The 140,535-nt window shown below is 48.0% G+C and overlaps 5 protein-coding genes and 1 pseudogene across 6 annotated transcripts; 5 read left to right on the top strand and 1 right to left on the bottom strand.

The window, feature by feature from the left end:
* The first annotated feature begins 4,251 nt into the window (after positions 1-4,251).
* Positions 4,252-9,047, top strand: LOC128398356 (zinc finger protein OZF-like). The gene is made up of 3 exons (XM_053359362.1): positions 4,252-4,263; positions 5,524-5,650; positions 7,549-9,047. The coding sequence occupies exons 1-3, from the start codon at positions 4,252-4,254 to the stop codon at positions 9,045-9,047; spliced, it is 1,638 nt and encodes a 545-aa protein (XP_053215337.1).
* Positions 9,048-30,800: 21,753 nt separating this feature from the next.
* On the top strand, positions 30,801-70,592 carry LOC128423988 (zinc finger protein 420-like; annotated as a pseudogene).
* LOC128424010 (zinc finger protein 883-like) lies at positions 44,652-84,186 on the top strand. The gene is made up of 6 exons (XM_053409760.1): positions 44,652-44,730; positions 79,919-80,409; positions 80,608-80,689; positions 80,942-81,021; positions 81,674-81,800; positions 82,857-84,186. Exons 2-6 carry the CDS (start codon positions 79,996-79,998, stop codon positions 84,104-84,106), a joined length of 1,953 nt encoding a protein of 650 aa, XP_053265735.1. The 5' UTR covers positions 44,652-44,730; positions 79,919-79,995; the 3' UTR covers positions 84,107-84,186.
* A 7,850-nt stretch (positions 84,187-92,036) lies between these two features.
* Positions 92,037-99,884, bottom strand: LOC128424023 (zinc finger protein 501-like). The gene is made up of 3 exons (XM_053409798.1): positions 99,720-99,884; positions 95,944-96,046; positions 92,037-93,756 (listed from the first exon to the last, which is right to left on the bottom strand). Exons 2-3 carry the CDS (start codon positions 96,038-96,040, stop codon positions 92,630-92,632), a joined length of 1,224 nt encoding a protein of 407 aa, XP_053265773.1. The 5' UTR covers positions 96,041-96,046; positions 99,720-99,884; the 3' UTR covers positions 92,037-92,629.
* A 2,799-nt stretch (positions 99,885-102,683) lies between these two features.
* CIB3 (calcium and integrin binding family member 3) lies at positions 102,684-108,635 on the top strand. The gene is made up of 6 exons (XM_053409809.1): positions 102,684-103,261; positions 103,659-103,693; positions 105,806-105,917; positions 106,067-106,214; positions 107,122-107,317; positions 107,826-108,635. Exons 1-6 carry the CDS (start codon positions 103,211-103,213, stop codon positions 107,845-107,847), a joined length of 564 nt encoding a protein of 187 aa, XP_053265784.1. The 5' UTR covers positions 102,684-103,210; the 3' UTR covers positions 107,848-108,635.
* A 2,676-nt stretch (positions 108,636-111,311) lies between these two features.
* SUSD2 (sushi domain containing 2) lies at positions 111,312-137,474 on the top strand. Of its 2 annotated transcripts, none has more exons than XM_053409727.1 (14): positions 111,312-111,520; positions 113,474-113,675; positions 116,495-116,646; positions 118,809-118,976; positions 120,619-120,790; positions 123,002-123,203; positions 127,230-127,315; positions 127,415-127,683; positions 128,273-128,416; positions 129,164-129,322; positions 131,688-131,939; positions 133,082-133,354; positions 134,510-134,692; positions 136,828-137,474. In XM_053409727.1, the coding sequence occupies exons 1-14, from the start codon at positions 111,451-111,453 to the stop codon at positions 136,905-136,907; spliced, it is 2,412 nt and encodes an 803-aa protein (XP_053265702.1). In that variant the 5' UTR covers positions 111,312-111,450; the 3' UTR covers positions 136,908-137,474. The 2 variants fall into 2 exon arrangements, with proteins under 2 accessions (XP_053265702.1, XP_053265701.1); XM_053409726.1 differs by having other exon boundaries at positions 113,471-113,675.
* Positions 137,475-140,535: the final 3,061 nt, after the last annotated feature.

Below are 140,535 nucleotides of genomic sequence, written 5' to 3'. Positions count from 1 at the left end.
GCTCCTTCTCCCCAACTCATCTGGTTCCACAGCCGCGACTTCTCCTCCGCCACCAAGAAAAGATAGATGAGGCGGTCTTGCCAGAATCCCTCCGCCATCTGTGAGACAGAAAGGTGAATGAGAAGTCAGGAGTGCATGCTTCTGTCAGACTAGACATGTCTAACTAGAGACCTTGTTAGTGTACCTTGTTAGTGTACCTTGTAACTTGTGAGTGGGGACGCGGGTGGCGCTGTGGTCTAAACCACAGAGCCCAAGGCTTGCCGATCAGAAGGTCGACGGTTCGAATCCCTGCGATGGGGTGAGCTCCCATTGCTCAGTCCCTGCTCCTGCCCACCTAGCAGTTCGAAAGCACGTCAAGTACAAGTAGATAAATAGGTACTGCTCCGGCGGGAAGGTAAACGGTGTTTCTGTGCGCTGCTCTGGTTCACCAGAAGCGGCTTAGTCATGCTGGCCACATGACCCGAATGCTGTACGCCAGCTCCCTCAGCCTGTAAAGTGAGATGAGCACCGCAACCCCAGAGTCGTTCACGACTGGACTTAACTGTCAGCGGCCCTTTACCTTTTTACCTTGTGATTATCTTGTGTGAGGGAAAGCTTGGTGATTTAGAGTCTTAGGAAGGAGCTGAACGAACAAGAACAGTTTTATTTACAAAAAAAAAAGTTTTTGAAACTAATTTGGGTCAGGAGGTGTGTTCTCCTTAACTTCCTACTTAAACTAAATATAAGGATGTCACTGTAGTACATGCACAGCTTTTCTTAAACTTCAGTTGCTAAAAGCTCACTTGTTGCACTTCAGTTGGAAGTTGAGGTTTCTACCATAGGAGGTAAAAGAATTAACTCGGTTTCAGTTCATTTACTTAGTTCTGGCCAGGGTTACACTTAAAAACTTTTAATAGATAGAATAGAATAGACTTTATTTGCATAGCCAACAGGCCATTGCTTCGAGGGACAGACAGAAACAAAAATACATTACGGAAATAGTTATCATAAAATAATCTCAGTACTTAAAACTTGGCAGTGGTAATGATAATAATAATAAGACCCTAGGCGACGACACTGATGTCATTCAGACAGCAGCTCTCAGTCTCATTGCTCTCTCGACAAACCTGGCAACCTTCTCTGTTGTCGAGCTGCTCTGGTCGGCTAGGAGTGAGAACAACTTGGCTTCACAAGAGTGGCCCGGGATGGCAGATAGGAGCGGCGTGATGGTCTCGTCCCTGAGATCTTTATACAGGGAGCAGGACAAGAGAACGTGTGACACAGTCTCCACGTAGCCAGCTCCACAGGGGCAGAGCCGGTTCTCGAATGAAATTTTTTGATATCTACCTTCAAGAACAGCTGATGGTAACATATTTAGTCTGGCCAGTGTAAAGGCCCATCTAAGTTTTGGAATGGTTAAGGTAGACAAATAAGGTGCCTGAAAATCAAAGTGGGAGGGGGGCAGATAAGCGTACCAAGCACTAAATTTCTTAATATAGGCCAGATTATTCTGTTGCTCAATATCCTTCATGCGCTGGTTAATAACGGTTTTTGCCTTGGGTAGACCCATTTTCAGGAGATGCTGTGCTTGGAGGCCACATGTAAGTAGTTTTTGATGCACTACTTTGGACCACCGACTTCTATGAGCATCTCGTGCTACTAGAGGTAGTAGTCCAGATGGGTTTAAGTTTAAGCGAAGCCAATAGTTGAATGTTCTTAGCCAGGTCTGGGTTTCGATGGAGAGGCCAGTCTCCAGCCGTAGGGCCGCATTTGGTGCGCATGGTGGAACGGCTAGAATCTGTCTTAAAAATTTAGACTGGACCGTTTCAAGTGTGCGGCAATGATTTCCCGTCCAGATTTGGGCCCCGTAGAGTAATTGCGCCAAGGGTTTTGCTTGAAAGACCTCCAGAGCTGCTGGGATATGTCTGCCCCCCTTCGTAAAGTAAAAGCGAGACAGTATTTTGGCGCTTTGAGATGCTTTTTCCCTAGCATATTTATGATGGGCCTCCCAGGCCCCTGTTGACTGGAAGACTACTCCAAGGTATTTGAAAATTTTGACCTGTTCTATTGGCTGATTGTCCATCTCCCATCTGTGATATCTGTGTCTCCTAGAGAAGACCATGACTTTGGTTTTTTGGTGATTAACCACCAGTTGATCTCTCCTGCAGTAGGCTGAGAATTCTCTTAGTAGCCTTTTGAGGCCTACTTTAGTTTGTGATAAGAGAACCGCGTCGTCCGCATAGAGGAGCGCTGAAATTGATTTTTCGGCCAATTTGGGGGCATGAAACTCCGGGGATGTTAGGTATTTGACCATGTCATTTATATATAAGTTGAATAGGGCCGGGGCTAAAATACAGCCCTACTTGACTCCTTTGGTGGCTGGTAGAGGACCAATTAGTTGCCCATTTACTGAGGTTCTTACATATAACTTGGGAGTCTTTATATAGGCTTTTTATCAAGAATAGTAATCTTTTGTCAATGTTGGTAGCATTGAGTTTAGCCCAAAGTTTGACTCGTGAGATCGAGTCAAAGGCCGCCTTCAGGTCAATAAATGCTGCGTATAGAATCCCACGTGTTTTATTGATGTATTTGTCAATGAGGTGTGCTAATACGAAGCAATACAGCACAGCTTCCTTCTCAGCCTTTGGTTCCTGAGCGAGAGGACTTTTCGTCCATCCACCTCTCTCTCAGCCACCCTGAGGTATTTCCCACAGACCCAGGGGATCCTCTCAGGCCTTGTTATTCATTTGGGGATCTCCTTTTCCTAGCAGATCTCTCCCCTCCTGACTGGAAGGAGACCCTGGTTTAGTCCGTCTTCCCACAGCTTCTCCCTCTCCTGCCTCAGACTCAGCCCTCCAGATTAATTCCTGCCTCCATATTCTCCCCAGACCCTCCACTGGGTCGTCTTCCTATTTAAGCTGTGAGACTCCTTCTTCTGGCTAGAGTGATTCTCCCCAGATCAGAGCCAGTTCTCCCTCAGACAAACCCTCTCCCCATCCCCATCTCCCCTCTCAAATCTGTCCCTGTCAAACTCTCCCTCAGAAAGGGCTCCTTAGATTTTCCCTCCAAAAGGGCTGGGAGCCAATCAGAAAGAGCGAGGCTCCTGCCCTCTGCTGGAACCTCGGAGGCTCCTCCCCCCCCACTCTGCTCTGGCTCTGAGGGAAAATACCTCATGGGAACATGTGGGTTTAAGCAAAAGCAGAAAACTAGGAATAATAAAGGATACAAAAAATTGTATGCACAATATGTTTATGGGAATATCTACAACATATGGTTCATTATTAGAGGTCAGTGTCTGAGGAATAACAAAACCAGAAAAAGGGGAAGCAGCTGAAGAGGGGTGCTTACAGACACAGCAGGAATGTGAGCCCTTCTATACTTGCTTTTTAGCACTGTTCTTTGGCCCTCAAACCTAAGAAAAAGGGACTCCACCCCAGCAGTGTGTCTTGAGAACATTGGAGAATCCAAATGCTAGAAACTGAGGCAGAAGCAGGAAAGAAATAGACCCTGAATTGGGGGGGGGGAGAGCAACCCTAGAGGACCCCAAAGTTGGCAGATTGGCTGGCTTCTGTCTCTTCTCAGGAGACAAGGAAGAGAGTTCTTTGGGGAGGAAGTCAAAGGGCAGGAAGGGTGCAGAACCTGCTGTGGCTAAAGAGGGCTTCATACAACAGAAATTTCCAAGGTTTCCTGCACATTTTGTATAGTAACTTTTCTTCTAGGAGGACTAGATGCTGATTTCTCCTTCTCCCTTTTTGACGGCAGTTCAGAGTCTTGGCTGTAGTCCAGCCCAGCCCTGGTTCTTAGCAAGACTCATCCATGCTTGCTCAGGGAACTTTGTCATTCCTGTGGCCATGTATCTATTTCATAACAGAACAATGTATTTACTTTGTAGGATTTGCAGACGCCTCTGCTTAGGACAGACGAACAAGGGCTTCCTTCTAATATCTTGGAGGCTTCCTGAGAGCCCAGATGGATGAGCAAGACTCAGCTAGCCCAGAAGCAGGAAGAGGCCATGTCATCAAAACTGGGAGCAGTGAGGGATTCTGGGAAAGCTCCATGCAGAAGATCCTGGGTGAGGAGGACATTCTCCGCTCAGATGTGCAGAGCCAGCAGTTCAGGCAGTTCTGCTACCAGGAGGCCAAAGGACCTCGAGAGGTTTGCAGTCGCCTCTACCTCCTTTTCCGTCAGTGGCTGAAGCCAGAAAGGCACACGAAAGCTGAGATGCTGGACCTGGTGATCTTGGAGCAGTTCCTGGCTGTTCTTCCACCAGAGATGGAGATCTGGGTGAGGGAATGTGGAGCGGAGACCAGTTCCCAGGCGGTGGCCCTGGCCGAAGGATTCCTCCTGAGTCAGACAGAGGAGAGGAAGCCGGCAGAGCAGCAGGTGAGAGAGACTTTCCTCTGGATACTCCCAAGGGGCTCTGAACAGGAGGGGAGTATCCCAAAATTCTTTCATAATGGCTCAACCTTTTTTTTGGGGGGGGGGATGCATCCTAGGAATGATCTCTGATACCCTGAAGTGTTTGCCCCTCCCATACCTTTTCTAATATTTCTCCACATTCACTGTTCTGAATCCTTGTTGCTTTTTTAGGAAAAGAATCTGTTTCCAGAAATGGACCTGGATTCCACTGAGGCAAAGGGGATTCTGTTGCTCTGGAGAGAGAGACCAATGGGTAAGGAGGAAGGAGTTTTTTCTCCATTTGGTCACATTCTGTGGATTTGGAAACTAACCTGTGGGTTCTTTTCATCTTTTTGGGGCAGATGCTTAAGGCCAAGAGCCTTAAGTTGTGGACATGCATTTTTATGTAGCTAAAATACAAATGTCAAAATTCACTCAGTAGGTGAGACTTTATCAGAGGCCCATCTGTAGTTAGAGGTGCACTGCTTCACCTCTAAGAAACGCATGTGATAATGGCCTGCCACTTCCTTTTGTCTCTCACAGGTGACAGAATGATGCTGCCAAGACCTCTTCTTCCATCTTTGCCTGGAGGCAGAGGAGAAACATCAGCTCTGGAACCAGATCAGGTAGGGAGAAGGAGCATTGCAGGCAAAGAAGCTCCTGCTCTTGACTTCTGTCATAACTGCCCTTAAAAAAGGCTTAAAATGCCATTCCAGAAGGTTTATGTCGTAGAATGATTAACAATCACGTCACGTTCACTAGCTTTCTGAATGATGCTAGTATTATTTATCAGTTGTTGCAGTTTTATTTACCAATTCAACATTTTATGCTAAGATACGCTTCTAAACAGTTGATAAACCATAAAAGGAGTGGCCACAATTCACCTCACAAGTCCCATTGCTTGCACTATAGGGCTTTCCCTCTCCTTCCCCTCCCTGCACCCATTTACACAAAGATGAATACCCATCATTAAAATACACAACAAACCAATTCCGTTAAGACCTTAAAATGTGCATCCATAATTAAAATGTACATCAAAACAATCCCATTAAAACAGAACAGCAATGAACAGGCAGAAAGCAGCAGAGCACTCTGTTGTAGATAATGTGTTGGCCGTCTAAGAGGAAGACTTCTCTCTTCTTTTAGGGTCCAGTGTGCTTTGAAGATGTAGCTGTTCGTTTCACAGATGAGGAGTGGGCTTTGCTGGATCCCAACCAGAAAGCTCTGCATAAGGAAGTCATGGAGGAGAACTGTGGGATCATGAACTCTCTCAGTAAGGCTCCCTGTTGAATCATGATGTGTTTTGAAATTCAATACGTATCTATATATGATGGACCTCCAATATTTTGATGGAGCTCAACAGCACCACCTACAGCACCTGCGATTCTGACACCCTCACAGTGAACCCTGAATGGAGGGCTATCTGCTCTTCTGTCTCTGAATATTCTTCCTCCAGTTTTCCCTTTTAAAGTCATGGTTGGGCTGGTCTGAACTACCTGGGCCTTCAGGGATGTTATGGAATTTGAAGAAGCTTCTGTCAGGTTTTCATAGACAAAAGAGATGACTGACATTGGTAGGGTGTGAATTCCATGATTCAGCAGAACAAAATCTTTTACGGAATGGAACCGGGCTTTTCAAATCCCACTGTCATGGGCTGGCTGGATGTAGAGGAATGGTGGGAGGAACCAGGTGGGAAACTCCCAAGGGAATAAGGCTCAGAGCCCGGGGAGTGGTGGTGGGACAAGCATGAGTTGTCAGAGGGAGAGGAGGAAGAGAAACAAACAAGATGAATTTTAACAGGGAGAAATGTAAAGTATTGCACTTGGGCAAAAAAATGAGAGGCACAAATACAAGATGGGTGACACCTGGCTTGAGAGCACTACATGTGAAAAGGATCTAGGAGTCTTGGTTGACCACAAACTTGACATGAGCCAACAGTGTGACGCAGCAGCTAAAAAAGCCAATGCAATTCTGGGCTGCATCAATAGGAGTATAGCATCTAGATCAAGGGAAGTAATAGTGCCACTGTATTCTGCTCTGGTCAGACCTCACCTGGAGTACTGTGTCCAGTTCTGGGCGCCACAGTTCAAGAAGGACACTGGCAAACTGGAACGTGTCCAGAGGAGGGCAACCAAAATGGTCAAGGGCCTGGAAACGATGCCTTATGAGGAACGGCTAAGGGAGCTGGGCATGTTTAGCCTGGAGAAGAGGAGGTTATGGGGTGATATGATAGCCATGTTCAAATATATAAAACGATGTCACATAGAGGAGGGAGAAAGGTTGTTTTCTGCTGCTCCAGAGAAGCGGACACGGCGCAATGGATCCAAACTACAAGAAAGAAGATTCCACCTAAACATAAGGAAGAACTTCCTGACAGTAAGAGCTGTTTGACAGTGGAATTTGCTGCCAAGGAGTGTGGTGGAGTCTCCTTCTTTGGAGGTCTTTAAGCAGAGGCTTGACAACCATATGTCAGGAGTGCTCTGATGGTGTTTCCTGCTTGGCAGGGGGTTGGACTCGATGGCCCTTGTGGTCTCTTCCAACTCTATGATTCTATGATTCTATGAGATTGGGAGGAGGAGGTATTGGAAGCTGAGGAAGTAAAGGTTTTAGTCAGCAGGGGGAGTCTGTAGCAGAGAGGAGTCCAGAAGCAGGAGAGGAGCGAGGCCAAGAGGCACAGACGAGTCAGGCTGGTGCTGAAGCCAGGGTGTCTCGCCCTCCTGCTGTGATAAGCTCCCTTCCCCCTTCGTCTCTCTGAACTAGAAGAGGTATGAAGAAGAAGGAGCAGAGACAGTTGTGCTGACAGAAGGGAAGGGACCCATGAGAAGAGGAGGCTTAGTCAGTTGTGGGAAGGCAGGGACTTGAAGTCGCCACAACATCCTCATAGTGGCAAAGTCTACGGGAATTGTTCTTGTGCTCACTGGGCCTGACACTACTGAGCAGCCTGTTTGTTCTCATAAAGAGTTAACTTCATTTATTCCATGTGATTTATTGCTGATCCGTTCCTGACACTCAGTTTCCTATTAACGCCTGTCGACAAAAGCAGTGAAGCCGGTTGTAAGACCTTACATTTAATTCCCTTCTGTTCTTCCTCTGTATTGTTAATTAGTGTTGTTCAATAATCGAGGGTTGCATTTCTTCCTGAGGCTGTGATCGTTTCTCTTTTTGTTGCAGGTGGTAATGAATTGGAAATTAAAAACGAGGGAGACCAGGACAATGTCTACACAATGGAGAAGCGATGTAAATATACAGAGTGTAGAGGGAACTTTAGTCAAAGCTCCCATTCCACTTCCCTCCAAATAAATCACCTTGGGAAGAAATCCCATCAGTGCTTGGAATGTGGGAAAAGCTTTACCAAGAAAAAAAGTCTCATGACCCATCAAAGAATTCATAAAGGGAAGAAATCATTTCAGTGCTTGGAATGTGGAAAGAGCTTCAGTCGGAATTCCCATCTCAGTTCCCACGTAAGAACTCACAGCGGAGAAAAACCATATCAGTGCATGGAATGTGGTAAGAACTTCGCCTTGAATGAAAGTCTCACTTCCCATCAAAGAATTCATACAGGAGAGAAACCATATCAGTGTTTGGAATGTGGGAAGAGCTTCACCCAGAAGGAAAGTCTCACAGCCCATCAAAGATATCATACAGGGGAGAAACCATATCAGTGCTTTGAATGTGGAAAGAGGTTCCTTCATAGTGCCAAGCTCACAACTCATCAAAGAATTCATACAGGGGAAAAACCATATCAGTGCCTAGAGTGTGGAAAGAGCTTCAGTCAGAGTGCCCATCTCACAACCCATCAAAGAATTCATACAGGGGAGAAACCATTTCAGTGTTTGGAATGTGGGAAGAGCTTCAGCCAGAGATCCATTTTTAAGTCGCATCAAAGAATTCATACAGGGGAGAAACCATATCAGTGTTTGGAATGTGGAAAGAGCTTCAGTCAGAGTGCTATGCTTAAGACACATCAAAGAGTTCATACAGGGGAGAAACCATTTCAGTGTTTGGAATGTGGAAAGAGCTTTACCCAGAAATTAACTCTCACATTCCATCAAAAAATTCATACAGGGGAGAAACCATATCAGTGTTTGGAATGTGGAAAGAGCTTCATTCGGAAATCCCATCTCAGTTTCCATAAAACAACTCACAGTGTGGAGAAACCATATCAGTGTATGGAATGTGGAAAGAGCTTTGCCTGGAAGGAAAGTCTCACATCCCATAAAATAATTCATACAGGGGGAAAACCATATTACTGCTTGGAATGTGGAAAGAGCTTCACCCAGAAGGAAAGTCTCATAGCACATCAAAGAATTCATACAGGGGAGAAACCATATCAGTGCTTGGAATGTGGAAAGAGCTTCAGTCGGTACTCTCATCTCAGTTCCCATCAAAGAACTCACAGCAAGGACAAACCATATCAGTGTTTGGAATGTGGAAAGAGCTTCGCTTGGAAGGAAAGTCTCACTCCCCATCGAAGAATTCATACAGGGGAGAAACCATATCAGTGCTTGGAATGTGGAAGGAGCTTCACCCAGAAGGCAAGTCTGACTTCTCATCAAAGAGTGCACACCAGTAGTAGTAGTAGTAATACTAATAGTAATTTTATAACGATTAATGATCAGTATCAGGATAAAAACACCAATTACAAAATTGAAAAGTTTAGAACAAAATAAATTAGTAGTACACATAAAAAGTAGTTCTAGTTTGTCATTTATCTGTCAGAAAGGTGTACATTCTGAAATGGACACTCTAATCAGCAGGTTTACGGAGACACTCAGAAAGGAGATTCACTTGAGAATAGAACCTTTCTATCCAATTTATTGAGAGTTAAGGATAAGGTCCATAAAATGTGCTCTAAATCATGAGAGATTACAAGGCAAAAGCTTGACCATGGAATGAAATAACATCACTTGCTGTCGAAGTTGCAGATCAGTGAATCATGGGAAGGAGAAATTGAGAACTTCTGAAACAACAGTGGGATATTAGCTCCTCCCAAGGCATGATGGAGAGCAGCAACGGCTGGGAAAAGATAGACGTAATATTTTACAAGGACAGGAAGGAACACGGATAGAATAATTGACACACACAGGAGGACATAGTTGGAATGCTTCACTTACAGCTTTATAAATAATTTGATATTTAACACGAATGGATGTTGTTAATATTGCAGTTGTATAAGGGATTGTTATTTCAACTTGGGTGTAATTGAGATGAATAAGATTTTGGAACGCGGAAATAAAATAAATCTTCAAACCATCAATTCTAGTATGCAGGAGGTCACCAAAATGATATAATTTGGCATTTGAATGATTGGGATTAGTAATTGTATAATAATTTGGCATTGCTATGATGAAGCTTTCATTCAATTGGTGTAATTGAAAACTAATAAAAATTATTGTAAAAAAAGAAGAAGCATGCATGACAGATAGTCATCTGACCTCTTACTTAAAAACCTGCAAGGAAGGAGAGTCCACCATCAGAATGTTCTGCCTGATGTTTAGTACGAACCTTCTTCCTTGTAACTGGAAGCCATTGATTTGGATCCGACCCTCTGGAGCAGTGAAAACAAGTTTGCTCCATCTTCCATGTGGCCCTTGATCATCTTGGTCACATGTTCTAGCTTGCCAATATCCTTAAATTGTAGTGCCCAAAACTGGACACAGAACTCTAGGGGAGTCTGACCAAGTTAGATTATAGCATGACTACTTCTTCCCTCAATCCAGGGACAATGCTTCTTTTGATGCAGCCTAGAATAAAAGGTAAAGGTAAAGGACCCCTGACAGTTAAGTCCAGTCGTGAACGACTCTGGGGTTGTGGTGCTCATCTCACTTTACTGGCCAAGGGAGCCGACGTTTGTCTGCAGACAGTTTTTCCGGGTTATGTGGCCAGTATGACTAAGCCGCTTCTGGGAAAACCAGAGCAGTGCACGGAAACGCCGTTTATCTTCCCGCCGGAGCGGTACCTATTTATCTACATGCACTTTGACGTGCTTTCAAACTGCTAGGTTGGCAGGAGCTGGGACTGAGCAACAGGAGCTCACCCTGTCACGGAGATTCGAACCACCAACCTTTCGATTGGGAAGCCCTAGGCTCTGTGGTTTACACCACAGCACAAGCCGCATCCCTTGCAGCCAAGAATAGGATTAGCTATTTTTGCTGCTGCATCACACTGCTGAAGAGGAGAATTGAGAATGGAAGAATGAAAAGCCTTGTGAGTAGTACATGGATGTTCTGTCCATAGGAAATTGACCACCACACCAGCAAGAGGACTTCCATAGCGCCCAGATCCTCAGCTGTCAGGATGGGGTGGGGAGGCAGAATCAGCACCATGGAGAGGGACAAAGGAGCCTGCTTCAAGACCACAGCTAGCAATCCTGCAGCAGAGGCAGAGCAGTTATCTCATCAGTGGCCTGGAGTTACCCAAGAATCTGGCTTGCTATTGGCTGACTTGAGGCCCCACCCCCTGAATGCCCCACCTGGACAGTTAAAGGACCGGTTCTTCCTCTGCAACCACTGGCTTCCTCTTGGTCCCTAAAGTGGGTGATACCGCCCCATGAAGGGTTTTTTCCTGGGGGGCACTAAGAGGCAAAGGTGTGGCAGTGTACAAAACTCTCAGACTTTGAAGAACTTCCATTGCATAATCAAGTTCTTTGGTTTTGTGTTGTACTAATTAAACTATGTGCATTTGATTTTGAGTAAATATGCAACTGTTACCGTTTAGAATTTATGGTGTTATTATCTTCCTTAGTGTGTTGCGCAAACAGCTCTTCTGAATAATGCTTTTATATGGTAGGGGGCACTGGGAAGGAGTGGGGGGCTGTGGCCCAAAAATGTTTGGTAATCTAGGACCTGGAGTTTCAGGCTCTGAGGATCTCCCCCCAGGATGTCTCAGTCATCTGAGGAGCCTGTAGACTAGTGTGTTAGAGTGGCAGAGGTGTCTTCCTGGGCTTCAAGGAAGGAGATATACCGTATTTTTCGCCCTATAGGACGCACTTTTTCCCCTCCAAAAATGAAGGGGAAATGTGTGTGCGTCCTATGGGGCGAATGCAGGCTTTCGCTGAAGCCTGGAGAGCGAGAGGGGTCGGTGCGCACCGATCCCTCTCGCTCTCCAGGCTTCAGGAGAACCCCAGCGCCAGCCCCACAAGGTCGGGGGACAGAGGGAGGCGGAACGCCACCACCCCGCTGTCTCCCGAAGTGGTTTGGAGGCTGGCGGCGGGGTCTCCCGCAAGCTCCGGGGACAGTGGGGAGGCACAGCGCGTCTTCCCGCTGTCCCCGGACCTGATCTGAAGGCGGGCGGCGGGGAGAAGAGCGCTTCTCCCCGCTGCCTGCCCCGCAAGCTCCGGGGACAGCTGGGAGGCGCAGCGCGTCTTCCCGCTGTCCCCGGACCTGATCTGAAGGCGGGCGGCAGGGAGAAGAGCGCTTCCCCCCGCTGCCAGTCCCGCAAGCTCCGGGGACAGCTGGGAGGCGCAGCTCGTCTTCCCGCTGTCCCTGGACCTGATCTGAAGGCGGGCGGCGGGGAGAAGAGCGCTTCTCCCTGCTGCCTGCCCCACAAGCTCCGGGGACAGCTGGGAGGCGCAGCGCGTCTTCCCACTGTCCCCGACCTGATCTGAAGGCGGGCGGCGGGGAGAAGAGCGCTTCTCCCTGCTGCCTGCCCCACAAGCTCCGGGGACAGCTGGGAGGCGCAGCTCGTCTTCCCGCTGTCCCCGGACCTGATATGAAGGCGGGTGGCAGGGAGAAGAGCGCTTCTCCCCGCTGCCGGCCCCACAAGTGCCTGGGGGGAAAAAATAATTTCCCCCCCAAAAAACTTGGTGCGTCCTATGGGCCGGTGCGTCCTATGGGGTGAAAAATACGGTAGGCTCCCGAGACTCTGGCTTCTCATGGGATGGGTCAGGGAATGAATTCATTTCTGGGCTGCTATTAATAGGTGTTGCTATCTTCCTTAGTGTGTTGTGCAAACAGCTCTTATGAATAATGCTTTTATATGGTAGGGGGCACTGGGAAGGAGTGGGGGGCTGTGGCCCAAAAATGTTTAGTAATCTAGGACCTGGAGTTTCAGGCTCTGAGGATCTCCCCCCAGGATGTCTCAGTCATCTGAGGAGCCTGTAGACTAGTGGGTTAGAGTGGCAGAGGTGTCTTCCTGGGCTTCAAGGGAGGGGATTACAGTGAAGCATTAGAGCATGAAAAAGCTTTTAAGAATCATGAATCATTCATTGCCTTCTAAATACTGTTTTTTGGTAAGATAGGGAAAATAAAAATTAATGTTAAAAAATTAATCCAATAATCTGAATATATGTTATAACATATTTAGGTATTAATACAACCGAAGTTCACTTTGAATCACAATGAGAGCTCTTTCCCCACTAGGTGGTCAACTCCTCGCCCTCAGGAAAATACAGCTGACTAGACAGGTGGGGATACAGAAGATAGGGAAGCGAAGTAGAGGTCAATTGGTATTTATTTGGAGGGGGAGAGGCAGAAACCAGTATAAGCCCAGAAGGAAGGACAGGTAAACCACAACTAGGAGGAAATCTATCCCCCTCCCAACTCCCCAGTCTCCTAAACCAAGAATAAGCCCCAAATATCCACCTCCCCACCTCAGAAGGATGGGGCATCCCCAACATAGAAGCATATTACATTGCCAACCAAATACGCCATATAATCCCATATATACTAGAAGATGAGACAAAACAATGGATACACCTAGAGAGGGACACAATTGAAAATACCTGCACCACAGCATACCCTCTCCTCCCAAACAAACTAAGGAAAATTCCCACAACACTTAACAGGTACACACAGACCATGTTCAAAGCATGGAAAACAGAAATAGGCAAACTATCCCCATCCCCACTAATTCCCCTGGTGTACCACCCATTATTCCACCATGCAGCACAAAACCTGGCAAACCAAAGGCCTGTATCGCCTAACAGACTTCAGTAAAAATAACAAACCTTTGTCAACACAAGAAATACAGGACAAACTAAGACACCCAAATGCCCTGGTTAGCACACCACCAATTACATGCCCTCTTAAACAATCCAGCAGTAAAATCAGCAGCAACTAGGCCCCTGACAACCTTTGAAAACCTCCTCCTAACAACAAAGGGACATGGTAAAGGGATGGTATCCTCAATATACAAAATGCTAGTCCAAAATCCTACGATCCCCCTGGACGCAATCAAAAAACAATGGGAGGACATAGGCTATGAGATTAACCCCACTCAATGGAGCAGAATGTGGTCTAAACCCCACTTTAATTCCATATCAATGAAAAGAAAATAACTCACTCTGAAACTCACCTGCAGGTGGTACCTAACACCAAGAAAACTAGTGCTAATACACCCAGGAACCTCACCAAAATGCTAGAGAGGGTGCACCTCCACAGGTACATACCTCCACATGTGGGAGTGCCCCCAAATCCAACTATTCTGGACAACAGCTATATGAGAAATATGTAAAATAACTAAGTATTAGAAACAACCCAGAATTGGCCCTACTAAACATTTTCCAAGACAATAATGCCCATTTACACCACAAACAACTCATAACCCACCTACTTTCAGCAGCCAGAAACAACATCCTGGAGAGACCTGTCAGGAGTAAGCATGGACCAATGGTACCAAATAGTCTGGGAAACAGCCTTACTAGAAAACATAAACTGAAACTGACAGGGGGACAAATAGAAGAAGACACCTTCACCCCGGTATGGCTCCCCTTTATCACATACACAGCCCAACAAGACGATGACAAAAATCCACCGACAGCATACAAATCAGTATGGCTAACCTGATCCAAAACACCCACCCACCCCACTCACACAAGAAAACAAAGATCACCACAGCCAACCACAAACAAACAACCACACCCTAGGCCAACCCCAACCTCTCTCACTACCAAAGGAACACAAGTGAACAGCAGAGAACCTGCACAAGCAACGCTGACACAAAACCCCACATATATTAAGTGTTATGTACTGAAGTTCTCACCCTGGGCCAGCAAGGGGATACTGTAGATAGTTATGCAAATGAAGGGTCGAAAAGTGACGTTCAGTGATTGGATAGTTTTGTATGCAAATGAAGGATTGAAAAGTGACGTTCAGTGATTGGATAGTTTTAGAAAATGGCAACAGTTACAATTGTTCTGGAGCTCTATATAAGCAGGCTGACTGAGCTCCTCAGCTTAGTTCTGTTCCAGCTTACAAAATAAATAGCTGTTTTGGAGAAATCGCTGTGTCCTCTGCTATGTCAACCCACAACTTAACACTGGCGACGAGGATGGGATAGATGGACATCAGAGCACAGCCAGATGCAGCCACCCTCTGAGCAGAGCTGAATCACTGAGCTGAATCACTGAGCAAAATCACTGAACAGAACCAATTCAGAGCTGACTGTTCTGGCTAGAGCATGGTGTTCCATCCATCGCCCTTCACGCCGGCATCGGAATCATGGCTTCACTTGTGCCTCTACCGCCGTTTGCGCCAGCCTCTGAATCATGGGACTCCTACCTTGCTCGGTTCGACTGCTACCTCCAAGCCAATGAGCTGACGCAAGTATCACAGGAGCGTAAGCGGGGCCTATTCCTCAGCCTCTGTGGGCCTGAGGTGTTTGAGACGGCCTGAGCGTTGGTTGCGCCTGAAGCAGTTCAGGCAACACCGTGGGACACGATCCAAGAGAAGCTCTGCAACCACTACGCACCAAAGCTGTCCAAGATTGCTGCCTGCCATGTGTTCTACCACCGGAACCAGGCAGAGGGGGAGTGAATCAACAACTACACCACCGCCCTCAGACAGGCTGCAATGCACTGCGAGTTCCGAGACTTAGACGATGCCCTGATGGATCGAATCGTCTGCGGGGTCCGGGACATCCATCTGCAACGGCGTCTCCTCGCCAAGCCAGACCTCACGCTACAGAAAGCCATTGAGGAGGCCGTGGCCTTGGAAGCTGCTGAACGCTCTGCCCAGGAGATCCGCAAGTCCAGCAGCCTGTGTCTTGCTAGGAAGCCAGTTCCAGTGCATCATGAAGAGGCCAGCAGTGATGAGGCGTCCTCCAGTGAAGACGATGACGTGCACCAGACAAAGCGGGAGCGCAGGAAGTTCCAAAAGAAGTCCAGGGGCCAACCGGAATGTGCCGGCTGCGGAGGCAACCATTCCCGTGCCAAGTGTCGATTCAGAGACGCCATCTGTCGGACGTGTTCCAGAAGGGGCCACATCGCTAAGGTCTGCCGATTGACTCCGTCTGACACCCCCCCTTCACCGACTTGCAAGTCCAAGTCTTCACTCCAGTCTGCCAAGGAAAGCTGTTTCGCTCTCACCAACTGCCGCTGCCCGTCTGGAACCACAATTGGCCAAACCGACTCACCTACGCGACGCAAGCTGAACGTCACGGTGCTCATTGAAGGAGCTCCATGTGACATGGAGATTGACACCGGGTCTGCCCTGTCCATCGTGTCTTGGAGCACCATCAAAAGACTAGTACCCAGAGTGTCCAAAAGGCAACTCGACTCTCACCGCGTACACCTGAGAGACTACCAGGGAAACGACATTCCCGTGGTAGGCGTTGGCCGGTTCCGGATTGCCTTCAAGGATTTTTCGGGCCTGCTCTGACTGGTGGTGGTCGAAGGTCAGTGGCCAAGCCTCCTAGGGCTAGACTGGTTTGATGCCCTCGGCCTGGAAGTCACCGGCATCAACTGCATCTCTAACGCAGAGACTGAGAGTCTGGTCAAAGACTTTGCCGAGGTTTTTGATGGCACTTTGGGGCAATATACAGGTACGCCCATCTCCTTTAGCCTTGATCCACAAGTCGCCCCCATCAAGCTAAAGCCACGCCAGGTTCCCTTTGCTCTCAAGGCTAAGGTGGATGAACAACTGGACAAGCTGATCGCCCAAGGAGTTTTGGAGCCGGTTGACCACGCCAAGTGGGAAACCCCCATCGTCACACCTGTCAAGCCAGACAGGTCGGTGAGAATCTGCGCTGACTACAAGTGCACGATCAACAAGGCACTTCAGCAGCACCCTTTCCCGGTTCCTGTTGTCCAACACCTGCTACATTCCCTGGGTGAGGGTAAGGTCTTCGCTAAGCTTGACCTTGCCCAAGCCTATCAACAACTGCCCGTCGATGATGCCACTGCTGAAGCCCAGAGGATCGTCACCCACCGAGGGGCATTCTGTTGCCGCTGGTTGCAGTTCGGGGTGAGTGTGGCTCCCGGCATCTTCCAAAGCCTTATGGAGCGTCTCCTGCAAGGGCTTCCGGGCATGGTACCATATTTTGATGACGTCTTGGTGTCCGCAGACTCACACCAGCAGCTGTTCGAGCGCCTCTGTGCTGTGCTGACCAGGTTCCAAGAGGCCGGGCTCAAGGTAAAGAGGGAGAAGTGCCAGATCGCCGTTCCACAGGTAGAGTTCCTGGGCTATCTTATCGACACCTCCAGCCTTCACCCGACCACATCCAAGATCCGCGCTATCCAGCAGACCCCCAACCCAAAGAACAAGACAAGAGTTGCAGGCGTTCCTGGGGCTGCTGAACTTTTATAACATGTTCCTGCCACACAAAGCCACGGTGGCTGAGCCTCTTCACTGACTCCTCAGCACAAAGACTCCTTGGTCCTGGGGTCATCAGGAGACGGCGGCCTTCAACGCGGTCAAGGCTCTCCTTTCATCAGACAGTGTGCTGGTACAGTACAGTGAAGCCAGCCTGCTGGTCCTTGCCTGCGACGCCTCACCTTTTGGCATCGGCGCTGTCCTTAGTCACCGTTTTCCAGACGGAAGAGAAGCACCGCTCGCCTACTTTTCCAGGACGCTATCTCCGACGGAACAGAATTACAGCCAGCTTGACAAGGAGGCACTGGCACTTGTGGCTGGAGTGAAGAGGTTCCATGAATACCTCCATGGCAGGACTTTTGACCTCATCACTGACCACAAGCCACTCCTGGGCCTCCTCGCCGGTGATCGTCCAACTCCACCGGTGCTCTCACCGCGCATGCTGCAATGGACTGTTTTCCTGGCTGCCTACCACTACCGGCTCGTCCATCGCCCAGGGAAATCGATGGGCCATGCCGACGCCCTCAGCCGTTGCCCTCTTCCAGCGTTTGTGGAAGACCCAGCTCCAGCTTCATCGCTCCTCCTGATTGAGGATCTTCCGGCAGCGCCTGTATCGGCTGCCACTGTGGCCTCCGCATCTGCCCAGGATCACACCATCAGCCATGTGCTCAACTGGGTGTGGAGGGGGTGGCCACAAGGGCCTTTTGCATCAGAGTAGCAACCGTTCGCAACCAGACAACAAGAACTCTCGGCTCATCGCGGCTGTCTGCTGTGGGGAGACCACGTCGTGATTCCCCAAAGACTCCATCAACGCGTCCTGGAGGCTCTGCACGTTGGCCACCTGGGAATCGTCAAAATGAAGGCGTTGGCTCGGTGTTACGTCTGGTGGCCTAACATGGATGATGCCATCACTGCCTGGGTGTCCGCCTGTCAAGCGTGCCAAGAATCGAGGCCTGCACCACCGGCAGCTAAGGGACACACCTGGGAGACGCCAAAGACACCCTGGTCGAGGGTGCACATCGATCTGGCCGGCCCCTTTCACGGCCGGACCTTTATGGTAGTGGTGGACGCCTATTCCAAATGGCTGGAGGTGGCCCTGATGCCCTCCACCACTACCGAGGCCGTCATCCGGGTGCTGCGAGGCCTGTTTGCGATGCATGGGTGTCCTGATGTCCTTGTCTCCGACAACGGACCGCAGTCCACATCAGGTACTTTTGAGCGGTATCTTTTGGGACTGGGTATCCGCCATGCCCTAACAGCACCATTTCATCCATCCAGCAACGGGCAAGCGGAGAGAATGGTGCGCTCAGCAAAAGAGACACTGGCGCGCCTGGACCGGGGAGACTGGCACGAGCGGGTCGCCGGATACTTGTTCGTGCAACACATCACCCCTCATGCGGCCACAGGGCGGAGTCCTGCTGAACTGCTTATGGGCCGCCGCCTCAGGTCACCGCTCGACCGGCTACACCCAGACTTTGCTGTGGCCGAACCCCCAGGCTGTGCCAACACACCACGGTCATTTCTTCCAGGAAACCAGGTCTTTGCCCGGAACTATGTGGTGGACATTCCTTGGGTGCCAGCCACAGTAGTGGGAGTCACTGGACCTCGCTCGTACCAGGTGGCACTCGAAGACGGACGCTTGTGGCACCGGCACATAGACCAGCTTGGGCGCAGGGTTGGGGACTTGGACACTACCGTGGTGCCCCCAACTGCGCTCGTGGCTCCGGAAGAGACACTTACAGATGGCGAGGCTCCACCTACACCTCCCTCGCAAACTGCCAGCGTGGAGCCGAACCAAGCCGAACCAGTGGGTCTGCCAGACTTACCACAGGCTCAGACCACTCCACTTGCGGAGGCTCCACCCACAGCAGCGGATCCAGGGGATTTGTTTTCAACGCCACCTAGGGTCGCACCACAGCCTCAGCAAGAATTGTGTGGCCCCCCGGACTTGGCTACCAGTCCCCGGCGGTCTGTCAGTTTCCAAGCGCCCAACTTATTTAAAGGACTATGTTGTTGGACATGTATCACTGTTGGTCTAAATATAGGAAATGTAACCGATATGCTTTTGTGCCTAATTGAACCATTACGTGTAGTGCTGTATATAAGGAAACCATTACGATTGTAACTAATGCCTTATCTCGGTGGGGAGGGGTGTTATGTACTGAAGTTCTCACCCTGGGCCAGCAGGGGGATACTGTAGATAGTTATGCAAATGAAGGATCGAAAAGTGACGTTCAGTGATTGGATAGTTTTGTATGCAAATGAAGGATCGAAAAGTGACGTTCAGTGATTGGATAGTTTTAGAAAATGGCAACAGTTACAATTGTTCTGGAGCTCTATATAAGCAGGCTGACTGAGCTCCTCAGCTTAGTTCTGTTCCAGCTTACAAAATAAATAGCTGCTTTGGAGAAATCACTGTGTCCTCTGCTATGTCAACCCACAACTTAACATTAAGTAAAATAGAAACATCACCACCCCACCCACCCCCACTCACCTTTCCCCCCTCAGCCTCTTTCCCCCATTCTTCCTAATCTCTCAACAAATTAAACTGATCTGTAAAAAAAAATACATTCCAAAAAACCCTCCCCAATCTCCTCTCCCTAAGCTTAAGGATGCGCAGAACCCAAACAGCACCCCCCCCGCTGGGACCCCCCTTCAACCCCCCCCCCCATCCTTCAGCGCGCCACGCCCGCAGCCTTGCGGGGAAGGGCGATCCGTGATCGTGGCTCAGCTGCACGTGGGATCTGGTTCCTTCTTGTCTGGTTTTGGCTACAGCCAATCAGGAGGCAAGGATGGGGATGAAAGGAGATGCAGCCCGGGGGGGGGCACGCTTCCCCTGCAAGCTTTTTCTGGCCAAGGGAGAGAGCAGCTCAGATCCCCCAAAATACAGCATCTCCGGCTCTGGAGGAAGAAAACGCAGAGAGGGGGGGGGGGATGAGCTTGGGGCGCTCGGCTCGCCAAGGGTTAAAAGGAACTGAGCCGAATTCCTAGAGAGGAGATGAAGAATGGGGGGGAACAGGTCTTCCAGAACAAAGGCCCCTCCCTCTCTCCCAAGTCACTTCCTGCAAGCGGGGCGTGGATGTTTTGTGTGTCTCCTTTGCAAGCTTCGCTGCCTGGGTGGCTCCTGCTGCAATCGGGTGAGTCTCCTCTCTCTTTCCTCCCTGTGGGGGAGAAGGGGGTCCCAGGGCTGCAGGCGAGGGTGCAGGGGGGCCGTGTTCAGATCATGCGTGCCCCCCAGGGTCCTGCACCCCCTCCTTGCTCTCTGCCAAGCCGGGAGGCGGGTGGTTTTGCAGGAGGGCTGCAACCCTGTTCTTCCTTTAGGCAAACGCTGCTCACCGCTTTGTGGAGAAACCATCGCTTTCATCCGGCCAGACTTGCGTTTGCTGCAATAGCCGAGGAGTCTCCTGGGTGTCCAGAGCCCAGTCTAGTCCTGTTGAGTCTCAGTCAGTCAGGCTGGAGGATGCGGACTAAGTGCTGGGATCAGTCTGAGCCCCTCTTGGAGGATGAGAGAGAGCAGGGAGGAGGGGCTGGCTGGGCCGGGGGGGGGTCAGTGGGGGCTCCCTTCCTGCTTGGAGGAGGCGGGGTAAATCCAGAATGTGTCCTTTTTTTGAAAATGCATCTCTGGGTTATTTGTGGGGCATAGGATTCGCTGATTCCCCCCCCATATAGTCCTGCCCCCCACAAGGTCTGAGGGACGGTGGACCGGCCCCCTGCTGAAAAAGGTTGTTGACCCCTGTTTAGGCTTTATCTCCCCCCCCCCCATGTGTAGCAGTTTCACCCCGCCAACTGGCCCCCATTAAATATAGCAGACCCACCTCATTACACACACACCCAGCCTCTCCCCCCCCCCAGTGCTCCTTCTCCCCACCTCATCTGGTTCCACAGCCGCGACTTCTCCTCCGCCACCAAGAAAAGATGGATGAGGCGTTCTTGCCAGAATCCCTCCGCCATCTGTGAGACAGAAAGGTGAGTGAGAAGTCAGAGGTGGAGCTGTGCATGGCGAACGAGAGAGGGGCCACAGAAAAAGCCTCACTTGCCGAGGGCATTTGGACATTGGCAGCCATTCCATATTTTAGTTATGTGGAAATTGATGCACCCTGCTTTGGGCTCTTGGATCCCACCAATGACCATCAACTAATAAAGGAGTGGATTCACCCCGCTAACTGCCCCCCATTAAATATAGAGGACCCACCTCATGGTATGCAAACTACACGAATTTCTGCAATTTCCCACAGGCTCCCTTGTGAGGATCTTGTGTGAGAGGAAACTTAGTGATTTAGAGTCTTAGGAAAGAGCTGAACAAACAAGAACAGTTTTATTTACAAAAGAAGAGGTCCATGAAACAAATTTGGGGTCAGAAGGTGCATTCTTTCAAATAAAAGTTAGCTTATTACTTAAACTAAATAGAAAGATCTCACTGTAGTACATGCACAGCTTTTCTTAAACTTCAGTTGCTAAAAGCTCACTTGTTGCACTTCAGTTGGAAGTTGAGGTTTCTACCGTAGGAGGTAAAAGAATTAACTCGGTTTCTGTTCATTTACTTAGTTATGAGCAGGGTTACACTTAAATACTTTTAATACAGCGCAGCTTCCTTCTCAGCCTTTGGTTCCTGAGTGAGGGGCACTTTTCATCCGCCCTCCTCTCTGTTAGCCACCCTGAGGGATTTCCCACAGACCCAGGGGATCCTCTCAGCCCTTGTTATTCGTTTGGGGATCTCCTTTTCCTAGCAGATTTCTCCCTTCCTGACTGGAAGGAGACCCTGGTTTAGTCTGTCTTCCCACAGGTTCTCCCTCTCCTGCCTCCTCAGACTCAGCCCTCCAGATTAAATCCTGCCTCCATATTCTCCTCAGACCCTCCACTGGGTCGTCTTCCTATCTAAGCTGCTGCGAGGCTCCTTCTCCTCTCAGTTCAGAGCCAGTTCTCCCCAGACAGAGCCTCTCTGAATAATAGCAATTACTATTATTATTTTATAATCCTCACTTCCCCTCTCGGATCAGGCCCTGCCCAACTCTCTCCCTCAGAAAGGGCTTCTTGGATTTTCCCTCCAAAAGGGCTGGCAGCCAATCAGAGAGGGAGAGAGAGAGAGGCTCCCACCCTCTGCTGGAACCTCGGAGGCACTGCACCCCCACACTCTGCTCTGGCTCTGAGGGAAAATACCTCATGGGATGAAGCAAAAGGAGAAAACTAAGAATAAGAAAGGATACAGATGAATTGACCGAGGCTGCTCTTGTCATTTGTATTTCACAATTAGTTTGCAGGAATATCTACAACATATGGTTCATTATTAGAGGTCAGCGCCTGAGATTGAGTCAAATGCTCAAAACTGCAGATTCCAAACACCCCACACCCCCGTTTCTGGAAGGTCTGTGTGTAACTTGAGGCTTTTTTCCCATGCTTGAGGCTTTATGCTATTATTTTTATTATTGTTTGTTGGTATTTTTACTACTATTACCACTGTTCCAGAGCAGATTGCAACCATTTTAAAATATTTTTAAAGGTCAAAACAAATAATAATCAGCGGAATAGGCTGGGTCCTCCGTTGTCAGAGGCCTTGGGAAAGAGGGGGAGGTGCCTGTGTGGGGAGGGAATCCCCCAAGGGGGGTCTGCCCCCAGGATGCCCTCTCTTGGGCCAACCAAGACTCTCAAGGGGGTGAAACTACCAAGAGGGCCCCCTCTGCCAAATTTCACAGCCAAAAGGATCTGTAGGGAAGAAGGTGGTTCTTCACATATTTTGAGGGGGGGCTAAGTGAACCCCTCCTGAAGGCAGCCCGGTTTAGGGCACTTTTTAATGTTTAATGCTGTATTGTGTTTTTAATATTTGGTTGGGAGCCTCCCAGAGGGGCTGGGGAAACCCAGTCAGATGGGTGAGGTGTAAATAATAAATTCCTATTATTATATTATACTCCTGTGAGAAGGGACCACCAATGCAGCTGTTTTAAAACAGGAATTAAATGTGTTCTCGGGGGTTGTAATAGGAGGGATTCAATGAGATGGGGTAGACCCATGGATGCTCCTTGGAGAAAAAGGGAGGAAATAAATGCCCTTCATAAAGAAAGGGAGCCCAGCCAACAATCTGGAGCAGATTCTGAACCATCCTCAAGAGCAGTTCCACTTAGAGGGCATTGCGATGATCCTATCTGATCCACAGCAGAGAGTACCCTGGCCATGTCATCTCTGCTCCAAGGGGACAGTGGGGGGCAAGCTGGCCAGAGCTGGAAAGGGGCACTACCAAACAGAGAATTTATTTACAATCATAGGAGGAATGTGAGCCCTTCTCACTTGTTTATAGTGCTATCCTTTGGCCCTCAGACCTAAGAAAAAGTGATTCCACCCCAGCAGTTTGTCTTGAGAACTTTGCACATTCTAAGTGACTAGAAAATGGGACAGAAGCAGGAAGGAAATGGTCACAGAGTTCAGAGTCTGGGCTGTGTTGCAGTCCAGCCCTGGTTCCTAATAAGATTCTGGGAATCTTTTTCTTTTCCTGGCTGTGTATCAATTTCATAACAGAACAATGTATTTGCTTTGTAGGATTTGCAAAGGCCTCTACTTAGGAAAGACAGAACTTGGCAGTAGAACCAAGAGCTTTCTTCCGATCTCTTGGGGGATTCCACAGAGCCCAGATGGATGAGCCAGAGTCCGCTGGCCCTGAAGCAGGAAGAGGCCATGCCATCAACACTGGGAACAGTGGTGGAATCTGGGAAAACCCTCTGTTGAAGATCCTGAGTGAGGAGAACACCTTCAGCTCAGAAGTGCAGAGACAAAATTTCAGGCAGTTCTGCTACCAGGAAGCCAAAGGACCTCAAGAGGTTTGCAGCCGACTCCACCACCTTGACCGTCGGTGGCTGAAGCCAGAAAGGCACACAAAAGCTGAGATGCTGGATCTTGTGATCTTGGAGCAGTTCCTGGCTGTCCTTCCGCCAGAGATGGAGAGCTGGGTGAGAGAATGTGGAGCGGAGACCAGTTCCCAGGCAGTGGCCCTGGCCGAAGGATTCCTCCTGAGTCAGGCAGAGGAGAGGAAGCAGGCTGAGCAGCAGGTGAGAGAGACTTTCCTCTGGATATTCCAGAGGGGCTCTGAACATGAGAGAGTATCCCAAAATTCTCTCTTAATCCCCCAACCTTTTTTGGAGAGCCTCCAAGGAATGAGATCGGATACCCCTAAAGCTTTTGCCTCTCCCAGTCCTTTTCTAATGTTTCTCTCCATTCTCTGCTTCCAATCCCTTTTGCCCTTTCAGGGAAAGATTATCTTTGCAGAAACGGGCCTGGATTCCTGTGAGGCAGAGATGACTCCATTGGAGACCAAAGAGAGGCCACTGGGTAAGGAGGAAGGAGGGTTTTTTCCCATTTGGTCACACATTCTGTAGATTTTGCCACTAATCTGTGGGGAGGACACTAGGGGCCAAGAGCCCAAAGTGGGGACATGTATTTTTACCTAGCTAAGATACAAATGTCAAAATGCACTCAGTAGGTGAGACTTTTTTAAAGGCCCACCTGTAGTTAGAGATGCACTGCTTCACCTCTAAGAGAAGCATGTGATAATGGCCTGCCACTTACCTTTCTCTCTCACAGGTGACAGAATGATGCTGGCAAGAGATGCTTATCCATCTTTGCATGAAGGCAGAGAAGCAGCAGCCACGGAACCAGATCAGGTAGGGAGAATGAAGGATTGTGGCGAAAGAGTCCCTAATGAATCTCTCTCCTCCTTCTCTTGGCTGTAAAGGCCATTGCAGGAGCCTTATGTTCTGAGAATAGTGAACAATCACCTCTCATTGACTAGCCTCCTGAATGTTGCTAATATTATTTATCAGTAGTTGCAGTTTTATTTACAGATTTAACATTTAATGCTAAAATAGGCTTCTAAGCAGTTGACAAATCATAAAAGCAGTGGCCAGAATTCACCTTTCCCCTCCTTCCCCCCCCCTGTGACCCGCAGTACCCCCTGAAGTTGACTTTAATGCATTGTGAAGGTTCCTCCCACCTCCAGAACAGTAGGCAGGGAGAGCAAAGAGAGGATCCTTCCATCTGGGAAACTGGAATCCATGAGCAGAGAGAATTATTTGAAGATCACCATGTGGCATTCCATCCATTCCCCCAAAAGCTTAATACCAGTAATTAAAATACACACAAAAAAACAGTTTTGTTAAAACATTAAAATATGCATCCATAATAAAAATGTACAGCAAAACAATTACATTAAAACAAAACAGCAATGAACAGGCAGAAAACAACAGAGCAATGTGTAGTAGATAATCTGTATGTTGTCTAAGAAGGGGACCTTTCCCTTTTTATTTTAGGGTCTGGTGTGCTTTGAAGATGTAGCTGTTCATTTCACAGATGAGGAATGGGAGTTGCTGGATCCTGACCAAAGAGCTCTGTATAAGGAAGTAATGGAGGAGAATCGAGGGATCATGGAGTCTCTTGGTAAGGCTGCCTTTTGGATTACAATATCTCTTTTGGAATTCTTTTTGAAATTCAGTCCCTGAGGCTGTGATCCATTTCTTTTTTGTTGCAGATGGTGATGAATCAGAAAGGAAGAATGAGGGAGACCAAATCTACACAATGGAGAAGCGGTATCAATATTTGGAGCGTATAGAAAGCTTCAGAAGAATTCATACAGGGGAGAAACCCTATCAGTGCTTGGAATGTGGAAAGAGCTTCATTCGGAAATTGTATCTCCGTTCCCATAAAAGAACTCACAGCGTGGAGAAACCCTATAAGTGCTTGGAATGTGGAAAGAGCTTCGCCTGGAAGGTCAATCGAACAGCCCATGAAAGAATTCATACAGGGGAGAAACCATATCAGTGCTTGGAATGTGGAAAGAGCTTCATCCAGAAGATAAGTTTCACAGGCCATCAAAGAATTCATACTGGGGAGAAACCATATCAGTGCTTGGAATGTGGAAAGAGCTTCATCCAGAAGAAAAGTCTCACACGCCATCAAAGAATTCATACAGGGGAGAAACCATATCAGTGCTTGGAATGTGGAAAGAGCTTCAGTTGGTACTACAATCTCAGTTCTCATCAAAGAACTCACAGCAAGGACAAACCGTATGAGTGCATGGAATGTGGAAAGAGCTTCAGTCGGAAGGATAATCTCACTCTTCATCAAAGAATTCATGCTGGAGAGAAACCATATCAGTGTTTGGAATGTGGAAAGAGGTTCAGTCATAGGTTCCATCTCACATCCCATGAAACAACTCATACAGCAGAAAAGGCATTTCAGTGTTTGGAATGTGGAAGGAGCTTCACCCGGAAGGAAAGTCTGACTTCCCATCAAAGAATTCATACCGGGGAAAAACCGTATAAGTGCTTGGAATGTGGAAGGAGCTTCAGTTGGAAGATTAATCTGACTTTACATCAAAGAACTCATACAGGGGAGAAACCATATCAGTGCTTGGAATGTGGAAAGAGCTTCATTCGGAAGGAAATTCTCACTTCCCATCAAAGAACTCATACAGGGGAGAAACCGTATCAATGCTTGGAATGTGGAAAAAGCTTCAGTCGGAAGAGAAGTCTCACTTCACATGAAAGAAGTCACAGCGAGGAGAAAGCATATCAGTGCGTGGAATGTGGGAAGAGCTTTAGCCGGAAGGATTGTCTGACTTCACATCAAAGAACTCATACAGGGGAGAAGCCCTTTGAATGCTTGGAATGTGGGAAGAGCTTCACTCATAGAGCGGGTCTCATGCACCATCAAAGAATCCATACAGGGGAGAAGCCCTTTGAGTGCTTGGAATGTGGAAAGAGATTCAGTCAGAGAACTGGTCTCATGTCCCATCAGAGAATCCATACAGGTGAGAAGCCATTTCAATGTTTGGAATGTGGAAAGAGCTTCAGTCACAGTGCTAGCTTTAAGAACCATCAAAGAATCCATACAGGTGAGAAGCCATTTCAGTGCTTGGAATGTGGAAAGAGCTTCAGTCGGTACTCCCATCTCAGTTCCCATCAAAGAACTCACAGCAAGGACAAACCATATCAGTGCATGGAATGTGGAAAGAGCTTCGCTTGGAAGGAAAGTCTCACTCCCCATCAAAGAATTCATACAGGGGAGAAACCGTATGAGTGCTTTGAATGTAAAAAAAGGTTCAGTCAGAGCGCCCAGCTCTCCGTCCATCAAAGAATTCACACAGGAGACAAATGATACTAGTGCTCAGAATGTGGAAAGAGCTTCATTCGAAGCGCCCATCTCACTTCCTAGCAAATAATTCATACAGCGGACCAGTCTTCCAGAACTGGAAGACTGGGGAAATATCATCAAAGGAAGAATGGCAAGAGAAGCTGATGAACTATGCAGAGTTGGCAAAGCTAACAGATAAGCTGTCGGGGAAAAGACAATAGTGACTTTGAAAAAGAATGGGAACCTTTTACATCATATCTGCAGAAACAACAACAAAAAAAAGAGTCATTGGCAGGATTTAAATAAACATTTGCAATTTTCTTTACAAAAAATAGGACACTTAATATGACAATATAGAAGTAAATATAAACAGCAGAATGTAATATAAGATGTAATAAACCAGTGATGGAAGTTGAGAGAAGTCCGCAGGGAAGGGGAAAATTGAAATCTGAATGTAATGTAATGATTATAGACATTGTTAAAAAATAAAAATCTAAAAAATAATGATTAAAAAAATAGAATTCATACAGCGGAGAAGCCATATAAGAGCTTCAGTTGCAAGAGAAGTCTCACTTCACATGAAAGAACTCACAGGGAGGAGACACCATATAAGTGCTTGGAATGTGGGAAGAGCTTTGCCCGGAAGACAAGTCTCACAGCCCATGGAAGAATTCCCACAGGGGACAAAGCCTAACGGTGCTCAGAATGTGGACGGAGCTTCGGTCAGAGAGCCCAACTCACTTCCCATCAAAGGATGCCTATCAGGAGAGGCATAGAAACATAGAATTGTAGAGTTGGAAGGGACTACCAGGGCCATGGCAGTGCTGGAATGTCTGCTGAAGCATGCCTGACAGATAGTCGTTCAACCTCTGGTGATGAACCTGCAAGGAAGGAGAGGTCACCATCAGAATTTTCTTCCTGATGTGTAGCCATTTGGATCCTACCCTCTGGAGCAGCAGAAAACAAGCTTGCGCTATCTTCCATGTGACCCTTGATCATCTTGGTCACCCTCCTCTGTGCATGTTCTAGCTTGTCAATATCCTTAAATTGTGGTGCCCAAAACTGGACACAGAACTCTGGTGGAGTCTAACCAAGTTAGAATACAGCATGACTATTTCTTCCCTCAATCCAGACACTACACTTCGGTTGTTGCAGCCTAGAATAGGATCAGCTTTTTTTGCTGCTGCTGCTGCATTGCACTGCTGAAGAGAAGTGAGAGTGGAAGAATGAAAAGTCTTTGAGTGGTACATGGATGTTCTATCCAAGGGAACTGACCACCGCACCAGCCGGAGAACTTCCTTAGTGCTCAGGTCCCCAGCTGTCAGGAAGGGAAGGCAGGATCAGCACCAGGGAGAGGATCGGAGGAGTGTGCTTCAAGGCCACAGCTAGAAAGCCAGCAGCAGAGGGAGAACATGCATCTTGTCTTGTGTGAAAACAACTCAAGTAAAAGCCTCACTATTTTGGAATCTCAACTCTCATGGATAGTAATGGGGTTACCAATTCTCCTACTTGGGCTCAAGCAACTAAGTTTATGGAGGATTTTTTCCAAGAGCTTTGGACACTTTGGGAATGACTCTAGCAAATGCCTTTATACTTATCTACTGTCATGTATTTTGACCAAACTGCGGGAGGCAGTGGAAGACAGAAGTGCCTGGCGTGCTCTGGTCCATGGGGTCACGAAGAGTCGGACACGACTAAACAACTAAACAACAACAACAACACTGTCATGTATTAAATACTGGAAACTCATTGTTGGTCTTAATTTTCCGACGTGGGTGACCTTAGAATATGCACATACAGCCCCTTTGGTGGGCTGGAGAATACTAGGATCAAAATATTTGAAATCCCAGGTGACTCTAGAAACAACAAAGATATGGAACATATTGCCTAATAAAAATAAAGTTGATCTATACTCGCATGCCAAACTCGCCCTGTGGGGAAACCCCATAGTAAAAATTGCTAAAAAGATGGTACTATGGAAAAATTGAGTGGAAACAGGTGTATTGACTCTGGGCCAAGTGATAGATGAGGAATGTTATAGTTATGCTGCTCAAAGACAAAAATATCATCTACCAGTTGCGGCCCGGAGGCAATATCTTCAGTTACAACATCTCCTAACTGGTCTCTTTGGGCCAGGAGCTTTCTCAGTTTCTGGAACAATTGAGCAATTCACTTGAAACTAGAAAGCCAGGAATTACTTTTTATACCTACCTACTAACAATAAAGGGACGCGGGTGGCGCTGTGGGTTAAACCACAGAGCCTAGGACTTGCCGATCAGAAGGCGGTTCAAATCCCCGCAAAGGGGTGAGCTCCCGTTGCTCAGTCCCTGCTCCTGCCCACCTAGCAGTTCAAAAGCACGTCAAAGTGCAAGTAGATAAATAGGTACCGCTCCGGCGGGAAGGTAAACAGCGTTTCCGTGTGCTGCTCTGGTTCGCCAGAAGCGGCTTAGTCCTGCTGGCCATATGACCCGGAAGCTGTACGCTGGCTCCCTCGGCCAATAAAGTGAGATGAGCACCGCAACCCCAGAATTGGCCACGACTGGACCTAATGGTCAGGGGTCCCTTTACCTTTTACTAACAATAAATAAGTTTGATATGCAGTCCTTAAGGAATGATTGGAATAAAGAATGAGAAATGTCAATATTATCTGGACAGTGGGAACATATTTTAGAATCTATTGGACACCACATAGAAGTCTGTATAAAAAGGATTTGCTAAGGTTGCATTATGCTGGAGATGTGGTAAGGACAATGTCTCCCTGAAACATTGGTTTATAGTCTCTTGGGCTTGCCATTCAGAAGGCTGGTGGTTCAAATCCACTTGACAGTGGTGAGCTGCTATTGCTCTGTCCCAGCTTCTGCCAACCTAGATGTTTAAAAGCATACTAGTGCAAGCAGATAAAGAGGTACCACTGCGGCGGGAAGGTAAAGGGCGTTTCCGTGCACTCTGGCTTCCGTCATGGTGTTCCATTGCTCCAGAAGCGGTTCAGTCATTCTGGCCGCAAGACCCAGAAAAGCTGACTGCAGACAAAAGCCAGCTCCCTCGGCCTGAAGCGAGATGAGTGCCACACCCCATAGTTGTCTTTGACTGGACCTAACTGTCCAGGGGTCCTTTACCTTTTTATATACCTAACAGTACTAGGTTTTGGGAGAAAGTGCTGGTTTGTATAATTATGGCCGATCAGAAGAAACTAAAATTTTCAGCAGAGAATATTTTTGTGAACTAGATACCTACTATATGCAAGTTAACGGGACAACGAAAATGGTAGCTAACCCTCTGAGGCTTCTGTAGACCAGTGGATTACAGTGGCAGAGGTGTCTTCCTGGGCGTCCAGGATCAGGCCCCCAGAAGAGTGGAAGGAAGGAAGGGGTGGGACAGGGACGCTGCCTTGAAGGGGTGGGACCCCCCCTACATCCACCCCCCCTTCAACCCCCCCATCCTTCAGCGCGCCACGCCCGCAGCCTTGCGGGGAAGGGCGATCCGTGAACGTGGCTCAGCTGCACGTGGGATCTGGTTCCTTCTTGTCTGGTTTTGGCTACAGCCAATCAGGAGGCAAGGATGGGGATGAAAGGAGATGCAGCCGGGGGGGGGCACGCTTCCCCTGCAAGCTTTTTCTGGCCAAGGGGGAGAGCAGCTCAGATCCCCCAAAATACAGCATCTCCGGCTCTGGAGGAAGAAAACGCAGAGAGGGGGGGGGATGAGCTTGGGGCGCTCGGCTCGCCAAGGGTTAAAAGGAACTGAGCCGAATTCCTAGAGAGGAGAGGACAGAAGGGGGGGGGACCAGGTCCTCCCGATCCAAAGCCCCTCCCTCCCTCCCTCCCTCCCAAGTCACTTCCTGCAAGCGGGGCGTGGATGTTTTGTGTGTCTCCTTTGCAAGCTTCGCTGCCTGGGTGGCTCCTGCTGCAATCGGGTGAGTCTCCTCTCTCTTTCCTCCCTGTGGGGGAGAAGGGGGTCCCAGGGCTGCAGGCGAGGGTGCAGGGGGGCCGTGTTCAGATCATGCGTGCCCCCCAGGGTCCTGCACCCCCTCCTTGCTCTCTGCCAAGCCAGGGGGCGGGTGGTTTTGCAGGAGGGCTGCTATTACCTTCCTTTGTAACAATGGATACTCAGCGCTTTGTGGAGAAAAGAATGGCAAGCAAAGAAACCGCATTTAGGTTTATGCAGCAGTCACTTTTGTTGATAGAGGTTGTGGCCGGACGGAAACATTCAGAAATAAGATATGCGCCAGAAATAAAAGACATTTTTTCATTTTCCTGCGCAAGCGCTGCCTCTGCGCGCCCTTCTGAGATCTGGTGAGTCTCCCCTCTCTTCCCCGTAAGGGCCTTGGGGGCCTTTCATTGGTACATCACAAAAATAGCACAATAGGTTAATGGAAATATCTACAACGTAATCTTCATTACTAGAGGTCAGACAGAGTCTTCTTGCTTCGTGATTAGGTTTAAGCAAAAGCAGAAAAAGGGCAAACAGGATGGAGCAGAGTTAACAGATCACAGTGAGCATCACATAACCAAACACCTGGTCAGGACCCCCTGGGGTAGTGCATAGATTGTTGTTGTTGTTGTTTAGTCATTTAGTCGTGTCTGCCTCTTCGTGACCCCCTGGACCAGAGCACGCCAGGCCCTCCTGTCTTCCACTGCCTCCCGCAGTTTAGTCAAACTCATGCTGGTCTCTTCAAGAACACTGTCCCACCATCTCATCCTCTGTCGTCCCCTTCTCCTTGTGGCCTCCATCTTTCCCAACATCAGGGTCTTTTCCAGGGAGTCTTCTCTTCTCATGAGGTGGCCAAAGTCTTGGAGCCTCAGCTTCAGGATCTGTCCTTCCAGTGAGCACTCAGGGCTGATTTCCTTCGGAATGGAGAGGTTTGAGTTTGTCATTGCTTGTCTAGGTTTGTCATTGCTTTTCTCCGAAGAAGCAGGCGTCTTTTAATTTTGTGACTGCTGTCACCATCTGCAGTGATCATGGAGCCCAAGGAAGTAAAATCTCTCACTGCCTCCATTTCTTCCCCTTCTATTTGCCAGGAGGTGATGGGACCAGTGGCCATGATCTTCGTTTTTTTGATGTTGAGCTTCAGGCCATATTTTGCGCTCTCCTCTTTCACCCTCATTAAAAGGTTCTTTAATTCCTCCTCACTTTCTGTCTTCAAGGTTGTGTCATCTCCATATCTGAGGTTGTTAATATTTCTTCCGGCAATCTTAATTCCGGCTTGGGATTCATCCAGCCCAGCCTTTCGCATGATGAATTCTGCATATAAGTTAAATAAGCAGGGAGACAATATACAGGAAAGAGGTGGATTTGCCCTGCCAGACTTTAAACTTTATTATGAGTCAGCAGCATTTTGCTGGTTGAAAGACTGGCTGCTTCTTGAGAATACAGACATTTTGGATCTTGAAGGTTTTAACAATGTATTTGGGTGGCATGCATATTTGTGGCACGACAAGGCTAAAGGACACAAAGCTTTCAAAAACCATATTGTCAGGAGAGCACTGTTTAATGTTTGGACTAGATATAAGGATCTATTGGAAAATAAAACTCCAAGGTGGTTGTCACCAATGGAGGCTAAGGCTCAGAGAAAACTTAACATGGAGGCCAAATGGCCAAAATATTGGGAAATTTTGGAACAAGAAGGGGACAGACTGAAATTGCAGAGTTTTGAGAAATTGAAAGATAAAGTGCGAGATTGGCTTCATTATTATCAGATAATGGAGGTTTACAATTTGGATAAGAAAGTTGGTTTCCAGGTGGAAAAATCTAAATTGGAAACAGAACTGTTAGAACCCAAAACTAAGACTTTGTCAAAAATGTATAACTTGCTGCTGAAATGGAATACACAGGATGAGACGGTTAAATCTGTAATGATTAAGTGGGCACAAGACGTTGGACATAATATTATGTTTGCTGACTGGGAACAGTTGTGGACCACCGGGATTAAATTTACGGCATGTAATGCCTTAAGAGAGAATATTATGAAAATGATATATAGGTGGTACATGACCCCAGTCAAGCTTGCAAAAATCTATCATTTGCCCGATAATAAATGTTGGAAATGTAAGGAAACTGAAGGTACATTCTTTCACCTTTGGTGGACGTGCCCTAGGATTAAGGCTTTCTGGGAAATGATATATAATGAATTGAAAAAGGTATTTAAATATACCTTCTTGAAGAAACCAGAGGCCTTTCTCTTGGGCATGGCTGGCCAAGTGGTGCCAAAGAAGGACAGAACTTTTTTTATGTATGCTACAACAGCAGCAAGAATACTCATCGCAAAGTATTGGAAGACGCAAGATTTACCCACTCTGGAAGAATGGCAGATGAAACTGATTGACTGTATGGGATTGGCAGAAATGACTAGCAGAATCAGTGACCAGGGAGAAGAGTCGGCAGAAGAAGATTGGAAAAAATTTAAGGACTACTGTCAGCGCTGCCCAAGGTCCCAGCTCACACAAGACCAACGCTGCTTCTTCCTCAAGTTAAAAAGTCTTTATTGAAGTTCAGTTTCATTTCCAGACGCGCAGCGCGCAACGCTACTTCTATTCCTCAGACCGTAGAAGTCCCATCTGAATCTCCTCCCCCCTGACACCAGCTTAAGATTCTAGCCTTACTCCACCTCTTCCTCTGTTCCTTCTTTCTCTGGGTCCTCCTGCTAGTCGGAGCCTCAGCCCTCCTAGATTCTTCTGACGCTGAGTCCGCCGACTCTTCTCCCCCCCTCCTTCGGGCTTTAGGACCTGGCTCCCAATCCGGGTTTTCTGCTGTCCCGCGCTCCTCCACATTTGAACTTGGCGCGCGCGCGCAGCCTCCCACTTTCCTTCTGACCGTTACACTTGTGTCACTGCTCCCTCTTTCGGGGAGGCTAGCTGGACCTGGCCTTCCCTCCGTTTCCCCACTCCCCGATGGAGGAGAAGCTGGTCCTGACTCATGTGACTCTTCCCCCCCACTGTGCTCTGGTGGGGGAACTGGTCCTAATCCTCCGCTACTCCTTTGGGACTCCCCTCTGGTTCCTTGTTTATGGATCGTCCCCCCTGGGACTCGCCTCGCCCTTACCATAGGCGCCCCCTCCTGGGAATCTTCTGATTCGCTGGAGAAGCTCATGGAATCTCTCGGCCCACTGTCATATTCCCCTACGCTCCCCTCTGATTCCTCTCCTCCGCTCTCTATTTGCTCTCTCCCCTGCTCTTCTGCTCCTGAGCCTCTGACAACTACTTACAGAAATACTGTAAAATTAAGGAATGTTGAATGATGTTGGATTGAAATTGAGTGGTTTCTAGCTGTAATGATATAAAGGAACATGGGGGGAAAAAAGGTTTGGATAGAAAATAAGGCGATATTATAAGCTGTAATGCTTTAAGTTAAGGATTTGCTGAACAAATAATTTGAAATGGAATACAAGAAGGGGAGGTATGAGGAGGTCAGAGAAATATGTTATTGAAAAGTTTGTATTATGAACTATATGTCTTTTTTAATCTTTTTGTTTGTTTTTTGTTTGTATAAAAAATTGAAAATCTTAATAAATATCATATATATATATATATATATATATATATATATATATATACACAGCCTTGTTGTACTCCTTTCCCAATTTTGAACCAATCAGTTGTTCCATATCCAGTTCTAACTGTAGCTTCTTGTCCCACGTAGAGATTTCTCAGGAGACAGATGAGGTGATCAGGCACTGCCATTTCTTTAAGAACTTGCCATAGTTTGCCGTGGTCAACACAGTCAAAGGCCTTTGCATAGTCAATGAAGCAGATTAAGTGCGTAGATTAAGTGGGGTGAAACAGTCCTTTATCCTTGTTTGTTACCAGTGAAAAAAATATAAAGTGTTGGTCCATTGATGGAACGTGAGAGGGGCTTTCCAAGCAAAGATAATGATTTATGTTTCAATTAAAATCAACCCGATCAAGCCAAATGCTCAAAACTCTGCAGAATCCAACTGCCCCTCCACCTGCCTCTAGTTTTGAGGCTCTGTGTGTAATTTGAGGTTTTATTTGTTTGTTTATTTTCCATGCTTGAGGCTGCAGATTATTATTATTTTTGTCTGTTGTTATTATTTCCGTTGTTACCACTGTTCCACTAGTTACCCAGAGCAGCTTACAACCATTTAAAAATATTTTTTAAAGTCAAAACAAATAATAATCAGAGGAATAGGCTGGGTCCTGAAAACGCGTGTCTCTCTTGTCAGAGACCATGGGAAAGAGGGGGAGGTGCCTCTGTGGGGAGGGAATCCCCCAAGGGGGGGTCTGCCCCCAGGATGCCCTCTCTTGGGCCACCCCCACCCAAATCTCTCAGGGGGGTGAAACTACCAAGACGAGGACCAGGATGTTAAATTCGCTTGGCATGCATGTCTATGGCATGCCATAAGAATACATAAGAGTTATTTGAATCATGTAGTTAGGAAGAATTTGCAGGGGACAAACATTAAAAACCTGCTTGAAAGGAAGGCACCACTTTGGCTCTCACCTGCGGAAGCAATATCCATATCATATGTGGTGGACACGTAAATAAGCCAAAGATTTATGGGAGATGATATATAATTAAATGAAATAAATGTTTCAAAAGACCTTTATTAAAAGCCCAGAACCATTTTATTAAGAATACTAGGAACAGATGTTCCCACAGATCAAAAGAATCTGTTTCTCTACATACAGTAAGTACGGCAGCCAGAATGCCTTATGCTCCAAAATAGAAAGAGGGAACAATACTAACCAGATGACATTGATGGAATATGTAGAATTAACAAATTTAATGAATAGAATAAGGGAACAGGAAGATGGAGTTTTTATTTTTAAGAAAAGAGCCTACCAAGAGGTTCTTTTGGCCAACCTTCACACTCAGGAGGGGGCTCTTCAGATATTTGGGGGCCAAAGTGAAGCACTCATATGAGCACCTTGCACTGGGCTTGGAAATGAATGGCATCCAGTTCAGCTTTTTAAAACAGAAATTAAATGTGCTCTCAAGGGTTGTAATGAGAGGGATTCCATGAGCAGGTGTATGTCAGCTACCGTTCCTTCACTGACAGCAAATGAAAGCAGGCACAGAGAGAGAACAGATAAGCGTGGAATTCAGAGGGGAGGGAGAAGAAGCAGGGAGCAGCAGTCCCTTGATCTCTGGGCACAGAGAAAAACGAAAGAGAGAGCCAGAGGGACAGAAGGCAACTTGCCAGTTCTGATAGTGATTCAGACTTGGAGGAAGTAAGGGGAATGGAATCGCCCCAAACTCACAGGTTGGCCAGGAAAGAGAGAAAGAAACGGTGGGGGCTTCCTTGTTGGGGAAGGAAGAGGAGGGGCCCAGTCTGGGCAACTCCATCCTCCAGCGAGGACTGAAATTGCTGAGCTCCAACTGGGGCTTGTGATGGACTAATAAATATGAAGTAATTAATGGCCAGTGTCTTGTCATGTTGAGTGTGTGTATGTGGGAGAGATAGCAAGCCTGACAGGGTAGACCCATGGAGGCCACCTTGAGCTCCTTGGAGAAAATACGGGATAGAAATGCCATTTATAAAGAATGGGGACCCAACCAATAATCTGGCCACCGCATTTTGGGCCAGTTTTCTTCAAGGGCAGTTCCACATAGAGGACATTGCAATAACCCCATGTCACCCTGAGCATGGAATATCCTGGCCACTTCATCTCTGTCCCAAGGGGACTGTGGCTGGCAAAGTAGCCGGAGCTGGAAATGGTCCCTTACAATCCCAGTAGGAATGTGAGCCCTTCTTGACTCACTTTTTAGTGCTTTCCTTTGGCCCTCAGGGGGTGGCTAGATAGGAAAGAAAAAGGGATCCCACCCCAGTAGTCTGCCTTGAGAACTTTGCAGATTCCAGGTGCTAGGAAATGAGACAGAAGCAGGAAGGAAATGGGCCCTGAAGTGGGTATGGGACAGAGAGCAACGCTTGAGGATCCCAGGGATAGTTGGTATCCGTCTTGTCTCAGGAGACAATGGGAGAGTGTGCCTCTGGGGGCCAGATCAAACTGTGCCAGCTGTGGCTCCAGAGGCTATAGCCTAATGTCACAATTACACTCGTAGAAATGACTCACTTGTCAGTCACAGTTCTGACTTCATTCTTTGATTGAAAACACTGAAAAGCAGGAGCAAGCAGGCAGATTCATTCAACAGAAATTCCTTATGCTTCCTGCACATTTTGCATGGTAATTTCCCTTCTAGAAGGCCTAGATCAGACACCCCCAAATTAGGCCCTCCAGATGTTTTGGGACTACAATTCCCACCATCCCTGACCACTGGTCTTGCTAGCTAGGGATGATGGGTGTTGTAGTCCCAAAACATCTGGAGGGCCGAATTTGGAGGTGTCTGACCTAGGTGCTGGCTTCTCCTTTTCCATTTTGGAAAAAAAGTTCAGAGTCTGGGCTATGTTTCAGTCCAGCCCTGGTTCCTAGCAAGATTCACCCACACTTTCTCAGGAAACCTTTTCTCTTGACTGTGTATCTGTTTCATAACAGAACAATGTATTTGCTTTGTAGGATTTGCAGACGCCTCTACTTAGGACAGACGGAACTGGGCAGAAGAACAAGGGATTCCTTCCGACCTCTTGGAAGCTTCCTGAGAGCCCAGATGGATGAGCCAGACTCAGCTGGCCCTGAAGCAGGAAGAAGCCATGCCATCCAAACTGGGAGCAGTGGGGGATTCTGGGAAAGCTCCATGCAAAAGATCCTGGGTGAGGAGGACACCCTCAGCTCAAATATACAGAGAAAAACGTTCAGGCAAATGTTCTACCAGGAGGCGAAAGGACCCCGAGAGGTTTGCAGACGACTCTACCACATTGACTGTCAGTGGCTGAAGCCAGAAAAGCACACGAAAGCTGAGATGCTGGACCTGGTGATCTTGGAGCAGTTCCTGGCTGTTCTTCCACCAGAGATGGAGAGCTGGGTGAGGGAATGTGGAGCGGAGACCAGTTCCCAGGCGGTGGCCCTGGCCGAAGGTTTCCTCCTGAGTCAGGCAGAGGAGAGGAAGCCGGCAGAGCAGCAGGTGAGAGAGACTTTCCTCTGGATATTCTCAAGGGGCTCTGAACATGAGAGAGAGTATCCCAAAATTCTCTCTTAATCCCCCAATCTTATTTGGAAAGCCTTCAAGGAATGATATCGGGTACCCCTAAAGCTTTTGCCTCTCCCATTCCTTTTCTTATCTTCCTCTCCATTCTCTGTTTTCAATCCTTGTTGCTCTTTCAGGAAACGATTATTTTTGCAGAAATGGGCCTGTATTCCTCTGAGGCAGAGAGGCCTGCGTTAGACACCAAAGAGAGGCCACTGGGTAAGAAGGAAGGATTTATTTTCTCCATTTGGTCACATTCTGTGGATTTGGAAACTAATCCATGGGTTATTTTCATCTTTTGGGGAGGACACCTGGGTCCAAGATCTCAAATGAGGGACATGTATTTTTAAATACAAATGTTAAAAGGCACTTAGTAGGTGAGACTTTTTCTAAGGCCCATCTGTAGTTAGAGGTGCACTGCTTCAGCTCTAAGAAAAGCATGTGCTAATGGCCTGCCACTTCCCTTTGTCTCTCACAGGTGGCAGAATGATGCTGCCAAGACCTCTTCTTCCATCTTTGCATGGAGGCAGAGGAGAAACATCAGCTCTGGAACCAGATCAGGTAGGGAGAAGGAGCATTGTGGGGAAAAGAGGCTGTGAGATGGGGCAGCCAGGCAGAAAACAACAGAGCAATGTGTAGTAGATAATCTGTATGTTGTCTAAGAAGAGAACCTTTCCCTTTTTATTTTAGAGTCTGGTGTGTTTTGAAGAAGTAGCTGTTCATTTCACAGACGAGGAATTGGCATTGCTGGATCCTGACCAGAGAGCTCTGCATAAGGAAGTCATGGAGGAGAATCGTGGGATTATGGACTCTCTCAGTAAGGCTGCCTTTTGCATTACAATATCTTTTTTGAAATTCAGTATGGATCTCTATGAGATGAACCTCAAGTGTTTTAATGGAGCTAAACAACAACACCCACAGCATCTGGGGTTCTGAAAGCCTCACAGTGAACTGTGACTGGAGAGTTAGCTACTGTTTTGTCTGTAAATATTCTTCCTCCAGTTTTGCTTTTAAAAATCATGATCTGGCTGGTCTGAACTGCTTAGGTTTTGAAATTCAGGCTTTAGAGACGTTTGGGAAGTTGAAGTAGCTTCTGTTAGTTTTTGATTCACCAAAGAGATGACTGATGTTGGAATCATAGAATCCTAGAGTCATTGGGGCAAGACCTACTGAGAAGTGTTGCTGTGATCGTGAAGCCTGACACTTCTGAGCAGCCAGTTTCTTCTCATAAAGAGTTAACTTCACTTACTTTGTGTGATTTATTGCTGCCCCACTCCTGACACTCAGGTTCCCATAAATATGTTCATTAATGCCTGTCAACAAAAGCTGTGAAGCTTGTAGTAAGACCTTACATTTAATTCCCTTCAGTTCTTCCTCTGTCCCAAACATTAATTAGCATTGTTCAATAATCGAGGGCTGCCTTTCTTCCTAAAGCTGTGATCTGTTTCTCTGTTACAGATGGTGATGTTTCCGAAATGAAGAACAAGGGAGACCATGACAAAGTCTACACAATGGAGAAGCGATATACATATTTGGAGTGTATAGAGAGCTTAAGTCAGAGCTGCCATTCCACTCCCCTCCAAAGAAATCTCTTTAGGAAGAAATCCTATCAGTGCTTGGAATGTGGGAAGAGCTTCAGTCGGAAGGATAGTCTCACTCTTCATCAAAGAACTCATACAGGGGAGAAACCATATCAGTGCTTGGAATGTGGAAGGAGCTTCAGTCAGAGCACAGGTCTCAGGTCCCATCAAAGAATTCATACAGGAGAGAAACCATTTCAGTGCATGGAATGTGGAAAGAGGTTCAGTCAGAGGGTCCATCTCACATCCCATGAAACAACTCATATGGCAGAAAAGGCATTTCACTGTTTGGAATGTGGAAAGAGCTTCACCCGGAAGGAAAATCTGACTTTCCATCAAAGAATTCATACAGGGGAAAAACCATATAAGTGCTTGGAATGTGGAAGGAGCTTCAGTTGGAAGACTAGTCTGACTTTACATCAAAGAACTCATACAGGGGAGAAACCATATCAGTGCTTAGAATGTGGAAAAAGCTTCACTCAGAAGGAAATTCTCACTTCTCATCAAAGAACTCATAAAGGGGAGAAACCATATCAATGCTTGGAATGTGGAAAAAGCTTCAGTCGGAAATCTTATCTCAGTTCCCATCAAATAACTCACAGTGAGGAGAAACCATATAAGTGTTTTGAATGTGGAAAGAGCTTCACTCAGAGTGTCAACCTTAAAGCACATCAAATAATTCATACAGGGCAGACGCCATTTCAGTGTTTGGAGTGTGGGAAGAGCTTCACCAAGAAATTAAATCTCACTTTCCATCACAGAATTCATACAGGGGAGAAGCCATTTCAGTGCTTGGAATGTGGGAAGAGATTCAGTCAAAGAGCGGGTCTCATGTCCCATCAAAGAATCCATACAGGTGAGAAGCCATTTCATTGCTTGGAATGTGGAAAGAGTTTTGGTCACAGTGCTAGCCTTAAGAACCATCAAAGAGTTCATACAGGAGAGAAGCCATTTCAGTGCATGGAATGTGGAAAGAGCTTTACCATTAAATTATCTCTCACTTCCCATAAAAAAATTCATACAGGGGAGAAGCCATTTCAGTGCTTGGAATGTGGAAAGAGCTTCAGTCGGAACTCACATCTCAATTCCCATAAAATAACTCATAGCAAGGAGAAACCTTATTCGTGCATGGAATGTCGTAAGAGCTTTACCCAGAAGGGAAGTCTCACTTCCCATGAAAGAACTCATACAGGGGAGAAACCGTATCAGTGCTTTGAATGTAAAAAAAGGTTCAGTCACAGCGCCCAGCTCTCCGTCCATCAAAGAATTCACACAGGGGACAAATGATACCAGTTCTCGGAATGTGGAAAAAGCTTCAGTCAGAGTGCCGTTCTTTAGGTGCATCAAAGAATACATACAGTGATTTAAAAAAGAATGAGGGAAAAGCTTCACCCATAAAGTAACACTCACTTCCCATCAAAGAATTCACACATGGGACAAAACATATCAGTTCTCAAAATGTGAGAAGAGTTTCACCAAGAAGGAAAGTCTCACTTCCCATCAAAGAATTCATAAAGGGGAGAAACCGTATCAGTGCTTTGAATGTGGAAAAAAGTTCAGTCATAGTGCCACCCTCGCAGTCCACCAAATGATTCTTAAAGGGAGAATCCATATCAGTGCTTTGAATGTGGAAGGAGCTTCAGTCAGAGAAATGTCAATATTACCTGCACAGTGGGAACGTATATTAGAATCTAATGGACTCCACATAGAGGTCTGTATGAGATGTGGTAAGGACAACGTCTCCCTGAAACATTGGTTTATAGTCTCTTGGGCTTGCCATTCAGAAGGCTGGTGGTTCAAATCTACTTGACAGCGGTGAGCTCCTATTGCTCTGTCCCAGCTTCGGCCAAGCTAGCTGTTTGAAATCATACTAGTGCAAGCAGATAAAGAGGTACCACTGCGGCGGGATGGTAAAGGGCGTTTCCGTGTGCTCTGGCTTCCGTCATGGTGTTCCATTGCTCCAGAAGCGGTTCAGTCATTCTGGCCGCAAGACCCAGAAAAGCTGACTGCAGACAAAAGCCAGCTCCCTCGGCCTGAAGCGAGATGAGTGCCACACCCCATAGTTGTCTTTGACTGGACCTAACTGTCCAGGGGTCCTTTACCTTTACCTTTTTATATACTTACAGTACTAGGTTTTGGGAGAAAATGCTGGTTTGTATAATTATGGCCGATCAGAAGAAACTCAAATTTGCAGCAGAGAATTTTTTTTGAACTAGATACCTACTATATGCAAGTTAACGGGAGAACAAAAATGGTAGCTAAGTGACTGATATTGATGAACTGGAAGAACAAAGACATGATCTCCTTTAATCAGCGGATTAATAATATGATAGCACTTGCAATTTATGGACAGACTGCTTACAGACGTAGACTCTGCTTGTAAATATGACAATATTTGGAACAAATTAATACAAAATGTAGTAAGCTAAAGATGTTTACATTAGTATTACGATAGTAATATCATATTTATGGGTTAGGATATACATATAAGCCCCCCCCTTTTAAAAAACAACAACATACAAGTCGTCTCAGGGGTGGCCTGGAATTACCAATGGATGTGGCTCGCTATTTGCTAACCTTAGGCTCCGCCCCTTGACTCCACCTCAACAGTTAAAGCCTGTGCCTCCTCTAGGACAGTTGTCCCCAAAGTGAGCGACCCCCCCCGAAGAGTTTTGTTCCTGGGGGGCACTAAGAGGCAAAGGGGTGGCAGTGTACACAACTCCCAGACTTTGAAAAGCTGATACCACTTGATCAAGTTCATTGGTTTTGTCATGAGTTAATTAAACTACGTATATTTAATTGGATTTTGAATAAATGCAACCGTTTTATTGTTTTTATCTTTCTTTGTGGGTTGTGCAAACGGCTATTCTGAATAATGCTTTTATCTGGTAGGAGGCACTGGGGTGTTGGGGGGGGAGCAGCGGCCCTAAAATGTTTGGGAACCGCTATCTAGGACCTGAGGGACATGGGTGGCACTGTGGGTTAAACCACTGAGCCTAGGACTTGCTGATCAGAAAATAATAATAATAATAATAATAATAATAATAATAATAATAATAATATAATAATTTATTATTTATACCCCGCCCTTTTGGCTGGGCCTCCCCAGCCACTCTGGGCGGCTTCCATAGAAACCAAAAATACAATAAAATGTCACACTTTAAAAACTTCCCTGAACAGGGCTGCCTTAAGATGTCTTCTGAATGTCAGGTAGATGTTTATCGCTTTGACATCTGATGGGAGGGCGTTCCACAGGGTGGGCGACACTACCGAGAAGGCCCTCTGCCTGGTTCACTGTAGCTTTGCTTCTCGCAATGAGGGAACCGCCAGAAGGCCCTCGGCACTGGACCTCAGCGTCCGGGCAGAACGATGGGGGTGGAGACGCTCCTTCAGGTATACTGGACCGAGGCCGTTTAGGGCTTTAAAGGTCAGCACCAACACTTTGAATTGTGCTCGGAAACGTACTGGGAGCCAATGTAGGTCTTTCAAGACCGGTGTTATATGGTCTCGGCGGCCGCCCCCCAGTCACCAGTCTAGCTGCCGCATTCTGGATTAGTTGTAGTTTCCGAGTCACCTTCAAAGGTAGCCCCACGTAGAGCGCATTGCAGTAGTCCAAACGGGAGATAACCAGAGCATGCACCACTCTGGCGAGACAGTCCGCAGGCAGATAGGGTCTCAGCCTACGTACCAGATGGAGCTGGTAAACAGCTGCCCTGGACACAGATTTGACCTGTGCCTCTATGGACAGCTGTGAGTCCAAAATGACTCCCAGGCTGCACACCTGGTCCTTCAGGGGCACAGTTACCCCATTCAGGACCAGGGAATCCTCCACACCTGCCTGCCTCCTGTCCCCCAAAAACAGTACTTCTGTCTTGTCAGGATTCAACCTCAATCCTCCAACTGCCTCCAGACACTCATACAGGACCTTCACTGGTTCTGATTTAAAAGAGATGTAGAGCTGGCTATCATCCGCATACTGATGAACACCCAGCCCAAACCTCCTGATGATCTCTCCCAGCAACTGCATGTAAATGTTGAAAAGCATGGGGGAGAGGACAGAACCCTGAGGCACCCCACAAGTGAGAGCCCAGGGGTCTGAACACTCATCCCCAAGATCAGTTGTTCGAATCCCCACAACGGGGTGAGCTCCTGTTGTTCAGTCCCAGCTCCTGCCAACCTAGCAGTTCGAAAGCACGTCAAAGTGCAAGTAGATAAATAGGTACCGCTCCGGCGGGAAGGTGAACGGTGTTTCTGTGCACTGCTCTGGTTCGCCAGAAGCGGCTTAGTCCTGCTGGCCACATGACCCGGAGGCTGTATGCCGGCTCCCTCGCCCATAAAGCGAGATGAGCACCGCAACCCCGTAGTCGGCCACGACTGGACCTAACAGTCAGGGGTCCCTTTACCTTTACCTAGGACCTGGGACTTCAGACCCTGAGGACATCTCCCCAGGGTCTCAACCCTCTGAGGCATCTGCAGACCAGTGGATTACAGTGGCAGAGGTGTCTTCCTGGGCGTCCAGGATCAGGCCCCCAGAAGACTGGAAGGAAGGAAGGAAGGAAGGGGGTGGGACAGGGACGCTGCCTTGAAGGGGTGGGACCCCCCTACATCCACCCCCCTTCAACCCCCCCATCCTTCAACGCGCCACGCCCGCAGCCTTGCGGGGAAGGGCGATCCGTGATCGTGGCTCAGCTGCACGTGGGATCTGGTTCCTTCTTGTCTGGTTTTGGCTACAGCCAATCAGGAGGCAAGGATGGGGATGAAAGGAGATGCAGCCCGGGGGGGGCACGCTTCCCCTGCAAGCTTTTTCTGGCCAAGGGAGAGACCAGCTCAGATCCCCCAAAATACAGCATCTCCGGCTCTGGAGGAAGAAAACGCAGAGAGGGGGGGGGGATGAGCTTGGGGCGCTCGGCTCGCCAAGGGTTAAAAGGAACTGAGCCGAATTCCTAGAGAGGAGATGAAGAATGGGGGGGAACAGGTCTTCCAGAACAAAGGCCCCTCCCTCTCTCCCAAGTCACTTCCTGCAAGCGGGGCGTGGATGTTTTGTGTGTCTCCTTTGCAAGCTTCGCTGCCTGGGTGGCTCCTGCTGCAATCGGGTGAGTCTCCTCTCTCTTTCCTCCCTGTGGGGGAGAAGGGGGTCCCAGGGCTGCAGGCGAGGGTGCAGGGGGGCCGTGTTCAGATCATGCGTGCCCCCCAGGGTCCTGCACCCCCTCCTTGCTCTCTGCCAAGCCGGGAGGCGGGTGGTTTTGCAGGAGGGCTGCAACCCTGTTCTTCCTTTAGGCAAACGCTGCTCACCGCTTTGTGGAGAAACCATCGCTTTCATCCGGCCAGACTTGCGTTTGCTGCAATAGCCGAGGAGTCTCCTGGGTGTCCAGAGCCCAGTCTAGTCCTGTTGAGTCTCAGTCCGTCAGGCTGGAGGATGCGGACTAAGTGCTGGGATCAGTCTGAGCCCCTCTTGGAGGATGAGAAAGAGCAGGGAGGAGGGGCTGGCTGGGCCGGGGGGGGGTCAGTGGGGGCTCCCTTCCTGCTTGGAGGAGGCGGGGTGAATTCTCTGGATTCAGAGATCCTAACTAACTCCCGGCCAGTGGCTAAGCTCCCTTTCCTGAGCAAAGTTCTTGAGTAAGTGGTCGCTGACCAGATCCAGGCGCTTTTGGAAGAAACTGATTTTCTGCATCCATTTCAGTGACCCAGATACAAGCGAACCCTCCCTTGTCCTCCAGTTAGAAGGAAATCTTTCCCCACCCCACCCCGTTCATCAGGCAGGGAACTTGTCCAGACTCCTGGCTGACCCAGGTGCGCCCCTTCAGACATGCAGCCTCTCAGGTGTCCAAATGATCTTCTGAGACTGACCAGGAAGCCCTGAACAGAGAACCACCAGAGCTCTCCCCACCCAAGGAATCAAAGGCAGCAGGAGAGGCCCTGCTGGGAAGGAAGCAAAGCTGTGCTGGGGTGAAAGGGGCAGCCCCCCCCCCCAGTGCTGAGAGTTACTGGGAGACCCTCTTCCCACTAGCTATAATTCCTGAGTTCCCTGGCAAGGACGACGGGTTGCCTAGCCACTCCAAGGGAACCTCTCCCAGCAGCGCTCAGCTCCCTTTACAAACTACGGTTCCTGTGGTTCTATGGACTCATTAAAGGGGTCTCATCCTGCTTTACAGATGCAGCCCGGGGGGGGGGCTGGCAGTGTGTGTTGTCTTTTTGGAATAACTTAATTGAGCTTTATAGCAAGGTTCAAGGGAATAATGACAAATGAAGGATACAAAGAAATATTCTCTTCTGTTGTAATTTGCACACCACAAAAATAGCACAATAGCTTTATGGGAATATTTGCAACATATAGTTCATTATTAGAGGTCAGGCAGTGTCTGAGTTCTTGGTTTGTGAATAGGTTTAAGCAAAAGCAGAAAAAGGGCCAACAAGACAGAGCAATTAACCGATAACACTGAGCATCACATAACCAAACACTTGGTCAGGAGCCCCTGGGGTTGTGCTTCGATTAAGTGTGGGGAAACAGTCCCTTTTCCTTGCTTGTTACCAGTGAAAAAAATATAAAGTGCTGGTCCATTGATGAACATGGGGTGGGGCTTCCAAACAAAGATTATGATTTGGTATGTTTAAATTAAAGTCAACCAGGTAGAGCCGAATGCTCAAAACTCTGCAGATTCCAGCCACTCCATGGCTGTTTCTTCAGGCTCTGGGTGTAACTCGGGGCTATTTTATCTCATGCTTGAGGCTTTATGTGTTGTCCTGGATGTTATTTTGATTACTTTTCGTACTGCATTTCTATAATTCTGTTAGGCCATGGGTAGGCAAACTAAGGCCCGGGGGCTGGATACGGCCCAATTGCCTTCTCAGTCCGGCCCGGGGACAGTCCGGGAATCAGCGTGTTTTTACATGAGTAGAATGTGTCCTTTTATTGAAAATGCATCTCTGGGTTATTTGTGGGGCATAGGATTCGCTGATTTCCCCCCACCCAAAATATAGCCCGGCCCCCCACAAGGTCTGAGGGACGGTGGACCGGCCCCCTGCTGAAAAAGGTTGTTGACCCCTGTTTAGGCTTTATCTCCCCCCCCATTTGTAGCGGATTCACCCTTCCCACTGGCCCCCATTAAATATAGCAGACCCACCTCATTACACCCCCCAGCCTCTCCCCCCCCCCAGTGCTCCTTCTCCCCACCTCATCTGGTTCCACAGCCGCGACTTCTCCTCCGCCACCAAGAAAAGATGGATGAGGCGTTCTTGCCAGAATCCCTCCGCCATCTGTGAGACAGAAAGGTGAGTGAGAAGTCAGAGGTGGAGCTGTGCATGGCGAACGAGAGAGGGGCCACAGAAAAAGCCTCACTTGCCGAGGGCATTTGGACATTGGCAGCCATTCCATATTTTAGTTATGTGGAAATTGATGCACCCTGCTTTGGGCTCTTGGATCCCACCAATGACCATCAACTAATAAAGGAGTGGATTCACCCCGCTAACTGCCCCCCATTAAATATAGAGGACCCACCTCATGATATGCAAACTACACGAATTTCTGCAATTTCCCACAGGCTCCCTTGTGAGGATCTTGTGTGAGAGGAAACTTAGTGATTTAGAGTCTTAGGAAAGAGCTGAACGAACAAGAACAGTTTTATTTACAAAAAAAGTTTGGAAACAAATTTGGGTCAGGAGGTGTGTTCTCCTTAACTTCCTACTTAAACTAAATATAAGGATGTCACTGTAGTAAATGCTTTTCTTAAACTTCAGTTGCTAAAAGCTCACTTGTTGCACTTCAGTTGGAAGTTCAGGTTTCTACCATAGGAGGTAAAAGAATTAACTCGATTTCTGTTCATTTACTTAGTTATGAGCAGGGTTACACTTAAATACTTCTACTGCAGCACATCTTCCTTCTCAGCCTAATACTTTGGTTCCTGAGCGAGGGGCATTTTTCGTTCGTCCGCCTCTCTCTTAGCCACCCTGAGGGATTTCCCACAGACCCAGGGGATCCCCTCAGCCCTTGTTCTTGGTTTGGGGGTCCTCCTTTCCTAGCAGACCTCTCCCCTCCTGACTGGAAGGAGACCCTGGTTTAGTCCGTCTTCCCACAGCTTCTCCCTCTCCTGCCTCCTCAGACTCAGCCCTCCAGATTAATTCCTGCCTCCATATTCTCCCCAGACCCTCCACTGGGTCTTCTTCCTATCTAAGCTGTGAGACTCCTTCTTCTGGCTAGAGAGGATCTCCTCTCAGATCAGAGCCAGTTCTCCCTCAGAAAAGAGCATATCCGAATATTAATAATAATAATACCCCTTTCAGATCAGGCCTTCCCAACTCTCTCCCTCAGAAAGGGCTTCTGGGGTTTTCCCTCCAAAAGGGCTGGCAGCCAATCAGAGAGGGAGAGAGAGAGAGAGGCTCCCGCCCTCTGCTGGAACCTCGGAGGCACTGCACCCCACACTCTGCTCTGGCTCTGAGGGAAAATACCTCATGGGTTGAAGCAAATGGAGAAAACTAAGAATAAGAAAGGATACAGATGAATTGACCGAGTCTTCTCTTGTCATTTGTATTTCACAATTAGTTTGCAGGAATATCTGCAACATATGGTTCATTATTAGAGGTCAGCGCCTGAGATTGAGTCAAATGCTCAAAACTGCAGATTCCAAACACCCCACACCCCCGTTTCTGGAAGGTCTGTGTGTAACTTGAGGCTTTTTTCCCATGCTTGAGGCTTTATGTTATTATTATTTTTATTATTGTTTGTTGGTATTTTCACTACTATTACCACTGTTCCAGAGCAGATTGCAACCATTTAAAAATATTTTTAAAGGTCAAAACAAATAATAATCAGAGGAATAGGCTGGGTCCTCCGTTGTCAGAGGCCTTGGGAAAGAGGGCGAGGTGCCTGTGTGGGGAGGGAATCCCCCAAGGGGGGTCTGCCCCCAGGATGCCCTCTCTTGGGCCAACCAAGACTCTCAAGGGGGTGAAGCTACCAAGAGGGCCCCCCTGCCAAATTTCACAGCCAAAAGGATCTGTAGGGAAGAAGGTGGTTCTTCACATATTGGGGGGGGGCTAAGTGAACCCCTCCTGAAGGCAGCCCTGTTTAGGGCACTTTTTAATGTTTAATGCTGTATTGTGTTTTTAATATTTGGTTGGGAGCCTCCCAGAGGGGCTGGGGAAACCCAGCCAGATGGGTGAGGTGTAAATAATAAATTCCTATTATTCTATTATACTCCTGTGAGAAGGGACCACCAATGCAGCTGTTTTAAAACAGGAATTAAATGTGTTCTCAGGAGTTGTAATGGGAGGAATTCAATGAGATGGAGTAGACCCATGGATGCTCCTTGGAGAAAAAGGGAGGAAATAAATGCCCTTCATAAAGAAAGGGAGCCCAGCCAACAATCTGGAGCAGATTCTGAACCATCCTCAAGAGCAGTTCCACTTAGAGGGCATTGCGATGATCCTATCTGATCCACAGCAGAGAGTACCCTGGCCATGTCATCTCTGCTCCAAGGGGACAGTGGTGGGCAAGCTGGCCAGAGCTGGAAAGGGGCACTACCAAACAGAGAATTTATTTACAATCATAGGAGGAATGTGAGCCCTTCTCACTTGTTTATAGTGCTATCCTTTGGCCCTCAGACCTAAGAAAAAGGGATTCCACCCCAGCAGTTTGTCTTGAGAACTTTGCACATTCCAAGTGGCTAGAAAATGAGACAGAAGCAGGAAGGAAATGGTCACTGAACTGTGGGAGGGAGGGAGAGCAGTTATTGAGGATCCCAGGGTGGGTTGGTTGGTTGGTTGGTTGGTTGGCATCCATTTGTCTCAGGAGACAGTGGGAGAGTGTGCCTTTGGGGCTGAGGTCAAACTGTTGGAAGGTTGCAGCAGCTGCAGAGCTCTAGCCTAGTCTCAAAATTACACTTGTACAAATGACTCACTTGTCAATCACAGTTCTGTCTTCTTTCATTGACTGAAAACACTGAAAGGCAGGAGCAACTAGACTGATTCATGTGACAGACCTTCCCAATGTTTCCTGCACATTTTGCATAGTAACTTCTAGTAGGGCTGGACGCCGGCTTCTCCTTTTCCTTTTTTGAAAAAGAAAGTTCAGAGTCTGGGATGTGTTGCAGTCCAGCTGGTTCCTAATAAGATTCCGGGAATCTTTTTCTTTTCCTGGCTGTATATCAATTTCATAACAGAACAATGTATTTGCTTTGTAGGATTTGCAAAGGCCTCTACTTAGGAAAGACAGAACTTGGCAGTAGGACCAAGAACTTTCTTCCGATCTCTTGGGGGATTCCACAGAGCCCAGATGGATGAATCAGAGTCCGCTGGCCCTGAAGCAGGAAGAGGCCATGCCATCCAAACTGGGAGCAGTGGGGGATTCTGGGATAGCTCCATGCAGAAGATCCTGGGTGAGGAGGACACCTTCAGCTCAAAAGTGCAGAGACAAAATGTCAGGCCGTTCTGCTACCAGGAGGCCCAAGGACCTCGAGAGGTTTGCAGCCGACTCTACAACCTTGACCATCGGTGGCTGAAGCCAGAAAGGCACACAAAAGCTGAGATGCTGGACCTGGTGATCTTGGAGCAGTTCCTGGCTGTCCTTCCCCCAGAGATGGAGAGCTGGGTGAGGGAATGTGGAGCGGAGACCAGTTCCCAGGCGGTGGCCCTGGCTGAAGGATTCCTTCTGAGTCAGGCAGAGGATAGAAAGCAGGCAGAGCAGCAGGTGAGAGATACTTTCCTCTGGATACTCCCAAGGGGCTCTGAACATGAGAGAGTATCCCAAAATTCTCTCTTAATCCCCCAATCTTTTTTGGAAAGCCTTCAAGGAATGAGATCGGATACCCCTAAAGCTTTTGCCTCTCCCAGTCCTTTTCTAATGTTTCTCTCCATTCTCTGCTTCCAATCCCTTTTGCCCTTTCAGGGAAAGATTATCTTTGCAGAAACGGGCCTGGATTCCTCTGAGGCAGAGATGACTCCATTGGAGACCAAAGAGAGGCCACTGGGTAAGGAGGAAGGAGGGTTTTTCCCCATTTGGTCACACATTCTGTAGATTTTGCCATTAATCTGTGGGGAGGACACTAGGGGCCAAGAGCCCAAAGTGGGGACATGTATTTTTACCTAGCTAAGATACAAATGTCAAAATGCACTCAGTAGGTGAGACTTTTTTACAGGCCCACCTGTAGTTGGAGATGCACTGCTTCACCTCTAAGAGAAGCATGTGAAAATGGCCTGCCACTTACCTTTTTCTCTCACAGGTGACAGAATGATGCTGGCAAGAGATGCTTATCCATCTTTGCATGAAGGCAGAGATGCAGCAGCCATGGAACCAGATCAGGTAGGGAGAATGAAGGATTGTGGTGAAAGAGTCCCTAATGAATCTCTCTCCTCCTTCTCTTGGCTGTAAAGGCCATTGCAGGAGCCTTATGTTCTGAGAATGGTGAACAATCACCTCTCGTTGACTAGCCTCCTGAATGTTGCTAATACAGTGGTACCTCTGGTTACGTACTTAATTCGTTCTGGAGGTCCGTTCTTAACCTGAAACTGTTCTTAACCTGAAGCACCACTTTAGCTAATGGGGCCTCCTGCTGCTGCCGCGCCGCCGGAGCACGATTTCTGTTCTTATCCTGAAGCTATGTTCTTAACCTGAAGCACTATTTCTGGGTTAGCGGAGTCTTTAACCTGAAGTGTATGTAATACGAGGTACCACTGTATTATTTATCAGTAGTTGCAGTTTTATTTATAGAATTAGCATTTAATGATAAAATAGGCTTCTAAATAGTTGACAAATCATAAAAACAGTGGCCAGAATTCACCTTTCCCCTCATTCTCATGGACATGCTATGTGATCTGATGGTGAAAATGGGGTGACCCAGTGCAAAGATCCTGAGGATCCATGTGGATCCATGCTTTGTAACCACGTTTTGGCACTATTGCAGCCCCAGGCAACAGTGGGTGCGTGATTTTTTTGGTGCAGGTTGTAGCCATGGACATGCTGTGTGATCTGATGGTGAATTTGGGGTGACCCTATGCAAAGATCCTGAGGAGGGAAGGAAAAACAGAAGGGACAAGGAGCACGAGAGGGGTGTGCGGAGAAGCAGCTGGCTAACAATGCAGGAGAGGGGTTTAACGGGAGGGAGGAAAGGAAGGCAAAAGTTCCCCCCTCCCAAGCCAGCCTTCCCCCCCTCTCTCCAACCTGCATGTTTTCCGGCTGCCTGCGAGTCCCTAGAATGCTGGACGCAGCAGCAGCAGCACCGGAGCACGGAGAGGAGGAGGTAGTGGCTGTCGGCTGTGCTCCTAGCCGACGGAACCTGAGCCGGGTGGGCTGGAGCCTGCGCGCAGTGTGACTAGGAAGGAATTAGAAGGAAGGACGCGATCCTTTCCTTTCCCCTCTGCTTGCCAGGAGGGCAGGGGATTTCCCTGCTCTTTGTTGCGTTTGAGCAAACACAGCAACTGAAAACAGAAGCGGGTGGGCAGTAAGACCCTGAGGCAGAATGCAGGAAAGCAGCAGCCTCGCTTCTGCAGCCTTCCCTCCTCTGCACGATCTGATTTTTGCCCCTGCACTCGGGCCAGTCGGCTCCAGGGACCACACATTCGCTCAATAACACGCACATACATTTCCCCTTACTTTGTAGGAGAAAAAATGTGCACGTTATAGAGAGAAAAATACGGTATTTGAAGATCACCATGTGGCATTCCATCCATTCCCCCAAAAGCTTAATACCAGTCATTAAAATACACACACAAAAAACAGTTTTGTTAAAACATTAAAATATGCATCCATAATAAAAATGTACAGCAAAACAATTGCATTAAAACAAAACAGCAATGAACAGGCAGAAAACAACAGAGCAATGTGTAGTAGATAATCTGGATGTTGTCTAAGAAGGGGACCTTTCCCTTTTTATTTTAGGGTCTGGTGTCCTTTGAAGATGTAGCTGTTCATTTCACAGATGAGGAATGGGAGTTGCTGGATCCTGACCAAAGAGCTCTGTATAAGGAAGTAATGGAGGAGAATCGTGGGATCATGGAGTCTCTTGGTAAGGCTGCCTTTTGGATTACAATATCTCTTTTGGAATTCTTTTTGAAATTCAGTCCCTGAGGCTGTGATCCGTTTCTTTTTTGTTGCAGATGGTGATGAATCAAAAAGGAAGAATGAGGGAGACCAAATCTACACAATGGAGAAGCGGTATCAATATTTGGAGTGTATAGAAAGCTTCAGAAGAATTCATACAGGGGAGAAACCCTATCAGTGCTTGGAATGTGGAAAGAGCTTCAGTCGGAAGGATCATCTCACTCTTCATCAAAGAATTCATACAGGGGAGAAACCATATCAGTGCTTGGAATGTGGAAAGAGCTTCATTCAGAAATCCTATCTCCGTTCCCATAAAGGAACTCACAGCGTGGAGAAACCCTATAAGTGCTTGGAATGTGGAAAGAGCTTTGCTTGGAAGGTCAGTCTAACAGCCCATGAAAGAATTCATACAGGGGAGAAACCATATCAGTGCTTGGAATGTGGAAAGAGCTTCAGTTGGTACTACAACCTCAGTTCTCATCAAAGAACTCATGGCAAGGACAAATCGTATCAGTGCATGGAATGTGGAAAGAGCTTCAGTCGGAAGGATAATCTCAATCTTCATCAAAGAATTCATACAGGGGAGAAACCATACCAGTGTTTGGAATGTGGAAAGAGCTTCATTCGGAAATCCTATCTCCGTTCCCATAAAAGAACTCACAGCGTGGAGAAACCCTATAAGTGCTTGGAATGTGGAAAGAGCTTCGCCTGTAAGGTCAGTCTAACAGCCCATGAAAGAATTCATACAGGGGAAAAACCATATCAGTGCTTGGAATGTGGAAAGAGCTTCATCCGGAAGATAAGTCTCACAGGCCATCAAAGAACTCACAGCAAGGAGAATCCCTATAAGTGCATGAAATGTGGAAAGAGCTTCAGTCAGAAGCATCATTTCACTCTTCATCAAAGAATTCATACTGGAGAGAAACCATATCAGTGTTTGGAATGTGGAAGGAGCTTCACCCGGGAGGACAGTCTGACTTCCCATCAAAGAATTCATACAGGGGAGAAATTATATCAGTGCTTGGAATGTGGAAAGAGGTTCAGTCAGAGTGCCCATCTCACAACCCATCAAAGAATTCATACAGGGGAGAAACCATATCAGTGTTTGGAATGTGGAAAGAGCTTCATCCAGAAAAGAAGTCTCACAACCCATAAAATAATTCATACAGGGGAGAAACCATATCAGTGTTTGGAATGTGGAAAGAGCTTCATCCAGAAAAGAAGTCTCACATCCCATCAAACAACTCATACAGCGGAAAAGGCATTTCAGTGCTTGGAATGTGGAAAGAGCTTCATTCGGAAGGAAAGTCTGACTTCCCATCAAAGAATTCATACAGGGGAAAAACCGTATAAGTGCTTGCAATGTGGAAAAAGCTTCAGTCAGAAGAGAAGTCTAACTTCACATGAAAGAAGTCACAGCGAGAAGAAAGCATATCAGTGCATGGAATGTGGGAAGAGCTTTAGCCGGAAGGATTGTCTGGCTTCACATCAAAGAACTCATACAGGGGAGAAGCCCTTTGAGTGCTTGGAATGTGGGAAGAGCTTCATTCAAAGAGCAGGTCTCGTGTACCATCAAAGAATCCATACAGGGGAGAAGCTGTTTAAGTGCTTGGAATGTGGGAAGATCTTCACTCATAAAGCAGATCTCATGCGGCATCAAAGAATCCATACAGGGGAGAAGCCCTTTGAGTGCTTGGAATGTGGGAAGAGATTCAGTCAGAGAATTGGTCTCGTGTCACATCAAAAAATCCATACAGGGGAGAAGCCCTTTGAGTGCTTGGAATGTGGGAAGAGCTTCATTCATAAAGCAGATCTCATGCGGCATCAAAGAATCCATACAGGGGAGAAGCCTTTTGAGTGCTTGGAATGTGGGAAGAGATTCAGTCAGAGAATTGGTCTCATGCGGCATCAAAGAATCCATACAGGGGAGAAGCCCTTTGAGTGCTTGGAATGTGGGAAGAGATTCAGTCAGAGAATTGGTCTCGTGTCCCATCAAAGAATCCATACAGGGGAGAAGCCCTTTGAGTGCTTGGAATGTGGAAAGAGCTTCCCCCAGAAGTTAAATCTCAGTTTCCATCAAAGAATTCATTCAGGTGAGAAGCCATTTCGGTGCTTGGAATGTGGAAAGAGCTTTAGTCGGTACTCCCATCTCAGTTCGCATCAGAGAACTCACAGCAAGGAGAAACCATATCAGTGCATGGAATGTGGAAAGAGCTTCGCTTGGAAGGTCAATCTAACAGCCCATCAAAGAATTCATACAGGGGAGAAACCGTATGAGTGCTTTGAATGTAAAAAAAGGTTCAGTCAGAGCGCCCAGCTCTCCGTCCATCAAAGAATTCACACAGGAGACAAATGATACTAGTGCTCAGAATGTGGAAAGAGCTTCATTCGAAGCGCCCATGTCACTTCCCAGCAAATAATTTGTACAGCGGACCAGTCTTCCAGAACTGGAAGACTGGGGAAATATCATCAAAGGAACTGAAGGAGGTGAGGACAGCTGACCCCACCTAGGCCTGAAGTCACCCCCCCAATAATCACCCCAGGCCTCAAAAAAAATTTCCACAGAGTATATATTTCCCTTCCAGTTCCCTCCCCTTTCTCCTCATCCTCTTTTCTTGGGAGTTGGGGATCCTTAGCCTGTGCAAGGGGGGGGAAGGGCCTGTGTCCATCTGGGCAGGGGGAAAGGACCAGTGCCCTCACCCTCGCCTGCTCCCAGATTTGGCAACCCTTGTGCAGCAACGGTGCAATTGGTGCGTAGGTTGGAGGGGGCCAAATTACTCATTCCTCCTTTTCTCCTGGGACTGACAAGACTGGTGGGTTTTTTTTAACTTGTACTTGCTGCCATACTGAGCACAGTTTGGCTTGGGTAGTCACAGTTCTACTTTTCCTAAGCCATGGGGGACGGTCAGGCAACTTTACGTAAGTGTTTGGAGTCTATTTTTCATCAGGTTTTAAATCCTCAATCATCTACTTTCGTGGCGTCTTTCCAATTTGTTCAGGAAACATCGCAGGGGGGTTGTGTGAGTTGTTTTACTGCTTTTTCTCCATGACCCTGGGATACTTGGACACTGGGACACTCAGAATGTGGAAGGAGCTTCGGGGAAAAGACAATAGTGACTTTGAAAAAGAATGGGAACCTTTTACATCATATCTGCAGAAACAACAACAAAAAAAAAGAGTCATTGGCAGGATTTAAATAAACATTTGCAATTTTCTTTACAAAAAATAGGACACTTAATATGACAATATAGAAGTAAATATAAACAGCAGAATGTAATATAAGATGTAATAAACCAGTGATGGAAGTTGAGAGAAGTCCGCAGGGAAGGGGAAAATTGAAATCTGAATGTAATGTAATGATTATAGACATTGTTAAAAAATAAAAATCTTTTAAAAAATTATTAAAAAAATAGAATTCATACAGCGGAGAAGCCATATAAGAGCTTCAGTTGCAAGAGAAGTCTCACTTCACATGAAAGAACTCACAGGGAGGAGACACCATATAAGTGCTTGGAATGTGGGAAGAGCTTTGCCCGGAAGAAGAAGAAGAAGAAGAAGAGTTTGGATTTGATATCCCGCCTTTCACTCCCCTTCAGGAGTCTCAAAGCGGCTAACAATCTCCTTTCCCTTCCTCCCCCACAACAAACACTCTGTGAGGTAAGTGGGGCTGAGAGACTTCAAAGAAGTATGACTGGCCCAAGGTCACCCAGCAGCTGCATGTGGAGGAGCGGAGACGCGAACCCGGTTCCCCAGATTAGGTGACTACCGCTCTTAACCACTACACCACACTGACAAGTCTCACAGCCCATGGAAGAATTCCCACAGGGGACAAAGCCTAACAGTGCTCAGAATGTGGACGGAGCTTCGGTCAGAGAGCCCAACTCACTTCCCATCAAAGGATGCCTATCAGGAGAGGCATAGAAACATAGAATTGTAGAGTTGGAAGGGACTACCAGGGCCATGGCAGTGCTGGAATGTCTGCTGAAGCATGCCTGATGAACCTGCAAGGAAGGAGAGGTCACCATCAGAATTTTCTTCCTGATGTGTAGCCATTTGGATCCTACCCTCTGGAGCAGCAGAAAACAAGCTTGCGCTATCTTCCATGTGACCCTTGATCATCTTGGTCACCCTCCTTTGTGCATGTTCTAGCTTGTCAATATCCTTAAATTGTGGTGCCCAAAACTGGACACAGAACTCTGGTGGAGTCTAACCAAGTTAGAATACAGCATGACTATTTCTTCCCTCAATCCAGACATTACACTTCGGTTGTTGCAGCCTAGAATAGGATCAGCTTTTTTTGCTGCTGCTGCTGCATTGCACTGCTGAAGAGAAGTGAGAGTGGAAGAATGAAAAGTCTTTGAGTGGTACATGGGTGTTCTATCCAAGGGAAACTGACCACCGCACCAGCCGGAGAACTTCCTTAGTGCTCAGGTCCCCAGCTGTCAGGAAGGGAAGGCAGGATCAGCACCAGGGAGAGGATCGGAGGAGTGTGCTTCAAGGCCACAGCTAGAAAGCCAGCAGCAGAGGGAGAACATGCATCTTGTCTTGTGTGAAAACAACTCAAGTAAAAGCCTCACTATTTTGGAATCTCAACTCTCATGGATAGTAATGGGGTTACCAATTCTCCTACTTGGGCTCAGGAAACTAAGTTTATGGAGGATTTTTTCCAAGAGCTTTGGACACTTTGGGAAGGACTCTAGCAAATTCATCAGGTAATAGCCAGTCAAGGGTGACCAGACCGGCTTTATAAAAGCGAGACAAACTGCAGATAATATTAGATTAGTGGTGGATTTGGTAGATCAAAATAAAGATAAAGACCAGTTTGTAATTATATCACTAGATGCTGAAAAGGCTTTTGACAAAATCCGTAAACAGTACATGGAAGTAGTTTTACTTAAATTTGAATTTCCTTTGGATCTCTTAAAAGGGATTAACGTAATCTATGAAGCACCTACGTCAAGAGTCAAAGAGAATGGTAATCTCTCTGCCACCTTTCCTCAGGCCTGAGGAACCAAACAAGGATGTCCTATCTCGCCATCGCTTTTTAATATCTGCTTAGAACGCTTGGCTTCCACCATGAGACAACACTGAGATTCACAGAGTAGTTCACAATACATTTGAATATAAACTAGTTTTATGGTTTATATAAACTAGTTTTATTGTTTATATAAACTAGTTTTATTGTTTATTTCAAATGATAGATGCTTTAGAATAGATCAGGTTATTCTATTCTATTATTCTGTTAATTGGTCCAATCGGAATTGATGCCAGTAGGCCAAAATCTGATTGCACATTCCTTCAAGGAATATCAATTCCAGATTTGTTCCAAATCTCTACAATATCAAGGCAGCTTAATACCAAGAGATAAAAAAAAGTCACACTTAATATAAATAAAATAATAAAAGAGATTTCTTCATATGTTGATATACAGAAGTCATTGAACCTTACACTTTGGAGAAGGTGGAATGCTCTCAAAATGAATATAATTCCCAGATTAATTTATATTTTGAGAGGACTTGCAGTTTCTATATCTCATGTTTTCAAATGATAAAACTCCCTGTTTAGGAAATGTCTTTATATTTATCTACTTTATACTTATCTACTTTATACATATCTACTGTCATGTATTAAATACTGGAAACTCATTGTTGGTCTTAATTTTCCGACGTGGGTGACCTTAGAATATGCACATACAGCCCCTTGGGTGGGCTGGAGAATACAGTCATACCTCGGGTTAAATGTGCTTCAGGTTGATCGCTTTTGGGTTTCGCCATTCGCGCATGTGCAGACGGTCAAAATGACGTCACGTGCATGCGCGGGAGTGGCGAATCGCGACCTTCACATCCGCAGACGCAGGTTGCGTTCGCTTCTGGATGCGAACGGGGTCCGGAATGGAGTCAGTTAGAAAGATATGGAACATGTTGTCTAATAAAAATAAAGTTGATCTATACTCGCATGCCAAACTTGCCCTGCGGGGAAACCCTATATTAAAGATTGCTAAAAAGATGGTACTATGGAAAAATTTAACGGAAACAGTTGTATTGACTCTGGACCAAGTGATAGAAACTAGAAAGCCAGGGAATACTTTTTACACCTACCTACTAACAATAAAGGGACGTGGGTGGCGCTGTGGGTTAAACCACAGAGCCACGTTTCCGTGCAGTGCTCTGGTTTCCCAGAAGCAGCTTAGTCTTGCTGGCCACATGACCCAGATGCTGTACGCTGGCTCCCTTGGCCAATAAAGCAAGATGAGTGCCGCAACCCCAGTATCGGCCACGACTGGACCTAATGGTCAGGGGTCGCTTTACCTTTACCTTTTTAATACAAAATGTAGTAGGCTAAAGATGTTAATAATATCATATTTATGGGTTAGGATATACATATAACCCCCCCTTTTTTAGAAAACTACAACATACAAGTTGTCTCAGGGGTGGCCTGGAATTACCAATGGATGTGGCTCACTATTCGCTAACCTTAGGCTCCGCCCCTTGAATGCTCCACCTCGACACTTAAAGCCTGTGCCTCCTCTAGGACAGTCGTCCCCAAAATGGGCGACGCCCCCCCAAAGGGTTTTGTTCCTGGGGGGCACTAAGAGGCAAAGGGGTGGCAGTGTACACAACTCCCAGACTTTGAAAAGCTGATACCACTTGATCAGGTTCATTGGTTTTGTCATGAGTTAATTAAACTACGTATATTTAATTGGATTTTGAATAAATGCAACCGTTTTATTGTTTTTATCTTTCTTTGTGGGTTGTGCAAATGGCTATTCTGAATAATGCTTTTATCTGGTAGGAGGCACTGGGGTGTTGGGGGGGCAGCGGCCCTAAAATGTTTGGGAACCGCTATCTAGGACCTGAGGGACATGGGTGGCACTGTGGGTTAAACCACTGAGCCTAGGACTTGCTGATCAGAAGGTCAGTTGTTCGAATCCCCACAATGGGGTGAGCTCCTGTTGTTCAGTCCTAGCTCCTGCCAACCTAGCAGGTCGAAAGCATGCCAGTGCAAGTATATAAATAGGTACTGCTCCGGCGGGAAGGTAAACGGCGTTTCCGTGCGCTGCTCTGGTTTGCCGGAAGCGGCTTAGTCATGCTGGCCACGTGACCTGGAGGCTGTATGCCGGCTCCCTCGCCCATAAAGCGAGATGAGCACCACAACCCCGTAGTCGGCCACAACTGGACCTAACAGTCAGGGGTCCCTTTACCTTTACCTAGGACCTGGGACTTCAGACCCTGAGGACATCTCCCCAGGGTCTCAACCCTCTGAGGCATCTGTAGACCAGTGGATTACAGTGGCAGAGGTGTCTTCCTGGGCGTCCAGGATCAGGCCCCCAGAAGACTGGAAGGAAGGAAGGAAGGGGGTGGGAGAGGCACGCTGCTTTGAAGGGGTGGGACCCCCCCGACCCCCCCTACATCCACCCCCCTTCAACCCCCCCATCCTTCAACGCGCCACGCCCGCAGCCTTGCGGGGAAGGGCGATCCGTGAACATGGCTGAGCTGCACGTGGGATCTGGTTCCTTCTTGTCTGGTTTTGGCTACAGCCAATCAGGAGGCAAGGATGGGGATGAAAGGAGATGCAGCCCGGGGGGGGGGGCACGCTTCCCCTGCAAGCTTTTTCTGGCCAAGGGAGAGACCAGCTCAGATCCCCCAAAATACAGCATCTCCGGCTCTGGAGGAAGAAAACGCAGAGAGGGGGGGATGAGCTTGGGGCGCTCGGCTCGCCAAGGGTTAAAAGGAACTGAGCCGAATTCCTACAGAGGAGAAGACAGAAAGGGGGGGGGGAACGGTCTTCCAGAACAAAGGCCCCTCCCCCCAAGTCACTTCCTGCAAGGGGGGGTGGGCGATGGATGTTTTCTCTGTCTTCTGCAAGCGCTGCCTGGGTGGCTCGTGCTGCAATCTGGTGAGTCTCCTCTCTTTCCTCCCTTTGGGCTGCAGGCGAGGATGCAGGGGGCCGCCGTGTTCAGATCATGCATGCCCCCCAAGATCAGCGAGTGGAGGGTCCTGCACCCCCTCCTTGCTCTCTGCAAAGCCAGGGGCGGGTTATTTTGCAGGAGGGCTGCAACCCTGTTCTTCCTTTACAGCAAACTGGCGGCTAACGGATTGAGGTTGAATCCTGACAAGACAGAAGTACTGTTTTTGGGGGACAGGAGGTGGGCAGGTGTGGAGGATTCCCTGGTCCTGAATGGGGTAACTGTGCCCCTGAAGGACCAGGTGTGCAGCCTGGGAGTCATTTTGGACTCACAGCTGTCCATGGAGGCACAGGTCAAATCTGTGTCCAGGGCAGCTGTCTACCAGCTCCATCTGGTACGTAGGCTGAGACCATATCTGCCTGCAGACTAGCTCTCCAGAGTGGTGCATGCTCTGGTTATCTCCCGCTTGGACTACTGCAATGGGCTCTACGAGGGGCTGCCTTTGAAGGTGACCCAAAAACTACAACTAATCCAGAATACGGCAGCTAGACTGGTGACTGGGAGCGGCCGCCGAGACCACATAACACTGGTCCTGAAAGATCTACATTAGCCCCCAATACGTTTCTGAGCACAATTCAAAGTGTTGGTGCTGACCTTTAAAGCCCTAAACGGCCTCGGTCCAGTATATCTGAAGGAGGGTCTCCACCCCCATCGTTCTGCCCGGATACTGAGGTCCAGCGCCGAGGGCCTTCTGGCAGTTCCCTCATTGCGAGAAGCAAAGCTACAGGGAACCAGGCAGAGGGCCTTCTCGGTAGTGGCGCCCACCCTGTGGAACACCCTCTCACCAGATGTCAAAGAGAAGAACAACTACCAGACTTTTAGAAGACATCTGAAGGCAGCCCTGTTTAGGGAAGCTATTAATGTTTGATGTATTACAGTATTTTAATTTTTTTTGGAAGCCGCCCAGAGTGGCTGGGGAAACCCAGCCAGATAGGCGGGGAACAAATAGATGATGATGATGATGATGATGATGATGATTATTATTATTGTTATTATTATTATTATAGCAAACGCTGCTCACCGCTTTGTGGGGAAACCATCGCTTTCATCCGCCCAGACTTGCGTTTGCTGCAATAGCCGAGGAGTCTCCTGGGTGTCCAGAGCCCAGTCTAGTCCTGATGAGTCTCAGTCAGTCAGGCTGGAGGATGCGGACTAAGTGCTGGGATCAGTCTGAGCCCCTCTTGGAGGATGAGAAAGAGCAGGGAGGAGGGGCTGGCTGGGCCGGGGGGGGGTCAGTGGGGGCTCCCTTCCTGCTTGGAGGAGGCGGGGTGAATCCAGAATGTGTCCTTTTATTGAAAATGCATCTCTGGGTTATTTGTGGGGCATAGGAATTCGTTCATTCCCCCCCCAATATAGTCCTGCCCCCCACAAGGTCTGAGGGACGGTGGACCGGCCCCCTGCTGAAAAAGGTTGTTGACCCCTGTTTAGGCTTTATCTCCCCCCCCATTTGTAGCGGATTCACCCTTCCCACTGGCCCCCATTAAATATAGCAGACCCACCTCATTACACCCCCCAGCCTCTCCCCCCCCCCAGTGCTCCTTCTCCCCACCTCATCTGGTTCCACAGCCGCGACTTCTCCTCCGCCACCAAGAAAAGATGGATGAGGCGTTCTTGCCAGAATCCCTCCGCCATCTGTGAGACAGAAAGGTGAGTGAGAAGTCAGAGGTGGAGCTGTGCATGGCGAACGAGAGAGGGGCCACAGAAAAAGCCTCACTTGCCGAGGGCATTTGGACATTGGCAGCCATTCCATATTTTAGTTATGTGGAAATTGATGCACCCTGCTTTGGGCTCTTGGATCCCACCAATGACCATCAACTAATAAAGGAGTGGATTCACCCCGCTAACTGCCCCCCATTAAATATAGAGGACCCACCTCATGATATGCAAACTACACGAATTTCTGCAATTTCCCACAGGCTCCCTTGTGAGGATCTTGTGTGAGAGGAAACTTAGTGATTTAGAGTCTTAGGAAAGAGCTGAACGAACAAGAACAGTTTTATTTACAAAAAAAGTTTGGAAACAAATTTGGGTCAGGAGGTGTGTTCTCCTTAACTTCCTACTTAAACTAAATATAAGGATGTCACTGTAGTAAATGCTTTTCTTAAACTTCAGTTGCTAAAAGCTCACTTGTTGCACTTCAGTTGGAAGTTGAGGTTTCTACCGTAGGAGGTAAAAGAATTAACTCGATTTCTGTTCATTTACTTAGTTATGAGCAGGGTTACACTTAAATACTTCTACTGCAGCACATCTTCCTTCTCAGCCTAATACTTTGGTTCCTGAGCGAGGGGCATTTTTCGTTCGTCCGCCTCTCTCTTAGCCACCCTGAGGGATTTCCCACAGACCCAGGGGATCCCCTCAGCCCTTGTTCTTGGTTTGGGGGTCCTCCTTTCCTAGCAGACCTCTCCCCTCCTGACTGGAAGGAGACCCTGGTTTAGTCCGTCTTCCCACAGCTTCTCCCTCTCCTGCCTCCTCAGACTCAGCCCTCCAGATTAATTCCTGCCTCCATATTCTCCCCAGACCCTCCACTGGGTCTTCTTCCTATCTAAGCTGTGAGACTCCTTCTTCTGGCTAGAGAGGATCTCCTCTCAGATCAGAGCCAGTTCTCCCTCAGAAAAGAGCATATCCGAATATTAATAATAATAATACCCCTCTCAGATCAGGCCTTCCCAACTCTCCCCCTCAGAAAGGGCTTCTGGGGTTTTCCCTCCAAAAGGGCTGGCAGCCAATCAGAGAGGGAGAGAGAGAGAGAGGCTCCCGCCCTCTGCTGGAACCTCGGAGGCACTGCACCCCACACTCTGCTCTGGCTCTGAGGGAAAATACCTCAGGGGATGAAGCAAAAGGAGAAAACTAGGAAGAAGAAAGGATACAGATGAATTGACCGAGTCTTCTCTTGTCATTTGTATTTCACAATTAGTTTGCAGGAATATCTGCAACATATGGTTCATTATTAGAGGTCAGCGCCTGAGATTGAGGCAAATGCTCAAAACTGCAGATTCCAAACACCCCACACCCCCGTTTCTGGAAGGTCTGTGTGTAACTTGAGGCTTTTTTCCCATGCTTGAGGCTTTATGTTATTATTATTTTTATTATTGTTTGTTGGTATTTTCACTACTATTACCACTGTTCCAGAGCAGATTGCAACCATTTAAAAATATTTTTAAAGGTCAAAACAAATAATAATCAGAGGAATAGGCTGGGTCCTCCGTTGTCAGAGGCCTTGGGAAAGAGGGGGAGGTGCCTGTGTGGGGAGTGAATCCCCCAAGGGGGGTCTGCCCCCAGGATGCCCTCTCTTGGGCCAATCAAGACTCTCAAGGGGGTGAAACTACCAAGAGGGCCCCCTCTGCCAAATTTCACAGCCAAAAGGATCTGTAGGGAAGAAGGTGGTTCTTCACATATTGGGGGGGGGGCCTAAGTGAACCCCTCCTGAAGGCAGCCCTGTTTAGGGCACTTTTTAATGTTTAATGCTGTATTGTGTTTTTAATATTTGGTTGGGAGCCTCCCAGAGGGGCTGGGGAAACCCAGTCAGATGGGTGAGGTGTAAATAATAAATTCCTATTATTATATTATACTCCTGTGAGAAGGGACCACCAATGCAGCTGTTTTAAAACAGGAATTAAATGTGTTCTCAGGGGTTGTAATGGGAGGAATTCAATGAGATGGAGTAGACCCATGGATGCTCCTTGGAGAAAAAGGGAGGAAATAAATGCCCTTCATAAAGAAAGGGAGCCCAGCCAACATCTGGAGCAGATTCTGAACCATCCTCAAGAGCAGTTCCACTTGGAGGGCATTGCGATGATCCTATCTGATCCACAGCAGAGAGTACCCTGGCCATGTCATCTCTGCTCCAAGGGGACAGTGGTGGGCAAGCTGGCCGGAGCTGGAAAGGGGCACTTACAAACAGAATTTATTTACAATCATAGGAGGAATGTGAGCCCTTCTCACTTGTTTATAGTGCTATCCTTTGGCCCTCAGACCTAAGAAAAAGGGATTCCACCCCAGCAGTTTGTCTTGAGAACTTTGCACATTCCAAGTGGCTAGAAAATGAGACAGAAGCAGGAAGGAAATGGTCACTGAACTGTGGGAGGGAGGGAGAGCAGTTATTGAGGATCCCAGGGTGGGTTGGTTGGTTGGTTGGTTGGTTGGCATCCATTTGTCTCAGGAGACAGTGGGAGAGTGTGCCTTTGGGGCTGAGGTCAAACTGTTGGAAGGTTGCAGCAGCTGCAGAGCTCTAGCCTAGTCTCAAAATTACACTTGTACAAATGACTCACTTGTCAATCACAGTTCTGTCTTCTTTCATTGGCTGAAAACACTGAAACGCAGGAACAACTAGACTGATTCATGTGACAGACCTTCCCAATGTTTCCTGCACATTTTGCATAGTAACTTCTAGTAGGGCTGGACGCCGGCTTCTCCTTTTCCTTTTTTGAAAAAGAAAGTTCAGAGTCTGGGATGTGTTGCAGTCCAGCTGGTTCCTAATAAGACTCCGGGAATCTTTTTCTTTTCCTGGCTGTGTATCAATTTCATAACAGAACAATGTATTTGCTTTGTAGGATTTGCAAAGGCCTCTACTTAGGAAAGACAGAACTTGGCAGTAGGACCAAGAACTTTCTTCCGATCTCTTGGGGGATTCCACAGAGCCCAGATGGATGAGCCAGAGTCCGCTGGCCCTGAAGCAGGAAGAGGCCATGCCATCCAAACTGGGAGCAGTGGGGGATTATGGGATAGCTCCATGCAGAAGATCCTGGGTGAGGAGGACACCTTCAGCTCAAAAGTGCAGAGACAAAATGTCAGGCCGTTCTGCTACCAGGAGGCCCAAGGACCTCGAGAGGTTTGCAGCCGACTCTACAACCTTGACCATCGGTGGCTGAAGCCAGAAAGGCACACAAAAGCTGAGATGCTGGATCTTGTGATCTTGGAGCAGTTCCTGGCTGTCCTTCCACCAGAGATGGAGAGCTGGGTGAGAGAATGTGGAGCGGAGACCAGTTCCCAGGCGGTGGCCCTGGCCGAAGGTTTCCTCCTGAGTCAGGCGGAGGAGAGGAAGCAGGCAGAGCAGCAGGTGAGAGAGACTTTCCTCTGGATACTCCCAAGGGGCTCTGAACATGAGAGAGTATCCCAAAATTCTCTCTTAATCCCCCAATCTTTTTTGGAAAGCCTTCAAGGAATGAGATCGGATACCCCTAAAGCTTTTGCCTCTCCCAGTCCTTTTCTAATGTTTCTCTCCATTCTCTGCTTCCAATCCCTTTTGCCCTTTCAGGGAAAGATTATCTTTGCAGAAACGGGCCTGGATTCCTCTGAGGCAGAGATGACTCCATTGGAGACCAAAGAGAGGCCACTGGGTAAGGAGGAAGGAGGGTTTTTTCCCATTTGGTCACACATTCTGTAGATTTTGCCACTAATCTGTGGGGAGGACACTAGGGGCCAAGAGCCCAAAGTGGGGACATGTATTTTTACCTAGCTAAAATACAAATGTCAAAATGCACTCAGTAGGTGAGACTTTTTTAAAGGCCCACCTGTAGTTAGAGATGCACTGCTTCACCTCTAAGAGAAGCATGTGAAAATGGCCTGCCACTTACCTTTCTCTCTCACAGGTGACAGAATGATGCTGGCAAGAGATGCTTATCCATCTTTGCATGAAGACAGAGATGCAGCAGCCACGCAACCAGATCAGGTAGGGAGAATGAAGGATTGTGGCGAAAGAGTCCCTAATGAATCTCTCTCCTCCTTCTCTTGGCTGTAAAGGCCATTGCAGGAGCCTTATGTTCTGAGAATGGTGAACAATCACCTCTCGTTGACTAGCCTCCTGAATGTTGCTAATACAGTGGTACCTCTGGTTACGTACTTAATTTGTTCTGGAGGTCCGTTCTTAACCTGAAACTGTTCTTAACCTGAAGCACCACTTTAGCTAATGGGGCCTCCTGCTGCCGCCGCGCCGCCGGAGCACGATTTCTGTTCTTATCCTGAAGCTATGTTCTTAACCTGAAGCACTATTTCTGGGTTAGCGGAGTCTTTAACCTGAAGTGTATGTAATACGAGGTACCACTGTATTATTTATCAGTAGTTGCAGTTTTATTTATAGATTTAACATTTAATGCTAAAATAGGCTTCTAAATAGTTGACAAATCATAAAAACAGTGGCCAGAATTCACCTTTCCCCTCATTCTCATGGACATGCTATGTGATCTGATGGTGAAAATGGGGTGACCCAGTGCAAAGATCCTGAGGATCCATGTGGATCCATGCTTTGTAACCACGTTTTGGCACCATTGCAGCCCCAGGCAACAGTGGGTGCGTGATTTTTTTTGGTGCAGGCTGTAGCCATGGACATGCTGTGTGATCTGATGGTGAATTTGGGGTGACCCTATGCAAAGATCCCGAGGAGGGAAGGAAAATCAGAAGGGACAAGGAGCACAAGAGGGGTGTGCGGAGAAGCAGCTGGCTAACAATGCAGGAGAGGGGTTTAACGGGAGGGAGGAAAGGAAGGCAAAAGTTCCCCCCTCCCAAGCCAGCCTTCCCCCCCTCTCTCCAACCTGCATGTTTTCCGGCTGCCTGCGAGTCCCTAGAATGCTGGACGCAGCAGCAGCAGCACCGGAGCACGGAGAGGAGGAGGTGGTGGTTGTCAGCTGTGCTCCTAGCCGACAGAACCTGAGCTGGGTGGGCTGGAGCCTGCGCGCAGTGTCACTAGGAAGGAATTAGAAGGAAGGACGCGATCCTTTCCTTTCCCCTCTGCTTGCCAGGAGGGCAGGGGATTTCCCTGCTCTTTGTTGCATTTGAGCAAACACAGCAACTGAAAACAGAAGCGGGTGGGCAGTAATACCCTGAGGCAGAATGCAAGAAAGCAGCAGCCTCGCTTCTGCAGCCTTCCCTCCTCTGCGCGATCTGATTTTTGCCTGATTTTTGCCCCTGCACTCGGGCCAGTCGGCTCCAGGGACCACACATTCGCTCAATAACACGCACATACATTTCCCCTTACTTTGTAGGAGAAAAAATGTGCACGTTATAGAGAGAAAAATACGGTATTTGAAGATCACCATGTGGCATTCCATCCATTCCCCCAAAAGCTTAATACCAGTCATTAAAATACACACAAAAACCAGTTTTGTTAAAACATTAAAATATGCATCCATAATAAAAATGTACAGCAAAACAATTACATTAAAACAAAACAGCAATGAACAGGCAGAAAACAACAGAGCAATGTGTAGTAGATAATCTGTATGTTGTCTAAGAAGGGGACCTTTCCCTTTTTATTTTAGGGTCTGGTGTCCTTTGAAGATGTAGCTGTTCATTTCACAGATGAGGAATGGGAGTTGCTGGATCCTGACCAAAGAGCTCTGTATAAGGAAGTAATGAAGGAGAATCGTGGGATCATGGAGTCTCTTGGTAAGGCTGCCTTTTGGATTACAATATCTCTTTTGGAATTCTTTTTGAAATTCAGTCCCTGAGGCTGTGATCCGTTTCTTTTTTGTTGCAGATGGTGATGAATCAGAAAGGAAGAATGAGGGAGACCAAATCTACACAATGGAGAAGCGGTATCAATATTTGGAGTGTATAGAAAGCTTCAGAAGAATTCATACAGGGAAGAAACCCTATCAGTGCTTGGAATGTGGAAAGAGCTTCAGTCGGAAGGATCATCTCACTCTTCATCAAAGAATTCATACAGGGGAGAAACCATATAAGTGCTTGGAATGTGGAAAGAGCTTCATTCAGAAATCCTATCTCCGTTCCCATAAAGGAACTCACAGCGTGGAGAAACCCTATAAGTGCTTGGAATGTGGAAAGAGCTTCGCTTGGAAGGTCAGTCTAACAGCCCATGAAAGAATTCATACAGGGGAGAAACCATATCAGTGCTTGGAATGTGGAAAGAGCTTCAGTTGGTACTACAACCTCAGTTCTCATCAAAGAACTCATGGAAAGGACAAATCGTATCAGTGCATGGAATGTGGAAAGAGCTTCAGTCGGAAGGATAATCTCAATCTTCATCAAAGAATTCATACAGGGGAGAAACCATACCAGTGCTTGGAATGTGGAAAGAGCTTCATTCGGAAATCCTATCTCCGTTCCCATAAAAGAACTCACAGCGTGGAGAAACCCTATAAGTGCTTGGAATGTGGAAAGAGCTTCGCCTGTAAGGTCAGTCTAACAGCCCATGAAAGAATTCATACAGGGGAGAAACCATATCAGTGCTTGGAATGTGGAAAGAGCTTCATCCGGAAGATAAGTCTCACAGGCCATCAAAGAACTCACAGCAAGGAGAATCCCTATAAGTGCATGAAATGTGGAAAGAGCTTCAGTCAGAAGCATCATTTCACTCTTCATCAAAGAATTCATACTGGAGAGAAACCATATCAGTGTTTGGAATGTGGAAGGAGCTTCACCCGGGAGGACAGTCTGACTTCCCATCAAAGAATTCATACAGGGGAGAAATTGTATCAGTGCTTGGAATGTGGAAAGAGGTTCAGTCAGAGTGCCCATCTCACAACCCATCAAAGAATTCATACAGGGGAGAAACCATATCAGTGTTTGGAATGTGGAAAGAGCTTCATCCAGAAAAGAAGTCTCACAACCCATAAAATAATTCATACAGGGGAGAAACCATATCAGTGTTTGGAATGTGGAAAGAGCTTCATCCAGAAAAGAAGTCTCACATCCCATCAAACAACTCATACAGCGGAAAAGGGATTTCAGTGCTTGGAATGTGGAAAGAGCTTCATTCGGAAGGAAAGTCTGACTTCCCATCAAAGAATTCATACAGGGGGAAAACCGTATAAGTGCTTGCAATGTGGAAAAAGCTTCAGTCAGAAGAGAAGTCTAACTTCACATGAAAGAAGTCACAGCGAGAAGAAAGCATATCAGTGCATGGAATGTGGGAAGAGCTTTAGCCGGAAGGATTGTCTGGCTTCACATCAAAGAACTCATACAGGGGAGAAGCCCTTTGAGTGCTTGGAATGTGGGAAGAGCTTCATTCAAAGAGCAGGTCTCGTGTACCATAAAAGAATCCATACAGGGGAGAAGCTGTTTAAGTGCTTGGAATGTGGGAAGATCTTCACTCATAAAGCAGATCTCATGCGGCATCAAAGAATCCATACAGGGGAGAAGCCCTTTGAGTGCTTGGAATGTGGGAAGAGATTCAGTCAGAGAATTGGTCTCGTGTCACATCAAAAAATCCATACAGGGGAGAAGCCCTTTGAGTGCTTGGAATGTGGGAAGAGCTTCATTCATAAAGCAGATCTCATGCGGCATCAAAGAATCCATACAGGGGAGAAGCCCTTTGAGTGCTTGGAATGTGGGAAGAGATTCAGTCAGAGAATTGGTCTCATGCGGCATCAAAGAATCCATACAGGGGAGAAGCCCTTTGAGTGCTTGGAATGTGGGAAGAGATTCAGTCAGAGAATTGGTCTCGTGTCCCATCAAAGAATCCATACAGGGGAGAAGCCCTTTGAGTGCTTGGAATGTGGAAAGAGCTTCCCCCAGAAGTTAAATCTCAGTTTCCATCAAAGAATTCATTCAGGTGAGAAGCCATTTCGGTGCTTGGAATGTGGAAAGAGCTTTAGTCGGTACTCCCATCTCAGTTCGCATCAGAGAACTCACAGCAAGGAGAAACCATATCAGTGCATGGAATGTGGAAAGAGCTTCGCTTGGAAGGTCAATCTAACAGCCCATCAAAGAATTCATACAGGGGAGAAACCGTATGAGTGCTTTGAATGTAAAAAAAGGTTCAGTCAGAGCGCCCAGCTCTCCGTCCATCAAAGAATTCACACAGGAGACAAATGATACTAGTGCTCAGAATGTGGAAAGAGCTTCATTCGAAGCGCCCATGTCACTTCCCAGCAAATAATTTGTACAGCGGACCAGTCTTCCAGAACTGGAAGACTGGGGAAATATCATCAAAGGAACTGAAGGAGGTGAGGACAGCTGACCCCACCTAGGCCTGAAGTCACCCCCCCCAATAATCACCCCAGGCCTCAAAAAAAATTTCCACAGAGTATATATTTCCCTTCCAGTTCCCTCCCCTTTCTCCTCATCCTCTTTTTTTGGGAGTTGGGGATCCTTAGCCTGTGCAAGGGGGGGAAGGGCCTGTGTCCATCTGGGCAGGGGGAAAGGACCAGTGCCCTCACCCTCGCCTGCTCCCAGATTTGGCAACCCTTGTGCAGCAACGGTGCAATTGGTGCGTAGGTTGGAGGGGGCCAAATTACTCATTCCTCCTTTTCTCCTGGGACTGACAAGACTGGTGGGTTTTTTTTAACTTGTACTTGCTGCCATACTGAGCACAGTTTGGCTTGGGTAGTCACAGTTCTACTTTTCCTAAGCCATGGGGGACGGTCAGGCAACTTTACGTAAGTGTTTGGAGTCTATTTTTCATCAGGTTTTAAATCCTCAATCATCTACTTTCGTGGCGTCTTTCCAATTTGTTCAGGAAACATCGCAGGGGGGTTGTGGGAGTTGTTTTACTGCTTTTTCTCCATGACCCTGGGATACTTGGACACTGGGACACTCAGAATGTGGAAAGAGCTTCGGGGAAAAGACAATAGTGACTTTGAAAAAGAATGGGAACCTTTTACATCATATCTGCAGAAACAACAACAAAAAGAGTCATTGGCAGGATTTAAATAAACATTTGCAATTTTCTTTACAAAAAATAGGACACTTAATATGACAATATAGAAGTAAATATAAACAGCAGAATGTAATATAAGATGTAATAAACCAGTGATGGAAGTTGAGAGAAGTCCGCAGGGAAGGGGAAAATTGAAATCTGAATGTAATGTAATGATTATAGACATTGTTAAAAAATAAAAATCTTTTAAAAAATGATTAAAAAAATAGAATTCATACAGCGGAGAAGCCATATAAGAGCTTCAGTTGCAAGAGAAGTCTCCCTTCACATGAAAGAACTCACAGGGAGGAGACACCATATAAGTGCTTGGAATGTGGGAAGAGCTTTGCCCGGAAGACAAGTCTCACAGCCCATGGAAGAATTCCCACAGGGGACAAAGCCTAACGGTGCTTAGAATGTGGACGGAGCTTCGGTCAGAGAGCCCAACTCACTTCCCATCAAAGGATGCCTATCAGGAGAGGCATAGAAACATAGAATTGTAGAGTTGGAAGGGACTACCAGGGCCATGGCAGTGCTGGAATGTCTGCTGAAGCATGCCTGACAGATAGTCGTTCAACCTCTGGTGATGAACCTGCAAGGAAGGAGAGGTCACCATCAGAATTTTCTTCCTGATGTGTAGCCATTTGGATCCTACCCTCTGGAGCAGCAGAAAACAAGCTTGCGCTATCTTCCATGTGACCCTTGATCATCTTGGTCACCCTCCTTTGTGCATGTTCTAGCTTGTCAATATCCTTAAATTGTGGTGCCCAAAACTGGACACAGAACTCTGGTGGAGTCTAACCAAGTTAGAATACAGCATGACTATTTCTTCCCTCAATCCAGACACTACACTTCGGTTGTTGCAGCCTAAAATAGGATCAGCTTTTTTTGCTGCTGCTGCTGCATTGCACTGCTGAAGAGAAGTGAGAGTGGAAGAATGAAAAGTCTTTGAGTGGTACATGGGTGTTCTATCCAAGGGAAACTGACCACCGCACCAGGCGGAGAACTTCCTTAGTGCTCAGGTCCCCAGCTGTCAGGAAGGGAAGGCAGGATCAGCACCAGGGAGAGGATCGGAGGAGTGTGCTTCAAGGCCACAGCTAGAAAGCCAGCAGCAGAGGGAGAACATGCATCTTGTCTTGTGTGAAAACAACTCAAGTAAAAGCCTCACTATTTTGGAATCTCAACTCTCATGGATAGTAATGGGGTTACCAATTCTCCTACTTGGGCTCAAGCAACTAAGTTTATGGAGGATTTTTTCCAAGAGCTTTGGACACTTTGGGAAGGACTCTAGCAAATTCATCAGGTAATAGCCAGTCAAGGGTGACCAGACCGGCTTTATAAAAGCGAGACAAACTGCAGATAATATTAGATTAGTGGTGGATTTGGTAGATCAAAATAAAGATAAAGACCAGTTTGTAATTATATCACTAGATGCTGAAAAGGCTTTTGACAAAATCCGTAAACAGTACATAGAAGTAGTTTTACTTAAATTTGAATTTCCTTTGGATATCTTAAAAGGGATTAACGTAATCTATGAAGCACCTACGTCAAGAGTCAAAGAGAATGGTAATCTCTCTGCCACCTTTCCTCAGGCCTGAGGAACCAAACAAGGATGTCCTATCTCGCCATCGCTTTTTAATATCTGCTTAGAATGCTTGGCTTCCACGATGAGACAACACTGAGATTCACAGAGTAGTTCACAATACATTTGAATATAAACTAGTTTTATGGTTTATATAAACTAGTTTTATTGTTTATATAAACTAGTTTTATTGTTTATTTCAAATGATAGATGCTTTAGAATAGATCAGGTTATTCTATTCTATTATTCTGTTAATTGGTCCAATCAGAATTGATGCCAGTAGGCCAAAATCTGATTGCACATTCCTTCAAGGAATATCAATTCCAGATTTGTTCCAAATCTCTACAATATCTAGGCAGCTTAATACCAAGAGATAAAAAAAAAGTCACACTTAATATAAATAAAATAATAAAAGAGATTTCTTCATATGTTGATATACAGAAGTCATTGAACCTTACACTTTGGAGAAGGTGGAATGCTCTCAAAATGAATATAATTCCCAGATTAATTCATATTTTGAGAGGACTTGCAGTTTCTATATCTCATGTTTTCAAATGATAAACTCCCTGTTTAGGAAATGTCTTTATATTTATCTACTTTATACTTATCTACTTTATACATATCTACTGTCATGTATTAAATACTGGAAACTCATTGTTGGTCTTAATTTTCCGACGTGCGTGACCTTAGAATATGCACATACAGCCCCTTGGGTGGGCTGGAGAATACAGTCATACCTCGGGTTAAATGTGCTTCAGGTTGATCGCTTATGGGTTTCGCCATTCGCGCATGTGCAGACAGTCAAAATGACGTCACGTGCATGCGCGGGAGTGGCGAATCGCGACCTGCACATGCGCAGACGCAGGTTGCGTTCGCTTCTGGATGTGAACGGGGCTCCGGACGGATCCCGTTCGTATCCAGAGGTACACTGTACTAGGATCAAAATATTTGAAAGGTGACTCTAGAAACAACTACGTCAGTTAGAAAGATATGGAACATATTCTCTAATAAAAATAAAGTTGATCTATACTCGCATGCCAAACTTGCCCTGTGGGGAAACCCTATATTAAAGATTGCTAAAAAGATGGTACTATGGAAAAATTTAACGGAAACAGGTGTATTGACTCTGGACCAAGTGATAGAAACTAGAAAGCCAGGGAATACTTTTTACACCTACCTACTAACAATAAAGGGACGTGGGTGGCGCTGTGGGTTAAACCAACGAGCCACGTTTCCGTGCAGTGCTCTGGTTTCCCAGAAGCAGCTTAGTCTTGCTGGCCACATGACCCAGATGCTGTACGCCGGCTCCCTTGGCCAATAAAGCAAGATGAGTGCCGCAACCCCAGTATCGGCCACAACTGGACCTAATGGTCAGGGGTCGCTTTACCTTTACCTTTTTAATACAAAATGTAGTAGGCTAAAGATGTTAATAATATCGTATTTATGGGTTAGGATATACATATAACCCCCCCTTTTTTAGAAAACTACAACATACAAGTTGTCTCAGGGGTGGCCTGGAATTACCAATGGATGTGGCTCACTATTCGCTAACCTTAGGCTCCGCCCCTGGAATGCTCCACCTCGACACTTAAAGCCTGTGCCTCCTCTAGGACAGTTGTCCCCAAAATGGGCGACGCCCCCCGAAGGGTTTTGTTCCTGGGGGGCACTAAGAGGCAAAGGGGTGGCAGTGTACACAACTCCCAGACTTTGAAAAGCTGATACCACTTGATCAGGTTCATTGGTTTTGTCATGAGATAATTAAACTATGTATATTTAATTGGATTTTGAATAAATGCAACCGTTTTATTGTTTTTATCTTTCTTTGTGGGTTGTGCAAACGGCTATTCTGAATAATGCTTTTATCTGGTAGGAGGCACTGGGGTGTTGGGGGGCAGCGGCCCTAAAATGTTTGGGAACCGCTATCTAGGACCTGAGGGACATGGGTGGCACTGTGGGTTAAACCACTGAGCCTAGGACTTGCTGATCAGAAGGTCAGTTGTTCGAATCCCCACAATGGGGTGAGCTCCTGTTGTTCAGTCCTAGCTCCTGCCAACCTAGCAGGTCGAAAGCATGCCAGTGCAAGTATATAAATAGGTACTGCTTCGGCGGGAAGGTAAACGGCGTTTCCGTGCGCTGCTCTGGTTCGCCGGAAGCGGCTTAGTCATGCTGGCCACGTGACCTGGAGGCTGTATGCCGGCTCCCACGCCCATAAAGCGAGATGAGCGCCACAACCCCGTAGTCGGCCATGACTGGACCTAACGGTCAGGGGTCCCTTTACCTTTACCTAGGACTTCAGACCCTGAGGACATCTCCCCAGGGTCTCAACCCTCTGAGGCATCTGCAGACCAGTGGATTACAGTGGCAGAGGTGTCTTCCTGGGCGTCCAGGATCAGGCCCCCAGAAGAGTGGAAGGAAGGAAGGGGTGGGACAGGGACGCTGCCTTGAAGGGGTGGGACCCCCCCTACATCCACCCCCCCTTCAACCCCCCCCATCCTTCAGCGCGCCACGCCCGCAGCCTTGCGGGGAAGGGCGATCCGTGAACGTGGCTCAGCTGCACGTGGGATCTGGTTCCTTCTTGTCTGGTTTTGGCTACAGCCAATCAGGAGGCAAGGATGGGGATGAAAGGAGATGCAGCCCGGGGGGGGCACGCTTCCCCTGCAAGCTTTTTCTGGCCAAGGGAGAGACCAGCTCAGATCCCCCAAAGTACAGCATCTCCGGCTCTGGAGGAAGAAAACGCAGAGAGAGGGGGGGGGATGAGCTTGGGGCGCTCGGCTCGCCAAGGGTTAAAAGGAACTGAGCCGAATTCCTACAGAGGAGAAGACAGAAAGGGGGGGGGGAACGGTCTTCCAGAACAAAGGCCCCTCCCTCCCAAGTCACTTCCTGCAAGGGGGGGCGGGCGATGGATGTTTTCTCTGTCTTCTGCAAGCGCTGCCTGGGTGGCTCGTGCTGCAATCTGGTGAGTCTCCTCTCTTTCCTCCCTTTGGGCTGCAGGCGAGGATGCAGGGGGCCGCCGTGTTCAGATCATGCATGCCCCCCAAGATCAGCGAGTGGAGGGTCCTGCACCCCCTCCTTGCTCTCTGCAAAGCCAGGGGCGGGTTATTTTGCAGAAGGTCTGCAACCCTGTTCTTCCTTTACAGCAAACTGGCGGCTAACGGATTGAGGTTGAATCCTGACAAGACAGAAGTACTGTTTTTGGGGGACAGGAGGCAGGCAGGTGTGGGGGATTCCCTGGTCTTGAATGGGGTAACTGTGCCCCTGAAGGACCAGGTGTGCAGCCTGGGAGTCATTTTGGACTTGCAGCTGTCCATGGAGGCACAGGTCAATTCTGTGTCCAGGGCAGCTGTCTACCAGCTCCATCTGGTACGTAGGCTGAGACCCTATCTGCCTGCAGACTGTCTCTCCAGAGTGGTGCATGCTCTGGTTATCTCCCGCTTGGACTACTGCAATGGGCTCTACGAGGGGCTGCCTTTGAAGGTGACCCAAAAACTACAACTAATCCAGAATACGGCAGCTAGACTGGTGACTGGGAGCGGCCGCCGAGACCACATAACACTGGTCCTGAAAGATCTACATTAGCCCCCAATACGTTTCTGAGCACAATTCAAAGTGTTGGTGCTGACCTTTAAAGCCCTAAACGGCCTCGGTCCAGTATATCTGAAGGAGGGTCTCCACCCCCATCGTTCTGCCCGGACACTGAGGTCCAGCTCCGAGGGCCTTCTGGCGGTTCCCTCCCTGCGAGAAGCCAAGGTATGGGGAACCAGGCAGAGGGCCTTCTCAGTGGTGGCGCCCTCCCTGTGGAACGTCCTCCCACCAGATGTCAAAGAGAACAACAACTACCAGACTTTTAGAAGACATCTGAAGGCAGCCCTGTTTAGGGAAGCTTTTAATGTTTGATGTATTACAGTATTTTAATTTTTTTTGGAAGCCGCCCAGAGTGGCTGGGGAAACCCAGCCAGATAGGCGGGGAACAAATAGATTATTATTATTATTATTATTATTATTATTATTATTATTATTATTATTATTATAGCAAACGCTGCTCACCGCTTTGTGGAGAAACCATCGCTTTCATCTGGCCAGACTTGCGTTTGCTGCAATAGCCGAGGAGTCTCCTGGGTGTCCAGAGCCCAGTCTAGTCCTGTTGAGTCTCAGTCAGTCAGGCTGGAGGATGCGGACTAAGTGCTGGGATCAGTCTGAGCCCCTCTTGGAGGATGAGAAAGAGCAGGGAGGAGGGGCTGGCTGGGCCGGGGGGGGGTCAGTGGGGGCTCCCTTCCTGCTTGGAGGAGGCGGGGTGAATCCAGAATGTGCCCTTTTATTGAAAATGCATCTCTGGGTTATTTGTGGGGCATAGGAATTCGTTCATCCCCCCCCCAATATAGTCCTGCCCCCCACAAGGTCTGAGGGACGGTGGACCGGCCCCCTGCTGAAAAAGGTTGTTGACCCCTGTTTAGGCTTTATCTTTTTCCCATGTGTAGCAGTTTCACCCCGCCAACTGGCCCCCATTAAATATAGCGGACCCACCTCATTACACCCCCCAGCCTCTCCCCCCCCCCAGTGCTCCTTCTCCCCACCTCATCTGGTTCCACAGCCGCGACTTCTCCTCCGCCACCAAGAAAAGATGGATGAGGCGTTCTTGCCAGAATCCCTCCGCCATCTGTGAGACAGAAAGGTGAGTGAGAAGTCAGAGGTGGAGCTGTGCATGGCGAACGAGAGAGGGGCCACAGAAAAAGCCTCACTTGCCGAGGGCATTTGGACATTGGCAGCCATTCCATATTTTAGTTATGTGGAAATTGATGCACCCTGCTTTGGGCTCTTGGATCCCACCAATGACCATCAACTAATAAAGGAGTGGATTCACCCCGCTAACTGCCCCCCATTAAATATAGAGGACCCACCTCATGATATGCAAACTACACGAATTTCTGCAATTTCCCACAGGCTCCCTTGTGAGGATCTTGTGTGAGAGGAAACTTAGTGATTTAGAGTCTTAGGAAAGAGCTGAACGAACAAGAACAGTTTTATTTACAAAAAAAGTTTGGAAACAAATTTGGGTCAGGAGGTGTGTTCTCCTTAACTTCCTACTTAAACTAAATATAAGGATGTCACTGTAGTAAATGCTTTTCTTAAACTTCAGTTGCTAAAAGCTCACTTGTTGCACTTCAGTTGGAAGTTGAGGTTTCTACCGTAGGAGGTAAAAGAATTAACTCGGTTTCTGTTCATTTACTTAGTTATGAGCAGGGTTACACTTAAATACTTTTAATACAGCGCAGCTTCCTTCTCAGCCTTTGGTTCCTGAGCGAGGGGCACTTTTCGTTCCTCCGCCTCTCTCTTAGCCATCCCACTCCTGAGGGATTTCCCACAGACCCAGGGGATCCTCTCAGCCCTTGTTCTTGGTTTGGGGATCTCCTTTTCCTAGCAGACCTCTCCCCTCCTGACTGGAAGGAGACCCTGGTTTAGTCCGTCTTCCCACAGCTTCTCCCTCTCCTGCCTCCTCAGACTCAGCCCTCCAGATTAATTCCTGCCTCCATATTCTCCCCAGACCCTCCACTGGGTCTTCTTCCTATCTAAGCTGTGAGACTCCTTCTTCTGGCTAGAGAGGTTCTCCTCTCAGATCAGAGCCAGTTCTCCCTCAGAAAAGAGCATATCCGAATATTAATAATAATAATACCCCTTTCAGATCAGGCCTTCCCAACTCTCTCCCTCAGAAAGGGCTTCTGGGGTTTTCCCTCCAAAAGGGCTGGCAGCCAATCAGAGAGGGAGAGAGAGAGAGAGGCTCCCGCCCTCTGCTGGAACCTCGGAGGCACTGCACCCCACACTCTGCTCTGGCTCTGAGGGAAAATACCTCATGGGTTGAAGCAAATGGAGAAAACTAAGAATAAGAAAGGATACAGATGAATTGACCGAGTCTTCTCTTGTCATTTGTATTTCACAATTAGTTTGCAGGAATATCTGCAACATATGGTTCATTATTAGAGGTCAGCGCCTGAGATTGAGTCAAATGCTCAAAACTGCAGATTCCAAACACCCCACACCCCCGTTTCTGGAAGGTCTGTGTGTAACTTGAGGCTTTTTTCCCATGCTTGAGGCTTTATGTTGTTGTTGTTGTTGTTATTAGTTGGTATTTTTACTACTATTACCACTGTTCCAGAGCAGATTGCAATCGTTTAAAAATGGTTTAGATGCTGGCTTCTCCTTTTCCTTTTTTGAAAAAGAAAGTTCAGAGTCTGGGCTGTGTTGCAGTCCAGCCCTGGTTCCTAATAAGATTCTGGGAACTTTTTTCTTTTCCTGGCTGTGTATCAATTTCATAACAAAACAATGTATTTGCTTTGTAAAAGTTGCAAACGCCTCTGCAAATTCCTTATGTTTCCTGCAAATTTTGCATGGTAATTTCCCTTCTAGAAGGCCTAGATCAGACACCCCCAAATTCGGCCCTCCAGATGTTTTGGGACTACAATTCCCACCATCCCTGACCACTGGTCCTGCTAGCTAGGGATGATGGGTGTTGTAGTCCCAAAACATCTGGAGGGCCAAGCTTGGGTGTGTCTGGCCTAGATGCTGGCTTCTCCTTTTCCGTTTTGGAAAAAGAAAGTTCAGAGTCTGGGCTATGTTTCAGTCCAGCCCTGGTTCCTAGCAAGATTCACCCACAATTTCTCAGGAAAACTTTTTATTCTCTTGACCGTGTATCTGTTTCATAACAGCCCTAAACGGCCTCGGTCCAGTATACCTGAAGGGGCGTCTCCACCCCCATCGTTCTACCCGGACACTGAGGTCCAGCACCGAGGGCCTTCTGGTGGTTCCCTCACTGCGAGAAGCCAAGTTACAGGGAACCAGGCAGAGGGCCTTCTCAGTGGTGGCGCCCTCCCTGTGGAACGTCCTCCCACCAGATGTCAAAGAGAACAACAACTACCAGACTTTTAGGAGACATCTGAAGGCAGCCCTGTTTAGGGATGCTTTTAATGTTTGATGTATCACAGTATTTTAATATTCTTTTGGAAGCCGGCCAGAGTGGCTGGGCAGGCCCAGCCAGATGGGTGGGGTATAAATAATAATTATTATTATTATTATTATTATTATTATTATTATTATTATTATTATTATATTTGCTTTTGTAGGATTTGCAAACGCCTCAATTTAGGACAGACGGAACAAGGATTTCTTCTGACCTCTTGGAAGCTTCCTGAGAGCCCAGATGGATGAGCAAGACTCAGCTGGCCCTGAAGCAGGAAGAGGCCATGCCATCCAAACTGGGAGCAGCGGTGGAATCTGGGAAAACTCTCTGCTGAAGATCCTGGGTGAGGAGGACAGCCTCCACTCTGATATGAAGAGCCAGCAGTTGAGGCAGTTCTGCTTCCAGGAGGCCAAAGGACCTCGAGAAATTTGCAGCCAATTATACCACCTTGACCATCAGTGGCTGAAGCCAGAAAGGCACACAAAAGCCGAGATGCTGGACCTGGTGATCTTGGAGCAGTTCCTGGCTGTCCTTCCACTGGAGATGGAGAGCTGGGTGAGGGAATGTGGAGCGGAGACCACTTCCCAGGCGGTGGCCCTGGCCGAAGGATTCCTCCTGAGTCAGGCAGAGGAGAGGAAGCAGGCAGAGCAGCAGGTGAGAGAGACTTTCCTCTGGATACTCTTGGGCTCTGAACATGAGAGAGAGTATCTCCAAATTGCTCTCTTAATCCCCCAACCTTTTTTGGAGAGCCTCCAAGGAATGAGATCGGATACCCCTAAAGCTTTTGCCTCTCCCAGTCCTTTTCTAATGTTTCTCTCCATTCTCTGCTTCCAATCCCTTTTGCCCTTTCAGGGAAAGATTATCTTTGCAGAAACGGGCCTGGATTCCTCTGAGGCAGAGATGACTCCATTGGAGACCAAAGAGAGACCACTGGGTAAGGAGGAAGGAGGGTTTTTTCCCATTTGGTCACACATTCTGTAGATTTTGCCACTAATCTGTGGGGAGGACACTAGGGGCCAAGAGCCCAAAGTGGGGACATGTATTTTTACCTAGCTAAGATACAAATGTCAAAATGCACTCAGTAGGTGAGACTTTTTTACAGGCCCACCTGTAGTTAGAGATGCACTGCTTCACCTCTAAGAGAAGCATGTGAAAATGGCCTGCCACTTACCTTTCTCTCTCACAGGTGACAGAATGATGCTGGCAAGAGATGCTTATCCATCTTTGCATGAAGGCAGAGAAGCAGCAGCCACGGAACCAGATCAGGTAGGGAGAATGAAGGATTGTGGGGCAAAGAGGCTGTGAGATGAGACAGCCAGGCTTCTGTTGCTCTTGGCTTCTTTGAAAACTGCCTTTAACCATGGCTCTAAAGGCCATTCCAAGAGGCTTCTGTGCTGAGAATGATGAACAGCCACCTCACCTTAACTAGCCTCCTGAATGTTACTAGTATTAATTATCAGCAGCTTCAGTTTCATTTTTAAGTTTATCATTTAATGCTAAAATAGGCTTCTAAGCAGCTGGCAAATCATAAAATAACAGTGGCCAGGACTCAGCTCACCAGCCCCACCAGTTCCACTAAATGGCTTTTCCTTCTCCTTCCCCTCCCTGTGACATTGTGAAGGTTTCTCCCTCCAGAACAGTAGACAGGGAGAGCAAAGAGGGAAACTGGAATGTTTGAGCAGACAGAATGATCTGAAGAACACCATTTGGAGTTCCACCCATTCTCCCAAATATGAATACCAGTAATTAAAATACACAATAAAACAGTTTTGTTAAAAAATGCATCCATAATTAAAATGTACAGTAAAACAATTCCATTAAAACAAAACAGTAATGAACAGGCAGCAAACAACAGAGCAATGTATAGTAGATAATCTGTATGTTGTCTAAGAAGGGGACCTTTCCCTTTTTATTTTAGGGTCTGGTGGGCTTTGAAGATATAGCTGTTCATTTTGCAGACGAGGAGTGGGCGTTGCTGGATCCTGACCAGAGAGCTCTGCATAAGGAAGTCATGGAGGAGAATTGTGGGATTATGGACTCTCTCGGTAAGGCTCCCTGTTGGGTCATGATACCTGTTTTGAAATTCAATGGGTATCTCTGTGTCACTAACCTGCAATGTTTTGATGGAGCTAAACAATAACACCACCAAGAGCATCTGGGATTCCGATACCCCCACAGTGAACCGTGAATAGAGTTATCCTCCAGTTTTGCCTTTTTAAACCTGGTTGGTCTGAACTGCCTAGTCCTTTAGAAATTCAGGCTTCAGATATCTTATGGAAGTTGAAGTAGCTTCTGTCAGGTTTTTCTGTTTCTGCTTCTGTTAGTGTTTGGTTGACCAAAGTGATGTCTAACATTGGATATGGTGCAAACTCCATTATTGGGCCAGAAAAGAGCCCAAGAAAAGAGTCTCATGGACTGGCTGGATGCAGAGCAATGGTGGGAGGAAGCAGCAGGGGGAGTCTGTGGAAGAGAGAAGTCCAGAAGCAGAAGCTGAGGAAGAGAGTTATGCTGGTGAAGAAGCCAGGGTGTCTCCCCCTCCTGCTGTGACAAGCTCCTCTCCCCCCTCATCTTCCTAAACCAGAAGAGGTATGAAGGGGGAGGAGCAGAGACAATTCCACCGGCGGAGTCTCAGATCGCTTGGGAAGGATCCAGGAGAAGAGGGGGCTTAGTCCGTTGTGGGAAGGCAGGGACCTTCAGTTCCCATAACTGTCTTATAGGGGCCAGGTCAGTTTCTGTCAGTTTCTGGTTGACCAAAGAGATGACTGACGTTGGAATCATAGAATCTTAGACTCTTAGAGGCATAGGGCCAAGACCTACTGGAAAGTGTTGCTGTGTTTGTAAGGCCTGACACTACTGAGCAGGCTGCTGCTTCTCTTAAAGAGTTAACTTCACTTACTCCATGTGATTTATTGCTAACGCGTTCCTGACACTCAGGTTCCCATAAATATGTTCATTAATGGCTGTCAACAAAAGCAGTGAAGCCTTACTTTTAATTGCCTTCAGTTCTGCCTTCTTCCCAAGCATTAATTAGCATTATTCAATAATCGAGGGCTGCGTTTCTCCCTGAGGCTGTCTGTGATCCGTTTCTCTCTTTGTTGCAGGTCGTGATGAATTGGAAATTAATAATGAGGGAGACCAGGACAATGTCTACACAATAGAGAAGGAAAATAAATATTCTGAGTGTGAAGGTAACTTCAGTCAAAGGTCCCATTTCATTTCCTCGAAAAGAAATCCCTTTGGGAAGAAATCCTATCAGTGCTTGGAATGTGAAAAGAGCTTTGGTCATAGGGCTAATCTCATAGCCCATCAAAGAATCCACACAGGGGAGAAACCATATCAGTGCTTGGAATGTGGTAAGAACTTCGCTTGGAAGGAAAGTCTCACTTCTCATCAAAGAATTCATACAAGGGAAAAACCCTATCAATGCATGGAATGTGGAAAGAGCTTCACCTGGAAGGAAACTCTAACTTCACATCAAAGAATTCATACAGGGGAGAAACCATATCAGTGCTTGGAATGTGGAAAGAGCTTCAGTCGTAACTCCCAGCTCATTTCCCATCAAAGAACACACAGTGGAGAGAAACCGTATCACTGCCTGGAATGTGGGAAGAGCTTTAGTCAGTGTGCCATTCTTAGGGTGCATCAAAGAATTCATACGGGAGAGAAGCCATTTCAGTGTTTGGAATGTGGAAAGAGCTTCACCCAGAAGTTAAATCTCAGTTTCCACCAAAGAATTCATACAGGGGAGAAACCATTTCAGTGCTTGGAATGTGGAAAGACCTTCAGTCGGAACTCCCATCTCAATTCCCATAAAAGAACTCATAGTGAAGAGAAACCACATCAGTGCATGGAATGTGGAAAGAGCTTCACCTGGAAGGAAAGTCTCACTTCCCATGAAAGAATTCATACAGGGGAGAAACCATATAAGTGCTTGGAATGTAGAAAGAGCTTCACCCAAAAGGAAAGTCTTGCAGCCCATCAAAGAATTCATACAATTGCGAATCCATATCAGTGCACTGAATGTGGAAAGAGCTTCAGTCAGAGTTCCAACCTCATGTCCCATCAAAGAATTCATACAGGGGAGAAGCCTTATCAGTGCTTGGAATGTGGAAAGAACTTCAGTCAGAACACCCATCTCACAGCTCATCAAAGAATTCATACAGGTGAGAAACCATATCAGTGCTTGGAATGTGGGAAGAGCTTCAATCAGAGGTCCAATCTCATGGCGCATGAAAGAATTCATACAGGGGAGAAACCATATCACTGCTTGCAATGTGGGAAGAGCTTCAGTCAGCGAGTCAATCTCACTTCACATCAAAGAATGCATACCAGGACAATCATAGAATCATAGAAACCTAGAATTCTATAGTTGGAAGGGGCTCCAAGGGCCATCTATTCCAACCTCCTGCAATGCTGTAATTTAAACTGAAGCATAGAATCATAGAATCATAGAGTTGGAAGAGACCACAAGGGCCATCGAGTCCAACCCCCTGCCAAGCAGGAAACACTATCAGAGCACTCCTGACATATGGTTGTCAAGCCTCTGCTTAAAGACCTCCAAAGAAGGAGACTCCACCACACTCCTTGGCAGCAAATTCCACTGTCAAACAGCTCTTACTGTCAGGAAGTTTTTCCTAATGTTTAGGTGGAATCTTCTTTCTTGTAGTTTGGATCCATTGCTCGGTGTCCGCTTCTCTGGAGCAGCAGAAAACAACCTTTCTCCCTCCTCTATGTGACATCCTTTTATATATTTGAACATGGCTATCATATCACCCCTTAACCTCCTCTTCTCCAGGCTAAACATGCCCAGCTCCCTTAGCCGTTCCTCATAAGGCATCGTTTCCAGGCCTTTGACCATTTTGGTTGCCCTCCTCTGGACAAGTTCCAGTTTGTCAGTGTCCTTCTTGAACTGTGGTGCCCAGAACTGGACACAGTACTCCAGGTGAGGTCTGACCAGAGCAGAATACAGTGGCACTATTACTTCCCTTGATCTAGATGCTATACTCCTATTGATGCAGCCCAGAATTGCATTGGCTTTTTTAGGTGCCGCGTCACACTGTTGGCTCATGTCAAGTTTGTGGTCAACCAAGACTCCTAGATCCTTTTCACATGTACTGCTCTCAAGCCAGGTGTCACCCATCTTGTATTTGTGCCTCTCATTTTTTTTGCCCAAGTGCAATACTTTACATTTCTCCCTGTTAAAATTCATCTTGTTTGTTTTGGCCCAGTTCTCTAATCTGTCAAGGTCGTTTTGAAGTGTGATCCTGTCCTCTGGGGTGTTAGCCACCCCTCCCAGTTTGGTGTCATCTGCAAATTTGATCAGGATGCCCTTGAGTCCATCATCCAAGTCGTTGATAAAGATGTTGAATAAGACCGGGCCCAAGACAGAACCCTGTGGCACCCCACTAGTCACTCTTCTCCAGGATGAAGAGGAACCATTGATGAGCACCCTTTGGGTTCGGTCAGTCAGCCAGTTACAAATCCACTGAGTGGTAGCATAGTCAAGACCGCATTTTACCAGCTTCTTTACAAGAATATCATGGGGCACCTTGTCAAATGCCTTGCTGAAATCAAGGTAGGCTACATCCACTGCGTTCCCTTCATCTACCAGGCTTGTAATTCTGTCAAAAAATGAGATCAGGTTAGTCTGACATGACTTATTTTTCAGAAATCCATGCTGACTATTGGTGATCACAGCATTCCTTTCTAGGTGCTCACAGACTGTTTGCGTAATGATCTGCTCCAGAATCTTCCCTGGTATTGATGTCAGACTGACTGGGCGGTAATTATTTGGGTCCTCTCTTTTCCCCTTTTTGAAAATAGGGACAACATTTGCCCTCCTCCAGTCTGCCGGGACTTCGCCTGTTTTCCAGGAATTCTCAAAGATGACTGCCAGTGGTTCTGAAATCACATCTGCCAGTTCTTTTAATACTCTTGGATGCAGTTCATCTGGCCCTGGAGACTTGAATACATCTAGACTAGCCAAGTATTCTTGTACTCTCTCCTTAGTTATTCTGGGCTGTGTTTCCTCTGCTGAATCATTTGCTCCAAATTCTTCAGGTCGGGCATTGTTTTCTTTATCGGAGAAGACTGAGGCAAAGAAGGCATTGAGGAGTTCAGCCCTTTCTGTGTCCCCTGTTTGCATTTCACCATCTTCTCCTCTGAGTGACCCCACTGTTTCTTTGTTCTTCCTTTTGCTACGAACATACCCATAAAAGCCTTTTTTGTTGCTTTTAACCTCTCTAGCAAGCCTGAGTTCATTCTGTGCTTTAGCTTTTCTGACTTTGTGTCTACACGTGCTGGCTATTTGTTTGAATTCCTCTTTGGTGGTTTCCCCCCTTTTCCATTTTTTGTACACATCCTTTTTAAATCTTAACTCAGTTAAAAGTTCTTTAGATAGCCACCCTGGCTTCTTTAGGCACCTTCCATGTTTCCGTCTCATTGGTATTGCCTGAAGTTGTGCTTTTACTATCTCCCTCTTAACAAACTCCCAGCCATCATGAACTCCCTTTCCTTTTAGTATTACTGTCCATGGGATCTCACCCAGCACTTCCCTAAGTTTTATGAAGTCGGCTTTCTTAAAGTCGAGAAATTGAGTCTTAGTATGCTTGGCTGCTCCTTTCCGCTGTATAGTAAAATTCAGAAGAGCATGATCACTCGCGCCTAATGATCCTTCCACTTCTACCCCACTAACCAGGTCATCAACATTGGTTAGGACCAGATCTAAAATGGCTGTTCCTCTTGTTGCTTCTCCCACTTTCTGGACAATGAAGTTGTCTGCAAGGCCAGTGAGGAATCTGTTTGACCTTATGCTCTTGGCTGAGTTTGACATCCAACAAATATCCGGGTAATTGAAGTCCCCCATTACTACTATCTCCCTTCCTTTTGCATGCTTGGCCATCTGTTCCAGGAAGGCATCATCTATGTCCTCTTTTTGGCTTGGGGATCAGATAGCCATCCAACCTCCGCTTAAAAACCTGCAAAGAAGGAGAATCCACCGTTTTCCAAGGAGTCGGTTCCACTGTCAAACACCTCCTACTCTCAGAAGGTTCTACCTCACGTTTACTCAGAACCTCCTTTTTTTGTAACTTGAAGCCATTGATTAGGGCCCTACCCTCCAGAGCAGGAGAGTATGAGCTTGCCCCACCTTCAATGTGGCAGCCGTTTCAATATTTCAAGATAGCTATCAGACTTTCTCTCAATCTCCTCTTTTCCAGGCTTAACATACAGAATCCAGCTATTCCTCATAAGACTTTGTTTTTCTGAACCTTGATCATCATGGTCACCCTCCTCTGCACATGCTACAGCTTGTCAATATTCTTCTTAACTTGTGGTGCCCAAACCTGGACACAGAATTCTAGGTGGAGTCTGACCAAGTTAGATTCAAGCATGACTTCCTTCTATCCAGGCACTATACTTCTGTTGATGCAGCCTAGAATAGCATTTCCTTTTCTTTTTTTTGCTGGTGCTGCATCTCACTGCTGAATAAGAGAAGTGAGAGTGGAAGAATAAAAAGCCTTGGAGTGGCACATGGGTATCCTATCCATGGGAAACACCACTGCACCAGCTGGAGGACTTCTATAGCACCCAGATCCCCAGTTCTCAGGAAGGGGATCAGCAACATGGAGAAGGACCACGGAGTGGTCAAGACCACAGCTAGAGACCCTGCCGTGGAAGCAGAACATACAAGTTGTCTCAGCAGTGGCCTGGAGTTACCAACAGATCTGGCTCGCTATTCGCTGACTTGAGGACCCACCCCCTGAATGCCACACCTGGGCAGGTAAGGGCCAGTGACTCCTCATTCCTTTTCCCCTATCACCTTCCACTTTAGCTATGTCACACATTCATCGCTTTATACAAGCTATATAATAAGTTTAAAGCTAATTCGTTATAAGTTATGAAAATCTAATGAAATTTTTAAGAAAGAAAGAAAGAAAGGTGTCTGATCATGGCTCTTTCAGACCTTGCCTACTGTGCAAAGCTAACATTTACATTCATTGCTCCACCTACTTTTATCTCTGGTCCTCCCCATCACTCACATGTGGCCCCTGGAAGGTTCCTCAGAAGGGAATGTGGCTCTTGGGCTGAGAAAGGAATGGAAGAGAAAAGGCTAGGCAGGCTAGCTAGCTGTCTGGCCGTTAACCCCCTACTGCCAATAAAGTTATGAAGACTGAATCAGAATGCTGGTCCATGCAGCCCAGTGGAGTCTGCTATGGCAGGAAGCAGCTCTCCAGGGTCTTGGGCAAAGAGAGGTCTACCCCAGCACTGTCCCATGATGTTCTTCACTGGAGGCGCAGGGGGACCTACCATCTGGAGAAGCAGAAAGCGAGCTTGCTCCATCTTCCAGGCGACAACCCTTTAAGGTGGGTCTCATATCACCTCTCAGCTTTCTCTTCTCCAGGCCTAACCTTCTCAGCTCCTTCAACTGGGTCTGAATTGTCAGTGACTTGCCAGAAATGAGAACATAACGTAAGAACCTAGAGGGAGCCTGCTGGATCAGGCCAGTGGCCCATGTAGACCAGCACCACATCCTCGCAGTGTCCAACCAGATGTCCATAATGGGAAACCCGCAAGCGGAACACAAGCCCACCCCTCCCTTCTGTGGTTTCCAGCAAATGGTATTCAGAAGCATCATTGCCACTGACTGTTTGGCACCAGGAAAGTCCTCCTTCACACAGCACAGAGTTAAACCATGGAACTGTCTTGCCCAGGAAACCCAGCCAGATGGGCAGGGTATAAATAATAAATTTAATTATTATTATTATTAGCTTCTTCCCTTTAGGAGATCTGGTTGGCCCCTGTGAGAAGACATGAGATTTTCCTACATCCTTGTGTTAAGCTCTTCTTGTTACTGCATTGGCATTTTGTATTGACTGCTTACATGCTTAATACTGTCATCAACCACCCAACGCCCCCTGAGTCACGCATGGGATTCCAGGCGCCCTCACCCTCACCCAGGGTCTGTGCTCCTTTGGAGAACTGAAGACACAGCAGGGACTGTTAGAGCTTTAAGAAATTTCACCAAAAGATCACGAAGAAGATTGGACTGTACTGCATATTAATCATGTTTTGTGCTCTTTATTCTGGTCTTCATTACAAAGGAAAGAGATGCGTGTTCCTATGGACCGAATGCTTAAAACAATCATAATTTTTAATGTAACTGGCAGGTGAAAAAAAATTGTCTGTCTTTTGCTAATGATTCTTTCTGTTTTTCATTGTATTATTCTTTCTCTTTTTCCTTTCTTTATCTTTAATATCCCTTTCTTTTTTTCTGTTTCTCTTGTTTTTCTTCTGTATTTATAATCTTGTATCTTCTGCGGTTGTAATTTTACTGTATTATGGGAACATCTTAATAAAAATTTATTTATCTATTTTAAAAGCCTCATAGTGGAGGGAAGGGGAATGCTCTCAAAAAGAACATCACATATTAATTTATATTCTGAGAGGAATTCCAGTTCATATATCTATAAAATATTTTCAGAAAATAAATTCTTTGTTTAGAAATTTTCTATTCCAATAATATATTTCCAGAAAATGCAACTACAAATAAATAAGGAAGGATTCAGGATTCTGAATCTGGAGCTATATCTTCATGCATGGTTACTGTTGTTATAAAAATTGCACCCCCATAAGGGATGTGTGGAGATAACCACACCCAAACCCACAGCTCCCCAAGCAGACATTTGACCAATGCAGTATTTTAGTAAAGGAAAACCGGTTCCTGAGCTGTCAAACAGAAATATTCCTAAATATTCAACAGTGCCACCTCCTATGTCTGATAAGCAACCGCAATAGAACATTCAGAACACTTAGAAGGGGCCTCATAAAATGGGGGGGGCACCTATTTAGAGGAACCTTTCTATTCTTGATGTTTTAAAGGGGGAAAGCTCTCTCACTCGCTGAAATACAGTTAAATAAAGGTTTGTTTCTCACTTACTCACATGGCGAAGACCAAACTTCCCAATACAGGCATGAAGGACATGTGGAATATTCCTCCTAGCACATAGTCCCAGGAACTCTTAACAATGGACTGGAGACTTCAGATCTCATGTATTCCCCCCCCCTCCAGCTCTAAGAGGAAGCATAATTGTATGCATCTTTGTAAATGTGAAATCAGCGGATAAATTGTGCTCAATATTTGAAAAGGTATGTTCTGAATGTAATCAACTTGTATTTTCTTTACACTGGAAAATTTCTTAACCCCTGGAATGTATTGATTTGAGCTGTGCCTTGTAAATTACCCTATCTGTTTGTACCACCTCTTGGTGACATAACCATGGCCTTTTTAGGGAGGTCACCTTGAGCAAGCAACTGTTGGATATTTGCCATATCCAAACTCCCATAACCTGTTGCGGTATCAACAGTCCACCACAGCCTGTTAGGAGTTTTCTTAGGCAATTCAAACTCTCTTCCTTGGGACCAGCATGCTTTCAAAGACCCTGGCCCCATTTAGCAGAGTGAAGCATGGAGTGAAGAAAATAAAACACAGGAAACATCCAAGGTAGAGAGAAGTCTTTTAATGTCAGCATTAAGCATAATGGTTACAGATTATATACATAAATTAATTTTTCTATCGGAGCCCTGGTAGAGGTCTGCTTAACAGTTTCATAGGCTACCAGACCCTCTGCTTACATCTTCACAGTTTGAAGGCAGAGATCAGACTAAGACAGTTCCCACAGTTCAGTTCAGGAGCTGTGTACGTCCAGGTAACATTCTTCAACATGTCCTTGCACCTGATGTAAACAGTCCAGGCTTTTTGTAGCTTCTGGGAACATCACACAAACTAAACTACACCATTGCTTCTGAGAACGAATGACTCTTGCACCCACAGGAACTGCCCCAAATCCAAAGGTATAAAATGTAAAACCCTTTTGTTTCAGGTCTCTCCTTCCTTCCTTTGCTGTTGCAACAGTATTCTTTGAATAAGGATCTGGCTTACTGGTGGCTTTGCTCTGCATTCCCTTGGTTCTTCCCTTGACCAACAAGGTACCTTCCCTCGGGAATCTTGAGCGACAAGAGGGTTTTCCCCATGTAATTCTCCTGATAGTTTTATAACAATGTAAGGCGTTAAATACTGGAAGCTAACAACTGGTCTAGGCAACTTTGGAATATACATACATAGCACCTTTGGTTGGATGGGCGGCATTAGGATCGAAATATGTTAGAACTTTGGAAAGAATTATGTCAGTTATAAAGTTATGGAATGTCTAATAAAAAAAAGATGTGGCCAATTTTCCCATGCTATATTGACTTTATAGGAAAATCTAACTTTAAAAAATGGGGAAAGATGGTGATATGGAAAGATTGGATGGAAGCAAGTATTTTGACTTTGGATCAACTGATGGATGCTGAAGATGAATTTTTAAGAACACTGTGTTATGAGATAAAAATCAGCAATCAGATGTAACCCAATGGCAATATTTACAGCTAAAACATTGGTTAAACAACATTGTTTGGACCAGCAGCATTTTCAGCTTCTGAGACCCCCGAGATACTAGAACAACAACAAAAACCCCACAATTATTTTTCATGAATATTTGTTATCAATTTGATATGCAGGTGTTAAGAAATGAATAAAGAATTGGAGGTTCCTTTAAAGCTTAAGGAGCCACTGGGTGAGATCCAATGGTCAAAAATACTCAAAAGAGAAGGGAGTCCAAAATGGATGAGAGTTTCTAAAAAGTGAAATATTGAAGGCACAAATGCAGACAATTCCAATAAGAAAGAAAAGTGGGAGGCATCTGAAGATACCAGGATGGCTGCATAAGGAGCTTACAGATCAGCTGAGATTCAAGAAGGGCATTTCTAAGAAAGGGAAAATCACAAAAGAGTATACAGTTGCAGGTGGGCTAAAGCTCAGAATGAGCTCAGGCTTGCAGGAAAAGTTAAAAATAATTTTTAAAGGGTTTTTTTCAGCTATGTTTGAAGCAAAAGAAAGAACAAGCCAGTGGAAGGTCCTCTACATGGGGAACACGGAGAAATGCTATTGGGTGACAGAGAAAAGGTGGAACTACTCAACACCTTCTTCGCCTCTGTCTTTACCCAAAAGGAAAGTGATGCCCAACCTGGTGGTAACAGAATAAATGGTGTGAAGAGGGAGCTGAAGCCCAAGATATGAAAAGAGGTAGTAAGGGAACACCAGGCTACTTTAAATGAATTCAGATCTCCAGGGCCTGATGAGCTGCATCCAAGGGTTATTAAAGGAGCTTGCAGATGTCATTTCAGAGCCATTGTCTATGATCTTTGAGAATTCCTGGAGAACAGGCGAGGTCCCTACAAACTGGAGGAGGCAATATGTTGTTCCCATCTTCAAAAAGGGAGAAAAATAAGACCTAGATTAACTGAAAAGCTAGTGAGCTTGACATTGGTACCAGGAAAAGGTCCTAGAAAAGATAAACAGTCAGCCAGTGAGCATTTGGAAAAGGTTACTATGATAAAGGTACAACATTGGTGGTTCAGGGGAATGCTGTAGATGTCGTGTATCTCAATTTCAGCAAGGCTTTTTCACTCCATGGTTGTAGAGACAACATTGACTTCTTTGCTGTGTTTCTGAAGGACATAAACACTATTGCAATCCTTGCCTGCAGACAAATCACAATCTCCTAAAAGTAAATTTGTGGACACCCATTTCTATGGTTATGCCCCACTGTGGCTTATTTGATGGGAAGTGAGATGGGTGTTGTGACTGAACCTCTTTCCACTGCTTTCATTTCAATGAAACTTTGTGCCTCCATAAAGTAACTCCCATATTTCAAGCATTTAAATGGTCACTCCCCTCTGTATGAATTCTGTGATGAGAAGTGAGACTGGTGCTGCGACTGAAACTTTTTCCACATTCCAAGCACTGATATGGTTTCTCCCCTGTATGAATTCCTTAATGGGTTGTGAGATGGGCACTCTGATTGAACCTCTTTCCACATTCCAAGCACTGATACGGTTTTTCCCCTGTATGAATTTTATGATGGGAAGAAAGATTGGACCTATGACTGAAGCTCTTTCCACATTCCAAGCACTGATACGGTTTCTCCCCTGTATGAATTCTTTGATGGGCAGTGAGATGGCAGTTCTTACGGAAGCTTTTTCCACATTCCAAGCACTGATACGGTTTCTCCCCTGTATGAATTCTTTGATGGGCAGTGAGATGGCAGTTCTTACGGAAGCTTTTTCCACATTCCAAGCACTGATACGGTTTTTCCCCTGTATGAATTTTATGATGGGAAGAAAGATGGGACCTATGACTGAAGCTCTTTCCACATTCCAAGCACTGATACGGTTTCTCCCCTGTATGAATTCTTTGATGCTCTATAAGTGTGTGCTTCTCACTGAAGCTCTTCCCACATTCAAGGCACTGATAGGGTTTCTCCTCTGTATGAATTCTTTGATGGGAAGTGAGACTTCCCCTTTGGGTGAAGCTTTTTCCACATTCCAAGCACTGATACGGTTTCTCCCCTATATGAATTCTTTGATGGGCAGTGAGATGGCAGTTCTTACGGAAGCTCTTTCCACATTCCATGCACTGATATGGTTTCTCCCCTATATGAATTCTTTGATGGGCAGTGAGATGGCAGTTCTTACGGAAGCTTTTTCCACATTCCAAGCACTGATACGGTTTTTCCCCTGTATGAATTTTATGATGGGAAGTGAGACTTCCCCTTTGGGTGAAGCTCTTTCCACATTCCAAGCACTGATATGGTTTCTCCCCTGTATGAATTCTTTGGTGGCAAGTGAAATTTCCCTTTTGGGTGAAGCTCTTACCACATTTAATGCAAATATATGGTTTCTCCTCTGTATGAATTCTTTGATGGACTATGAGTGTGCCCTTCTTACTGAAGCTCTTTCCACATTCCAAGCACTGATAGGATTTCTTCCCAATGGAATTTGTTTGATTGCAACGGGAGCTCTGAATGAAGTCCTCGCCATACTCTGAATACTTATATGGTTTCTCCACTTTGTGGACTTTGCCGTGGTTTCCCTTGTTCTTAATGTCCAATTCATCACCACCTACAATGAAGGGAGTAACAGATTATAGTCCCAGGAAGAAATGGAGCCCTCAGTTATTGAACAATGCTAATGAATGATTTTGATAGAGGAAAAACTGAGGGGCATTAGATGTGATGTCTTCTTGCAGGGTTCACTGCCTTTGTTAACTGGCCTTAACATAATACTTATGGGAACTTGAGATTCTTAAAGCCAACCTCTTTTGTGTGATGGATTTTGTTTGACCCAATCATGGCATCCCCTCCATCTCCAATAACAAAGAACCTGACAGAAGCTACTTCAACATCCCTAACTACTTTGAAGCTTACATTTAAAAAGGCCTGGGCAGTTCAGACCAGCCTGATCAGGCCTAAAAAGCATAACTGGAGGGGTGTCCAGAGCACAGTCTAGGCCTGTTGTTTTGGCTCAGTGTCAGTTGCTAAGGCTCGAGGGTGTGGACAAGGTGCTCGGATCCGTCAGGGTGACCAATTGGGCTCTTGCTCATCTTGGCTGATAAAAACCAGCAGGGAGGCAACAGCTGGCTAGGCCAGGGAGATTATCAATGCCTCTTTATGAGAGGGGGTAGTCCCTGCCTGTTTGAAGGAGCCAGTGGTAAAACCACTCCTTAAGAAGCCTTCCCTGGATTCAGAAAACCTAACTAACTACCAGCCAGTTGCTAATCTCCCTTTCCTGGACAAGGTTCTAGAGCGAGTGGTCATAGACCAGATCCAGGTGCTTTTGGAAGAAACTGATTTTCTGGATCCATTTCAATCGGGGTTTAGGCCCAGTTTTGGCACAGAAACTGCTTTGGTCACCATGAAGGATGACCTCTGTCAAGAGAGAGACAAGGGAAACATATCCCTGTTAAGTCTTCTCGACCTCTCAGCGGCTTTCGATACCATCGACCACGGTATCCTTCTGAAGTGACTCTCCAAACTAGGGGTGGGCAGCACCACTTTGAGGTGGTTCCAGTCCTACTTGGATGGTCATTCCCAGAGGGTGTTACTTGGGGAGTAATTTTTAGCCCCATGGAACCATCAGTGTGGGGTTCCGCAGGGCTCAATCCTATCCCCCATGTTGTTTAACATCTACATTAAACTGCTGGGTGGGGTTATCTGGAGGTTTGGCGCATGTTGTCAGCAGTATGCTCAATCCAGTAAGCACAAGCCAGATACGACTGGGGCTCTGTTAGTGGGTGGTACCCTAGACCAGATGGCTGGAAGGTCACCTGCTCTTGATGGAGTTACACTTCCTCTGAAGGAGCAGGCTCATAGCTTGGGGGTCCTCCTGGATCCTTTGCTGTCGTTCAAGGCTCAGGTGGTCTCAGTGGCCCCGAGTGCCTTCCATCATCTTCAGTTGGTGGCCCAGCTATGCCCCTATCTGGACAAGGATAGCCTAACTACTGTTGTCTATGCTCTGGTAACCTCAAGGTTAGATCACTGCAATGCGTTCTACGTAGGGCTGCCTCTAAAGACGGTTTGGAAACTTCAGCTAGTGCAGAATTCAGCAGCCAGGTTGCTCACCGGAGCAAGATGGTCTGAGCATATTACACCGATCCTGGCCCAACTGCGCTGGCTACCGATTAGTTTTCGGGCCCAATTCAAAGTGCTGGTTTTGACCTATAAAGCCTTAAACAGCTCAGGACCACAATACCTCAAGGACCACCTGTTTCCATATGAACCTACCTGGACACTGAGATCATCTTCCGAGGCCCTTCTTTGTGTGCCTCCTCCTTGAGAGGTCCAGAGGGTGGCAACATGAGAACGGGCCTTCTCTGCAGTGGCTCTCTCTTTGTGGAATGCTCTCCCCAGGTAAGTTCACCTGGTGCCTTCATTCTATACCTTTAAGCACCAGGCAAAAATGTTCCTTTTTAACCAGACCTTACTGACTTCCTACACCCTTTTAGAATAAGCCTCTTTTGGGGTTTTTTGGGGGGGTTATTGTTTTTGGTTTGTTTTTATGTTGTGGTCTTGTTTGTGAACTGCCCTGAGACTTCCGCATATAGGGCTGTGTATACATGGAATAAATAAGAATAAGAATATTCGCAGACAAAACAGTAAACAGCCCTCCATTCAAGGTGAGCAGTGGGATGTTAGAATTCCAGGTGTTGTAGGCAGCAATATTGAGCCCCATCAAAATAGTGGACCTTCATCACATGCAGATATGTATTGAATTTCAAAGCAGATATTATGGTCAAACAGGGAGACTTACTGGTAGAGTCCATGATCCCATTATGCTCCTCCATGACTTCCTTGTGCAGAGCCCACACCTCATCTGTGAAATTAACAGCTATATCTTCAAAGCACATTGGACCCTAACAGAAAAAGGGAAAGTTCTCCTCTTAGACAGCACAAATATTTATTTATTACACATTGCTCTGTTAATTGCTGCCTTGTTTTCATGGGATTGTTTCGCTGCCCATCTTAATTATGGGTGCTTCTTTTAACGTTATAATGGAATTATTTTATTGTGTGATAGGAATTTTGAGGTCTTAGATATATGTTAAATGTTCATAAGTGCACCAACCAAGCACATACATAGATCAGCACAGGAAGACCAACCTGGAACCATTTTGATTCCCAAACTCCCAAATTGACCAAATGTTTTCTCTGCAAGTTCAAAGGAAAATGGAAAAGCCTCCCCAGTGTCTTTTCCTTAACAAATCCTGTCTTAAGGGTATGTCTGTGTTTGAATAGGGTGTGAGCCTGTGACATGGCTTAGGAACTAAGTATTTATCATTACAAAAGACTGGCCAGGCTCCCCAGGCAATCCAGTCAAGTAACCTGCCAGACAGGAGATAAACAAGGACAGGAGAAAAAAAACAACATTCAAATTTATGTTTAGACCGCCTTTTTTGTGATGTAGGTGTGATGTATCTGAGGGGTGGTCTTAGGTTACACCCCTTCTGTGATGTATGTATGATGTTTCTGGGGGTGGTCTTGATCTACAAGGTGGCAATTTCAAAAGTCTTTATAAGGCCTTGCGCACCATTTTTCTGGGTCCTTCCTCTCTCCTGCAAGTGAGGGGAGGACCCTGTTGCAACAGATCAATAAAGGCCAAGCCTACTGGCTGCTGTTTTGCTCCAAGTAATCCTGGTTGGTGTCTTTGTTTTCGTCCAAGGGAGCCCTCAGATTTTTCCGTTAACAATTGTGTATTTTAAAGATGGGCATTAATTATAGTGGTGGATCTCCACATTATGTGTGGCATTCCAGTTTGCCAGATGAAAGCATCCCCTCTCTCCTCTCCCTGCATTCCGTTTCTGGGGTGGAACCACTTGATGTTCTAAAGCCAACATCAATGGGTACATGGGAGTGGGGCGGGGGGAAGCGCCATTGTGCAACTGATGAGGCTGGTTACGTGAATCCCAGCCACTGTTTTAGAAGCCTATTTTACCATTCAAAGACCAGTATACAAATAAAACTGCAACAACTGATAAATAACACAAGCAACATTCAGAAGGTGAGTTAAGGTGAGGTGGCTTCCTGTTAACAGAACTGCTGGATCTGTGCATCTGAGCTAAGGGTGTCCTCCTTACCCAGGATCTTCTGCATAGAGTTTCCCCCAAAATTCCCCACTGTTCCCAATTTGTAGGGCATGGCCTCTTTCTGCTTCGGGGTCAGCTGAGTCTTGCTCATCCAACTAGGCTCTCAGGAATCCTCCAAGAGATCAGAATGAACCCCTTGATCTTCTGCCAAGTTTTGTATGTGCACCTCTGGGACCCCCATTCTACTCCAGGCCCCCTGTGGGGGTACTATGGAAATGATACGGGGGGGGGGAGACATCTTTACACTTGTTACAATGTTACAAATATTGTGCCTGAATGTATCCTTTCGACTTGACAGGGAAGATACCAAGCTATATAAAATCAACCCCTGCACCGATTTCCTCCATTCCAAGGCCATTTTTGCCCTTAGAGGAAAGGACTCCTTTTACCTTTCTCTCCCACCATTATCCCTCAAACTGAGGGCACATACACAACACCCCACCCAGGGAGTGCCCAAGGGTGGCAATTGGCATGCTGATAGCTGACCATAGAATCCCAAGAGCTCATCCCCAGACTTGCGCCAGAACAAGGATATGTAAAAAGTTCTATTGTTCTTTGGTGATGGCTACTTAAGAGGTGCTGGGACATGTCTACCTATGCTAATTTTGGACCCAGTGACATGCCTGGACATGTTTTGCCTACCCTAATTTTCAATCCCTCTGTACTCCTCCCCTTTTGTGACATGTCAGTGATGATGTATCAATGATGCTGTACGAACTGTATTCTGGGATATCATGGGAAGTTTTAAAAGTCAATGTCACTCCATACTCAGGGTTCTTGCTCCTGTGGGAACCTGTTGTGCAACAATAAAGATCATGGTCTACTGACCGCTGTTTTGCTCCAAATCACTTGGCTTAAACTTCCTTTACTGACCGCATGGACAAGCTGGGCTGTTGAGTAGTCTCTCACCCCAGAATTTTTCCTTATTAGGGGGAAGCGAGGAGACTCGCCAAATCCCAGAAGGCGCCACTGAGGCTTCACTTGCACAACAGAGAGGCAAAAGCCACTTCCCTTGCAGGAAGGGACTTGGAAGGGAGAGGATTTTGCTCTGGAGGATCTGCCGCCTCCACCTTTATTTCCTGTCCTTTCTAGGAATCCTGCACAGGAGCCCAGGAGGACCGCAGTATATTGCACACACCTAGAGAAGTTTTATGGGTGGCAGGGAAGGGCTCTTTATGCCTTCTGAACTGCTGCCTCCCTTGGCCAGAAACTGGAGGAGAGGTTTGGTGGCAGGAGAAAACCTCTGCAAGAAGCAGGAAAGCTGATAACTGAATTGTAGTGTTACAGGAATTCTAAGGTCTCATTCATACACACACACACACACACACACACACACACACATGTTCATAAATTTAAAGGCAAACACATACATAAGTATATAAACCACATGTCTGAAATAGTACAGGAGAGCAATCCTGAAATCATTTTGACTCCCCCAAACTGACCTCAAAAATTTTCTGCAAGGAGGAAGACAACGGGGAATACTCTCCATTGTCTTTTGCTTATCTGCCTTAAGGGCATATTTGTGCATGAATAGGGTGAGCCTGTGACCTGGATTCAGGAATTAAAGTATTTAGCATCACAAAAAAATGGCTGGGCTGTCCAGGTAATGCAATCAGTGACCTTATGATTGCATACGAGGATTTCTGCTGTAGACTGCCTCTTTCTGTGATGTATGTATGATGTTTTGGGGGTGGTCTCTGGCTACAGGGTGGGCAATTTCAAAAGTCTATATAAGAGCCTGGACACCATTGTGCTCGGTTCCTCCTCCCTCCTGCGTGGGGGAAGTGGGGGGCCCTGTTGCAACAGCTCTAATAAAGACCAGGCTTACTAGCTGCTTTGCTTCTCAATAGTCTCTGGTTGGCCTCTGTTATTTTCTCCTTCCGATAGGGAACCTACTTAAGGATTCTATACGGGCTCTTGGATACCCCTTAAAGGAAAAGGAGCAATTTTTTCTTATAACAGTAGAATGGAAGAGTTGGAAGGGATCCCCTAGAGTCATCTAGTCCAGCCCCTTGCAATGCAGGAATCTCTACGAGATCACACGACGCAGATGGCCATCCAAGCTCCGCTTGAAACCTCCCCCTTCTTCTGCCGCTCCCCACGTCCTAAGACACGGGGGTCCCGTCGTCGTTCCCCCGCTGGGCCCTCCTGGGGCTGCTGGCCACGGAAGCACCCCTCTCCCCCTGCTGGCTGTCCCCGAGTAACCCCCCCTTTGTCCCCCCTCCCTTCCTGCGGGGCCACGATGCCGCCCGGGGGCAATAAATGGCTCCTCGCCGCCTCGCTCCTCCAGAACTCGCTCAAAAAAAGCTCGTCAAAACACTTTGAAAGGGGCGCACGGATGCACCCTGCAAAACTACCTAAAACCAGTCAAAACCTCTTTCCCCTATGCATAGATATTACAGTGAGTTAAAGTGGGAAAGGAGGGAAAGAAAAGGAATACCTCGCAGCTCCATCACAGCCAGGGCTCCAAAACAGGCGACTCCCTCCCTCCTGCCCAGGGAAAGGCTCCTCCGAACCACACCCAGGCGCTTGCCCCGCAGCACCAGGGAGCCAGGGCAGACAGCTCTCCCGGTCCGAGGAGCATCCAGCTCCGGACCCGCCGAGACCACGCACGCGCCTTTTGCTTCTCACGCCCCGCCCCCTGCGCGCCAGACACGCCCCCCTCCCCCGAGAGGAGAGCCGGGAGGCAAATGCTCTTGCCCCGGAGTCCATTGACACCAACCTTCCCCCATTCATGAACAAAAGACTTTCCCTTTTTTGACAAATACTTTCCCACCCAGTTTGCAGATTGGTGACCCATCAGCAGCCCATCCAGGAGTTCCTGGCTACTCGAGAAGTGTCTCTGAGGTCAGCCAGGGCCGAAACATGGCCGAACTACCTCTTCTCCACTCCGCATAATATCTGGGCCCGGCTTTCATTCATGAATTGTACCTTTTCATTCATAAAACCCCAGGTGCGCGCCAAAGGTGGAGCATTTCTCTCACGCTCCGGGCGGCTTACAAGAAAATGGGAGCGGCGTCTTTTTGCTTGCATGCCTGCAGTACCAGCGGACGCTCCTGCAGGGGGAGCTGTTGCGCAAGTTGAAACGTCAAAATGTGATCTTTGGCAGAGGAGAGCTGCTAATGATACTTTTATTGTCTTTGCTATGGTTTGAATTTTATTGTATTCTATGTAAAATAAACTTTCTTACTTACTTAAAAGGGGGGAATTGCCTTGGCACCTTGGTAGCCATGTATGTGGAACCCCAGTTTCTGAGAAATTCTTACAACCTTACAAACACGTGTTGAGATATGTACATTTTCCTAATAGGAAGATTGCTTAAAAGAGAGGCCTGCGCTCAACACTCGAACCTGCCCTTTCAGAGGCATGGCCTCCCCTGCCCCCCCCAAAGTACCCTCTGTTGGGGCCTTGCCTTCTTTAGGACACCCGGCTGCAGCGCCACAAAACCAGCTGGGGAAGGAATGTTTGTTTTTAGGGTATGTCTTTTTGTGGCTTTATACTGTAACCCGTGAAGGACCGTATAGAAATTTAATAAATAATAATAATGTCATCTGGAAGCCTCCCTTTCCATCTATGCTATTGCTGACCACCCCAGTCTCTCAACAGTGCGAGATTCCTGGGGTTCCAGGCTCTGTCCTCAGGATATAGGGTTTATTTGCACATAGAGACGACCTGAGCCTAAGATGGAGGGGCTCACAGCACCCCAGAAGGTCTTGCTTTTCCCATTGCCACAATCCTGGATTCTAGCAGGAATTCAGCATGGATCTGTCTCTAGTTGCTGCCTGCCCCCAGCCCACCTCACCCACACAGCTCCGGCCTCTGTTTTCTCACCGCCAGCACCCATTTGCCCCCTCACACAGAGAAACGTCCTTTGTTATAGTAATGGCAGTACTTAGGACCATTAACTCAGCAGGGAACTTGCCTGTCTCCTTCAACAATTGAGTCTTCCATTAGAATTTCACCCTTGCTGGACCCAGGAATCAGAAGGCACTCGGTTGTGATACAGACTGACACCAGTACCCCACCTCCCAATAATATGGTTTAAAACAAACAGGAATAACCTTTAAAAACTTTCCAGTAGCACCTTAGGGACCCCTGCCCATTAGGTCCAGTCGTGGCCGACTCTGGGGTTGCGGCGCTCATCTCACTTTACTGGCCGAGGGAGCCGGCGTACAGCTTCCGGGTCATGTGGCCAGCATGACTAAGCCGCTTCTGGCGAACCAGAGCAGCGCACAGAAAAGCCGTTTACCTTCCCGCCGGAGCGGTACCTATTTATCTAGTTGCACTTTGACGTGCTTTCGAACTGCTAGGTTGGCAGGAGCAGGGACTGAGCAACAGGAGCTCACCCCGTCACCGGGATTCGAACTGCCGACCTTCTAGATTGGCAAGTCCTAGGCTCTGTGGTTTAACCCACAGCGCCACCCACGTCCCCCCTTTTTTACAACAGAAGAAGAAGATACAACAGAAGAAGTTGTATCTGAAGAAGTGTGCATGCACACGAAAGCTTATACCCAGAACAAACTTAGTTGGTCTCTAAGGTGCTACTGGACAATTAAAAAAAAAATATTTTTTTTTCTGCATCAGACTAACATGGCTACCTACCTGAATCAGAAATAACTTTGTGGCAGTAAAGGCTGTTTCACAGTGTATGGGGCTCCCTTGGAAGGTGGTGGACTCTCCTTCTGTGGACATATTTCATCAGAGGCTGGGTAGCCACCAGTCAGGGATTATTTTAAAAAATTTCCCTGCCAGATGTCCATTCAACCACTGCTTTAAAACCTCCAAGGAAGGAGAGTCCACCCCCTTCTGAGGGAGTCTGTTCCACTGTCAAACAGCTCTTACTGTCTTAATGTTTAAGTGGAATCTTCTTTCTTGTAGTTTGAATCCATCAGTTTGGATACTGCCCTCTGGAGAAACACCATGCCCCATATATGATCACTTGATCACTTCGATCTGCAAAACTTGTACAGTTACAACTCCCACATCATACTTCTGCATTCGTAACAAATTAATATTTTAGTGCGGCGGCAGCTACACTTTGATGGGGGGGGTGTTCTAATCTGCTTTTAGTTTATCTCTGATTTTGATTTTTTTTAATGCATTAAATAGTTGTTGTGAACTGTCTTTACTGATAATTTTCTTGTTTTATTCTTTTCTAACCGCTTTGAGCTTTCTTTCTTTTTTACAGTCAAGTGGTGTATACATTTTAATGAAATAAATAAATAGATAAATAAATAAACAAGTGTGTTGACGTTTTCAGAGATTTTGAATTCCCTGTTTCAGCGAACCAGATGTGTGGCTGCTGGCTGCAAATGCACAGCCATGTGGGCAGTGTGTGTGTGTGTGTGTGTGTGTGTGTGTGTGAGAGAGAGAGAGAGAGAGAGAGAGAGAGAGAGACCCCGCCATCTCCCCATATCTCTCTCTGGGGCCGAACATATTTTCATTGGGTGGTTGGGGCAACGCAGGGCTGCTCAGAGCCACTTTTCTTCCAGTCCACTTGGGGAGATGCTGAGGGCGAAGCAGGGAGACCTCCCGGCAGCAGGAGGGAGGCCGCCAGGCCGCGCCACGGAGCCGAGCTGAAGCCGCTCCGTCCGCGCGCAGCAGCCCCTTCCCTTGCGCACAGAGCGAGCCAGGAGCGGGCCTTGGCATCCACGGCGTAACCTGAGCCCTCCGGGGCCGGCGCGCGCCGCAGGCAGCAGGTGAGTGATGCTGGACATGCACCTGGTGCCGCCTCCGGACTGAAGATTTGATGAAATGCCTCTATTATGATCCGGAGGTCCATGGAGGAGAGCAAGCGGGCGATACCTGATCCCCTCCACTCCCGGAGAGCCCGATTGCTGGAGCTTTTCATAACCTCCCCAGCCAGACGCCTCTCTCGAAAGGCAGCTTCAGGGGCAGGAGCCATGGGACGAGGGGGCCCAGGGCTCAGAGATGGGTAACAAGCAGACCATCTTCACTCCGGAGCAGCTGGACGCCTATCAGGTAAGAGCACCTGCGGACGCAGCGCGGGAGCTTCCATGCCTGCGCGCTCACCAGAGCTTTGCTAATGCCGGGCAGGAAGCGGGAGCGGCTCCTTTTTGAAGTCAACATGCAGACAAGCCACACGAGAGCGAATGCCATGTGTGAACGCAGCCCTGCGAGGAGTGTGTCCGTGCAGGAGCCCATAAGCAGCAGCAGTAGATGGAGTCAAAGCAGCAACAACCTGCCTTTTCCTGGATTCAAAGAGCTTATTTTTACGGCTAATGTCTGTACAGCACGGGGGCGGGGGCGGGGTAGGAGAGGGTTTTTACGAGAAGATCATAAATCACTCCGGGGCGTGGGTCTCCAGCCTTCGCAGACTCCCCTCCGTGCCTGATTTCATATTTCTTTTCTGTTTCAGGATGCAACGTTCTTCACACGGAAAGAAATTCTCAGGTGAGATTATGCGTTTGGCTACAGAATCCAAATACCTGCGTCAGAATTATCCTTTGTTAAAAGCTCGGGGGGGGGGGCGCTGAAGCAGAGCGGCCTCTCCCCGCCTTTCCCCAAGCTGCCTTTCGCAGATGCCCATTTGCGATGAAATGCGCCTGGCCCCGCTCGCCCTTCAGCTCCGCATTCTGGAAATCCCCTCTGCTGAGCTGAGGGGGCTGGAAGTGGCAGGGTCAGTTTCGGATCCCTGCAGCAGAGCAGCCTAAATCAGGGGGTTCCAAGGGGCCTTTTAAGACTCTCGCTCAACACAACTGAGCCACTGGACAATCCAGTGTGTGAGGCAGAAGAAGGCGCTAGAACTCCCTTGGGATTCATACTTTCCTTCTTAGTAAGTTTATTCAGTTTTGAACTTTGAGACTTCCAAATGAGAAAGCGGAAAGGAGCTGAGCACAAAACACTCGAAATACTTCCAAATAAACTCCAAACCATTTGGTTCCTGTGGCCTCTGGAGCTCCCCCAGCTGAGACTCTGCAGAGATAATGTGGTGGAGTGGTTAGAGTTTGAGCCCCTTGGGAGAAGCGAGTTCACATCCAGCTACCAGCCCCTCTCTCCCTGTCCATCTAGCCCACCTCACAGGGGTGTAATGAAGCTAGAATAGGAGAGCCATGGGCACAGCCTTGAGCTCCCCAAAAGAAAAGGGGCTATACGAATGTAGCGGATAAACAAATAAGTGCCCAGGAAGGGAGACCCAAGGCCCGCAGGCTGAGGGGTCTCAGAGCCAGGCAGGGGAAATGGCACCCAGCCCAGGAGAAATGGGCCCCCTCCCCTCTGCCATTTGCTGTGTGACATGTAGCAAGGGACACAGGCTGAGTGAAAGGGGCATTGATGAAACCTAAGTATGGGCATGTTTTCATGTCTGGAATGGAAGCCAAGACCATAATTGTATCATGAATGAGGCATTCATTATTGATAGGGAGCCCTTTTGAAACTTCTGCCTCTTTGTTCTCTGCCACTTTCTCTGATGACAGCCCATTGCCGAGTAAACAAAGGAAGCAAAAAGGAGGCAGAGGAGAAGGAGACCCCCCTCCCCTCCCACTTTTTAGACTTCCCCTCTAGTGAGCGCTTTCTGCTGCAGTGCTCTGCGTGCAAACCCAAGAGGAAATCCCACTGAGTTTAATGGCCTGCGCTTCTGAGCAGGCAGGGGCAAAGGATCACGCTGCCAGCTTAGGATTTATATCATGACTTTTTTTTTAATGTCTGTTTCGAGGGAACCAACAACAAAGTCAGAACAACAAAGCAGTAAGAAACCCAACATACCAAAAGCAAACACAAGAAGCACATCTAGACAAAACCTTTTAGGAAATGGAAACAGGTAAATGCCCTTTAAAACTGACTGAGCACAAAATCACTTAGGCCTCCTGTGCCAATGCACGCTTACTTGGAAGTAGGTCCTACTGCGTCCAATGGCGTCTGGACCTCAGTAAATGAGCCGAGGGTTGCAGAAGCATTCCCTGTTGTGAATTGGTGGGGTGGTGCAGGGAAGAAGTACCTGAATGTACAGAATTATCAGCAAAACACACACAGAGACAACCACCCCCAAACAAACTCAACTGTGCCCCCTTCTCTTCCCTCGCACACAGACCTGTGTGGAGCCATCACATCCCTTCTGCGGCAGTCTGAGTCCCCCTAACATTTTCAGATTCTTAACATAGCCTTGATCGGTTCTTCCTCTCCCTGTTTTTTTTTATATTTTTTGTGGGAGAAGGACACCCCCTGCCTGCTGCTTCCTCTAGGCAGCAGCTGAGAAGAAGACTTCTTGGGTTTGCTGACCTCTCCTTGCCTCCAGGCATTTGACTGTAAATAACAGAGCAGCAAAGGAGGCCCTTCAGAGCTGCTTGGCCAAACGCTCTCTTTCTTCTGCCTTGCTTGGTGGGAAGGCCAGAGATGTGAGCTGTCCTGATATTTGGACCAGTGCAAGTCATCTTGGATGGTGCCTTGCATGTTGCTCAGTGACGATTGACTCCTGCCAGTCCAGCATGCTCGAGAGAAGCCACATCCTTCCTCCACGACCTGGTCCTGCATCCCACAGGTGAGAAAGACTCCTTTCCTTGCTTGCAGGTTGTTTGACAGGTACCGTGACCTGGCCCCTCAGCTGGTCCCACTGGATTACACGAAGAAGCCCAACGTGAAGCTCCCCTACGAACTCATTGGCAGCATGCCTGAGCTGAAGGTACAGGAGGAGGAGGTGGGCAGGGGCCCTGGGGTTCAGTTCCTGGCACCAGCCGTCTCACCTGCCCACTAAATGAGGCTGCCCAGGGAGAATGGGGAGGAGGCCCGGAAGCCGGGCTGGTTTCCTTCTCACCCCATCTCCTTCCTCAGGACAACCCCTTCCGGCAGCGCATCGCTGAGGTCTTCTCCGAGGATGGAGAGGGCAACATGACCTTAGATGACTTCCTGGATATGTTCTCGGTGATGAGTGAAATGGCTCCTCGGGACCTCAAGGCTTATTATGCCTTCAAAATCTACGGTGAGGTCAGGGGAGTATCTACTAGGAAAGTACGGTAATCATGCTAATCTCCTAATCCCAGAGGATCCCAGAAGCGACTTCAGTCTACATTGCTTAAAACAAGACCCAATTTGAGTTGCATTGATTTGAGTCATATTGATTACTATTTTTTTTGGTATTTATTTCAACAATCCCAAAGTTTGAGAGTCAGTGATCTGTCATGGAACAACCCCACTGAATGGGTTATCCAGTCCTCATTGCTGGTTGCAAAGGCCCCCCCATGACAATTCAAGCTTCAGACCCCCGAAATGTAGGTGCACCACTTGATGAGCGGCAGCCGCAGGGAAGGGGGCCTGGGAGGTGGGCATGGGCTCTTTGAAGAGGGGCATTGCCACACAACTTCACTGGCTGCCAGTCACTCCAGCAAGGGGAAAGGGAGAGAGGCAGCTCTTGGGGGCAGGAGAAGAGGCCAGAGGGGCAGCTGGACCCGCAAAGAGATCAAGTGACAGGGAAAACTGCACCTCCTGAATTTCTGCCTGCCATGATCTATCAAAAGCATTGAAGGAAGCCCAAGAAGTTACTGGCAAGTGGGCAGTGGGAATCTCACTGAAAAGCAGAGGCTCCACACTGTGTGTGCATGTGTGGAAGTGGTTTGTGGTGCTCCACAAACACTGCAGCAGACTCCCCTGTGCACCTGAGCATAGGAAGCCCATTTCCAGAGGGCAGGTGCTTGAAGCAACACTGGCACCCCCACCCCAACCCCCATAAGCAGGCCTCCCCCCACCCTGCCTCCCTGCCATGGCTCTGGCACTACTCTCCCCGCCAAAGCAGGGAGATGACCTTCTGAGGGGATCATGTGTAAGTTCAGAGGCAGTGGAGCTTTTCCCTGCTCCGGCCCTGAGGTCCCCAAGCACTCCTCTATCTGCAGACTTCAACGATGACGACTACATCTGCAAATCCGACCTGGAGAAGACGGTGAACAAGCTGACCCGCAAAGAGTTGACCCCGGAGGAGGTGTGCCTGGTGTGCAACAAGGTGATGGAGGAAGCCGACTTGGACAACGATGGCAAGCTGTCCCTGGAAGACTTCCAGCACATGATCGTTCGAGCGCCTGACTTCCTCAGGTAATGGAAACTGCCCGGCCGTGGCCTTCCTTCCCTCTCTGGGCTGTCGGGCTCAGGAACAAGGAGCTCTGGGGGGACTTTTCTCAGAGCAGAGGGTGCCAAGGAAGCCACACGAGGTGAGAGTAGCCTGAGGTTGCCCTTCAGCATTCTTCCCATCCATCCCCGTCCTGCCCATCTCATGCAGAGCGATGAAGCAGGTGCCTCGTGAGACGCCCTGGGCTTTTGCTCTCGGACACAGTCTGCTGAGCTCAGCCTGGGCATCCTTCTCTCCCCAGGACAGATTCACGCAGCCCGTCATCGCCCAGCCTGCCCTGGCTGTGCTGCCAAGCGTCTCAGCCAGGAGAGGCACATTTTCCCCTAAGCTAGTTGGAGTCTCTCTCAGCCACAAGGAGGCCTGGAGTTCAGCTTCCACCTGCTGTTGTTTGCATGTTAAACTCCCCATCTTCGCAGATGTCCTTTTCTGACCGAGGGTCACCAATGCTGAAGGGTTCTTGTTGTTTTTCAACAGCACTTTTCATATCAGAATCTGACCCAAACTCCAGAGACCCACCGAGAGCCAGAAACCCTCTTGCTGCTGCTGCTGCTGCTTCTTCCAGAGCTGGATCAGAGGATGAGGCCTGGAGCTTCCTCCCCAGGGCTCCTACGGGGTGGGGGCTGGGGTGGAGCAGAGCTTCCTTTTGCCTCTTGCTTCACACATGGTGGGGTCTCTTTCCAACTTGATATAACAATGCAGCCGGGTTTCTGTTTTTCCCCTAATCTGACATACAGAAAGGCAGCCAGCCTTGAATTAAAATTCCAAGAGAAAAGCACACCAAGAATTCAGGCCAATCTAAGTTTCAGCAGTGGGAGCGGTCCCTACTCACAAATCAATAGTCAAGTGTAACAAAAACTAATCCATTCAAAAGTATATATTCTGACAAGGATTACAAACTCAAACAGAGACTACAAACTCAAACTCACAAGGATATGTATAACACAATAATTCGCTACAGTATTAAAGATAAGAGTTTATGAGTAGAGATAAGTTCATGTTAGTCCATAGTAAGATTTGACGTGAAGATCTTAGTTTCAATCATTGAGCAGAAGTCAGAAGACAATTATGGATCAGAAACAAGGACAGGGCCCTTTCTCGATGTATTCACCTTCATCAGCTAATTTTTAAAGGGTTGTGTAAGTTTGAATAATTTCGGATAAATATATCCTGTTATTTTCTACATTTCTCAGAGATAACAACTACGTGTGGGTAGATCAACGTGTATCTTGAGCTTTTCTGTGCGTTTTTCTTGGTACATTGAATTAAAGTTCAACACTAAGGACATTGGAAGAACCCTGTTGCTGGGTCAGAACACCCCCAGTCTGGTGTGTGGCTTCCCTTGTGGCTGGCCAGAGCCCACAAGGAGACCTGAACTCCACAGCCCATTCCCACCGGTGACTCTGAGCAACTGGTATTCAGGGGCAAAATACGTCTGATGCACACAACCTCCAAGTGTGCCTGTTTCCCAGGGACAGTCCCGGAATTACAGAAGCCACTCCAGTTCCTGATTTGATCCTGGAATGTCCTGCTTTTCTTTTATCTTCCCCTCCACGTCACAGAGAAAAATGAAACGTGGTGGAGAGATCAGACTGTGCCTCCCCATCCTTTTTGGAAACAGAAGCCTTTGTGCTGTGTGTGTGTGTGTGTGTGTGTGTGTGTGTGTGTGTGTGTGTGTGTGAAGGTGCAAAAACAGAGTCCCGTTTCTACCAAAAATAAAATACCTGCAACAAACGAAGGAAACGTTGAAGCTGGCCTACCAAGCCCTTCCTATAATACACTTCCCTTTCATATTCCTGTTCAGTAGAATTGGGTGAGTCCAGCAACTGTGTGTTTTTCAAGCAAGGACCTTCTGGCCTGGTTGGCTACCTCAGCTGTCAAGAGGAGATGGTCAGGCCTGTCAAGAGAGAGCCCAATGAGGGCATTTGGTCCACTAACAGCCCCAGCCAATGTAGCAACTCCAGCCTGGCCTCCCTCACAGGGCAATTCTGAGTGAGGAGACAAACTGGTCTATAAATGCAAGAAACACATATACACCGTTATTAAAATGTGCTCAGTGGAAAGAGATTTTGTCTGCAACTATGAAGATATCAGATGATATTATGATTAGCAGCAATAGTGCTAATAATTTAAAAAATAAATTCATCACCTGCCCTTAATCACCAGCAGGTCCCAGTGCAGGTTACAATGATCCAAAACTCAGTATTAAAAACAGCTGGTTAGAGTGTGGTGCTGATAATGCCAAGGTTGCAGGTTTGATCCCATATGGGACAGCTGCCTATTCCTGCACTGCAGAGGGTTGGACTAGATGATCCTCAGGGTCCCTTCCAGCTCTACAGCTCTAGGATTCTATGAAATTGCAAGCCGGAGGTCCTGAAAATGCGCATCTCAGGTGTCAGGGGCCAGGGCAGAGAGGACCGTGACCAAGTTCCCTCTGTCCAGAAGGGGCCACAGCTGGGGACAAGCTCTCCTAGCCACTTGGACCTCTGGTGTCAAACGTGGATCCAGGACTTTCCCCAAGCCATGATCCTGCTCCTTCCAGGGAAGAGCAGCCCCACCCAGAACAGGCTGCCTTCCCACCCCCTGGACTCGAGAACTTGGAGCCCATCACAAGACTGTCAAGATCCAGCTGCCATTCACTGGTCCACATCCGGCCACCTGAGCCTCTGCTGGCCGGCTGCAAGCCTAGAAACCTGCATCCTGAACCATTGCCCGGGTCATGTCAGAAATGAAGCTTAATTAATGGGTGAATCTGCACCCACTTTTACAGCAGAGATCAGTGGCCAGAGTTGCATAAAACCCAAGAGGAGTGGAATGAGGTGTGTGGAGGGAGGGCAAACAGCCGTGGATTCCCTGCCAGCCACCAGATGCCAACCTTCCACTTATCTGTATAAGGGGGGTCAGTGAACAAAAATTAAAAATCTTGGGGATGAATGTTGGAAGAAATGATTGCAGCATAGAACTGGGGGGTAGGAGCGGAAATAAGGATAAATCTTCAAACAGTGATGGGGTTAGGAAGGGGAGGCATATGGGGATGCCAAGGGTCATCTAGTCCAACCCCCTGCAATGCACATGTTGCAGTTGTGTATCTATTTGCCTAGATAATTGCACCCCACTTTTCAAGTCACGAAGTGGCTCATAGTACAACAACGGCAGGATTTTAAAGCACCAAAAACCCAAAGAAAACGGGAAGAATAAAAAGGCGTAAGAACAAAGGAGAAACAGCACAGGGAATCCCCAGTAAGTAACTGACAACTGCTGCGAAATTAACAGGAGAGTCTCCTCTGGCTGTCAGCAGAGTGGGAGGAAAGAGAGTGGGGGTCTCAGCGAGCTCTTGGGGCAGCCAGGGGGTCCCTGAGGGGGGCGTGCTGGCGCAGAAAAAGCCCCCTTGCACGTGCCACAGATGGGACCTCTTCAGCCTCTGTGATGTCAATGAATAAAAGATCCAGATTTTAACAAGTTGCGGAGGCGGGGAGGTTGGTGGTGCTATCCATTCACATTTATGGACTTTTGTTCTAGAAATAAACTGCTGGGGGGTCAGAGACGAGGAAAGCTCTCTTTTTCCAGCACAGCAGGGCTCTGCATTTGGGGTTTCTGTGTCTTGATTTCCCCCGTTTCCGTTTGCTCTCCAATGCCTGTTTCTTCTGTGTGGAGCAAGAGACTTTGCTTTCGGGAATTCCCACGTGTGTTGTGTTTCTTGGATATATTTATAATTAATTGAAGTGAAACGAAGCCAAGCAAACGTGGCCACCGAGAACTGCTCCGGGGTCTCTCGGGGACACCCCGCCTCCCAAATGCCAGGGCAGAGCAGCGAAAGTAGGAGAGCCCTCTCGGCCGGCCTGCGGGAAGGGGAGCAAGCGCGGAGCAGGCCATGCTCCTTCGCAGTTGCCTCTGCACCGGGCAGGTCTGCTTTTGCTGCTGCTGACATCTGGGCAAGGGAGGCGTGCCTGGCAGCGAAGGAATGTGACCCGCTGCTGCGTCTTCCCTCCTGTAAACATTTCCTCAAGAAACTTTGAGCTGCTCGGATCTCTTCTCCCTCCCGAGGGAAAGATCTGCAAAGAGCCTCCCCACCCGGGAGGAGATAAAGCGCCCCAAGCAAAGTATGATTCCGATTTGCAGGAGAGCCTCCTTCTCCCTCGTCGTCTTCTGCAGCCTCGTTTTCCTGGGATCGGGTAAGTTCCAGGGCAGGTCGGCTCTGTCTCGCGTCTAATCCGAAGCAGGATAGTTCCAGCAGGGGGACCAGGTTATAAAACCGCAGGCTGGGTGGGCGGACTGAGCGCGCAGCCGGATCCTGATGCTACTGACATCCAAACCACGGGCAGAGGAGTCGAGCTGGTTCTCGCTGTTCCCTTTCGGCAGCCGGATGCTTCCTTCTGTTTCGCTTCCTTGTCTTTTCCTCTGTTTCTGGGACAATTCAGAGCAGGGATGGAATGAGAGGCTCCTCCGTCTGTCCCAAGGGCGGAAGACCCGCCCGCTCCTGCCCCCGGGGGCATCAGCTCAGGGGCAGCCCCAGGCAACCAGAACGGGAGGGTGGCAGCCACGGACGTTGGCATGGCCAGATTCAGGGGGCGGTTGGGTAGCAGCAGCAGCCTTTGGGGGGCGGTCCCATGGACTCGGGTGGTCGTGGTGGGGAGATGTGTTGCAAAAGCAAGAGACAGCCCTGGGAGGAAGGGGCTGCCACAGTGGGCAGGGTGGGAGGCTGAAACAGCCAGTAAGTGCCCAGCCATGCAAAGGACCTCTGGCAGAGGTAAAGGTAAAGGGACCCCTGACATTAGGTCCAGTCTTGGCCGACTCTGGGGTTGCAGCGCCCATCTCACTTTATTGGCTGAGGGAGCTGGCGTACAGCTTCCAGGTTGTGGCCAGCATGACTAAGCTGCTCCTGGCGAACCAGAGCAGCGCACGGAAACGCCATTTATCTTCCCACCGGAGCAGTACCTATTTATCTACTTGCACTGGCGTGCTTTCGGACTGCTAGGTTGGCAGGAGCAGGGACCGAGCAACTGGAGCTCACCCCGTCGCGGGGATTCGAACCGCCAACCTTCTGATCGGCAAGCCCAAGAGGCTCTGTGGTTTAACCCACAGTGCCACCCACATCTCTGGCAGAGAGAAAAGGGTTAAAACTGTCTCCGGTCAGAAACATCTTCCCAGCTACCCACACCAGCTGTGATTCCTTCCTGCATTCCTGGGGTTTGGACTAGATGACGCTTTGGGTCCCTTCGGACTCTAAAATGGTATTATTCCCTGAGAGCAGTGGAACAAGGCCCAAGAGGGAGATCCAGTAGAACGTCCCATGCAAACGGCTTGGATAAGAGACCAAAGGTTTGCATGTAATCATTGGAGCCCTCACCAAGTGGGGGGGGGAGGGGACTTTGCCCTCATCAGCCCAGCCTGGGCTCTCAGGCGGGACAATGTGCATTGCACAACTCGGTCCACAGCTCAGGGGCCTGGTGCATGTGTGCGTGTTCAAGAAAGGCGGAAGGCGGCTGGTGCCTAACCTCAGTCGAAAGGTAGCAGGTGCTCAGAGAGCACAGGTGTCCTGGAAGAGCAAAGGCCACGAGTGGTTTCTCCAGGAGATTTTCAGGCTGGGAGGAGGAAGCCAAGCGAACACCCCTTCCACACCCCCAGCTTCTCCCAGGCCAAGAGGAAACATTCCCTCCTCCAAAGTAGGGCTGGGCGATATCTGGTTTTCAACATCGCAATATATCACCAGCTAAACCTTGCAATATATTGATATATCACAATGTCTGAAATAAGGGTGGAGCTATGCAGAGTCATTTGCTGGCTTCACAGTTTTCCCCATACTGTGATTTTTTTTGCATAGGACACAAACACTCTCGCACACATCATGATTCATGATATATTCCCAGGTCAAAAACACGAAACCAGTATCACAATATGGACTTCAAACCGGTTCTGGATGATATATTGATACACTGGCCAGCCCTAGTTCAGAGCATCCAGTTGACCACCCATTGAAAGAAACGCAGGTCTCTGAGTGAGAGCTAGAGGAAGAAGGAGGGCTTCCCCTGCCCCCCCCCCCGGGGAAATCACTTTGCTCTGGTGCACAAAGGAGGCAACCCTTGCTGAGACCTTTCTGAACTTCCTTCCGGTTTTCCAACCAGTAGCCCAAGACTCCTGCTCTGGTCACTGTGGGACACCTCGAAGCAGCTGCTCCTGCCATGCAACCTGCGAGTCCCTGGGAATCTGCTGCCCCGACTACTGGGAATTCTGCCCGAACACCTCTCCCTACTCAGGAACCCTCCTTGGGGGGAAAGACTTTAGCCTCCTCAACGTGACCTTCAGCGGCTCTTCCACCGTGATTTGCAGGTGAGCTGAGATTTCCAGAAGGATTGGTAGCTCACGACACAGGCACTTGGCCTTGTTCTTAGCCTGGGATGCATGTGTGCATTAATGCACATGTTAGTGGGTCCCCCGCCCCAGTGCATTTCGGGTCACATTTTCACGCTGTTGGGGGAGGGTCTTTTCCAGATTTGCATGAGCTGTTGGGTTTTCCTGGCCCTGCAATCCCTCTTCCCCAAACTCTTATTTGCGAAGCCATCATCTGCCCATGTGCAGTGGCTGCCACAAGTGTACACACCTCAGCTGCTGGAGGCAAAACAAAAAGACCAAAAAAACCACATTGCCACCCCTCCACACAAAAACACACAACCCACTGCCTGGAGGAAAGCAGAGAGAAAAGGAGGCTGGAAAGGAGCAGGCCGTGTGGGGTGGGAGGCAGAGGGGCACGGAGGAGGTGAGCAGCTCCCCAAACCCAGATCTGCTCCCTGAGGCAACTGCCCCACCTCGCCTCATGGGTGGGCCTGTCCTGCACTTCAGCTTAACTACGAAGTTAATGTGGCTTAAAATTTCCATTCATATGGAAGCTGGTTTGAGGGGGAAACACAGCACAGAGCAGTATTTCTCAAGAAACTACTCAGGCACAGGCAAACTTGGCCCTCCAGATGTTTTGGGTCTACAACTCCCATCATCCCTAGCTAACAGGACCAGTGGTCAGGGATGGTGGGAATTGTAGTCTCAAAACATCTGGAGGGCCGAGTTTGCCTGTGCCTGGACTACAGGATACACGTGGGTTGTGGCTAATCCAGTGTGTACCTGGTTCCAAAAAACCAGCAATGGGAGCACGTTGGATGCAGAGCAAAAGGTCAGGTGCTCACAGCCAGGGATTTCGCTTCCCAGGCAGACCTGCTCCTCCCAGGTTTGCAGCAGTGAGAAAGGGGAACTGCATGATGAAAACCAATAAGAGGGAGGGAAGAGTGCACATCGCCTAGTGTTGCCATGGAGATCTGTGTGTGCTCCTGTTTGAAATAGGGCAGGGCCCAAATAGCTTCCCAGGGCTGGGAGATCCCAGGTCCCATCGCTGGAGCATCTTTCATTTCCCCCTACCTGAAATAACAGACTCTTTGTTCTGATTCCAGTAAGGCTTTTGACAAAGTCCTCCATGATATTCCTGCAGAGAATACAATGTGGGCTGGACAAGGTAACACTTAGGTGGATATGTATCTGGCTGACTGACCAAACCCAGAGAGCACTCATTAATGGTTCCTCATCACCCTGGGAAAAAGTGGGGTGCTGCAGGTTTCTGTCCTAGGCCTGTTGTTGTTGTTCATCTTTATAAATGACTGGGATGAAGGAATTGAGGGGATGCTCATCCAATTTGCAGATGACACCAAACTGGGAGGGGTAGCTAATGCTGCAGAAGACAGAATCAGAATTCAATATGACAATAATGTTGAATGGGTTTAGATGAGTAGGAGAGGACATTTTATTTATTATTCTTCCTCTTCTGACTTGTGTAAGAATGCAAACACCTATTTCAGCAGAGTTAATTTGCCATCTGTGTGCAGCTTATCTCTAGAAGCTTCTAGAGACAATGTTGCACAATGCGGCATAATTATGATATCCAAGGGTGCTCGGGCAGAGCTCGATTTATTTCCCCCCTTCTGCATTTCCCTCTTAACAAAGAAATCGCTCTGAGGCTGTTTAAGTAAACAAGAAAAATATAAAAGTTTCCTCACATCAGAAGACTTGCCAGGATTCAGCAGATGAAAATTAGGCAGAATAGAATCCTCAAAATTTACAAAAGTTCGTAGTCTGGTTCAAAATGCAGTGCACTCTCTGGACAAGAGATAAAAAGAAAAGTGTGCTTTCTATTGTTCCTCCTCCTGCCCCAAGTTTAAAAGAAATGTTTCTGACTCACGCATTTGTGATCTGGCTGCAGATCCTCCCACGCTTGACAGATTGGAGAACTGGGCCAAAACTAACAACATGAATGGCAATAGGGACAAATTTAAGGCTCCTGTACGGGAGAGAGGATGAAACCCTGCAGAACTCCAGAGTATAAATGGTTGTGGGGTCAACCAGTGATTTCCCCAGCACCAACTGACTTCTGGAATTGGTCCTTCAGATAGAGATGGAACAACCAGGGTTAAAACTAGATCCCAAATCAGGTTGAAATGGATCTTGATAATGAGTCTCATTCAGGAGACCCTGAAGCGGTCTAGTAACTCTCCACACAAACCCCTTCTTCCAAGTCAACAGCCATTGCACTGCCTTGGGTTCAAGGACGGGGGTTTCCTTTAGGAATGGTCTTGTAACTCCATCCTTCAATGCAGCTGGGGACACCCGAGGTCATCTGTCTGTCCTAAAGAGGCAGCTGCTACACCTCCTCCTTCACTGGCATCTCTTCCCCCAAAGAGTCTTTCCTACTAGCCATCTCTTCTGGAAACTGCCAGACTGCAGCTGTAACCTGACACCTCAGCACTGAATGTCAGCTTTCAATCAGTTAGAAGTCTTTGGTGAATCTCACCAAGTGCCGATTGTTGTTCTTGCCTGTTATGGTCATACTGCACCGTGAACATGTCCAGTTGCTTGCAGTCTTAATCCCTTTTGCTTTTATAAAACGATTCCTTCCAGCTGGCCTTGGCAGGAGCCAATCATGCTTTGAAATACCGGAAGGAAAAGACGGAGGGAGAGCTGGGAGAGTGGCCCACTGACCGTCCACCTGGCCTGCAGGGCCACCAAGGAATTAAGCGGCTGAGGTGGTGGGATTTGAACCCAGGGCCTCCAAGCCGACTTTCCCCCTTCCTCCTTTGGGTCACCCTGTGGTTTCTCTTTGGCATTGACAGGTTTGCAGGGTCAGTCCAGACCCGTGGCTACGTGGCTGGAGATGGCCGAGTCCACTGCATCTCCCCCTTGCTCTACCAGATCGGGATCTTGAAGCTGGAGATTTCCAGCGATGGAGGAAGGACATTTCCCTGGATGGCAACCTGGGTGTCAGGTGACTTGTTTTCCAGTTTGCAGGTTCCTTGATCTCCACAGAGCTCTGTCTCCACGTACCTTGTCCTCTGCTTGCCTTTGCCTGTTTCCTCGAGGGAGAGGGCTGGGTGTTCCCAAAGCAACTGCCCTCATTTCCAGCACTTGGGAAGGGATTCTGCTGTGGCTGAAACTGTGTCACGATGTAATGTGGGTGGCGAAGATAATGTTGGGCCTTGCTGCCTCTGCTGCTTCCTGCCTTGCAGAGCTGCTCTTCAGAATAAGTCATACGCAGCTCTGGGAGGGACTTGGCTGCCTGAGGAGGTCTGGGCTTGCTATGTCCCTCTTTGCTTTCATGGCCTGCTCTTAAAGAAGAATTTCAGGGATGTTTCTTTGCATGCCATAAATAGTGTTACAGGCCACCGCTGTGTTTGAGTGTTAAGACATTCCTAGGATTCTGAACTTTACTGAGTTTGGTTTCCTTGGAAAGAGGTTCAGTAGAGATTGTGGTGTCCTTAGGATATATTATTTATTTACACATACATATGCAAGCTGAGCATCAGATGAAGCACCTCGCAGCATCAACAGACCGTGCTTCCCCATTAATGGCAGCTTTGGACCCGGCACAGAGCAAGCATGTCTCTGGGTTTCCAGCTTCCAGGCTCCTTCTAGCTCAGCTCACACACAATGCACTGACTTTATTTTATTTTTTTAAATATTTTATTTAGGATTTTCTTGTTTTACAGAAGTGTAATGCCTCGTATTTTTTTCCCCCCATGTAACATTTTTACAAATCCGTTTCATTTGTTGAGGCATTAGGGGGAGAAGAAAAAGAAAAAAAAAGGAAAAAGAAAGGGGGTGGAGGGAGGGAAGATGGATGGGGGTGGGGTCAGGTGGTGGTGTTTCTATTATGCTTAGTGTATGTAGAGTTTGGTGTCAGCGTTGTTTGTGTTGTTCACTTGTGTTCCTTTGGTGGTGAGAGAGTTTGGGGTTGGCGTAGGGTGTGATTGTTGTTTGTGATTGGCTGTGGTGATCTTTGTTTTCGTGTGTGAGTGAGGTGGGTGGGTGTTTTGGATCAGGTTAGCCCAATGCACTGACTTTTGTTCTTCTCCCTTGCATCTAGGAGAGGGGGGTGGAGGAAAGGCCTGTGGCAAAAGAGAGATGTCCAAGACAGTCTCTCCCACCCCCTCCATTGCCAACTGTTACACAACAGTCCTGCAGTGCTGCTGCCACCCTCCCACTTACACCTGCAGCCCAGATGAGAGGGAATCTGGGATGCACTAAAACAATTACTGTATTTTTCGCTCCATAAGACACACTTTTTTCTTCCTAAAAAGTAAGGGGAAATGTCTGTGTGTCTTATGGAGCAAATGCATGGTCCCTGGAGCCGAATTGCCCAGGGGCAAAAAGCAGATCATGCTTTTTTTTGGGGGGGGAAGAGGGAAGTGGGTGTTGAAACAAAGCCGCTGATCGTTTGCCAATCAGGGAGAGAGATAAGGGACGCTAGAGATAAAGGAGGCTGCCTTGGAGGGGGGAGGTAAAAGCCCATGGATCCTCAGGATTTTTGCACTGGGTCACCCAAATTCACCATCAGATCACATAGCATGTCCATGGCTACAGGTGGTACCAAAAAAACCACCCACCCACTGTTGCATGGGGCCGCAATGGCGCAAAAACGTGGTTACAAAGCACAGATCCACATAGATCCTCAGGATTTTTGCATTGGGTCACCCCAAATTCACCATCAGATCACATGTCTGTGGCCACAGCATGAACCACAAAAATCATACATCCACTGTTTCGTCCACTGGCATACTGGCCTGGAGGAACGGTGGGCAGATCAGGGCCTTCCTCACAAGGCCCACCCTTTAGCCCAGAAGACCCATCCCTTAGTTGTAGCTCCTGCAACCTGACTCATTCTTCAGAGATGCTGAGGACACTTCCATGGCCTGCAAAGTTCCTTGTCTTGCAGAGAACCTAGTCGACTGGTTTAGAACCCTCTATTTCTAACCCTCGCTGGGTGCAGGACCCCAAGGATGGGGAGGGACTCAGGGCATCATCCCAACTGACACCCCCCCAACCCACAACATCAGCGTCATTCAGCCAGTAAGAAACAAAAGCTCTTTTGCTCAAGGGCTTGTGCAAAACAAGTGGCTCACCATTGCCACTTTTTTCTCCGTCATGCAGTTCATCACGGCAAAGTGTCTCCTTTGGAAAAAAGCACGCTGGTGAATGAAACCAAGTGGCAGTACTATGGCACTCCTGGCACTGGGGGGAACCTGACGGTCACCTGGAACCATCGGACGTTTCAAGCTAGCCACGTCAATGTCGAAGTCTGGGGCTATAACGAAACAGGTAAGGCTCTCCCTGTGTGCATGCAGGTCTTGTGATGAGTTGGGGAATTGCAGGTATTAAGCTTGTGCAGCATGAAGCAACTGGATCCATAAAAACTGACCCTTTTTGGAATAAAACATTGTCCAGGCTCATTTGTGAGGCATCTTTCTTGCAGGAGACAGCTGTATTTTCAGCTTCTGGGCTTCTGTGGGGCAGCTGTTTTTGGTCACGTCTTGAGAAGTGCTGGGAGCAGGCGAAGCTGCTCCTTTGTCTCATCTGAAATAACAGGGGGGAGATGGGGCTGATTTCATTCATTCAGAACTGACAAGACAATGTTTAACATAGCATAATGATAATATCAGTAAAACCTTCAGTGGCAGATGGTGGGATGTCTTAAGTCCTACACGGCTCAGGACCTCAATACCTTAAGGACTGCATCTGCCCATATGAAGCAACCTAGACCCTGCGCTCGTCACCCGAGACCCTTCTCTATGTCCCCCCTCCCTGAGAGGTCCAGAGGATGGCAACACAAGAACAGACCTTCTCTGTGGTGGCTCCCTGACTGTGGCATGCTCTCCCCAGAGAGGCTCGCCTGGTGCCATCATGACATGTCTTGAGGAGCCAGGCAAAAACATTCCTCTTTACTCATGCCTAGGACTAGGACTTTCTCATGTGGCCTAGGACCCACGTACCTACGGGACCGCCTCTCCTGGTCTGCCCTGCGGAGGACCTTAAGGTCCACAAATGACAACACTTTGGAGGTCCCAAGTCGCAAGATGGTTAGATTGGTTTCAACTAGGGCCAGGTCCTTTTCAGTACAGACCCTGACTTGGTGGAACGCTCTTTCACAAGAGAGCAGGGCCCTGTGGGACTTGACAGCTTTCTGCAGGGCCTGCAACACAGCTCTTCCTCCTGGCCTTTGGTTTGACCCTTATGTTTCCCTCCCCTTATGGTCTTGATCTATGGGCTACTTTTAAAATGAGGCTGCATTTTAAATTGCATTTTAACCTGTATCTTAAATTGTTTCCCCCCATTATGTTTTTATTGTAATTTTACTGGTGTTAGCCGCCCTGAGCCCGGCTCTGCCTAGGGATGGCGGGGTATAAATAAAATTTTATTATTATTATTATTATTATTATTATTATTATTATTATTATTATTATGGTGCCTTCAGACATTAAATAATCTATAGCTTCTTAAATGTGTGGGGGTGGAGGGGACTGTTATTATTTTATTAGTATGCTATCTATTATTATGCTTTTATTATTATGCTCCGTAAAATATGTTCTTAACATTGTACACCACCCTGGGATATTTCAATAAAGGGCGGTATATAAAATGAATAAATAATAATAAGAATTCCAGAATCGTAGCGTTGGAAGGGACTCCAAGGGCATCTAGTCTAACCCCTTGAAATGCAGGAACTGCAACTATGACGGGTGGCCAGCCAAGCTCTGTCTCCAAGGCCATCTGTCATGGGTGCTTGAGTTGGGACTCCAGCATTGCAGGGGGTTGGACTAGATGACCCTCGGGTCCCTTCCAACCCTATGTTTCTAAGGAAGGAGAGTCCACCGCCTTCTGAGGGAGTCCGCCCTGCAGTTGAGCAGCTCTTACCTTCAGAAAGCTCATCCTAATGCCAACTCTTCCTCCCTCCCCTGGCCAGGCGAGCCTTATTCCAGCTCCTGGGTGGCGGAATGGAAATATCTTTACACCCTGAAGAGAAACCTGACCAACACGGGGGCCTTTACTTTCCTGCCGGTCCCCTCGGCTCAGTACTCTGCCTGGGAAGTGGGGGCTCTGAGGATCTCCTCCGCTGCTTCTTCCGATGGTCAGAGGTGAGTCACTGACCCTTGGGAGGGGGCGTGTGTCCTCCCCCCAGCTGGACAGCAACCTCCTGGGGCTCACATGATGGACAGGGTCTTGTTTTCCTAGGCACCCCAGTCTCCGAGCTGCAAGAGAGCTCAGGGGGGCTGCCAGCACATGCCTCGGGTTGCCATGTGTGAGGCTGCTCAGTCCCCCAGCTGGTCGGGCAGAGCCCGCAGGTCCCTGCGGAATAAAGGAAGGAGTCCAGGCACCAACCGGAGCAAATAGCTGTAGACCAAAGTTTATTGCAATAGGTTCAAAGAGGAATTTTGAACCCCGAGGATGGGGTGACAAGGACTTTTAAAACTTCCCCACCATATCCCAGAATACAGTTCATTAAGCATCATCACTACACCATTGCTACATCAGAAAAGGGGAGGGTTATACATGATGAATGGGACGCGGGTGGCGCTGTGGGTTAAAGCCTCAGCACCTAGGACTTGCCGATCGCATGGTCGGTGGTTCGAATCCCCGCAGCGGGGTGCGCTCCCGTCGTTCAGTCCCAGCGCCTGCCAACCAAGCAGTTCGAAAGCACCTCTGGGTGCAAGTAGATAAATAGGGACCGCTTACTGGCAGGAAGGTAAACAGCGTTTCTGTGTGCTGCGCTGGCTCGCCAGATGCAGCTTGTCACGCTGGCCACGTGACCCGGAAGTGTCTGCGGACAGCGCTGGCTCCCGGCCTATAGAGTGAGATGAGCGCACAACCCTGGAGTCTGGCAAGACTGGCTCGTACGGGCAGGGGTACCTTTACTTATACATGATGAACATAGGAGGAATGTCTTGGGGATACAGGATATGTATTGGGAAGTACATTCTGAGCACCTATAGCAAAGGGACAAGAGAACTTTGGTTTGCCTAGTCTGCCACCTGGGCAAGTCCGGAGGAGTGCCTTTGCCCAGCGATTGACACCTATGAGTACCTTCCTGTGAGTACGTGACCTCCGCTTGAGGGATTATGGCGGGGACTGAGTGGTTTCCAAGTCCTTGGCCAATGAAGCAAATTGGTGGTGGAATGAAGGAAACTGGCAAAGAAGTTGATTTTATATGATTTTTAAAGCTAGGTAACTTCCCTGAGGGATGCGGGTGGCATTGTGGGTTAAACCACAGAGCCTAGGACTTGCTGATCAGAAGGTTGGTGGTTCAAATCTCCGCAACGGGGTGAGCTCCCGTTGCTCGGTCCCTGCTCCTGCCAACCTAGCAGTTCAAAAGCACGCCAAAATGCAAGTAGATAAATAGGTACCGCTCTGGCAGGAAGGTAAATGGCGTTTCCGTGCGCTGCTCTGGTTCACCAGAAGCGGCTTAGTCATGCTGGCCACATGACCCAGAAAAACTGTCTGCAGACAAATACCGGCTCCCTTGGCCAGTAGAGTGAGATGAGCACTGCAACCCCAGAGTCGGCCAAGACTGAACCTGGAATGTTGTGGGTAACAGGAGAGGATATATTGATTAATATTATCCTTCCTAACTCGCGCTAGCACGTTTCTTCCTATAGCAGAGTGCATTCCCCATCACACAGCAGGAAGCTGGCTGCAGACTCCTTAGAATCTCTTAAGTTCTATTACTCCTGGTAAGACCCTGGAGGATCCCTCCTAAAAGAACAAAGACACCACAGTCTTATTCATAAGTAACAAAAAGTAGTTACTCATGATCAAGCAGAGCACAGTGTGATCCATGAAGGCAGACTTAAGGCTTAAAGTTGAAAACATGTACAAACAGGTTTACCCCATATGGGCAGCCCTGTTTAGGGAAGTTTTTCCTGCCTGATCTTTTACTGTGTTTTTAATATCCTGTTGGAAGCAGCGCAGAGTGGCTGGGGAAACCCAGCTAGATGGGCAGGGTATAAATAATAAATTATTATAATAATATTATTATTATAACCTGGGAGACTGCTGACTGGCAGCCAGCAGTCCAGTCCAGGTGAATCAGGAAGTTGGCAGGACGAAAAAGAAGAATGAAGAGAAGAAGGTGGCTGTGTGACTTGGCCTTTTACCAGGTCTGGAAAGGTCACATCCACCTCCTGGTCACATGCAAAGGAAGGATGCCCCAGCCAAGGTGTAACAGGAAGTTCAAAGTGGCTGGACCAAGATTCCCCTACATGTCCACTCTAGACAAACGGGTAATGTTGTACTTGACTGCTCCAGCAGATGACACCCCACACTCTTTCTCTTCTGCTCCCCTCCTCCAGCAACGTGGCGGCCATCTGGAGCACGGAGCACGCCTTGGCCTGGCACCTGGGAGACGACTTCCGCAAGGACCCGGCCACCTGGGCCACAGCCAAGTGCCGCCAGTGGGACGCCCTGGAGACAGGCCTGCCCAATTTCCTAGACGAGATCCCAGACTGCCCCTGCACTTTGGCACAGGCCCGGGCGGACGTGGGGCGATTCCACGTAGGTCCTTTGTGTCTTGCCTGCGGTGCTGGGGTGGCAGGGTGGGGCAAAGAAAACAGCGCTGGCCTAGTGGTCACAGCAACTCTTCCCAGCAGGTCTTGCCCCAATGAAGCAGTTGCAAGGACTGAAGGTCCCCGCCTTCCCACCACTCTCTAAGACTCCTCCCTGGTTCCTTCCCCAGCAGCCTAAGACGCCTTCCTCTTGTCCAGGCACAGGCAAACTCGCCCTCCAGATGTTTTGGGACTACAACTCCCATCATCCCTAGCTAACAGGACCATGTTGGGATGTGTCCAAGGGAATGGGGGCATTTCGCAGGCCCCCAGCTGGCTCCAGCCCACTGGCCAGCAGCCGGGCGAACTCCGGTCCTTCAAACAGCATCAAAACAGCGGCACAGCCTCAGAAGCCTTCAGAAGCCTGAGCACGCCTCAATCAGCAGAGTGAATAACACACAGCAGAAGTGGTGGACAGAGGCATATGTAAAGCATATTTACAAGCATTTTACTCAGCATAGTTCAGGACAAAGGAAACATGTCTGCGGTGTAGTGGTTAAGAGCGGTGGACTCATAATCTGGTGAACTGGGTTCGCATCTCCGCTCCTCCACATGCAGCTGCTGGGTGACCTTGGGCCAGTCACACTTCTCTGAAGTCTCTCAGCCCCACTCACCCCACAGAGTGTTTGTTGTGGGGGAGGAAGGGAAAGGAGATTGTTAGCCGCTTTGAGACTCCTGAAGGGGAGTGAAAGGCGGGATATCAAATCCAAACCACTCTTTTTCTTCTTCTTCTTCTTCTTCTTCTTCTTCTTCTTCTTCTTCTTCTTCTTCTTCTTCTTCTTCTTCTTCTTTCATGTCCAAGAGCAGGAAGGCATAAGCAAAACCTATACACAACGGAAGTTCCCAGCAGGCTGTGCTGGAAGTAAACAGACATATGACATACAGCAACTCCACATGCCTGTTCTAAAGGTGGAACGGAACATCAATATCCTAACAGACCAGTAGTCAGGGATGATGGGAATTGTAGTCTCAAAATATCTGGAGGGCTGAGTTTGCCTATGCCTGCTCTTGTCTCTCTTTGCTCCTCCCTCATCATTTCTCTGCATGTTCTGGGAGACTAGAGGGGAGGGGAGCTGGTCACAGCAGGGGGGGAGCTTCCCTGGCTTCTTCTGGAGTCTGCCTCTTGACCCCCCTCTGTTCTCTGCTCTCTCCCTGCTCAGTAAAACCTGTTGCCTCTTCAGCTTCCGACACTCCTCTTCCCAGTCTTCTCCCACTGACCATCCCAGTCCCCTTGCTCTGAGCTTTCTTCCCCTGGGGGGGGGGTTCCCCAGCTGGTGCCTCCCAAACTCCTCTGCATCCAGATTGTCCATGTCAGACCTCAAGGTCAGTTCCTGGTGACGGACTCTCCTTCCTTGAAAGTTTTAAAGCAGAGGTTGGATGTGTCCTGCCTCAATGGCTGGAGGCAGCGATGTTTCTGAATCCCAGTGGCTGGAAACCCACAGACAGGGGTGTGGAGAGCTGCTCTTGTGCACGCATCCTGCTTGTGGGTTTCCCATAATGGGTGTCTGGGTGGACGCTGTGAGGACAGGATGCGGGACCAGATGGGCCACCGGCCTCATCCAGCAGATGTTCTTCTGAGGTTCTTATGACTGTCCCACTTGTTGTGGTTAATCTAGACAGCAAAAAAAGTGACCACAGATCTGGGCCAGGGGAATCCAGAACAGCAACAGGCCATAAAGACTCACACCCACAAACACACCCACACACCCCAACCTTTGTGCAGAGGGACTGGGTGCTCTGGGAGTGAGGCTCAGGTGGGCTGGTGATCTGTGCCTTGACAGGCAGCTTCCTGAACTGTCAAGGAATTTCCCAGCAAAAGCCTTCAGAACCTTCTTGGCCGCACCCAACCACAGGGTTCATCTGCTCCTTCTCCACACATGATGCAAGAGGAGATTTGTGCAAGAGAGGACTCCCCTCCCTGCTTAGAGGTCCTTCCTTGGGCAGCTTCCGCCTCAACACCCCCCTCCTCTTCCTCCAGCCTGTGAGTTGGGATCTCTGCCCTGAGGGTGGGTCTCTGTGATGCCCAAACCTCATGATTCCCAGCCAGCTGTGAAACTGGCACCAGCCCATGTTGTGAAAGCTCAGCTGATCTGCCTGCCCTTCAGAGAACAGGCTCAGCTGGTTCCCTGCTTCCCTGGAGCTTTGGGCTCATCCCCAGCTAGGGAGCTGCCGCAGCCTTCTTCCTTCCTTCCAGGAACCAGGTATGGGGGAGCACCCTCCCCGGAAAGGTGCCAAGAAAACTTGGACACCTCGTGGCACCCAGCACCCAGCTGCTGCAAGTCAGGATTTGGACATCCTCACTTGCCTTCTGGGGACACCCAGAGCCGCCCACTTGAATGGGACTGCCTTTGCAGACTGCTCAGAAACTTCAGCCACAAGGCACAGATGTGTCCTGCCAGAACTTTTTGCCAGCTGCTTAATCATTTCCAGGCACAAGGCAAGCTCTGGAACCAGGTCAGGGGCTGCCTCCTCCCACGGCCACCCCCAGTCTTCACCAGGGCACCTGTGGGATACACAGCACCCATTGAGCACCACACAAGGCTCCTTCCTGCACAGGCATCTCAGGATTTCATAGAGTTGGAAGGGATCCCGAGGGTCATCTAGTCCAACCCCCTGCAATGCAGAAATCTCAACTAAAGCATCCATGACAGATGTCTGTCTAACCTCTGCTGAAAAACCTCCAAAAAAGGAAAGTCCACAACTTTCTGAGGCTCTTACTTTCTGAAAGTTCTTCCTGATAGTCAGAATTGCCTTTCTTGTAACTTGAATCCATTAGTTCGAGTCGTATCCTCCAGAACAGGAGAAAACAATCTTGTTCCATCCTCCATGTGGCAGCCCTTCAGGTCTTTGAAGATGGCTATCCTATCTCTCCTGACTCATTTTATAAGCTCCTTCAACCATTCCTCATAAGGCTTAGTTTCCAGACCCTTGATCACCTTGGCTGCCCTCCTCTGCACATGTTCCAGCTTGTCCATATCCTTCTTAAATTGTGGCGCCCAGAACTGGACACAGTATTCCAGGTGTGGTCTGACCAAGGTCTGCTTTGAGAACCACCTCTGATGATGACCATTCTGTTTTTTGTTTTCAAAAAAATTTATTGGTTTTCCAAGTTTATAACAAATATGACATACAAAAAATATAATAAATAAATAAATAAAGAAGAACATACAAATAAACACATAATCCTTCTAAAATCCAATTTAGTTTTCATTGTTAACTGACCTCCTCAAATCCCCCCTAACTGAATTCCATTGTATCCCCTTGTAACAGTTTTCCAATATCTTCTTTCTAACAAAATTTACTTTTTCAAATTACTTTCTTTACTTCTTTTCATAGTTTCTCCCATAATGTTTTACAATTTAGTCATATTCTATTCCTAAGCCAAATTGATAAATTCAAGTAGCTTCTACTTGTCTTATATTACAGTATTTAGCTAAATAGTCTTTAAATTTCTTCCATTGTTCTTGGTGTTCCTCCTCTTTCTGATCGCGGATTCTTCCAGTCAGGTTGGCCAGCTCCAAAAAGTCCAACATCTTCATCTGCCATTCTTCTACTGTTGGTATTTCTTGTGATTTCCAATTTTTGGCTAGTAAAATTCTAGCTGCAGTTGTGGCATACAAAAACAGTCTAACATCCTTTTGGGGCAATTCCAATCCTATTATTCCAAGTAGAAAGGCTTCTGGTTTCTTAATAAATGTCTATTTCAACATTTTTCATTATAAATCTTTCCCCAGAAGTCTTTCACCTTAGGACACGTCCACCACATATGATAAAAGGTACCTTCTTTATCTTTACATTTCCAGCATAGATTCTGGCAGATAACTCACGTCTTCTTTTACGGCTTTCATGACTTGGTTTTAAGCCACCTTGAGGCCCTTTTGGGAAAAGGTGCTACAATAATCTGCAGGTGGGGCTTAAGAGCGGGGGAGGGGGCACCCGTGAGTTGACCAGCCTCTCTCTGCTCTCTCCCTTCCAGACTGACTACGGGTGTGACATCGAGAAGGGCAGCGTCTGCACCTACCACCAGGGGGCAGTGCACTGTGTCCGGGGGGTTCAGGCCAGGTAAGTCTCTGCAGGTGCGCTGCAGGCTGGGCTCACAGTGGCCAAGACCGGCCACCTTCTGTGGAAAGGGCTGCTGAGACCCTTCGCCTTCTCTTCCAGCCCACGATACTCCTCAGGGCAGCAGTGCTGCTACAATGCTGCAGGGACCCAGGTCCTCACCGGAGACTCCACCGGGGGAAGCACACCGGACCGAGGCCACGACTGGGGGGCTCCCCCTTACGAAAAGCCCCCCAGGGTCCCTGGCTTTTCCCACTGGATTTATGATGTCATCAGCTTCTACCACTGCTGCTTGTGGTCCAATAACTGCCCCACTTACCTCAACCGCCGTCCCTCCAGTGGCTGCAGGAAGTACCGTCCCCCCAGAGTTGGTATGTTCTCCTGACCTCACTCAGCCCTTCTTCGTATCCATAGCACAAGGAGAGAGAGAGAGAGGGAGGCAAATCAGCGCCAAGCTGGGGGCACCCAATTAATTAGATGTAGCTGTATATTTTTTGCAAGAGAACTGGACAGTGAAATGGGCTGGCTCCTGGGTGATGCAGATGCCATAATGCAGTTGAATGCGCCTATGTTCTCCATTCATTCCCCTCCCATCCACCCACCTGCTTCCGCACAGCCCCGGGCACTTGCAACCCCTGCTATGCCATTGTGTAGGGCAAGGCTTAGGAGAGGACTAGGCTTGGCCAGAGATGGTTCCCTGGTGGAAGACTTTCCTCAGGGCAAGTCTGGGCCCTCCTTCACTGGTGCAGTTTGGGTTCTGGGTTGCAGCCGAGGCCAACCAATGGCAGCTCATTTCTTCCCCCCGCTACCCCAGCCACTTAGAAAAGGGGGTGGGTGGCCCATTTGGGTACAGATGCCCAGAGAACCCTATGCCAGCCCTGACACTCAACATGCTACATTGGTCAGTCTCCGCTATGGCACTCGTAATGCGTGTTCTCTGTCTTTGCATTTGCTGAACAGCCTCAGCTTTTGGAGATCCTCACTTTGTCACTTTTGACGGGACTAACTTCACCTTCAAAGGCCTTGGAGAATATACTGTGCTGGAATCCAGCCTCACATCCCTGAGCATCCAAGGGAGAACCCACCGTGCCAAGCTGCCAAATGGTGAGGTCTTCTGTCTCCTTTCCTGCGTTTCAGGGGGTTGGAATAGAAGACCCTTTGTTCCAACTCTGCAGTTGAAGAATTCTGTGATTCCAATTGCCAGAATTTGAAAACTCTGCGTTCAATTCAAGGCTTGATTTTGGGATTTCTAAAGCCCTAAATGACCTGGGGACATGCTAAGGAGCATCATCTATAGGTCCCACTCTGTAAATTCAGATAAATTGGGGTAAGCGTTGCTCGAGGTCCCTTTTGCTGCTTCTGCAAGGAGCTCTAAGAAGGATGCCTTTTCAGTGGTGGCCCCAGTATTATGACGCCCCTTCTCAAATGGGATCTAGCCACTCTGTTGGGCATTTTACATTTGGCAAGGGGGTTACCGATGTTGCTGAACTCCCATCTTCCGTCATCTCTCACCATTGGGCATGCCAGCTGGGGCTCTTTGGAGCTGGAGCCCAGAAACATCGGGGGTGTGTGTGTGTGGGTGTGTGCAGGTTTGACCCTCCTGCCTTGCCTATTTGGTTAAAGCTACTATTTTCTCCCAAACCTTCTGTGGTTCCAAAGCCCATTGATCTTTAAATTCCACTGCTGCTTCTAACGGTGTTTGGCTTTTCCTGTTTCCTAACCTGGATAGAAGATGATTTGGGGGCTTTTTGGTCAGAAAAGTAGAGCATAGATTTAAAAATGAAATAAACAAGTCACTTTCTGTCTCTTGAGGCTTGGTGCACCACAGTGATGTTTGCAATTGCCTGGCAGGAACTGAGGCCAAGGTGACGGGCTTCTCCGCCGTTGCCATGCAGGAGAATCGCTCAGATGTGGTTGAGATACGTATCCCGGAGCACTCGGACGGGCTGGAGGTCCTGCTCAACCAGAAGGCACTCAACTTCTCTGAACAAACCTGGATGGACCTGAATGGTGAGACATGGAGAGTGGGGATGGCCAGGGAGGATTTCAGAAGCCCTGCAAATGATTCCTTTCTGCTTAAGCACGGGGGCAAGACATGTCGCCTCTGACTGCTTACCAGGGCCGTAGGTGGGAGCTGGAGTTCAGCAAAGTCTGGAGGGCCTTAGGTTAGCCCATGGATGTCTGCTGGAGCCCAGCTCTGGTAGCCTTCATGATAATACTAATGAGTTAAGATAAGAAACCAAGGAGGAAAGAATGGAACTGAAGCCTTAGGAGGAACGGTTGAAGGAGCTGGGTATGAGCACGGGAAAGAGGAGACCAAGAGGAGATATGATGGCCATCTTCAAGTATCTCAAGGGCTGTCCCATGGAAGAGGGAACAAGCTTGGTTTCTCCTGCTCTGGAGGGCAGGACTTGAACTCATGGCTTCAAATTAAAAGAAATGAGATTCTGACCAAACATCAGGAAGCATTTTCTGACAGTCAGAGCTGTTCTATAGTGGAACCTCTCTTTCGGGAGGTTGTGGAGTCTCCTTCATGGGAGGGTATTAGGCAGAGGTTGGAGGGCCACCTGTCAGGGGGTCTTTAGCTGAGATTCCTGCATTTCAGGAGGTTGGACTAGATGACCCTTGGGATCCCTTCCAGTTCTAAGATTCTATATCAGTCACAAAAACCAAAGAACCAAGCAAAGCGGGTTAGCTGGTCCAGCATCTTCTTTCCCACAAAGCCCACTCAGATGCCTCACTGCCCCCTTCTTGGTTCCTCCTAGTTTCGTACATTGGATTCTTCCCTGAGGCTTTGAGGTGACTGCAACTTAAACTTCTGCAGAATTTAAATCTAAGGCCAAGAAGCCTTGCAACCAAATAGTTGGTTGACATCTGTCTCCATCGTTCTGTCTGGACACTGACGTCTTCTGGTGCTTCCCTCGCTGCGAAAAGCCAAGTTACAGGGAACCAGGCAGAGGGCCTTCTCAGTGGTGGCACCCGCCCTGTGGAACGCCCTCCCACCAGATGTCAAAAAGAAAAATAACTACCAAACGTTTAGAAGACATCTGAAGGCAGCCCTGTTTAGGGAAGCTTTTAATGTTTAATAGGTTATTGTATTTTAGTGTTTTGTTGGAAGCCGCCCCGAGTGGCTGGGGAAACCCAGCCAGATGGGCAGGGTATAAATAATATATTATTATTATTATTATTATTATTATTATTATTATTCCCACACAGCAGAGCTGATGTTGCCAGCCTTCATGTCACATTTGTAATATTATGCTCCAAGTTTGCTCCAAAACAAGCAGACTGCAGGATAGACCAATTCATGGAGGTGGAGAGAGCTATAGAGCTCTTCTCTGCCTCCACGGTCAGAGGCAGCGATGCTTCTGAATCCCAACTGCTGCAAACTGCTCTTGTCCTCAAATCCTGCTTGCTGGTTTCCCATAATGGGCCCCTGGCTGGCCCCTGTGAGAACAGCATGCTGGACTAGATGGGCCACTGGGCTGATCCAGGAGGCTGTTCTTAAGACTAGTGTCCCTCTTGGGTTCTGTGAATCCTGAAGAGCAGAACTGAGTCATGGAGGAGAAAACCAAATCTTCTTCCCAACTGCCTCTCAACAAACTGTGGGATGTGAAACGCAAGAGCAGTCAAGTACACCATTCCTAGAGTGAACATGTTTACACATGGGGAGGAATGTTTGTCCAGCCAGCAGGTAAACTTCCTGTTTCCTTCTGGGCTGGGACAGACTTCCTCTGCATGTGACTAGAGGTGGGCATGGCCTCACCTGTGCAGGTAACGACAAAAGCACAGGGCAGGGCAGCCATCTCTCTCTTTCACTACATGCATCAAAGAAGCAACATCTGCTTAGCCAAAGATGCCCTCTTGGCCTCCAGCCAAGAGAGGACAAAGGGACCGTCTCCTTATGAGATAGTTTCCAGGTGTATGTTACTTTTCTAAGCTAAGTCTGCCTTCTGGGATCCTATTGTGAACAGAATGATGTGTGAGTAAACCTTTTTATACTTTTATAGAAGACTGTGTCGTTTCTTATCTCTTATGAGGGAATAAGGGGAAAATACCAGAACAGTTATTATCGAGGCTTTAGCAAGCCTGAGCAAATGCACCCACCGCAAGTTTAAAAAGGGGAATGTTACTCTGCTAAAATTGTGAACTTGTTAACACAAGTTGGAAAGGTTATAATCAAACCATATATCCTCTCCTGCATCCCTGAACATTCCCACACAAACCAGTACGTGGTGCTGCATGGAATATGGAGTCATGAATGCAAACATTTTCAAACATTCCCGCTGGATTTGTTTGCAGCCCCTGCTGTGCTGTGCAGATGTCCCATAATATTAATACTTACACTTGCCTGGTTTCCCTCTTTCCCTGGCAGGTCTCTTTCTCTCCACTGCACCTGGGCTGAATGTCACTGCCATGTTCTCCTCGGGAGTCGGAGTCGAAGTGAGGAGGGCGGGGAGGATGCTGAGCCTGACTGTTCTGCTGCCCGCAAAGTTCCTGAACCACACGCAGGGGCTCTTTGGGGTCATGAATGGCAACCCCCGGGACGACTTGACCCTCCGCAATGGGACCATCCTAGATATCAACAGATGCAGCCCAGAAGAGCTATTTGCATTTGGCGCAGACTGTAAGTGAGCGCTCAGCTTCTCCCACAGAAAGAGGCAGAGAGAGAGGAGCTGGTCTGGCCCTTGGCTGGGAAAAGATCTTAGTAGACCACAAGCTTCACATGAGTCAAAAGCTGATGCTATTCTGGGCTACATCCACAGAAGTCTAGTGTCCAGATCAAGGGAAGTAATAGTACCACTCTCTTCTGCCTTGGTCAGACCTCACCTGTAATAGTGTGTCCAATTCTGGGCGCTGCAATTTAAGAAGGATGTTGACAAGCTGGAAGGTGTGCAGAGGAGGGCAGCTAGGATGATCAAGGGTCTAGAAGCCAAGTCTTATGAGATGCGGTTGAATGACCTGGGTATCTTTAGCCTGGAAAAGAGGAGACCCAGAGGTGATGCGATAGTCATCCTCAAATATCTTGAGGATTGTCGCATGGAGGATGGATCAAGCTTGTTCTCTCCTGCTCCAGAGTGTAGGACCTCTGGCAGTGCCCTCCAGGTGAATGGGCAGGTCTCCCACCCCCTCACCTGGCTGGTACGATGGAGGGACTTAAAATGTGCCCTTTTTGGTGAGTTTCAAAATGTCCCCTTAGAAAGTTTATCTCCAAAGTTTCCCTCTTCCCCTAGCATAGGAAAAGACAACATATCTGGTAAGTTAAAAATAGTTTACTTACAAATTTTCCAAAGGTCAGTTTCACATGCTCTTCAGATGAAGTGTGCTATGGAAATTTAATTAAAAATATAATATAAAATGTGCTTTTCCATATAGCAGTCAGAAGAAAAAGACTTGCAGGCAGTGAAATGTAGCTTAGTTACAAAGAGGCAAAAAAAAGTTCCTAAATTACAGGTATTGGAAAACGTTAGTTTCAGACTCCATTCTTGTCTGGAACAAAAGAGGCTGGTTAAAGCCATGCAGCTGAGCTGGAGCAACTCACACCTCCTCACACACTGAAATTCACTGAAGTAGACAGATGGAACAAAGGCTTGGTTACCTATTTCCTCCTAAGGTAAGGGGAAGTGACATGGGCAAAACCTAGAAGGACAGCTTACTCTATGGCATTAACCCCTTCATGCACTAATTAGACTTAAACATGCTGGTTAGATGCTACAAGAGGTTGATCTGGTTCAAGGGAACGACAGCGCTCCCCATTTGTCTTTTCAGGGGCCGTCAAGAACGAAACCTCCCTCTTCACCTACGACAGCCAGTTCCTGCTGCAGACCTTCTTCTACGGGCCAAAGCATGACCCCTCTTTCCTGCCCGTCTTCCGGGCCCCCGAAGATCCCACCGATCCCCTCACTCAGGAAGCGGCCCAACTCTGCCAGTCGGACCCTTTCTGCAGGTTTGACGCTCTGACGACAAGAGACCTCACGGTGGGGAACAGCACCAGGTGGTCCCACCGGATCTACAAGCACCTAGAGGAGAGCCTGCAGCCGGGTGAGTCAAGGGCAAGCTCAGCCGGGGAAGGGGGTCCGATGGAGGGTCACAGGGAAAGGAATTGCCAGGTGCCTGAACGGGATGGGAGCACCACTTCCCCCCTCTTCTTCCTCTCTCTTTCTGCTACCCCTGACTCCCCAGGGGGCCTATTTCACCTCACCCCCCCCTTTGGCCACCGCCCACCCCTCTTTTCATGCCCCATTCCTCAGATCTTGCAAATCCAGCTGCCTCCTTGGGGAGAGCTTGAGAAGGGGGCTTTGAATGGCTGGGAGCAAGCAAGTGCACAGGCAGAGAGGAAATTGAAATCCTACTCAATATTGATCCAGAGCAGAACTCCAGTGTATAGTTAGCAGAGCAAAAACTTAAACATGTTGCAGGATTCCCAAAAAACAGACCAGAGGCAACTGAATTTCATCCAGCAGAGCTTTACTGCTACTGAAGGCAAATGAGCATCATGGTCAGAAATCCAAAACATTCAGGACTGGCACAGTCAATAAGAAATCCAGTTGCAGCAGACTTAACTTAAACTTGCAATAACTTATACTAAGACTAAAACTTAACACTAAGCATACTGTGTACAGAACACCACACAGCTGGAAAGAGAGATAGAAAAGAATGAAACCCAGGCTCCTATTGTAGTCAGGCATGACCTTGACTGAAAGAGATAACAGGACCAGTTTAATCCAGCTGTACTCAGCTTCTCTGAAGGAATAACCCAAACATCATGAACCTTCTGCTTGTTTCTTTCACACACAGAGAGAAACTTCCCATATCCCCTTGAACTAATTAGAATAGGAAAGATCTCTACACATCAGAAATGATAAGAAACCCAAATGGACAGTCTCTTTGGGGAGGGGGCTAGCAGGGCTCACGGATCCCCTTCTCCCTCATTCCACTTTGGAGAAGCAGAGCATGCAGGGAGCCTGGAGGGGGAGACCCCCAGGCAGGAGGATGCTCTGCCAAGCCCACCCTGGCAGGCAGCCGCTCTTCCTGGGGAGCCTGTGAAGTTGAGCAATGGCAGAGGCTGGGTCTGGCCCTTCTCCCTGCTCTTCTGCTGTGCCCCCTCCCCAGGCCATTCTCCTCCCAGCGTGGTTTCCCATGCCATGAAGATGCACACTTGCATGGCCCCAAAGACGCCACCTTTCTCTCCCCCAGTGGTTTCTTGTGGCTGGCTGGCTCCCCCCTCCAACGGCACGAAGAATGGAACCAGTTACTTAGCAGGATCCACCATCCGCTTCGACTGCAGTCCTGGGTTCAGCCTTGAGGGATCAGCAGCCAGGACGTGCCAGGAGGACGGGCTCTGGTCAGGCGGCGGGACCAAGTGCCAGCCGAATGCAGGTTCGTGATCCCTTCAGCCCCATTCCTATGGGTGCTTTGCATCCACACGCTGTGGCCCTGCACCAGCAGAAGTCTAAGTCTCTCCCCACCCAAACAGACACTTTAACTTTGCATTTGGGGTGTCTGCTTGCTACAAGTGCTTTGAAAACCCATGAAAATGCAGGCATGTCCAAAGTCCGTTTCGGGGGCCTAATCTGGCCCTCCAGTCAGTTTAATCCGGCCCCTGTGGCAATTGATCTCCTGGGTAAAATCCTAAAAAAAAGCTCAACATCAATTCTTAAAAAAGGTCAACAGCGCATGTTCACTTCATCAAATCTGGCCCTCTTTGAACAAAGTTTTGGCACCCCTGTTCTAATGCATTTCCCTGGCTTGGGAAGGGAGAACGGCAGACAGCTGTGGCGCTTTCTGGGACCTAAATTGTAGGACTTCAGAGCTGGAAGGGGCCCTCCCAAAGGTCATCCAATCCAGCCCCATGCAATGCAATGCAGGAATTGCAGCTGAAGAATCCCTGGCGGGGGCCACCCAACCTCTGCTTCAAAACCTCCAGTGAATGAGAGCCTGCCACTTTCCGAGGGAGTCTGTCCCCCTGTCAAACGGCTCCCTTGTCTCTTCTTCCCAAAACAGTCACAGGCAGGAGCAGGAGGGCGAGAGAGACAAGACGGAGGAAGCCAAGGGTCCTTCTGCTCCAGGGCAGCATCTGTGCTCTGCTTGCCAAGTTGCCTCCTCCTTAGCTCAAAAGCGGCTCAAAGGCTCTTGCAGGGAGGTGGCGGCTGCCCTCTGGAGGCCATGGGGATGAATGGCTCCCTGCAGAAGCCTCTTTGCAGCTTTGTGGACCTCCGTGCCTCCCCAGCCAGAGGAGGCTCAAGGCTTCCTCCCTGTTTCCAACACCACCCCCTGCACAATTATGCAGATGCTATAATTTCTGAAGAAAAGGAAGCCCAAGCTTGTGTCAATGGCTCTTTCCAGTTAAATGCTACTCCTGATCTGAGATGCAGCGAGACTCGACTTTGTGTGTGTGTGTGTTGTTGGCCTAGAACCCCCACCAGACCCAGCCAGCCTGCCCAATGGTCAGAGGCCAGGGCAGCTGGCCACATACACTCCCAATGTGTTTGGCCTGGGCAGAAATGTCCATGCACCGGGCATGTCTCTCATGGGGGCAACCCCAGTGCATTTTGGGTAGTGTGGCCAAGTGCCATTTTCTAATCTGGTGCCTGAGAGAGCCCCCTTCCCCCAATGCTTGCTTGTGGCAGCCCATTAGCTTGAGCAGAGACCCTACAAACGAGGTTTACTGGGTGCAAACCTCCTTCCTGGGTATCTTCTGTTTGTAAAGAAGAGAATGGTGTTTATTTCGCACTCGGCACCCACCAGCCCCTGTGCTCTCCTCAAGGGCAGCCCCTGCCTGTCCCTTTGACCCCCTGCTCCACTAATACAAAAGGGGGGGAACTGTGGTTTAAAAGGTGGCAAGGACCCCTGCCACCCCCAGCCCCCAAATGCAATAAGCAACCACAGCAAGGTGGCCTTTTGGGCTTGGTTGCCTCATGTACACCTGTAGGGAGGGCACTCTCACCTGACATTGCAACCCTGGACTGAGCCTGGCTTTTACACCACCGTCGCAGGGGAGAGCAATGACAACCTCTAGGCATACGGCCAAAGCCTCCCCTCAAACAACCCCTTTAACGGGGAACCCTGGGATCACCACCACAAAGAGGAGGGGGCGTGGGTCACTGCTACACGGCTTCCCCCATTTAGGTAAGATAGACTAAAGGATTCCGCCCAAGGCCTGATACCGCCACCTGAGGCTGCAAAATTGCGGTCTCGCCTCCAAGACTACCTACACCTGAAAAGACCCTTCATCATCCACCAACCAATCCAATAGGCCATGCTTGATGTCGCTCAGCCAACGCTCGTTACCAAGGCCTGATAGGTGCACTCCGTTGGGCCTGAATAGTTCCTTCATGTATATTTTAATGCTGGGATGCTTCACGACCCGACCTCCCAAACGCATGGTTGCCAAGCGCAGTGCCCTATTGATTTTTTCAACAGTGTAGTTGAGTCTGGTGGGTTTGAGGTTGCCACGCCATTGTAAGCCTGGTAGAAGTTCTGACCAGAATATATGTATTCCCCTACTTCTGCAGGGAGCAGGACACTTCCCTGGGGGTCCACGATTAGCATTCTGGGCTTCCTGAGCTTGGCAGCCACCCGCTGGACCATCTAGCCTCTCCCTTGGAACATGGAAGACCCGCAGAGGCGGCCACAAAGCTGCGTTTCTGGCCTCTGGCTTCTGATGGAATAAACCTGCAGATTTTTGCTGTTGTTTGTCAAAAAATATCTCCATGTGCAATTGGACTCCAGGGTTGGGAACATCACAGAGGGGCCGATGGGTGGCCACCTCTGTCTCCCAGGACACTTCCTCTCTGACCTCATGGCCACTTCTACACCAAGGGAGCAAAATGGGTGGACAAGAGCCCAAGGGGGAGGGCGGAACTGGGGTTCCCTGGCGGACAGGGTGCCCTTCTTTCAGGCTTGAACCATCACCCAGGGGTGGTTTCATGGAAATGGGGACCCAGCGAGGAAGGAGTGGGTGCTGGGGCCTCCGACCATCTGTGCATTTGCAGACCTCAAGTTCTGGCTGGATTTTCTTCAGGCACCTGGTTCCTGGGTGATGTCCTGGTCTGCTCTGCCATTTCCCTGGCCTGCCTCTCGGGGTCTCCAGGCCCTCCACCTGGGGACCGGACTCTGGCCCAGGGATGCTCATGCCACACAATAAATGCTGGTTGCCTTCGGGGCTTTTGGTGGTTCTGTTATACCAACAGGCTCTCTGCTGGGGTTTTAGAGGTTCTGTGCTTGCAGACTAAAGACTTGCTGGAAAGAGACGCTGTGGGGTTCACTCTCTGGGCAGGAACATTGCGAGAGAGAAAGCAACAGCCCAAGAAGCTTTTGCATTGACAGTCAGACCTCAGATCCCGAACACCTCCGTTTTAGAACGTTTCAGCTTGCGAACGCTAAAAACCCAGAAGTACCGTATTTTTCCCTCTATTACACGCAGATTTTTTCTCCTAAAAAGTAAGGGGAAATGTCTGTGCGTGTTATTGAGCGAATGTGTGGTCCCTGGAGCTGACAAGCACGAGTGAAGGCAAAAATCAGGCAAATATCAAATCGTCCGGAGAAGGGAGGAAAGAGGAAGCTGCTGCTTTCCTGCATTCTGCCTCAGGGTCTTACTGCCCACCCGTTTCTGTTTCCTTACTGTGTTTGCTCAAACGGAACAAAGAGCAGAGAAAACCCCTCTCCTCCAGGCAAGCAGAGTGGAAAGCAAAGCGTCCTGCCTTCTAATTCCTCTCCATGCGTCTGGGACTCGAAGGCAACATGCAGGTTGCGGGGGGGGAGAGAGAGAGAGAGCTGGCTGGCTTGTGGGGGGGGGGACTTTTGCCTTCCTTTCCTCCCTCCGGTAAAACCCCTCTCCTGCATTCTTAGCCAGCTGCTTCTCTGCACACCCCTCTCCTTGTCACTTCTATGTTTTTCCTTCCCTCCCTACTTAAAACGTGGTTCCAATCACGGATCCACATGGATCCTCAGGATCTTTGCATTGAGTCACCCCAAATTCACCATCAGATCACATAGCAATGATCTGATGCAAAAACAGGGCTGCAATGGTGCAAAAACATGGTTACAAAGCACGGATCCACATGGATCCTCAGGATCTTTGCATTGGGTCACCCCAAATTCACCATCAGATCACATAGCATGTCCATGGCTACAGCCTGCACCAAAAAAATCACGCACCCACTGTTGCCTGGGGCTGCAATGGTGCAAAAACGTGGTTACAAAGCATGGATCCACATGGATCCTCAGGATCTTTGCATTGGGTCACCCCAAACTCACCATCAGATCACATAGCATGTCCATGGCTACAGCCTGCACCAAAAAAATCACGCACCCACTGTTGCCTGGGGCTGCAATGGTGCAAAAACGTGGTTACAAAGCATGGATCCACATGGATCCTCAGGATCTTTGCATTGGGCTACCCCAAACTCACCGTCAAATCACATGTCTGTGGCCGCAGCATGAAGCACAAAAATGATACATCCACTGTTTCGTTCAGAATTTTTTTTTTCTTGTTTTCCTCCTCTAAAAACTATGTGCGTGTTATGGTCAGGTGCGTGTTATCGAGCGAAAAATACGGTAAATGCTCCAGTTTTCGAACGTTTTTTGGAAGCCAAATGTCTGACATGGCTTCCACTTAGTGCAGGAAGCTCCTGCAACCAATCAGAAGCTGCGATTTGGTTGTCGAATGTTTCAGAAGCTGAACGGGCTTGTGGAACAGATTACGTTTGACAACCCAGGTTTGACTGTACTTGCTTTTGGCAGCCAAGACAGTCTCCCCTGGATCTTGCCATAGGAGTTCAGAGTGAAAAAGGAGGTACTCTTGCTCAAGGCTGAAATAATGTATATTATGAAATAATGAAATAATTGTCCTATAATGTAACAGCACACTTCAGGGTTCATAGTGGAGCCCTGGTCTGTCTTGCAAGGAAATGGGCAGGCACGAAAGTGGCCTTGGAGCAATCCTGCAAAGAGGCCCAAAAGACAAGCAGTGCCCAGGCAGAGAGGGAAGTCCAGATCCTCTTCAAAAACACAGAATTGGAGGGCTGGAAGGGATCGCCCAGGGGTCATCTAGTCCAGCCCCCTGCAATGCAGGAATCCCAGCTAAGATCCAAACAACACACTGGTTTCAGATCCATCACAACCAAAACGTCTTTTTTAAAAAGCTGTTTTGCGATGACAGCAATTCTTTAAAATGTGGCATTTAATGTTTTCTTTCTACCTTGAAGTAATTTAAAGGGAGCCACTCCTAAAACCACCTGACAGGTGAGAGAAGCCAAAGGTTATTAATGGCTAACATGGCAAGCTGGGCAGGTGAGGCCTCTGAACCCCAGGCACCCCACCCTTGAGGCCAGGGGACATTGGGGGGGACGCTCCCTCTTTTGGACTCAGACCAGTTCTGGTGGGCAGCATTGGTGTTCACAGCCTGACAGGTCTTTGCTCTGAAGAGGAGGGGGTTCTTCTTCCCCACCCTCAGTGCAAAGCCATTTGCTGTCCTAAAGGCCGGAGCACCGCTGAGCATTTGAGCAGGGTCAGGCCGCATGGCTAGAACAAAGAGTGGGGTTTTCAATATCCTCTGGCCTCAGACCCGGGAAGGTGATTCAGCCAAAAGCACTGCAGAGGACACTGGCCATGCCTCATGTGACAGAAGCATTATTGAGCCACAGGACTGAGCGCGACGCATGGCTGAGCATGGAGGGTCAGTGGATGGCCCACAATAGATCATGGCACAGAGGTGGGATGGGAGGGGGATAGGTGCCTAGCAGGCTTGGCAGAAGGGAAAGCGTCTTAAAAGATAAATAAAGCATTGGCATCACTCCATCGTATCTCACAGAATCCTAGCACCCCAAGGGACCCCAAAGGTGATCGAGTCCAACCCCCTGCAATGCAGGAGACCTCTGCCCATTTTGTTCCCTCTTGTCGCCTAAGGAGAGAATTTTGCACTTGCCTCCGTTCCATTTCCATCCGACTTGATGAACCAAAATGGTTCTTGCAAAGGCTGCAGTTCTCTCTCTAAGACGCCGGTGCTCAAACCCACAAATCACGCGCAGTGGATACAAAGAACAAAATCTTTATTATTTAAAAGCTTCTCTACGAATCACTCAGCACCGAACGACAAAGACACGGCAGCCATGGAGGAAGAGGAGGAGGAGGAGGAGGGGAGAGGAGGGAGGGGGGAGTTTGGGTCTCACTCTCCACCCCACCCCACCCCCAAAGATGGGTGACCAGGTGGACCTGGGTGC

This window comes from Podarcis raffonei, chromosome 12 (genome assembly GCF_027172205.1).
Source record: "Podarcis raffonei isolate rPodRaf1 chromosome 12, rPodRaf1.pri, whole genome shotgun sequence".
Lineage (NCBI taxonomy): Eukaryota > Metazoa > Chordata > Lepidosauria > Squamata > Lacertidae > Podarcis > Podarcis raffonei.
Note: the sequence above shows the minus strand (reverse complement) of the source record. Positions and strands in the feature narration are given on the sequence as shown.

What these genes read in the sequence shown, in the direction of transcription:
- LOC128398356 (XM_053359362.1), top strand. An exon ending in TGGGATCATGAACTCTCTCA is followed by an intron (nt 5,651 to 7,548) that starts GTAAGGCTCCCT and finishes TTTTTGTTGCAG; the next exon opens with GTGGTAATGAATTGGAAATT.
- LOC128424010 (XM_053409760.1), top strand. Translation starts at nt 79,996, where the DNA reads ATGGATGAGCAAGACTCAGCTGGCCCTGAAGCAGGAAGAGGCCATGCC. An exon ending in GGAAGCAGGCAGAGCAGCAG is followed by an intron (nt 80,410 to 80,607) that starts GTGAGAGAGACT and finishes TTGCCCTTTCAG; the next exon opens with GGAAAGATTATCTTTGCAGA. An exon ending in CAGCCACGGAACCAGATCAG is followed by an intron (nt 81,022 to 81,673) that starts GTAGGGAGAATG and finishes TTTTTATTTTAG; the next exon opens with GGTCTGGTGGGCTTTGAAGA.
- LOC128424023 (XM_053409798.1), bottom strand. Translation starts at nt 96,040, where the DNA reads ATGTGCTTTGAAGATATAGCTGTTAATTTCACAGATGAGGTGTGGGCT. An exon ending in TGGGATCATGGACTCTACCA is followed by an intron (nt 93,757 to 95,943) that starts GTAAGTCTCCCT and finishes CCTTCATTGTAG; the next exon opens with GTGGTGATGAATTGGACATT.
- CIB3 (XM_053409809.1), top strand. Translation starts at nt 103,211, where the DNA reads ATGGGTAACAAGCAGACCATCTTCACTCCGGAGCAGCTGGACGCCTAT. An exon ending in ACACGGAAAGAAATTCTCAG is followed by an intron (nt 103,694 to 105,805) that starts GTGAGATTATGC and finishes CCTTGCTTGCAG; the next exon opens with GTTGTTTGACAGGTACCGTG. An exon ending in CGAGCGCCTGACTTCCTCAG is followed by an intron (nt 107,318 to 107,825) that starts GTAATGGAAACT and finishes GTTTTTCAACAG; the next exon opens with CACTTTTCATATCAGAATCT.
- SUSD2 (XM_053409726.1), top strand. Translation starts at nt 111,451, where the DNA reads ATGATTCCGATTTGCAGGAGAGCCTCCTTCTCCCTCGTCGTCTTCTGC. An exon ending in CCTCGTTTTCCTGGGATCGG is followed by an intron (nt 111,521 to 113,470) that starts GTAAGTTCCAGG and finishes TTTTCCAACCAG; the next exon opens with TAGCCCAAGACTCCTGCTCT. An exon ending in GTACCGTCCCCCCAGAGTTG is followed by an intron (nt 127,684 to 128,272) that starts GTATGTTCTCCT and finishes TTTGCTGAACAG; the next exon opens with CCTCAGCTTTTGGAGATCCT.